This window comes from Opisthocomus hoazin, chromosome W, assembly GCF_030867145.1.
Source record: "Opisthocomus hoazin isolate bOpiHoa1 chromosome W, bOpiHoa1.hap1, whole genome shotgun sequence".
NCBI lineage: Eukaryota > Metazoa > Chordata > Aves > Opisthocomiformes > Opisthocomidae > Opisthocomus > Opisthocomus hoazin.
The window spans coordinates 1-111,384 of NC_134453.1; the positions used below are offsets into that span (position 1 = coordinate 1).

General features: G+C 47.1%; 4 protein-coding genes across 7 annotated transcripts; 3 read left to right on the forward strand and 1 right to left on the reverse strand.

Moving 5' to 3' along the window:
• Positions 1-707: 707 nt before the first annotated feature.
• On the reverse strand, positions 708-62,706 carry LOC142365717 (uncharacterized). Its single transcript, XM_075446787.1, has 10 exons — positions 62,661-62,706; positions 62,302-62,422; positions 60,906-61,080; positions 30,335-30,465; positions 27,495-27,604; positions 24,976-25,085; positions 24,115-24,305; positions 4,273-4,382; positions 1,612-1,721; positions 708-939 (listed from the first exon to the last, which is right to left on the reverse strand). Exons 1-10 carry the CDS (start codon positions 62,704-62,706, stop codon positions 733-735), a joined length of 1,311 nt encoding a protein of 436 aa, XP_075302902.1. The 3' UTR covers positions 708-732.
• LOC142365628 (protein ERGIC-53-like) lies at positions 61,718-85,878 on the forward strand. Of its 3 annotated transcripts, none has more exons than XM_075446608.1 (14): positions 61,718-61,934; positions 63,242-63,396; positions 63,486-63,593; positions 65,596-65,657; positions 66,350-66,449; positions 70,901-71,024; positions 71,412-71,470; positions 72,083-72,215; positions 73,867-74,060; positions 74,184-74,254; positions 80,238-80,391; positions 81,130-81,251; positions 82,870-82,938; positions 84,251-85,878. In XM_075446608.1, the coding sequence occupies exons 1-13, from the start codon at positions 61,718-61,720 to the stop codon at positions 82,904-82,906; spliced, it is 1,536 nt and encodes a 511-aa protein (XP_075302723.1). In that variant the 3' UTR covers positions 82,907-82,938; positions 84,251-85,878. The 3 variants fall into 3 exon arrangements, with proteins under 3 accessions (XP_075302723.1, XP_075302724.1, XP_075302722.1); XM_075446609.1 differs by having other exon boundaries at positions 85,258-85,878; XM_075446607.1 differs by lacking the exon at positions 84,251-85,878 and having other exon boundaries at positions 82,870-83,828.
• Positions 85,879-85,972: 94 nt separating this feature from the next.
• Positions 85,973-102,208, forward strand: LOC104328492 (complexin-4). The gene is made up of 3 exons (XM_009933518.2): positions 85,973-89,575; positions 92,447-92,534; positions 100,735-102,208. The coding sequence occupies exons 1-3, from the start codon at positions 89,409-89,411 to the stop codon at positions 100,960-100,962; spliced, it is 483 nt and encodes a 160-aa protein (XP_009931820.1). The 5' UTR covers positions 85,973-89,408; the 3' UTR covers positions 100,963-102,208.
• A 6,850-nt stretch (positions 102,209-109,058) lies between these two features.
• On the forward strand, positions 109,059-110,893 carry LOC142365592 (retinal homeobox protein Rx2-like). 2 transcript variants are annotated; one of them, XM_075446499.1, is made up of 3 exons: positions 109,059-109,326; positions 109,429-109,652; positions 110,216-110,893. In XM_075446499.1, exons 1-3 carry the CDS (start codon positions 109,059-109,061, stop codon positions 110,669-110,671), a joined length of 948 nt encoding a protein of 315 aa, XP_075302614.1. In that variant the 3' UTR covers positions 110,672-110,893. The 2 variants fall into 2 exon arrangements, with proteins under 2 accessions (XP_075302614.1, XP_075302615.1); XM_075446500.1 differs by having other exon boundaries at positions 109,059-109,293; positions 109,396-109,652.
• The last annotated feature ends 491 nt before the right edge of the window (positions 110,894-111,384 follow it).

Consider the following 111,384-nt stretch of genomic DNA (forward strand, 5'->3'; position numbering starts at 1 on the left):
CCCGCCGCTCCATCCAAACCCCCCCCATACCCCGCGCTCACCTTCTCCCTCGCTGCAGCCGCAACCCGGCTATGGCTCCGCTCCTCCTTCGGCTCGCATCGGGCCCGGCACGGCAGCACCGGGCCCTCTACCGGCAGAGGGAGGGGCCGTCGCCATCAGCCCCGCTGTCCGCACCTGGGGCTCTTCCGGCCCCGGCCCACGGCTGGAGTCCACGATGCCGTCATTGGGCAAACACAAAGACTCTCTGAAGCCCTTTGGGCACTTCAGCAAGCAGGCAGGCGTTCCTTATTGCAGCGTCGGACACACAGGGCACGGCTCCTCCCAGCGCGCAAAGCACCTGCGCCACTCGAGCCGCAGTACCGAACTTTGCTCACCGGGTGGCAGCAGCGAGCCCTTGGACACGGCGCCACCGCGCATTGGCGCCGCCCGAGCCGCAGTACCGAACTTTGCTCACCGGGTGGCAGCAGCGATCGTACCGGCCCCTCCACGGCCACCCGCGCCACGGCAGCACCGGGCCCTCCACCGGCACAGGGAGGGGCCGTCGCCATCAGCCCCGCTGCCCGCACCTGGGGCTCCCCCGGCCCCGGCCCACGGCTGGAGCCCGGCAGGAACAGGGGGCCGTCGCCCCAGCCCCACAGCCCGTCCCCTCCTCCCCTGGCCTCTGGCGCAGCCCCTCGTCCCGTGCAAACCAAGCACAAACGCACCCGCCAGGGCAAAAGGGACCGCACGTCTTTACTCAGTCACGCACCCAGCCAGTCCCGGGAGCCGCTCTGCTCCGGGGCTCGGGGCCCCCGACGCTCCCTCTGCCCCTCCGACACCTCGGCACTCCTTCCCGCAGCTGTGCCCGTTGATCCAGCGGCGAACAGTCCGTCCGTCGCCTCCCGGAGCGACGCGCTGCTCGGCAGAGGCTGCCAAAAATGAGGAGCAGGGTGCAGGCCACTACAAGAGAGGAGAAAAGTGACAGGTGGCTGGACAGCGGCGGTGGAACGAGAAAGCACCAAGCAGGGAAAGGGACGGCGAGAGAAGGACGGGGACAGGCAGTCCCACAGACAAGGAGAAAGAAGCAGCAGCAAGAGAGCAAGAGCGGCAGCAGAAAGAAGAAGAGGGAGCAGGACACAGACCGAAAATGAAGAATGGGGAGCAGGAAGGAGATGCAAAAAAAAAACCCTGCAGCATGACAGAGGAAAAAAGAACAGCGGCAGGGACCTGGACAAAGAGAGATGAGGAAATAGAATAGAATAGACATGGAGAAAGCAGTAGATCTGTGACGTGCTACGGAGCCGAGAAGGAAGACCTCGAATCAAGGGACGAGGAGCCAGACAGAGAGCACCAAAGACAGCAAAAGTACTGACAGGCTACAGAGTAGGAGGAAAGCAAAACTAGTAACCGGGAGCTGAACAGCAAGAGGGGAAGAAGGAAAAAAATGCCACGGGCTGCAGGGCAGAAAGAGGGAGGACCTAAAAGATGGGGACAAGTCAGAGACAGATGGAGAAAGAAGGTACACAAGAGCAGAAAAAAAAAATAATCGTAGCAGTGGGGGAAAGAGAGGGAGCCGGGGAGGGCCCAGGATGCAGAAGAGGGGTGACAGGGCCCCGAGGGCCCAGGACTCACCGCAGCTCTCACTCTCGGTGCTGCCGGGAGACTTTGACACTTCAGATGTTTCTCTCCCCTTCTCTCTTCCCTTCTTCTTCCGCAACTCCAATCGTTTGGCTCTCCTGCACCTGAGAGAAAATGCATGTGGCTGTCTTAGAGCTCATACGAGACGTGGCTTCCTAGACAAGAAGCCTCAGGAACAGGACAGAGAAAAAGAGAGAATATGATGAGTGGGAAGCAGAACACACGGATCGAGAGAGAACTTGAATCAGAGGAGTAAACAAGGCAGGAAAGAGAGATAAAGACAGGGAAGAAGCCACAAAAAAGGGCCTTTCTGGCCTCTACTCGCACCCCCCGGCCTCCTTTTTTTTCTGGCCTCTACTCTCGCCCCCAGCCTCCCACACCTCTGCAGCCTCCCACCCCTTTCCGGCCTCCCTTTTTTTCTGGCCTCTACTCTCGCCCCCGGCCTCCCACCCCTCTGCAGCCTCCCACCCCTTTCCGGCCTCCTTTTTTTTCCTGGCCTCTACTCCCCCCTCCTCGCCCCCCCCCCCCCCCCCGCCTCCCACCCCTCGATAGCCTCCTAACTCCCTTTTTGCTGGCCTCTACTTAATTCAGCTTCCCACCCCTCTGCAACCTCCTACCTCTTTCCAGCCTCCACTCCGCCCCCCCAGCTTCCCACCCTTTTTCAGCCTCCCACCACCGTCCCACGCAGTGCAGGACACACTGACAGAGAGAGAAAAAGGACAGGCAACAGGAAGAAACGTACTAAGAAACAAAGAAAGGGTCAGACGAAGAAGGGGGTGGGTGGTCAGGGTTGGAACCCCAACACAAACCAGCAAGGGGATAGAGGACAGACAGAGAGGAAGACAAGAACGGGCCGGGAAGCAGGAAGAGAAGGAGAGAAAGGCAAAAAGGGAGAGCCGGCTGCACAGGCAGGTACAGCAAGAAACGACCGGACAGGCAGCAGGATCGAGAAAGAGAGACAGAAAAACTGGGGACAGGAAGCAGGACAGAGGGACGGCGAGAGGAAACAAGGGCCAGGGAGCAGGACAGCGGTCGAAAAAGAGGCACTGGGGCAGTAGGACAGAAAGAGAAGGAAGAAAGGCCAGAACAAGGACGGGGAATAACAGCAAAGGGAAAGAGAAGGACAAGGAGCGGGACAGATTGTCAGAGAAAGACAGGGACAGGGAGCGGGACAAGGTGATACTGAGAGAGAAAAAGGGGACAAGGAGGCAGGACAAAGTGAAAGACAGGCACAAGTAAGAGACGGGGGAGCAGGACAGAGACGGAGGGGGAAAAGCCTCAGCTGGGCAGCAGGAGAGAGAGGCGGAGAAGGGAAAAAACAGCACCGGGCTGAGGGACCCTGAGGGAGGAATTAAAAAACAAACACAGGGAGCAGGACAAAACGACAGAGAGAGAGAAAAGGGACAGAGCAGGACAGCGTTGGGGGGAGAAATGCGACCGTGACGGGCAGCAGGAGAGAGGTATGGAGAAAGAAAAAAAATACCGAGGAAGAGAGAAAGGAAACAAGGGACAGCGAGCTGCACAGGGGGATCGAGAAAGAAAGGATGGGAGAGGGAATGGCGCAGAGAGAGAAAGGCAGAAAAAACAGCAAGAGGAAGCAGGGCAAAAGGACAGCAAGAGGAAAAAGGAAAGGGACAGGGAGCTGGACAGAGATGGGAAAAAAAGCAGCGGGGACACACGAAAAGAGACAGAAAGAGAAGGGCACAAAAGGATAGATCAGGACAGCGGCAGGATGGAGACGCAGAACAAAACCTGGGACGGTCAACCTGGGTGGGCGGGGAGCGGGTCAGAGAGCCGGAGAAAGGAAAAACACTGCTGTGGAGCAGCAGAGGGGGACGGAGAAAGAAAGAGAGGGACGGGGAGCAGGGCAGAGAAACGGAGAGAGAAAATAAACGATGGGGAGAAGGGCAGAGCACTAGGAAGAGGAAAATAAGACAAGGGAGAAGACCGAGGAGCTCAGAGAGAAAGAAGGGTCGAAAGGAAACGCCAGAGAGGTAGAGAAATCAAGAAAAACAGGGACGAGGAGCCTTGCAGAGACGGAGCACGAAAATGTAGGGCCGGTGAGCGCGAAAGAGGGAGAGAGAGACGGGGGCAGGGGGAGGAGATGAAGAAGAAAGGAGAGATAAAGATGGCAACGGAGCGCAGGGGACACAGACAGAGAGAGAAAAAGGACAGTGAACAGGAAAAAAGGGACCGAGAAACAAAGAAAGGGTCAGATCTAGACAAAGAGACCAAGAAAGGGGCGGGGGGCGTGTGTGCAGGGAAACCCCAAAACAAACCAGCAAGGGGCTAGAGAACAGAGAGGGAGAGAAAGAGAAGAAAGGGCCATGAAGCAGGACAGAGAAGGAGAGAAAGGCAAAAAGGGAGAGCAAAAAGAGAGCCGGCTGGACAGGGAGGTACAGCAAGAAACGACCGGACAGCCAGCAGGACAGAGAAATAGAGACAGGGAGCCGGCTAGAGAAATTCTGAAGGGAGAAAAAGAGGGAGAGGGAGCAGAACACAAACACAGACAGAAGACGGGAGGTACAGGGAAAGGAAAACAAAAGGAAAAAGAAAAAAAACAAAAAATCACAGCAGCGTGGGAGAGAGAAGGATCCAGGCGAGGGCCCGGGACGCAGAAGAGGGGCGACAGGGCCCCGAGGGCCCGCCACTCACCGCAGCTCTCGCTCTCCGCGCTCCCGGGAGACTCTGCTGCTTCAGACGCTTCTCTGTCCTGCTCTCCTCCATTCCTCTTCCGTAACTCCGGTCGCTTGGCTGTCCCCCACCTAAGAGAAAACGTCCATGTCTCGCAGCTCTTACGAGACAAGGCTCCCTACGCACGCAGCCGCGCTCGCGCGCTCCACAACCGGACCATGCTGCTGCTGGTGACACATACAGACCCTGCGGGGCACGCTGGCGGCCTGGCCTGCTGCGGGCTACCAAGAGGGAGCCTTCCTCACCCGCAGCGCCAGGCAGCTGCCAGCCAGCTGGCCTTCCATTTCTTCTTCTTCTTCAGCCTTCTCGGGACTCTCCAGCTTCAGCCGCGACACCTCCTGTCCGCAGCCACTCAGCGCTCCGCCTCTCCCTTTTCGCCCCCACGCCGCCAGCACAGCGAGGCCCGGCACACGCAGCCCACACAAGCCCGGAGCGGGCGCAGCCAACGGCATCCCCAGGCCACGAACGGACAAACGCGTCCTCAGCGCGGCCCCTGCCACACACAAACAAGCAGCGGCCACCGCCTTCAGGGAGGCCGAGGCACGCTCCATGGCCAGCGTGCCGCCCGCACCACGGGCCTTGGGGGAGGCCGGGCGCTCCGGGACAGGCTTCAGGGGACGTGCTGCAGCTGGGGGCGGCTGCGCGGGGCGACAGGGGCCGGGGGAGCGCTGCCGGCTTGGCGGGGGGGGGGGGTGCCCGCCTCCTTCCCCCCTTCCCTTCCGTCACCTCCCGCCTCTGGCCCCGGGGCTGCCCGCACCCGCCTCGCCTCCTGCAGCCTGCCGCAGCGGCCGGCTCCAAGCTTCCCGTCCCACCACCCTCGGGAAGCCACCACGCACCCCCGCACCCGCCGGAGGGGAGCCCCCGCCTCACCGCTGGCCTCTCTGCTCCCCCGTCGCCCCGCCACCCGACACCAGACCGCCGCCATGCTGCTCCGCCGCACCGCGCATGCGCCACGAGCCGACGGCGCGCCGGAGGGGACACACCCTGCGCCGAACGCCGGGCTGCAGTACCGCGTGGCGGCCACGCGGCGGCGCCAGCGGGTACGGCGGGTACAGCATCGTTATGGGGGTGCGTCCTCCTGGCTGCTAGCACAACTCTTACAAATGCACGAGAAAGGGAGGTGGATAGCATAACTACTGTTCTCAGTCTCGGAAAACACCCATCACTGAAATGTTAGTCTCATTTTAGCATCAAAAATTAGAAGTAACTTGCTAATTTCTATGACATCCATACACCGTGGTTTTTTAACGGATGCAAGCAAGACAAACCACCCTCAGAGGTGAATGAGCACAGGTGATGTGTAGAGGAACAGCACTACTTATCGCCGACAGGACGCGACGGAAGTATTTAAAAGCACTTGCGATGGACAATAGAGGGGCCAGCTTCCTCATAATTCATCTTTGCTGACCCACATTTGCTGAAAAGTGGACAGAGACGCCAGTATTGAACCCCCAGTCCAGACAGAGTATTTACATTCTGCTGGTGCAATCCTCCAGAAGAGAAGCACAATCTGTTGTAAATAAAGTGACAAGCAGCTAACACAGTAAACATCTCTTTGGAGGAAACAACTAGGTGAAACGCTTTTCATCATCAAAGCACAACTCCAATGAAGTAAAGCACCGAAGAGGTAGAAAGGCTGCCATATTTTGTCTTCCACCTTGAGTCGACAGAGCTGCTATAACGTTACTATGAACAGACAAATACTGCAGCCCGTGAGAGATCTGCAGATGGCCTACAACACAGCTACCAACAAATTACAAAAGTATACGAAAGAAAAGTAAAGTTTTGAAATATTTATCCAATTTGGTTGTAAATAAAGACCGCTGGGACAACACTGCACAGAATGGTCGGAGCATTTTTCTAATGATAAAGGAATTCTTTTACGTAAAAAGAATCCCAAACCCCAAAACACTGAGATACACTGGCACTGTGTATCTAGCTAAGCACTAGATGTGAAGCTAGAAGACCTCCCGCTGATTCCCGCCTGAGCCACTGAATTGCTCAAATACACTGCATGTACCCCTGCTTCTGCGTGCTCCCGTTTCCACGCCTGCCAGTCCACGTCATGCCCGTGCAACATGTCGTCTGCTGCCTGTACAAACATGGCCTCTCTATTTCACTACACACTGCCTTGCTCCAAGGCAAAAGGGTCCTTCCAAACAGCTAACAAGCCGCAGACTTTGCACGCTGCTTGGATTTTGGATTTATTCTTTCACCCTTTTCTCTGATAGCCAAGCCTTGAAGCCTACAATATCCCCTGTATCTTCTCAGGTTGGTCATGTTCCCTTTGGTACTTACAGCTCCATCTTCTCTAGGTTCATCCCTACCTATCTTGCTGTTCTGTGGTGTCTTTCAAGGAGCCCCTTTCTCCTTCTTAGCCCTATTTCAATGGGAAGCCCACAGGACTGTCTTCCTTAACTGTTCTTTCACATTTTCTCAAAATGACCTCAGAAACTCCCATGGCTTCAGCAACCATTTCTATTCCAGTACCTCTCCAATCCCTCTCTTCATTCTGCTTTGGCTGTTAGGAGGAAAAGAGGCACGAATTAAGCAGGCTGTCCGAGGGTCTCCTAACATCAGGGCCTGGGATGCAAGACCTGCACATTCCCTTGTGGACATTTGCATTTGATTATAGGATCTAACTTTCCAACAAAAGCTTCTTCTGGAACCGCAGGTGTGCAAAATTACCTGAATCTTCATAGCACTTGGAGCCAAAGCGGTAATCTCTTTCTGCATACGATCGCCAATCCCAGGATACATCGTGGTTCCTCCAGAGAGGACGTTATTGGCATAGAGATCCTTACGGATGGCGATATCACATTTCAGAGTACTGTTGTAAGTGGTTACGTGGATACCTGCAGATTCCATCCCTGAGTGGAAAGAAGTTTCAACACATGTGATTTCTCTTTCTTCCCTTCTTTTTCTTACTGTTCAAATGAAAGGGAAGCTCAGTAGTCCAAGAAAATTCCAGGAAAAAAAACCTACGTGATGCTCAGGAGAGCATCTCGTGGTACTGTTCCTTGCTAAAGAAAAGGAACAGACCAGATAAAGTCCAAACTGTGTTCCCAGGACTGTAAGTACTAGACTTTTAAACTAGCTTAACACGCATATTTTCACAAAGATCTGTGATCCAGGAAGTCCTGATTTCCACCGCTACGTTTCTGACACCACTGTTGAACACCAACGCTGATCCTCGATACACTTCTGGCAGCCAAATCCCCCCACCTCCTAACGAGCATTTCTCCTGCTGATGTTCAAATGCAGAATATTTGAACATCGCTCCTGCTGATGTTCAAATGCAGAACTTGGAGCTATATTAATGCTTCAATAGTTTGCTTTCTACACACAAACGCAGCTAGCTTTACCACTTCGTTTAATGGAAATCGTGCCAAACTGCCCGCAGTCATTTTGCTCACTCCTCACGAGTGGAATTTAAATTGAAAGTAGGAAATTTGTGTGAGGGCAGTACAAGTTACCATAGAAAGTGGCAGTCATCCACTGGATAGAATGGGAAATTTGACACTACAGATAAAACTACTGGAAAATAACGTACGATTTCATTTTGTATGATTACATTACAGATTAATATAATCAAACAATAACCTGAAGCAGCATCTAGATATAAAACCCACATAAGCAGCACCGTGCAGTTATACATCAGCCAGTCGAGATAAAAAGCACGATCTTCTGACAGTACTCCAAATCATCACCTTAGAAACTCTACTGCACTTAGAAGAGGCTGAAATCATCTTACGATGCAGGTACCTCTAAACTGACATTTTCAAAATCCAAAGCCGCATAACAAAGCTTCTCCTTGACGTCTCTCACAATCTCCCGTTCCGCTGCAGACAGCCAACAAGATTTTAATCAACATACAGTACAACAGCCAGGACACAGACTTTCTCATGCACATTTCCCTGAGTTCATGATGGTCGTGTGGTTCATTGGCCCTCTCTCTTGTCTCAGCAACATTACTTTCCCTTTGGATTACCAGATTTCCCTCATCGGCAAGTAAAAGATATATTGTACTACAGAATACTGCAAAGATTAATGTTTACATGTCTACGTCACAAAACCTTGACCAGATCTCCCGAGGGTCACCCATTGCCAGCTACTAACTTTGTTCCTTTCTCTGTGGAAGAGGTATAATCAAAACACAACAACCCGTTCAATTTGCCAGTAACTCAGGATTCCCAAACACGGTGGCATCCTTGTCCTTGATGCTCAACAAACACGCTGAAAGCCAAAGCCAGGAGCATCCCATTAGCTAACAGGAACTGTTTTTCCCAGGCCAACCTAGTGACAGGGATTTTGATGCATCTCACCAGGTACAGGCTTCCCGCATAAGATGACAAGTAACAGAGCAAACATATGCAAAGCATATCCAAAGCCCAGCTCATTACCAGTGGTGACAAACGAGTAGCCTCTCTCTGTCAGAATTTTCATTGCGTTAGTCAGTCAGGTATCTGCCCACCAGATCCAGTCTCAGGATGGGGGCAAGGCATAGCCCTCATAGACAGGCACATTGTGCGTGACACCATCTCCAGAATCCAAAACTACTCCTGGAAAGTCAAAGAAAAGGAAAAGCTGGTTATTGCCCACAGACACAGGGTCTCCACATACTCCGTATTCTCAACCGTGACACGCAACAACAAAGACGCTCACGTGACGATTGCTTCTGTCATTGCTGTAACTGAAGAGCTGCTCACGTGAGATGAAATTGTTGGCACAAACTAAGCATTTTGAGGAAAAAAAGACGTGTAACGTTCAGCAATTTGATTGTATTGCTCTTGCTGAACGGATGCTAGCAATCGTGATCTTACACGTACGCGGAGACAACTTCACTTCAGAGAACCCCTAGCGCTTTACAGACATGAAACAATGTACAAACTGTAAAAAAACTTCTATCTATAAAATCAAAACTTGGAATCTGCCATTAAAATAAACCACCTCATTAAGGAAAAGATAACAAGAGTTTATCTGTGCACAGCCATGTCACTTCTATTCTTGGATAGGAAATGAAGTACATGTTTTCCACTCAAAATGAATAAGGCATTTCTGATACCAAACATGCATACAAATGGTTGATTTTTAAACACAAAACAAGTATTTATGACAACTGTAATTCCTGTAAGCTGGCGATCTTTTTATACAAAATTATATGGTGGCATCAGGCTAGAGAGGCAGATGGCATTTTGATTTTTTTCAAAGTATACAAAGACTCAAGGGTTGCTAAGAAGTAATTTATCGTCTTAATGCTTGATCAGACTCTAAACAGCAATAAGAAGAGATCTCCATGCTAATTCTAATGATCGCTTAACAGCAGTCATGATTGTGTCATCAAAAGTCATCACTGATTTAAATGAAACTTTTTCATTTAGCTACCGATTGGGGTGTTTTTTCTTACTGGGAATGGAGCTTAACAATAGAGATATGTCTAAACTAAGAAGGAACCATGGGTTTGGCACAGTCTAGTTAAGCCAGAGCCTCTTCTCCATCCTGTGCAATTAAGGGCAGTATCAAACTATCATCTTTCATCTGTTGATACAGCTGAGCTGCGGTCACCTGAGCTTTTGAAAGACACAGATCTACACCCATACCTGCCGTGAAGTTGGAAAAAACCAAAGAGGTACTTGCACAGCACGGTGGGAAGTGTTCAGTTGCCATATGGCCACCAGTTCCTCTCAACACACAGCTGGGTGCACCACAACTGACGTCTGTCTGTGTGGGCGCACGTGCACGCACATCCACGGGAGGAGGACAGGTGGAAAACACGACTCCCAGAAAGACTCACCAGTCGTTCTTCCAAATTCATACAGAGACAGCACCGCCTGAATTGCTACGTACCTGGCTGGCACATTGAACGTCTCAAACATAATCTGGAATTAAGGATTTGAAAACCTTTAGGATCTACACTCAAAAGTATCTGAAGGACAGTAATTTTTTTTTTTTTTTCAGTAAATACTGCCAGTTACTACTCCTGAGTCCCCTCCTGAACCGTGGTTCTTCTGTGAACAGCACGCTATGTTTTCTCTAGGATTTCACGAAAAATCACAGAAGTCAGTGGGTACCTTTCCATTAACCTCAGACTACGTCAGATTTTTAATGATAATATTAACTGAAGATGACACCCTGGGAGAACTTTTTTTACCCTGATGGCAGGACTGCATGAATGCAGCAATCTGAGGTATGTACGTATACACACACACACCTATTTAAAAGATTTATAGAAGACGCAGATGGAAGAAACCACGAGGAATAATCTGTCTGTTCCCATCTCAAGGAGGAATCAGCCATTCCTGACACAGTACGATTGCCTCTTTAGGCCGTCGAGGAGAGCGAATGATTTTGCTTTTCCTTCTCTGGCAACTTGACTCGATAAGGAAGAGTACTTAAGAAACAGGAAAGACAGACAGCACTTCTCCAGAGTATCTGAAGTATCCACATAAATTTCAGCTTGAATAGGTTTTACCAAAGCAAATTAATCAGGACATTCAGCCGCTCCTTCCAAAAAGGACACCTCCTCTGCTGTAGCCTCGAGGAGTCCTGTGAGATTCTGTTGATTGGCCTCGCGACCACAGGACAAGTTCAGCTAGAGGACAGACATTCAGCTCTACTTGGACTGAAGCAAGCAGAACCCCATCTCTTCCAAGGCTGAATTCTCTTCTAGAAATTTCATTTGTTAAAAATGAATTATGCACCTACCAGCTAGAATGCCAGTACTGAGATGGTAAATAAGAATAATAAAATATTAGTTGTAAAGTAAAGTTGCCGCTGCTTACACTTTTACTCACTATTGCTTAGATGCCAGAGAAGCAACTGACATTACCCAGGAAAAGGTGACGATTTGTAAAAGCCTCTTTGTAAATGACATGATCTCACCTCCCATTACATTTATATCAGCTTCTGGAATGGAGTTCAGAGTATCTACACAGTTCAAGCCATTTTTTGAAACCTTATTTTTCCGTTTCTGCTTATCACAGTGACAGCAGAAAGGGCTGGATAAATCAGGGCAGAATTGCCAACACCTCTGGAGCCTTTCCCGCTTGCTAACCTGCTGTGCCTCATGCCAGAGGGTCACTCTCTCCCCTGAAGACAAGAATCCCTCACGCGAGCCCAGTAAGACTGCAAGGATTTGTAGGTCCGCTGTTGTCACTGCAAAGTGTTCTGCTCCACTCTAAAACAATTAGTTAAGAATAGCTTGTTATCATGCTGTTAACAGCCATCTTCAGGCTGGAAAGGGAAAAGTCTTACCATGTACAGTCCTCATGTTTCAACTGTACTTGCGCGTTTGCGTGGCGCACAGACTGAAGATAGCTGACTTCTCTCCGTGTTTGGGTGACGGCATGGCTGAAAACAGGCACCGAATCAGCAATCAGCCCTTCAGAAGAGACAAGCCGTTACCATTTTACAAAAAAACAGACAGCAGTTGTATAGGGGAAGATTGAATTTCTATAGATAAAACCTTTGCCAGGCTAAGAAACATTCTAGAACCGCCAGAAGAAGAAAGTTCACAGGATTTACCTCCAGCGGTAACTACGGCTGGCAGCATCTCTCATTCCACATGACAAACAGAAGTGAAGCAGAACATCAGATACAATGTGGTACACGTTAACTCTGCAAATGGAAATCCCAACCAACCCCCCTTTCTTACCTGCCCTGTGACCGCGCAGCAGGCCTCGCGGACAAGCATCCTCGCACCTGAAGCGGGTAATTCGATTCACTGACATCTGCTCAAAGTCAGCCTTGTCCCTGCCCATCGGTAAAACCGATGGAACCCTTCCATTTCCATACTCATTAAATTTTTCTTGTCCCATGAGATTTTTAAGGATTTTAGTCTAGCACAGAGGAAATCAAACGGCTACTCCTTTTTGTGACCTTATGTCTACTCCTTCAGACTTGCTTTGTTTTGGTTGTACCTCCATTTTACACAGATGTGAATGGAAATGCAGAGAGAATAAACACCAACAAACAACAGTACAGGGTGTAAAAACAAGACTCGAGCTTCCAGTGGCCATCGTCTTCACAAATCAGCTACTTTTTCAATCAGCCAAGTAGTTGTGCAGTTTCAGAGAACACTGTAACAAACTTGGATGTATTACTACGCAAGGCGAAACGCTCTGTTACGTGTCTACAGAAACTGAATGCAAATCCTCCGCTTCTTACAGCCTCTTAGTTGAAAACCCGCCCTCTATTCGTTTGTACCTGGACGCCACGTATGTCAAATACGTAAGGTTGTGTCTTTATAAGCCTCAATTTCACGTGTTGAGCAGCTGAGAAACATTTTGCCCCAAAGAAATGCAATAACTAAACCCACCAACAAGTGCAAGTGAATAAAAAAAATAAAAGCCAAAACAAACAAACAAAAAAAACCCAAGACAAGCTACAGAAATTGCACCTTCAAACAACAGTAAAGGATCAAGAAGCTGAAGACATTTCTTCACGTCATCTCATTTTTGGATCTTCAATCATCACCTTAACTCACTACCACACACACGTCTGTGCACCTTGTCAGAGCCATTACAAACTGGGCGGCCAAAGAACAACCAACTTAAATCTTTTATTTTCAGCCAAATAAAAAAATAAAAAAATCGAGCTCTTCCTTTATTGCACTCTATAACACTTCTTGTCACAACCAAGAAGCCAATAAACAGCAAAAGCTGAATATTCCTTTAATATCCATAGTTTAACTCTTAAAATAAAATTTATATAGAAAAGATATCATTTACAACCCATTCAGTAGTAATCAATCATTATGTAGTCACAAACCATATTCAATAACTCGTATGCAGCAGTTTCTTTGTAGGGCAGAGGGGAATATTTTTCTCCTTAGCAAATATAATATCCCACTGTTAAAGAGCAATTCAAGTCAACTTTGGAGCAACGGTGATATACACAAATTTCTTTTTGTGATAGACACAAATTTATTTGGAGAAGCGTAAGATTCATTTGGGGTAACAAGAATATATACGACTGTGTCCAGTGCATAGCTTAACTGCAGCATGTGAAACGTCCATTACCTTGAACTGGCACACCATTACCGAAAGGGAAATAATTTACGCAGCAAATGCAGTGTATTCAGAGAACACCAGTGAGTCACAATAAAACAACACACAATAAAACAACAAGATGTATTGTAACTAGATACGTGAGGAATCAAAACCAGGATTTGGCTCTGGCCGTCAGCAGCTTACAACAGTAAAGACTTCGCCCTCGAAGCCATCTTCTGAAGGAAAGGGCTGCTCCTTTCATCTGGTTAGGAAACAAAAAATTTCAAGTAAGCAGTCATAAGTACAGGTAAGATGCTTCACTGCAACTTAGATTGCCGAGGCACTATAAACCTTTTGCCTCTGATGCAGCAACGGATGCCACAGCACAGCTTGTAAGCGTAAAAGATTCAAAGCCCAAAGAAAACAGCATTAATCAAAGGGGAGAGGAATGGATACAAGATATTTGTGTATTATGTAATTACATATGCACACGAGAAGTGAAAATGCATAATTATATGCATACACATTTTATTTAATGGCTGCATGTGTCATATAAATAGGATCAGTCATATTTTCATTTGGACATAGGTAAAGTGTTTTATGGCACGGTTTACACAGCTGCCTGTATTTGATTCTGATTCACCATCCACAACCCAAACAGAAAGAAATTAAGGACTTTTTCTTTCAGTAAAGTGTAGTTTCAGAAGCAGTTTGCTGCTTTGAATGGCTGTCTCTACGGACCCCCCCATCCTCGTGATACCTAACACAGTAAGAGGGTACTTCACAGTCAGATTTTCAGAGAAAAGGCAGATTAGACACGTAGCTGCTTCATGCCAGTGCTTACATATAAAGAGGACAACGCAAAATCAGTGACTCCCAGTCACTCACAAGGGAAATCCACACTCCAAGAATGTGCGACAGTTGAAAGAAAGGTATAGCAGAGGGAAGACAGGAAAAAGAAAGGAGCAGCATGAGGGCGATCAGGAGCTGCACTGTCTGCAACCCAGTCTATAACTAGCAGTACACGGTGTACACACCACTTTTAAGTGTCTCATCATTCAGGAGCTTTAAAAGCTTTCACTTACCTTTCGCACAATAACATGTTCACCAGGACTCAGGATTAAGGCTTCTCTTTCCTCCTCGGTTTCCATCTGAAGAGCGTATTCGCTAGCTACAGACCTGTAACCGCTTACTTCACAGCTACAGAAAAATTACAGGGAGACAGCGGAGCACTGAATTAGCTACTCTTGTAAAGTACTGAATTCACAAAAGAAACATTGTTTTGTATACTTACATTACTGGTGAAAGGTCTCCACAAAAAGCAGGAAGACTTAGTTGATGTTGCCAAGCCCTTTTCAGTCTCGATCTGCAATCTACTCTCAGGGTGTTTCCTTTATTCAGAATAAGCCCCATCATCGCTACCTGACTGAATGGTGCTTTTCAGATGATGGCAGTGATGGACACTTTATGTAGGCAGATGGACGATGGTATTTTAAATCTAAACAGTGGCTGCACTAAAGCTGTTAGATGTGAATTCTTTTTCTAACTTGGAAAAAGAGAAATATCACTGACTATCGAGTCCAAAATCTGAAGCAAGAAATTAAATTTAAAAAAATAATCCCAAAACCCATCACATTTTCTTCATCCACAGAGTTAGACCTCGCTTTATAGCACAGTTACACATGCATTTGCATTGCTCCAAGTACTGTGGACTCACAGACAGGTTCTATTATTTGTTGTTCTACTTCTTCTATTACTTGCTCAGAAATCTAACACCCACAGGAAAAACCTATCACTAATCTCACTAAAAATAAAAGACAAAAACTCTGACGCTCCTCTTTCCAGTTCTCTAGTACGCGCTGCATTTACTCCAGGCAGAGGGTAAATGAAAACATCACCATGCATTCATCCAGGATGGCTCTGGCTCTCTGAACGTGCAAGTTATTTCAAACCACCTCAGAGTTTATTGCAGCCATCTGTCACATACTTCAAAAGTGTAAGAAAAGAAATACCTTTTACAGACACTTTTCTTTCAATAGAAAAAAACACGTTTGACAGACAGCAGTAATTTACCTGTGACTTCGCTCCTCACAGAGTCCAAGAGCCTCTTCCGCAGATTCTCTCCTCCTCCTCTCTTCCGCCAGTGTTTCTGGCAGCTGCGAGAGCGCCTGCTGCACCGAGTCGTGCTGTTGCTCAGTCTCTGCAAGCCTATGACAAAAGGAAATCCAAAATCAGTATTTTACATACTTCAAGAATTACTTCCGTCTTCTTTTTCGTTACGGAATGTTCTTTTTAGTGATCAACGCTTCATTAGAATGAGATGCTTTAGACTAGATCTTGAAATAAAAGTCACCACTAAGTATGTATCTTTACAAAAACAAACCAGAAACATTACCAGATGATAACAATTCAAGAATATGGCTAGGATTCATTTAATCCACTGTATAGCCACGGCTTTCCCTTTGCCCCCAAACACCTTAGGGGCATAGAAAAGCATTACTTTCGCACTTACAACACAGCTGTTAGGAAAACAATATTGCTAATACATGCTTGCAGTCCTGACCTTTTTCTGAGTTCATTTAGCTCCATGTTGTCTATTTCAACAACAACCGCACATCTTTCCTGTGGAGCTCCAGGGGGAACTTCTGCTCTAGTTTCATCCTAGAAAATATTAAAGGGGAAAAAAAAGCCAGTCAATATCTTTCTACTTGCTAAAAATCTTTATTTCGACTAAAGAAGCCACAAGCACCACAAAGCAGTGGAGTAAACCAACCTTTGTGCCACTTCATCTTCTCATTTCCAGAGCTGCAATTTTCCAAACCTCTTTTCTAACGGAAAGTTGGTGAAGAATCCTGCCCGTGTGTGCTGCAGGACTTGAAGGACACGTGTACACTGCGTAACGCAGCCGTCTCTGAAGGGTGAGCAAAACATCCACACAGCCACGTCGTCATTGATCACTGACCACAGTTTCGTCAGTAATGTTTGTTTGTTTTTTACTTTACAGTTCTCCTTGTCTGACTTTAATTCTGTTCACACAAGAGTAAGGGTTGTTTTATGTATGTATCCATGTCCTGGGTTCGGCCAGGTCAGGGTTAATTTTCACTGGAATCCAGGAAGGGACACAGCCAGGCGGGCTGACCCAACCTGGCCAAGCAGAGCAGGGTATTCCATACCGTGTGCCCTCATGCTGGGTGCCGCTGGGGGGGAGCGGGGCGGCGGGAACTCGCTTGCAATTTCTAGTCTGAGCCAAGAGGGGTGTTTTGAAGAACACAAGTTTTACAGCACTCTAACTTTCAAATACACCAGACACCACCAATTGAGCAATATTTCTGTGTTGATACCAGCTCAGACTCACATGAGCTACTGAGGATCTCGGCTGTTGTTCTAAGTTACCTTTGAATTAATCTGCTGAAAGTGCAGCTCCTTCTGGTGTATCTCCTGAAGACAGCGCTGCAGGTCATCTTGAAGCTGATTCTTCTCAGCTAAGACACGGGCAGCGCTGACAGACAACTTCTTCTCTGTTTCTGCCACAGCCTGGACTTTCTTTAATAATTCACACTCTTTTACATCCAAGAGTTTGGACAGATTCTCATTTTCACTCATTAGCTCCTGCTTCTCTTTTTCCAACATATCGATACTTTTTTTCAGATATTCATCTGCTTTTATTTGCTCCGCCAATTTTTCATCTTTCCCTTCAAGATCTGCCTGCAATTGCTTATTAACTGAAGCCTTCTCTCGTGTCTCTATTTCCATCCTGTTCATTTGTTTAAGTATTTCATTTAACTGGTTATTAAGTTCTTTGCAACATGTCTCTCTGGCTTTCAGATCTCCAGTTAATTTAAGTTTCGTCTCTTCATTTTGCTGCTCCAAAACCCCAAGCTTCTGCTCTAATGAAATAATGCACTCTTGTTTCTCCTGTAATTCTTTGGTAATTGTCTCCTGATGTTCAGTATGCTCTACATGCTTCCTAGATAACTCAGCCAACTCTTCATCTTTTTTAGCATTTTCCAAAACTAGTTTGTTGTATGAATCTTTAATTGATTTTAACTCATTTTCAAGTGTTTGTGCTTTAGTCTCTTTCTCTTTAAGCAAATTGTCCCATTTTTCCTTTAGAGCATTGTTTTCCTCAAGCTGAGATTTCAAATATTCACTTTCTTTTCTTTGTTCATCCTTAGTTTCTTGCAGCTTTTCAGATGATTTACTAATTTGTTCTTTCAGCAAAGTAATTTGTGACTCACACTCTGCAAGTATGTTATGGTATGCGACCTTGTTGGCTTTGAGTTCAGAACGGAGCTCCTTCATTGTCCTGCTGGTCTCATTGCTTTATCTTATTAATTCCTCATTTTCTTTGGTTTTAGCTTCATTCTCAACTCTCACTCTTTCTAGCTCCAGTCTCATTGTATTACTTTGCTCAGAAAGGACAGATATCTTCAGGCTTGCACCTCTGATATCGGCTGTTTGTACTTCTTTCAGGAAACGAGTTTCCCTTTCAGCCTTTGATAAAGCCTCTTCCATCCCATGTATTTCTTCCTCTTTGCATTGCACTTGACGCTTCAGGACCATCACCTGTGCGGCACATTCTGTCATATTGCGAGACAGGACAGACACCTCCCTGTCTTTTTCTGCCACTGCTTCTTCAAGATTATCAATTTCTCTTTCGCGTTTCTGGAGATCTTGAAGAAGTTGAGATCTTTCCTCTAAATGGCTTGTATTCAATTTGTCAAGCTCTTCATTTGTCTGGTCCAGATCCAGCTGCATCGACTCTACCACGTCCTCTTGTTTCAAAGTCTAAACATCAAGAAAATAATGTTACCAGAATACTTCAAACATACGTTAGAGGGAGAATGGAAGTTACACTCCACATGTAGAACAGCTATCTAAGGTAATCAATCTGTACCCAACCGTACAGCCACAAGATAACCACGTTATTCTGTGGACTGTTTTAGCACACAGAAAGTTTAGTGTATGAAATTTTTAGCAGCCAATGCTGTTATTTTGCTGACATTTAAATGGGCCATGTTAAAAGAACAGCAAATTTCTTCTCTTACTTTATTTTAATGAGTTAGTTACCTTTTCCTTCAGTGTAGCAACTTTTTCTGTTAGATCCCTGATGACTCTTTTCTGCTCAGTGTTCTCCACTTCATAAACACTGCATTTCTTTAAGGCTTCATTCAGCTTAGTATTCAAAATAAAAGCCAATGTGATAGAAACGTATAGAATTGTATTAAAATTGTGATGTTACAGTTATAATATTAAATTTACCTAACACTGGAGTTTATGTTTTGAAATTCATAAACAAAGATAACTTAGCAACCCAAGAAAACATAACTACTTTCATGCAAAGCTCTGTGATGTGTCTAAGAAATCCTCACACCCAACTTCAAGCAACTACATGAAGCGAATAAAACTGTAAAGAAAGGGCAAAACCCTTCAGATACAGAAAACAGCAATATTGCTGCTGCGACACAAATAGGAACTTACGGCTAATGCTCACCAGTTCCAATCAATATTATTTCACCAGAACTTTAACTTACTTTTTGCTCAGTATGCACAAACTTTTCACCAAGCTCTTTGTTCAGAAGATCCTTTTCTTGAAGCAGTTGCCTCCAAGTTTCAATTTGCTCTAGTTTTTCTGTCGTGTTCAACAGCTTTTCTTCTTTTTCTCCAAGGGAAGTTTCAAGGAAGCTATTTCTGTCACTTCATCTAACAAGGAAATACATATTTAGATATTTTGAACACAAAGCTCACTTTAAGCTTTCTAGACTTATCAGCCCCAAACTAGGTTCCTAAAAGAATCATTATTTTTACACTTTCCATTTACACTTGCAACTACAAAAACAAGATTACTGCAACCTGAAGCAGGATCAACTAACACTTTTCAAGTGTTTTAAGAGATCATACTTCTCATCAGACATTCAAGCTTGAAACAAAGAAAGCTAATCCTACACAGAGCTGTAAAGAACCTTCATCTTACCCTTGGAGCTGTTCATTCAAGCCAGAGATCAGAATGTGATGCTTTGTCGCATCTCGCGTTTGTTGGTTGCGTAACTGGACAAGCTGAGTTTGCAAATGCTCATTCTCATTCTGCAACAAAAGAAGAGTGAAGCGGATTATCACGTACCAACACCCACAACAGCACAAGATAACTGGAGTCACGAAAATCGGACTCTTCAGGAGATTTACATCCCACACGGTAACAGAGACCACTATTCTAGCACATGAGCAGATCATCAGTGCAGAACACAACACTGATACCAGCACCTCAGATGTGATGTTAGTTCACATCGATGCAACTCACCTTGCAGAAACACCTCCTGCAGCAATGCTATGATAGCATGACCTGAAGGAGGACTGCTGTACACCCAAAGCAACACACACTCACACTGTGTTAAGGCAGCTTACTTCTCTTAAGAGGGGAAGCTACTGCTTTGAAAAAATACTTTCCTCACTGCTTTGAGGACAGTACCAAACTTGCAATTTATTTTTGCCTGTTTTTTAAGGTTGAAGGAATGCAAAAATCTGCATATGGGGGATTGTGGAGAAAAGAAACAGGAAGCAAGCTGCATTCACACAGGTTTGTGGTTTCTTTTTTTTGGGGGGGTGGGGGGTGATGTTTTTTTTGGGTTGTTTTTTTTTAAACACAGTGCACATCTCCTACTCTAGCCAGATACACCGAACCAATTCAAAAATAAAACCACAAAAAAAAACTGGCAACAACATCCAAAAACCAAAAGCAGAACATGTATCCAGACTCCACAGCAAACAGGACACAGAATCACACAGAATGGTCGGGGTTGGAAGGGACCTCTGTGGGTCATCTAGTCCAACCCTCCTGCCGAAGCAGGGTCACCTACAGCAGGCTGCACAGGACCGCGTCCAGGCGGCTCTTGAATATCTCCGGAGAAGGAGACTCCACAACCTCCCTGGGCAGCCTGTTCCAGTGCTCCGTCACCCTCAGAGGGAAGAAATTCTTCCTCACGTTCAGATGGAACTTCCTGTGCTTCAGTTTGTGCCCATTGCCCCTTGTCCTGTCGCTGGGCACCACTGAAAAGAGCTTGGCCCCATCTTCCTGACACCCACCCTGCAGACATTTCTAAGTATATATTAGGTCCCCTCGCAGCCTTCTCTTCTTCAGGCTGAACCAGCCCAGCTCCCCCAGCCTCTCCTCGTGGGACAGATGTTCCAGTCCTCTCACCATCCTTGTAGCCCTCCGCTGGACTCTTTCCAGTAGCTCTTCATCTTTCTTGAACTGGGGAGCCCAGAACTGGACAGAGTACTCCAGCGGAGGCCTCACTAGGGCAGTGTAGAAGGGAAGGAGAACCTCCCTCAACCTGCTGGCCACACTCTTCTTGATGCACCCCAGGATCCCATTGGCTTTCTTGGCAGCCAGGGCACACTGCTGGCTCATGGTTAACCTGGCAAACTTGTCACCTCTGATGAAAATACGCTAGCATTTTGGAGGAGGCAGAACACACCTGTACCGCCCTCAATAGCTGCCCTTCTTCATCTACACCAAACGTTACCTGTCTTGAAAGGCTTTGTTACAAGATTCTCAAATAATAATTAACATATCAGGTTGTCTTTCATCTTAAAATCATTAATTCTTTTTTATATTTGTGCAGCTTAACAGACAAAGAACTACGAGTAATGCACTGAACCTGAAGGAGTCTGAGGAAGAGATCAGTTGTATCATTTAGTGAAAGTAAGGTTTACAAATTATCATAGTAACTCATCAATCAGGAAATACTAAAAAATAACCTTCCTCATAAATATTTATTTCACTGTTCCTTTTGCTGCCTCCATTGAATACTTTTACAATATCAATATATATCAAATTAATATCTGGTGTTTAGATTGTATATATATAAACAAATATTAGTTATTACTTAACCTTTATATATTTGCACAGTTTCTTTTCTATAACTGTGTGTGTATATATGCACAGAAAAATAATAATACTACACACACAGTTACAGAAAAGAAACTTGAGGGATGTAAGAAGAGGGACACTTCTGCCAGTAGTAACAAAATCTGTTTCAGGACCTTCTGACAAAGCCCCCCTAACAAAGAATAATGAAAATCAGGTTGCCTTTTACTAGGTTTCTAAAACAAATAACAAATAACAAAGCTTACTTCCAAACAAGTTTCTCCCTGAGCTGAACAGAAGCAACAGGTTTCAACTTCAGAGCATAATCTAGCATGTGTACACCCTCTGCCAACAGAATGACGAAGCATAATGCCTTGACATGTTTTTGCTAGCTGCAAAGGGGCATTTCTGTCTTACTGGAGGCTACGACTCCAAGAATATCAACAGAGAATAAAACGATTCTCTTCTATCATGAGGTTTTTACACAAACCGAAAAGCTCACCTGAAGAGTCTCCATTCTACCTTGAAGCTGCACTCTGTCTTCCAGATCCTGACAACGCTCTTCTTCTAGAAGAAGAATTGGTTCCTGCAGTTGATTCCTTTCCATTTCCAACTCTTCAACCACACTCCGTAAACCTGCTTCTGTCAAAGAAGAAAAATTATTTCAAGAAAGGCCTGCTAACATTCCTCAAGTCTAGAAATGGTTTCAGCTTTTTATTCACAATTCTCCCCAGTGTTGGGAACAAGCAGACCTCAACCATTTCCAGTGGAAGTGCCCGAGACCCTGCTTTTCCAAAAATTAGATGGCAAAAGTGTAAAATTAAGTAGACACCCTACTCAAGGAACAGAGAGGCGTGATGCCATTGGAATTTCTCGTCTTCTGGCTACACACCCGATCATTAAATTTACCAAAGTTTTCACTTATACAACCAATCTAAGTTCTTAAGCCCTTCGTGTATTTAACAAAAACGTGCTGCAGCTGGAGCCGGCTGCGCGGGGCGAGAGGGGCCGGGGGAGCGCTGCCGGCTTGGGGGGGTGGGGTGCCCGCCTCCTTCCCCCCTTCCTTTCCGTCACCTCACGCCTCTGGCCCCGGGGCTGCCCGCACCCGGCTCGCCTCCTGCAGCCTGCCGCAGCGGCCGGCTCCAAGCTTCCCGTCCCACCACCCTCGGGAAGCCACCACGCACCCCCGCACCCGCCGGAGGGGAGCCCCCGCCTCACCGCTGGCCTCTCCGCTCCCCCGCCGCCCCGGCACCCGACACCAGACCGCCGCCAGGCTGCTCCGCCGCACCGCGCATGCGCCACGCGCCGACGGCGCGCCGGAGGGGCCAGACCCTGCGCCGAACGCCGGCCTGCAGTACCGCGTTGCGTCCACGAGGCGGCGCCAGCGGGTACGGCGCGGCGTCCACGCCCAGCGCCGGCTCCGGGCAGCCCCCGACTCGCGGCTCCGACACGGCGCCGCACCCCCGCCGCTCCTTGCCCCCGACACGGACCCCGCCCTCCCGGGGGCTTTTCCCCGGGACCCGCCGCTCCATCCACTCCCCCCCTACACCCCGCTCTCACCTTCTCCCTCGCTGCAGCCGTAACCCGGCTATGGCTCCGCTCCTCCTTCGGCTCGCATCGGGCCCGGCACGGCAGCACCGGGCCCTCCACCGGCAGAGGGAGGGGCCGTCGCCATCAGCCCCGCTGCCCGCACCTGGGGCTCTTCCGGCCCCGGCCCACGGCTGGAGCCCACGATGCCGTCATTGGGCAAACACAAAGACTCTCTGAAGCCCTTTGGGCACTTCAGCAAGCAGCCAGGCGTTCCTTATTGCAGCGCCGGACACACAGGACACGGCTCCTCCCAGCGCGCAAAGCACCTGCGCCACTCGAGCGGCAGTACCGCACTTTGCTCACCGGGTGGCAGCAGCGAGCTCTTGGACACGGCGCCACCGCGCATTGGCGCCACCCGAGCCGCAGTACCCAACTTTGCTCACCGGGTGGCAGCAGCGAGCTCTTCGACACGGCGCCACCGCGCATTGGCGCCGCCCGAGCCGCAGTACCGAACTTTGCTCACCGGGTGGCAGCAGCGATCGTACCGGCCCCTCCACGGCCACCCGGGGCACAGGAGCACCGGGCCCTCCACCGGCAGAGGGAGGGGCCGTCGCCATCAGCCCCGCTGCCCGCACCTGGGGCTCTTCCGGCCCCGGCCCACGGCTGGAGCCCACGATGCCGTCATTGGGCAAACACAAAGACTCTCTGAAGCCCTTTGGGCACTTCAGCAAGCAGCCAGGCGTTCCTTATTGCAGCGCCGGACACACAGGGCACGGCTCCTCCCAGCGCGCAAAGCACCTGCGCCACTCGAGCCGCAGTACCGAACTTTGCTCACCGGGTGGCAGCAGCGAGCTCTTGGACACGGCGCCACCGCGCATTGGCGCCACCCGAGCCGCAGTACCCAACTTTGCTCACCGGGTGGCAGCAGCGAGCTCTTCGACACAGCGCCACCCGAGCCGCAGTACCGAACTTTGCTCACCGGGTGGCAGCAGCGAGCTCTTGGACACGGCGCCACCCGAGCCGCAGTACCGAACTTTGCTCACCGGGTGGCAGCAGCGAGCCCTTGGACACGGCGCCACCGCGCATTGGCGCCGCCCGAGCCGCAGTACCGAACTTTGCTCACCGGGTGGCAGCAGCGATCGTACCGGCCCCTCCACGGCCACCCGGGCCACGGCAGCACCGGGCCCTCCACCGGCACAGGGAGGGGCCGTCGCCATCAGCCCCGCTGCCCCCACCTGGGGCTCCCCCGGCCCCGGCCCACGGCTGGAGCCCGGCAGGAACAGGGGCCGTCGCCCCAGCCCCACAGCCCGTCCCCTCCTCCCCTGGCCTCTGGCGCAGCCCCTCGTCCCGTGCAAACCAAGCACAAACGCAGCCACCAGGGCAAAAGGGACCGCAGGTCTTTATTCAGTCATGCACCCAGCCAGTCCCGGGAGCCGCTCTGCCCCGGGGCTCGGGGCCCCCGACGCTCCCTCTGCCCCTCCGACACCTCGGCACTCCTTCCCGCAGCTGTGCCCGTTGCTCCAGCGGGGAACAGTCCGTCCGTCGCCTCCCGGAGCGACGCGCTGCTCGGCAGAGGCTGCCAAAAAAGAGGAGCAGGGTGCAGGCCACTACAAGAGAGGAGAAAAGTGACAGGTGGCTGGACAGCGGCGGTGGAACGAGAAAGCACGAAGCAGGGAAAGGGACAGCAAGAGAAGGACGGGGACAGGAAGTCCCACAGAGACGGAGAAAGAAGCAGCAGGAAGAGAGGAAGAGCGGCAGCAGAAAGAAGAAGAGGGAGCAGGACACAGACCGAAAATGAAGAAAGGGGAGCGGGAAGGAGATGCAAAAAAAAACCCTGCAGCATGACAGAGGAAAAAAGAATAGCGGCAGGGACCTGGACAAAGAGAGATGAGGAAATAGAATAGAATAGACATGGAGAAAGCAGTAGATCTGTGACGTGCTACAGAGCCGAGAAGGAAGACCTCGAATCAAGGGACGAGGAGCCAGACAGAGAGCACCAAAGACAGCAAAAGTACTGACAGGCTACAGAGTAGGAGGAAAGCAAAACTAGTAACCGGGAGCTGAACAGAAAGAGGGGAAGAAGGAAAAAAATGCCACGGGCTGCAGGGCAGAAAGAGGGAGGACCTAAAAGATGGGGACAAGTCAGAGACAGATGGAGAAAGAAGGTACACAAGAGCAGAAAAAAAAATAATCGTAGCAGTGGGGGAAAGAGAGGGAGCCGGGGAGGGCCCAGGATGCAGAAGAGGGGTGACAGGGCCCCGAGGGCCCACGACTCACCGCAGCTCTCACTCTCGGTGCTGCCGGGAGACTTGGACACTTCAGATGTTTCTCTCCCCTTCTCTCTTCCCCTCTTCTTCCGCAACTCCAATCGTTTGGCTCTCCTCCACCTGAGAGAAAATGCATGTGGCTGTCTTAGAGCTCATACGAGACGTGGCTTCCTAGACAAGAAGCCTCAGGAACAGGACAGAGAAAAAGAGAGAATATGATGAGTGGGAAGCAGAACACACGGATCGAGAGAGAACTTGAATCAGAGGAGTAAACAAGGCAGGAAAGAGAGATAAAGACAGGGAAGAAGCCACAAGAAAAGGGCCTTTCTGGCCTCTACTCGCACCCCCCGGCCTCCCTTTTTTTCTGGCCTCTACTCTCGCCCCCGGCCTCCCACCCCTCTGCAGCCTCCTTTTTTTCCTGGCCTCTACTCCCCCCTCCTCGGCCACCCCCCCCCCCCACCTCCCACCCCTCGTCAGCCTCCTACCTCCCTTTTTGCTGGCCTCTACTTAATTCAGCTTCCCACCCTTTTTCAGCCTCCCACCCCTGTCCCACGCAGTGCAGGACACACTGACAGAGAGAGAAAAAGGACAGGGAACAGGAAGAAAGGTACTAAGAAACAAAGAAAGGGTCAGACGAAGAAGGGGGTGGGTGGTCAGGGTTGGAACCCCAACACAAACCAGCAAGGGGCTAGAGGACAGACAGAGAGGAAGACAAGAACGGGCCGGGAAGCAGGAAGAGAAGGAGAGAAAGGCAAAAAGGGAGAGCCGGCTGCACAGGCAGGTACAGCAAGAAACGACCGGACAGGCAGCAGGATCGAGAAAGAGAGACAGAAAAACTGGGGACAGGAAGCAGGACAGAGGGACGGCGAGAGGAAACAAGGGCCAGGGAGCAGGACAGTGGTGGAAAAAGAGGCACTGGGGCAGTAGGACAGAAAGAGAAGGAAGAAAGGCCAGAACAAGGACGGGGAATAACAGCAAAGGGAAAGAGAAGGACAAGGAGCAGGACAGATTGTCAGAGAAAGACAGGGACAGGGAGCGGGACAAGGTGATACTGAAAGAGAAAAAGGGGACAAGGAGGCAGGACAAAGTGAAAGAAAGGCACAAGTAAGAGACGGGGGAGCAGGACGGTGACGGAGGGGGAAAAGCCTCAGCTGGGCAGCAGGAGAGAGAGGCGGAGAAGGGAAAAAACAGCACCGGGCTGAGGGACCCTGAGGGAGGAATTAAAAAACAAACACAGGGAGCAGGACAAAACGACAGAGAGAGAGAAAAGGGACAGAGCAGGACAGCATTGGGGGGAGAAATGCCACCGTGACGGGCAGCGGGAGAGAGGTATGGAGAAAGAAAAAAAATACCGAGGAAGAGAGAAAGGAAACAAGGGACAGCGAGCTGCACAGGGGGATCGAGAAAGAAAGGATGGGAGAGGGAATGGCGCAGAGAGAGAAAGGCAGAAAAAACAGCAAGAGGAAGCAGGGCAAAAGGACAGCAAGAGGAAAAAGGAAAGGGACAGGGAGCTGGACAGAGATGGGAAAAAAAGCAGCGGGGACACACAAAAAGAGACAGAAAGAGAAGGGCACAAAAGGATAGATGAGGACAGCGGCAGGATGGAGACGCAGAACAAAACCTGGGACGGTCAACCTGGGTGGGCGGGGAGCGGTCAGAGAGCTGGAGAAAGGAAAAACACTGCTGTGGAGCAGCAGAGGGGGATGGAGAAAGAGAGAGAGGGACGGGGAGCAGGGCAGAGAAACGGAGAGAGAAAGTAAACGATGGGGAGAAGGGCAGAGCACTAGGAAGAGGAAAATAAGACAAGGAAGAAGACCGAGGAGCTCAGAGAGAAAGAAGGGTCGAAAAGAAACGCCAGAGAGGTAGAGAAATCAAGAAAAACAGGGACGAGGAGCCTTGCAGAGACGGAGCACGAAAATGTAGGGCCGGTGAGCGCGAAAGAGGAAGAGAAAGACGGGGGCAGGGGGAGGAGATGAAGAAGAAAGGAGAGAAAAAGATGGCAACGGAGTGCAGGACACACAGACAGAGAGAGAAAAAGGACAGTGAACAGGAAAAAAGGGACCGAGAAACAAAGAAAAGGTCAGATCTAGACAAAGAAACCAAGAAAGGGGCGGAGGGGGGTGTGTGCAGGGAAACCCCAAAACAAACCAGCAAGGGGCTAGAGAACAGAGAGGGAGAGAAAGAGAAGAAAGGGCCATGAAGCAGGACAGAGAAGGAGAGAAAGGCAAAAAGGGAGAGCAAAAAGAGAGCCGGCTGGACAGGGAGGTACAGCAAGAAACGACCGGACAGCCAGCAGGACAGAGAAATAGAGACAGGGAGCTGGCTAGAGAAATTCTGGAGGGAGAAAAAGAGGGAGAGGGAGCAGGACACAAACACAGACAGAAGACGGGAGGTACAGGGAAAGGAAAACAAAAGGAAAAAGAAAGAAAGAAAAAAAAAAAATCACAGCAGCGTGGGAGAGAGAAGGATCCAGGGGAGGGCCCGGGACGCAGAAGAGGGGCGACAGGGCCCTGAGGGCCCGCCACTCACCGCAGCTCTCGCTCTCCGCGCTCCCGGGAGACTCTGCCGCTTCAGACGCTTCTCTCTCCTGCTCTCCTCCATTCCTCTTCCGTAACTCTGGTCGCTTGGCTGTCCGCCACCTAAGACAAAACGTCCATGTCTCGCAGCTCTTACGAGACAAGGCTCCCTACGCACGTAGCCGCGCTCGCGCGCTCCACAACCGGACCATGCTGCTGCTGGTGACACATACAGACCCTGCGGGGCACGCTGGCGGCCTGGCCTGCTGCGGGCTACCAAGAGGGAGCCTTCCTCACCCGCACAGGCAGGCTCTCTCCTGCCTGCAGCACCAGGCAGCTGCCAGCCAGCTGGCCTTCCATTTCTTCTTCTTCTTCAGCCTTCTCGGGACTCTCCAGCTTCAGCCGCGACACCTCCTGCCCGCAGCCACTCAGCGCTCCGCCTCTCCCTTTTCGCCCCCACGCCGCCAGCACAGCGAGGCCCGGCACACGCAGCCCACACAAGCCTGGAGCGGACGCAGCCAACGGCATCCCCAGGGCACGAACAGACAAACGCGTCCTCAGCGCGGCCCCTGCCACACACAAACAAGCAGCGGCCACCGCCTTCAGGGAGGCCGAGGCACGCTCCAGGGCCAGCGTGCCGCCCGCACCACGGGCCTTGGGGCAGGCCGGGCGCTCCGGGACAGGCTTCAGGGGACGTGCTGCAGCTGGGGGCGGCTGCGCGGGGCGAGAGGGGCCGGGGGAGCGCTGCCGGCTTGGGGGGGGGGGTGCCCGCCTCCTTCTCCCCTTCCCTTCCGTCACCTCACGCCTCTGGCCCCGGGGCTGCCCGCACCCAGCTCGCCTCCTGCAGCCTGCCGCAGCGGCCGGCTCCAAGCTTCCCGTCCCACCACCCTCGGGCAGCCACCACGCACCCCCGCACCCGCTGGAGGGGAGCCCGCGCCTCACCGCTGTCCTCTCTGCTCCCCCGCCGCCCCGGCACCCGACACCAGACCACCGCCATGCTGCTCCGCCGCACCGCGCATGCGCCACGCGCCGACGGCGCGCCGGAGGGGCCAGACCCTGCGCCGAACGCCAGCCTGCAGTACCGCATTGCGGCCAGGGGGCGGCGGGGCAGGACCGCGCTTAAAGCAGGGGCGGCGTCACTGCCGAGCACCGGGCGGGCGGTGGTTACCCAGGGCGTCACGGCCGCTGCAGCTCCGCGCTTTGCCCGCCGACGTCTCGCACGGGGGGCGGTAGCGGCGTTTCCTTACCGGCCAGCTGCAGCGAGCTCGGCGGCATCGCCCCCCCGGCAGATGGCGATGTGGAGCTTGGCGGCGCCTCAGTGCGCATGCGCGGCTCCGAGCGGCAGCGTCGCGTTCTGGTGGCGGGTGGCGGGCGGCAGGGGTGGGTGGGCGGTGGCGGGGAATCGTCGGTCTCGGCACCAGGAGACCGAGACAGACCGCCATCTCCCGGCACGCCGTGCGCAGCAAGGGGGCCGACCAGCCGCGGCCGGCCTGACGGCTCTGGCGCCCGGCCTGCTGCCGGCCGCTGCAGCCCGCCGTGTCCCCGCTGTCCCGGCGCACCCGCTTTCCCCCATCCCCGCGGGCTCTGGGCCACCCGCGGCCCCCGGCCCCAGCGCAGGTCGTCCCGGCCCCGGCGGCTGCGCGCCCCGGCCCCTCCCGCCGCCTGCCCGGGGGCCCTCCCGGCCGCTGGGACCCCCCGGCACCCCTCGCCGGCTCTGCGGCGGCAGCCTCGGCGCTGCTGCCTGGGCCTGCCCTGCCCTGCCGTGCTGGGGATGCCGGCACCGCGCTGGCGGCGGGCGGCCCGCTCCGCGGCCCCGGCCCGCAGCTGCACCCCTCAGAGAGCGTGGGCTACGGCCGCCAGCCCCGCTGGGGACGGCAGAGGCGTGCCCCAGCTCCCCAGGGCAGCCGGCCGGGGCCTCCGGGGAGAGTCCTGGGGTGCACCGGGAGGGAGAACGGGATGAGAGCTCCGGGGCGCGGTGGCGGGCGGGCAGGAAAACGTCAGCAGGCGACAAGGAAAACTCGGAGCTCCGGGGGCGCCGAGACGCAAAGGGGAGGGAGGGTCCTGGGCCCCACGGGAAGGAAAATGGGTGGCCCTGGAGCACGCCAAAAGGGCACTGGCAAAAGTCAGGGATGGGAGGAAAGCTGGACAGGAAGCATTGCGGCACAGTGTATGACAAACACGGGGCCCTGGGGCACACAGAAGGACTTGGGGGGAGCCTAAGATGGGAACTCTAGAGTTCAGAGGGCTCCAGGGCACAGCCGCATCCAAACTGGTGCGCATCAGAGGGGCTGTGTAGCACGCCACAGGGCTCAGCACGGCTGGTGGGAAGTGGCCCGCAGCCACCACCAGACCCTGTGGAAACTCACTCGCTCGGCACTGCTTGCGCTGGCCCCAGCCCTTCACCAGTACCCTTGGGTACTGCATGTGGTTGCCCCCTTTGGGGACCCTGGAAGAAGAAGCCTTAGTGAGCTTGTTGGGAATGAAAAGCTCACAACCTGTATTCCTTCAGATCCTCCTCACTGTCCCCTCTGTCCATGCTTGCCCCAGACCAGCCCTTGCCGTGCTCCGGCCTCACTCGCCCCTCACCTGCTGAATGCACGGGGTTCTCCCACAACTGACTTGCACGGACTCAGCTGAGGGACCCCGTGCCCAAAGCCTGCCTCCCCGCAGCTCTGGAGCGTCTGCATCTGCAAGAGCAAGGCCGCCTGCACAGGCCCATTACCATATTTTACTACTGTTGTGTGCTATTTCCACTCAGACCTTCATATGTGCATACCTAGCCCAAAAATCTCTTAGCCCTTAGCAACTTCTGTCACTCACAGCACTTAGGTTATTCCCCCTCTCAAAACTTACTTGCTCTTTCCTTTCTTGTTGTTCCACCTCCTTGGCCCTTTCTGTACATTCTTCCTTAAAACAACATGACTGAAATCAACAAAATGGGTCAAGCAGCTGCTCTTCAAGTTGATGGCTCTGCGAGGATTATCCTACAAATGAATCAAATGACTAAGGTCATTGGACAAGTCTAGTTTTAGAGTATTTTTCCAAAGCCTTAACTGTGGTTCCCCGCTAGGTTACGTGAAGAAAAGCTGGTCTCCATAAACTGAAAGTCCCACAGAGGCACTATGCCAGATAAGGCACCTCAGTGTTACCTGAGATTGAAAATAACTCCCGAAACACTCGAACTATGTTTAGAGAGGAGACATTGTTTTTATTCTGCGCAGGGTGCAAGGTGGGAGATTCCCACAAGTCAAGCATACACACTTCACAATCACATTGCATATTTAGATAGTAAAAAATGTTAAAAAAATGTTAGTACCACCTATTAGCAATACCTTTCTAACTACGATTGGTTAGTTCCCTTTTGCCTTGGCTTAAAGATACAGTACTCCTAAAATTCACTAGGCATGCTCAGTAGGTAGGGGTCTTTGCCTGGGCTGAGGTCTCCAGCTCAGGGGGTGTGATTTTTAGCATTACAATGCGGGTAGTTCAACTAAGGATACATGAATACTCAGTTCTGCTGCCACATTTGCAGCTTGCATACACATTCTGATTAACTGTCCTTCTGAACATCCAGTTGCTCCAGCATGTCCTTGGTTAAAGCTACCAAGTGTTTGTTCTTCTGATTAGAGATGATTTAATGTCCTCCACTTGTCAGCAATCCCCTGGCTTAAACAAGTCTGTGACCATCAGGTGCTCCTTATCTGGAATACTGGCTGCTACTTACATAATTTTTCATGAGTTAGTAACTATCCTTAAATTATAACCTTATTCTTAACTGTTAGTTTGCCTTATTAAAATATATCCAAATGTTAGTCACCAAGGTAACACCAGTGACCCAGTCAGAGAAACAGAGCCGCTGCCCTGGCTCCTCCCAGAGCTGTCTGTGCAGAGCCATCAACCCGTGGTATGGGGTGGCATTCGTCACGGTAAGTAGCCGGGAGAGGCCTTCCGGATCACCGTACAGACTGAGGAAAGTCACTGCATAAGGATATGGGACCTGTTATGGGATGCAAGGGAAAAGCATTTGGGGACTGCACAGGATGTACAGAATCACAGAATCATACAATAGTTTGGGTGGGAAGGGACCTTTAAAGGGCATCTGGTCCAGCCCCGCTGCAATGAGCACAGACATCTTCAACCAGATCAGGTTACTCAGAGCCCCATCCAACCTGGCCTAGAATGTTTCCAGGGATGGGGCACTGACCACCTCTCTGGGCAACCTGTGCCAGGATTTCACCACCCTCATTGTAAAAAACTTCTTCCTTAAGTCTAGTCTGAATCTCTCCTTTTAGAGTAAAGCCATTACCCCTTGTCCTGTCGCAACAGGCCCTGCTAAAAAGTCTGTCCCCATCTTATAAGCCCCCTGGGGATGCAGTGTGTATGTACTGTGGTATGTTTACCAGAGGAATGAAAGGTGGGGAAAGGGAGGTATCAGAGTAGTTTGGGGAGGAACAAGCATGAGAAAGTAGTAGGACAAGGGGATAAAAAGAGCCGGTGGCATGCAAGTAGGGTTGCTGGTCAGTAGGATTGTCTGGCCATGCCCTGTGCCTGATCAGCACAGGCTGTCCTGTCTTCTCATTAAACTCCATCTCTAGATATTTTCCTGACTGAAAGGTTCTCTGTTTTTGTGTGTGTGTGTGTAGGTTTGAGTGCCTACAACTGAAGTCATATTACAGGTCATAGGGTGTCTGTGGTGCCAGCAACTGGAGAGACCCAAATGAGGGAAATCAAGTGCCAGCAACTAGAGTCAGAGCACAGGTCATAAGGACCTTTGCCAGCTAGTGCCAACAGCTGGAGCAAGTGAGGGTGTGTATGTCAATGTGTGGTCACGGCAAATACAAAGCCAGATTAGCCCGTGAGTAGGTTGAGTGGCTTAGGAGTCAGGTACATGTGTATGTCTAAGAAGGTGAGGCACCTGGAAGAGCTGGCTATTGCAGGGACCAGGACACTTGTTTGCACAGGTTTTTGTCTGTGTGCAGGAGGAAAGCAGGGAGGGCAAGAATCCGGAGCCAGTTACTGGATAGACTGTGCGTGTAAGCACTGTTGCTTGAGGGATCCACAGTGACAGGGGGACCGTGAGCCCCAGGGGCTCGTGTGCCCAGGTGCCAGCAGCTGGGGAGGCCTGGCGTCTGAGGACCAGCCACTGGATAAACTGTGTGTCTAAGGCCAGCTGCTGGTGTATGTGCGAGTGAGGGGGGGCTGGAGACCCAGGGTCAAGCTACAGGACAGACTGAGTGCCCAAGCCCAGCTGCTGGAGCGACTTGCTTTCTACGTACACTGTGTATTTCCCGCTAACGGGCCTTCATCCGGATCAGCCAGAGAGAGGAACAGGATGTGGCCATTAGTGCTGTTTGCATTTTTATGAGTGCTGAATGTTGCTGCCTGTGTTGATCTGTGTGGCTGGCACATGCATGTTGCATTTGCGTGTTTGCCTGTGCCAGGGAACACATGTGCAGCCCCACTGCTAGCTGGACCCAGGGGCGTGGAGCTGCAGCAGTTCAGCAGCTCCCTGACACAGCAAATTAACCTGGGTGTTTGTGACTCCCTCCAGAAGGTTTGCCATTGACATCCCACCCCGTAGCCTGAGGCAGAAAGGGCTGCCAGGCCTTTCGCCAGGAAGGAGATTTGTGCCGCTGGCCACAGCCCTGGAGCCCCAAAAGGCACTGACCTCATTGGGATGATCATTTTGCCCAGAGACTTTTTGCCCAATGTTGTGCTGGTGAAAGCAGGCAAGTGGAAACTCACGTGTGGTGTTTCCAAGCTAAATGAGCAGAGCAGCAGAGGAAATTTGAGGCTCTTGTGGAGGCTAAATTGCTTAAACCTAGGCTTGTGGGTGTTTGCTACAGTCCTAAGATGTCAGTATTGCTGGGAATCAGAAACGTAGGCCTGGTCCCTGAGGGACAGATATGTGAACACAGTCAAGATTCCAAATGTGCAGATAAACACTTGCTGTTTCTGAATGGTCTTTGTCCATAAGTTTTGGCTGAGGGGGTCCATTAGCCTGTTAGGGATAGCTGACTGCTTTGCTTTAACACACTGCTCCGCGGCACAAGGGCCGCCCTCATGTTAAGGTGCTGAGTACAACTTTGGTGGCTGCAACTGCTGCACATTAGTCAGATCTTGTATCTTGCTCTTTTCAGTGTCTCTCAGTGTTTAAAATAACAGTATCAGGAACAAAACTGCAACAGACACTTCATTTCCTACCACCAACAGACAGCTGTCTAACAGCATCTTGAGAGACACATTTATGCAGACAATTTGTTAAAATGTGCCTTCTTCCATCACTGAAGCCTAAACTACGCATGTGTAAGGGAGAGGTGTCTTTCCTGCATATATATGTACCTTTTTTAGTTTACCGTTAAGATCCTTTCTGATGCTGTTTATTTGCTGTTCCTTTAAGCCATTTAGTTCTTTCACCACAAAGTGGTAAGCCCATGTGACAGCTGCATCAGGTAGCTTTTCTCTGCTCACTTTCTTTTCTTTATTGGTGTTGCTCTGGCTCCCTGATGAAAACCTTCAAAACCAATATGCATTGACTATTTTCAAAACAGGAACTATCACCCTATAGCTTGCTGGTTTCCTCTAGTGTCGTCACTGCTGCTCTCTGTTAGGAAAACGACTGATTTTACTTCCTGCCTCTGCTGACCCCCTTGTATTTCACATGCAAATACATAAACCACAGACCTAAGTGGAACATAAACCCTTTCCACCAAAGCATTGCATTAATCACTAGCTTTCTTCTCCTGCAGTCACTCAGCCCACCAGTTCTGGGCAGTTAGGCCACGTTCTTTGGTGTGACCACCTTTTAATAGGTGATGTGAATTTTCAGCCTACTTTCACCATAACCACCTTACTGTTACTGTGATGCAGGGGCTAAGCAGAATACTAGTGCCTACACATTGCTGTCTCTGTGCAGAACACTCTGACCTGCTTACAAGAAGCAGGGTTGTCTTAATACCTGACTCAACCCTACAAAGAATCTTTTCCTCTTCTTTCATCTGCGTTTAGTTCCCACAGGCCTCCAGCACGAAAGTTTCAATCGATTGCTGTTGATGTATACTTGAATTCAAATACTTGTGCTATTCATAGCAAGATGCTTGTTCAGCTAAACACTTGCCTGTGTCAGGGCTCTTTCGATCAAACTGAATAAAAGACTTGAGCAGGTATTCTGCATAGCCCCAGGTCATACAAAGGAATTCACCAGTGCAGGGACCATATGCAGTATGCAGCATAGATCACATCCAGGGTTCCAGCAGACAGAAGGAAAGATTCCGCCACGACAGGACTTGATCTGACTTTTGAAGCCTTTAAGGGCATTGTTCAAGTGGAAGGCAGAAAGAGATAGGTAAGTGTGTCCAACTAAGATGATTCTTGTGATCCAGAGAGTGAAGTGCAGGCTACACACAGACACATTACTCATTCATTCTGAACATTTAATTTTTGTCCTCTTTTCTGAGGACTGTAAAGAAATGTGGTGTTGCATTTAACTCCCATTACCCACCTCAGTGATGGGATATCTCAGTGACAGGATCCCCACTGTCCTGCACTTCTCTGTCCCCATAGCTCACTATCATAGGATCAAATTTCTCACTTCCAATTGGAGACATCTGCCAGACAGTGAAAAGGATGCAAGAATGCCTGTTTGTTTCAGGAGGAACAACAATCAAACCGTAACATTTTCACACTATTGAGAATGGGCATTAAGTACAATCTGTGGTCTAGTAGAACAGATTTTGCTAGCTAAATTCAAATCCCATTCCCAAGACTCCTGGGAAATCACAGCATTTACTTCTCGAGAAGATAAAGCTCCAAGACATTTGAAGGACTACCCCAATATGACTTCTGATGTTGTTTTGGGGAAAAAGCTGCACATTATGATCCTCTAGCTGATGCCTCCTTAATGTTGTATTATTTGAAAAGAAATGTGAAGGCAAGCAAAATTCTCAAAGCCTTTTAATAATTTGCACTTTTTCCCCTCTCTCAAGACCACTACAGCTTACAAACTTAGAGTAATGAATATTAACTTTTGACTACAGAGACAATTTGCAGCTCTGAAAATAATTCATTAACTTCCTGGCAGAAGAGTTATACCAAGCTGTAGTAATATTAAACTTCAATCTATTCTGCCACCACCAGTGAGCTACTTCTACCAACTTCAACGGAAATCATGTCCGAGCAGTTACTGCTTTCTCAGAGCAAATGAAACCCTTGTTTTGAACTGCATCCAATACAGGATGATTTCATTGTAAATTTCAGGTGTGCGGTTTTGTTCTGGGGATTGTGGTTTGTTTTGAGTTTGTTTTTTTCCCCAGGTTTTTTGTAACTGCATCTTTCTGAAGTCAGAGCATGAGCATGAGAGCAGGAGACATCAAAGCATGCTTTTTAACTGAATCTTTTCCAGAATCATTAAGAAGACTTTACCAGTTTAAGACATCGTATGGTAAGACAAGATACAATGTAAAATTATATTTCAATAGATATTCTGGCAAGTTAGTAATGCTAAGAAATATCATCCAAAGCGCCGCAGCCGGTGCTTCCTCCGCCGGCAGTTGGTGCCCTGGTGCGCAGCCGGCCGCCCCCATGAGGCATCCTGCTTGATAAGCGGATGGTGAAGACACGGTCCTCAGATGTGTGTCCTGCCTTAAAGCTGTTTTAAACCATCTCCCACTCAAGGAGAGACGGGCATTTCCATCATGGCTAAGCCACGTTCAGCCTGTCTCACCCCTCTCTGCTGCGCTTTCTGCTTCCTCCAGCCCAAGGATGGGGGCACGGTGCAACAAACTCCAGCAGGGAACTTAAAATTAACCTGTCAGTGAAGGGGGGAGGAAGGGGTGCTGTTTTTAACCTAACTCCTGGCCTGGTCCCACAGTCAGTTTAATGCCACAGAGGTGGGAGCAAATGGCAGCCGTCAAGTTGTGCACCACTGCTGCCAAGCGCAGCGCGTCTGCACAGCGAAGCGCTGCCAGCGCCCTGCCCGCAAAGCGCGTGCCATGGGCCAGCAAGGACAGAGCCAGGCTGACACCGCTGTGCCGTTGAATCTCTTGGGCAGCACGAGCTTTCCCTGGGACGCCCGTGCCCAGCCCGCCACCTGAGAGCCCTGCTGGCCTGTTACCTTTCCCTTGCTTCTCGCCTTATGCCCACCTCATACACCCAGGTTCTGCTGTTTCTGTTTGTGCTATACTTGCTGAGGAATTAAAACGTGTTTGAACCGTCACTTCAGTTGATCCTTCTCGTTTCTTGGTTGTGATTCTTGCTGCTCATACTTGGTGCTTGCTTTCATCTGCCTAAGCCTCCTGCCTGAGCATAGAACTCACCAGCGTTCACCCGTCAGAGGTCACATCTGTGTGTCCCACAGCGTCTTCAGGCTGTGGAAAATAAGGCTTGGGATCCACACTCCGACTAAGCCTAGTTTTTCACCGAGCCACTATCTGCAGCCACTCTCTTTTATCCCTGGGTTCACCACATACAACTTGCTGTTTTGGTGAACAGGCTCCCTAGCTGCTCTCAGCATCTGATAGTCCCCAGAGTGGAAGGAGCAGAAGCTGAACTCTGTACATGACTCCTGTGATCCTGCAGCAAGGACCCTCACCTTGAAGAGGACTCCTGGTTCCTTGTCTCTGTTCCTAGTACTATGTTATTCTATTAATCATACAAACATAAAATACAGGGACAGTTCTTGGAGCAGAGACCAAACACAGCTCTAGCTTCCAGCCCGAGGGTCTTGTCTACTCTGACTCTTTTTCTGCATAATGACATGTTTCAGAGGGAAAGAAGTGGATAGCAAGAACCATTCCTTCCCCTTTCTCCTAGAAAGACATGGTGTGATCATTTGAAACGTGCATATTTCCTGGAGATAAGGAGAGAATTGGGCTGCCTATCTTGCTTCTTGAGCGTATGCTTCAGTCACTGGACTTGTAGGGACCTGGGGGAGAAAGCCATTGGATGTCAGGAGAAGCCCAGGTTTGACAGCATACATTACACTGAGAAAACTCCCTGGACCAGGGCCCTCATGTGGTACAGAGAAACATTTGGTATCTGCATAACGATTGGACTTAGCTAGCTCTAGCACCACCCACGCTGTTCTTAGCTGACCTAGGACAGAAACAGGACTTTGTGGCTTGTTCTCTCTGCAAAATAAGCCAAAGCCAGAGAGCTAAGCTCAGCTTTTGGACCCCAGTCACTCACACTGCATAACTGCTAGCAAGCACAGCTGCTAGCACAATTTTGGCCCCTGCTAAGTAGCAATTTATGAGAGGGCTCTGGTGCACCACAGAGCAATAGCACTTGCTGGGTATCATTGATGATGGACAGGACAGATGGGACTGTATCAGAACTGGTTCCCTGAAGACTTTGCAGCCGCCTTCTGCAGGTTTTATGCATCAAACCACATCATACACCCTAACACCGCACTGCACAGAGGCAATGCACACTCTTCAAGCTTACAGCACTTGCTCTGTCTCAGGCACTCCGAGCTGGAAAACCACACATGCAAGAAAACCTCCATGTCTTCCACATCTTCATGCCAGATGGTCCTCACATGAAACCCAGCATAAACCCAGAGTTAGGAGTCAGATAATAGGGACATATCCAGTCTACACTGCACGGACTCATGGCAGAAAGCAGTGCAATAAATGTATCAAATATTTACAATAAATATACTATTTAATATAATAAAGTTACCATTTATGTTATGAAATTTTATCAATTCAAGTTATCATGTCATATTTAATGCTTGCATTTAAAATATAATAATTTCCTTCTAATTACATAAGGAAAACGTCACTGTGGAAGTGGGTAGACACTGGAACGGGGGCCCAGAGAGGCTGTGGGATCTCTGTCTTTGGAGATGCTCAAAACTTAAAGGCCCTGGACAAGGCTGTGACCAAGCTGATGTGACTGTGCCTGCTTTGAGCAGAGGGTTACACTAGAACCCTCCAGAGGTCCTGTCCCCATGCAAGTGACTGATTTTTGACCTCTGGTAGCACTGAAGCCACACCTTAAACTCTAATATGGATCTGCCAAGCAGACTACAGCTTGCTTAATTCTTCCGACATACACATTTCTCCGATGCATCTCAGGTATTTTGTGACAGGAGTTCTAGATGAACAGAGGGAGAAGAGAAAGAATTAAAGAAAGATGTTAAATCCTGTCTGCTCAGTTGCTGGTATCTGAACAGTTTGTAACTGTGCATTCACCATTAATAGGAGATATACTTTGTGCCACTGTACTCTGCAAGCAAATAATCAGTGTGGTCAAATGTGGATAAGGTGGTTCCTGTTTGACAATATTTAGAACTCTGTAGTTCTTGCAAATAAAGGCCTTATCCCACTGGGGCCGTACATAGCAAAGTCTCAAGCTAGACATTGCATGGCTGTGAAGTACAGGATGAGACCCTGGTTAGCAGTACTAACCAAGCCATGAGGTCAGTACAGGACAATGGGGAAAACTGAGCTCTGCTACAACTAAATGTCATGTTGATAAACGCAACTTCACCGTTTTTTATAAACAAAATTAAACTTAATTTGCTTCACAGTAGCTAAGGTGCCATTAATTCAAAACCCACAGAATAACTCACTGGACACAGTTAATAGTCAGCAGACCACATAGGCCAGGCTTTGAAAGCATTTAATATTCACTGAAGTGCTTCTTGTATCCAATTATAACTCACTACTTGCCATCTTAATAATTTAAATCTGTCCACTCTTTAGAGAGAAAAAAATGCACTAATCAAAGACATGAATGCACCTTTTGCTTTTGACAGCATTAAATTAAAACTAAATGGTAGATCTTGAATGAGTTACTCTGCAAGAATAAAGGCATTAATGAGGTAATTTCATTATAGAGGCTCATCCAAGCCTATGTGAAAACAAGGGAAGTAAATGGAGAGGAAAGCCGCCAAGGAAATTAGGGTTCCTTCCACACTAATTAATGTTTTGGGGCATTTAGTACAGGCACCAAATTAACTGCTCCAAAGAACTCCATTGAAAAAAAAATACATTGTTGCCCTGCCATGTAATTAGAAGACAGTACAAGCAGAACACTTAATGAGTATAAAGCCAGCCTTTAACTTACTCTGCCCAGCTTCTGAAAACATGCCATTGTGGAGGCCTAAGTTTAAGGAAGCACTAGGCGTACAATATAGAATTGTTTAGGTCCTTCTGTTCGGTGAGCTGTAAACAGGTAGCCCTGAATGAGAGACTCTGAGACTTCTGGGAGGCCCGGCTTCCCAGAAAAAAAAAAAAAAGGAAAAAAAAAAAAAAAAAAAAAAAGAAAGAAAGAAAGAAAGAAAGGGGGGAAAAAAGTCTTAAATGCATCCAGAGAGAAGAAAAAAAAGGTGAATAGGCCCAGCATAGCCAACACAGAGAATACTCACCGCTGTCTTAAGTGATTACATGATGTTGTGCCACCCCCTCTCATTGAGTTATCTTTACACTGCTTTTGTCTCCTCTAATTGGAGCTGATGAGGTGCTAATTGGTTGCTTTTTTAAAAAAGCACTGCTTAAGCACTGGCAAACAGAGTAAGACAGCGTGAGTGGAGTTAATGAGGGCTGAGCAAAAAAAAAAAAAAAAAACCAAAAGCAAACTACCACCCAAAAAACCACAAACCCAACCAACCTCAAAAAACTAAAACCAAACCAACCCTAAAGCCACCCCCGGTACAAATGTGTACCCAAGGCCGTACATCGGCGTGCCTCCCTGCCGGCGTGAACACGAGCGTGAAGGGCAAGGACGCAATTGAAGCAAAGGGCTGTGAGCATTCGAGGCTTGTGAGAAAAGGGGCAACACCAGCAACAAATCAATGCCTGCCACTTTGGCTGGCAGCCTGGGCACCTCAGAGGTGTGCCAGAGCACGCCGGTACCTGGCGAGGTTACCCACAAGCCCTGCGCCACGCTGCACCACGCCACACCATGCCGTGCGACACACCATGCCATGTGACATACCATGCCATGTGACACACCATGCCGTGCGACACACCATGCCGTGTGACACACCATGCCATATGACACACCATGCCGTGTGACACACCATGCCGTGCGACACACCATGCCATATGACACACCATGCCATGTGACACACCATGCCATATGACACACCATGCCGTGTGACACACCATGCCATATGACACACCATGCCGTGTGACACACCATGCTGTGTGACACACCATGCCATGTGACGCCCCACGCCATGAGACCCCTGTGCTGGCTACCTCCATTCCCCAGCACGCAGCCTGAGCAGGGAAATGGTGCCTGTGCACGTTCTGCCTGCACTGCCAGCCCACTCTCCATCACCTGGGGGATGGCCTGGTGGCTGCCCAGCAGCCGCAGGCATGGAGGCTGGTGGTGGGTGCCCAGTGTGGGGTGCCGAGCTTGGGTGGCCAGAGGCAGGCCCTGCGGCCGCAGAGGCCATTCCATGAGGACTGCTCTGGAGGCAGGTTTTACCTTCTCTTGGAAAAATGCAGGCTAGTGGGTTGGATCCATCTCACCCCTTTGCTGCCCACCGGCAAGCTGCTTGCCATGTCCCCCTCCGCAGCCCAGGGAAATGGCAGTGCTTTCTGGCTGTGGCAGCTGGGCCTCGCGACGCTGCCCGCGGGTAGCCCTGACCAGCTGCAGTGGGTGCAGCGTCGCAGCCACGGGACAGGCCGCACCCCATGGGGAGGCAGCAGGGCACGGCAGCGCTGCAGCTGCACCCGGTGGAACCACAGCCTTGCTGGCCGGACTAGAGTGGGAAGGGAAGCTTGGGGAACTCCTGGAGAGAGTCCAGAGGAGGGCTACAAGGATGAGGAGGGGACTGGAGCATCTCTCCTACAAGGAGAGGCTGAGGGAGCTGGGCTTGTTCAGCCTGGAGAAGAGAAGGCTGCGAGGGGACCTTACAAATGCCTCAAAATATCTGCAGGGTGGGTGTCAGGAGGACGGGGCCAGACTCTTTCCAGTGGTGCCCAGCGACAGGACAAGGGGCAACGGGCACAAACTGAACCAGAGGAAGCTCCAGCTGAACCCGAGGAAGAACTTCTTCCCTCTGAGGGTGACGGAGCCCTGGCCCAGGCTGCCCAGGGAGGCTGTGGAGTCTCCTTCTCTGGAGATATTCAAGACCCGCCTGGACAAGGTCCTGTGCAGCCTGCTGTGGGTGACCCTGCTTGGGCAGGGGGTTGGACCAGGTGATATACAGAGGTCCCTTCCCACCCCTGCCATTCTCTGATTCTGTGATTCTGCGAAAGCTTTCTAGTTTGAAGTAATTTAATACAGCATCCTCCCAGTACCTGAAGGGGCCTGCGAGAAGGCTCGAGAGGGACTCTTTACAAGGGCATGGAGTGATAGGACACGGGTTAATGGCTTTACAGTCAAAGAGGGGTGATTTAAATTAGATATAAGGAAGAAATGCTTCACTCTGAGGGTGCTGAGGCCTTGGCCCCGGCTGCCCAGAGAAGCTGTGGCTGCCCCCTCCCTGGCAGGGTTCAAGGCCAGGATGGACGGGGCTCTGAGCACCCTGGGCTGGTGGAAGGGGTCCCTGCCCATGGTAGGGTGTTGGAACCAGATGGTCTTTGAGGTCCCTTCCAATCCAAACCATTCTGTGATTCTATGAATATCTTCGCTTTTAAAATGAGGTACAAGCAGGTTAGAAATAGCACAAATGCCTGGGTCATGTTTAACAGCTCCTACCTGTAGTCAACACCACCCCTTTACCAGGAGAAACTCTCTGGCTTTGGGGCGAGTGTGCCTCGGGCGCGATGTCTGCCCTGCCCTCCCAGCTGCCTTTTCAGCTCGTCCCCCCACAGGGAGACGGGCTGTGGCAGCGGGCTGGCCAGAGCAGTGGACCCCCCTGGCAGGGGGGGTTTTGTCACTGAATTCCTGTCACCTTCCTCACTGTAACATACAGCCATGATTTACACGTCAGCAGTCACAAGTATTGGCCGACGCTTCTGAATTACCTTATTATCAACAAATGGGCTTGCATTAAAAAATAAACCTGTAAAGCATTGCCTTTAACAATGCTAAAATACTTGGTCTTTCTAGTAATTTTGTGTTTTGAAAATATGCTTTAATATAGTTACTGAATTTGGGTATGTAATTAATAACTTTGACAGCATTTTCAATAACAACTCTGGTACAGAAATACCCTGAATATTTTGAAAAAAAGAAAAGAAAAACATAGTTTTGATAGTTTGGGGGTTTTTTAATGCTTTGCATGGCTTTACCTAGTTTGGGTTTTTTTCTGGCCAGCTTTATGCAAAGTACTGTGATTAGATGACATAGTGTTAAACTCCTTGCTAGTACAACTGGATCCAGAGGTCCTAGTTTTGCCATGTGCACAGGCATTTCCTAAAAAAGGTTTTGAGTAACATTAGGTACTCTGCATTTTACACATTTTCTCTAGATGGGTTGATATTGCCTCTTGCATTTCTAGACCAATGCTGAAGTTCCCCGCTACTGGAAGTGTTCCAAGTCCTAAAGGAGAGTTGAAAATGTACCTGGTCTATTGCTGATGTTGCCTGGCAATACACAAAAGTAATTCTGCAAGCTTTTAGAAAATGACACTGCAAATGCCTATGTTCAACGCAGTCTTCTGCCATTTCTGAATTTGTTTATATATTGTCTACACAGACATGTGGGCTTAGCATGCTTTTTCAATAGCTGCAAGGCTGCATTTTTTACGAGTAAGTGATACCTCTGGGGCTCCAGGGAGAGGCTGCCCAATGATGACAAGTTTGTGCTCTCTGTCACGGGCTCAGTACTGCTAGGCAATTGTCTAAATCCTTCAGAACTCCTCTGCTGAGCAGTTTCATATTGGACAAAAAGAGGAAAGTGGAGTTGAAACTATAAAACCTACAGTCTGCTCAAAAAGACAATGCACCTTTTATTAAGACAACTCAGATGATCTATTCACGCTGAAGAGAAATAAACAGTCAGGGCTCCCCCTTTCCTCACCTCTGTTCTTTTTTTTTCTCTTTTGCCTGTGTATAACCACAGTTAGGAAAACCAATTAGTTTCCAAATAGCCAGTTACTTGGGTATGTGTTGACGCTTGGTAATTTGTACCCCTATTCACATTCTAAACCGGATTCTTTTCACTCTAATGCATGGTCACTTGCTTTTCTTTTGGTTGTCATGAAAACGAGGGATTTCTTGCTGGCTGGTAGAAAGAAACTTCCTACTGAACAAAGTTACAATTAATTCCTCTTAACAAGTGTTCCTAGAGCCATCCATCTATAAAATAGGCAAAAAAGCCGAGCTCCTTACTTTAAAAAGTCCAAAAAGATGCAGGGCGGAAAAAAACCTTGGATCCCTTAAGGCTAATTGAGCAAATATATTTGTGTTTTGTTTTTTTGTTTTTCTCTTTTGCCATTCATGCACTTGAAAATCTTCATGTGTTTTCCAAGGCAGGTACAATTGTGTGTGCAGAGATCCGCGCTCTCGTCACTGCTGCCTGCTGTGTTTTCACAGAACGCTTGCAGGAGGTAGTCCCTTGGGTTTCCTTTGTTTCCCATGGGATTAATAGCTTCTGGTTTACCACAAGCCAGTGTGACATGAGTTGTGAAATTGCATGCTATGCATGCCAAGATGTAATCCTTTAACATGTTCTACCCTCTTTCCACTTCCTCCTCCAGTTCACTTTTTGTCTTACTGCTGTTAGGAAAGATGCTTCCCAGGCCCCCTCCCTTCCTAATGAGCATGGCCAACTGTGCACCAGTTTAAATAGGAATGACCTTCATTTTCTGGAGGTGAAGGTGATCCTGTTCTTACGGAATAAAGAGGCAAGAGGGCTGGGGTCCTTCCCCAGCTCCTAGTGTTCCCAGTCCAGCTGAGCGGTGGCTTCTTTGCTCAGGCTGCTGCTTCATCAGCTACAGCTTCGGGGCACATGCAGAGGACGAATGCAGTCCTACCACATCTAAGGAGCAGGAAAGGTAGGAACCACTTACATGAGTCCATAGGATGGCATATCTCATCAGCTGCTGCTAATGAGGGGACTAAAGGTGCCCTAAACCACCTCCTCTTGTTTGTAGGTTTGGATCCGGAAACCTTACCTTTCCTGCACAAGTGGCAAGTACTGCAGCGGCTGCAAAGTGCATGGAGTAGATGTCATGTGGCAAAGGCAAAATCACATTAGTAATTAGTGTTGCACCTGCTAGAGCAGAAGTATCATTTGATTCCTGCTGGGAATTGTTCCTGCATGCATTTTGAGGCCATCTCATCTGTAAGCCTGGGCTAATGACATCTGCCACCAATGGACAAGAAATCTCTCATCTTTGACCTCAGAGGGCATTTGGCAGCAATCCCTGCATGACAGGTAGCAGATGGCAGCGTATGCTCAGTACAGTGGCACAGCACCTCGTGTGGAAAGTGGGGAGCATCAAAGCCACTTGTCCATCACTGCTGCCATCAATAATGTCCCCAGAGAAAGCAAACAGCAGAGGAGAGGCAGGTAAGTGAAACCTCCCTTCCTTTCCCTGTCCTCCTTCCTGCTGCTTGGTCCCACAGAGTCTGAAAATGACTCTTCCTCGATATCAATCACTCTGGAGAAGTTAGTTTGGCACAAATTCACTTGGGCTAATGTTTAATAGGTAAGTCCTCTCAAAAGGAGGTAAAGCCTGTTTACGAACTTCATGTGAAAGGAAAAGTCACAAGGCATGATAGCAAAGGACCCTAACATATACCAGGCAACCTTTGAAAGCGAAAAATTGCTCTTTCTAAAGGAAATACCTTAAAAATATCACAGAAGGCTCTGAAAATACACAAAGGTTGGAAAGCATCCTTCCTAGGGAAGGGTGGGCAGGTTTTTACTGCTGTCCTTTCAAACCCCTTCTCCGTGTAGGTTGCCTAGGACAGAGGCGGTTGGTGAGTGAGGCCCACAAGGTGCGTGCAGGGTGCTGTGGCCTGAGACACCACAGGCACAAGGAGCAATTGGAAAAGCTACAGGTCAGTGGTAGTACAGTGAGCCGGACCCACCAGCTTTAAAGGAAGGCATATGAATTGGGTTGTCTGAAACTGATGAGAGCAAAAGACACGGCGTACTGTCAGCAAAGTGTACAAAGCAAAAGACACCCGAGTTTTCAGGCTCCATCTTCTGTTTGTACTTGTTGGCTATGGCCACCGGGGCTGTAGCTCAGAAGCTGATGAAGTGCTCACATACGCGCTACTACCTTTTCCAGAGTTGAAGTATAGCATCAGGCAGGGCGCCGCTGTTAGAGCCTACTGCTTTGGTCTGTGATGATTAGAAACTAAAGGGTGTACTAGTAATGAGGGATACACTTGACAGCTCAGGGATCTGATTCTCTGCAATACTGCACGCATGCCTAGTCACCAGCTGGGCACTCTAGAAAAAAGCAAGCAGTATCTCAGAGAAAGGCAAGAAGTGGCTCCTGTGATGCAAGATCAGTTATCTTCACTAAGATGATTCTAGCTAACAGAGAATAAAAGAGCAATGTTGGGAAATGCACGTGACCTCTTTTTTTTAATGCCAAAAAAACTAAGAAATCTCTCCATCCTTAGGAGACAGAGATGCTAAAAATATCAACTGTGTGAACCCACACTGAAATAGTTGACATGTAGGCTGAAACAGGCTTTGTAGCTTTCAGTGTGACTGAAGAAAGACGAGGGAGACGCAGCCAAGGTCAGTGGGAGTCCACTGCAAACAGAAGGTACAGGCTTCGAACGCAACCAGGAAAAATACAGCCTGAGTCCAAGCGGGCTCAGCTGAGCAGGGGTAGGGTCTACACGTGTGGCTGCCCAAGGACAGCTGGGAATGGGCTCTGGAATCCTCCCACGGGTACTCACGTGGCAACCCAGTGCAGTAATGGGGGAGGCCAGGGCAGCCCAGTCAGCTGTGCTGTGTGTTTTCTGGTGTTGGGAGCCCTGACATCCTAGGTCCTGGGACCCGGCCTGTTGGTTGACCAGGATGGTGTGAGTGTGCGTCTGTGTGTGTGTCAGTTTTCCCTTGAATTCGGCACATCCCTTCCTTCTATTTCAGAGAGCTATTCTCACTAAAACTAAATTGAATGGGGCTTTTATCTGACTAGTTACTCCTTCGGGTACCAAAATCACTGAAAACTCCTTCCTGCTCGTGTATAGAAATTAAAGGGGAAAAGTGTACAGTGTGCGTGCTTGCATTGAAAACAATCTGGATGGTTCTCCATCCATCAGCTGATGCTTCAGGGATCATTCCTTATGTTGTCCTCCCCATTGAGACTGGCAGCTGTAATGCATTAGAGAAACAATGAAGTATCTGAAAACATGTCCAGCTGCTGAGGGAAGGCCTATTGTCAGGAGGCAGCTAAATATGCTGGAGAAAGCAAACAAGAAAAAGAAGGGAGGTGAGGTAAAACAAATGAGAGAAGTGTAGCGGAGGTGAGGCTCAAAGTCTGGGGTAGACATCTGACAAGTGAAAGGGACTCATCATATAGACAGAAGAGAGGCAGCAGCGAGAAAATATGGCAGTTCAAGCTGCACTGCGCTGAGGATCACACGAGCAGTTCCCCCAGAGGCTGTACTCAAGAAGCCAAAGTCCAAAGCCAGGGATGCTTCCATGTTTTTCATGGTTCATTTCCAGGTCATTTGATTGAAAAGATTCTAAATTTGCAACTTCTAATGTTCAAAGATGTTCACATGTTTTTAAATCCGTTCAGCTTATCCCTGCTTGATATAAACATGAATGGGTCAATTGTTCATTTCAATAAAATTCGACTCAAAAACAGCCATTCAGAGCCACAGAAGGGCGTGTTAGGAGGGGGTCTCTCACTAAAGAGGAAAGTGATGATGTTCAATGTTTAAAATGCTCAATAAAATCAGCATTTGAATGTTGTCACTCTGCAGCCCTAGAGCTGAGAAAACCTTAAAAGGAGGCAAGTATGAGACAGAGGATGAATCACAGAAAATCTCACGTTGGGAGGGACCCATAAGGATCACCTGCTCCTTGCAGGACTACTTAAATCTAAACCATATGACTAAGAGCGTTGTCCAGACGGTCCTTGAACTCTGGCAGGCTGGGTGCTGTAACCACTTCCCTGGGGAGCCTGCTCCAGTGACCGACCACCCTCTCAGTGAAGGACCTCTTCCTCATGTCCAATCTGAACTTCCCTTCATGTCATTTGGTTAACTAACCTGCTATTTATTTTGGGAGCTGGAGCAAATATGAACATAAAGCTGGGTGCACAGTGACAAGCATTTACTTCCTTTGCTATGGAGTGCCAGCATCAGCAGCATTGCCTTAAGAAAAGTGAAAAAAAGAAAGCTGGAATAATTTAAGAAGTCCAGATCTTGCTGAATAATAGCCAATATCTATATGGAAGCTACAAAGCCGCACCATAGCCTGTTTGTGCATTTCCCACCACTTCAATTGTGGAGTGTCTGAATTAATCCCAGGGTTCATTTGTTACCCTTGGTAAAATTTTGGCTGGTACATCTGCCAGATCAAATGCTGAACTGAATCAGGTTAAGCTAAATGCTTTCTTTATGTCTAAATTTTCCATTGGTGTTGGGATTTTGAGACTGCCTAAATACACTAGTATGACTTAGAGAAGACAGGTATGAAAATTACTTTACAGCTCCAGCTCTGTGAAGTCAGGCAGGTTATTTTTACTTGTTCCATACCAAGATAAATTCATACCAGAGCATCTCTAAGTGCTTTTTGGCACAGCTGAAAGCTTTACTTCGGCTTGTTCAGCAGTCATCTGCAATAGAGTAACATGCAACATAACAATGTGCAGGAGACAATTCACAGCCAAGAGGCATGCCACAAGAGTATTTTCTGCAACAAAACAGCCTCATTGTACTGTTTGAAACAGGATACTTTATTCTAGAAACTTCGGTGTCAGTCCATACTGGGGGAACCACAGACCTAGCATGACTGTTGGGTTTTCCAAGCTCCGGATGAACTTTTTATTGATTTACTTAAGACTTTAATGGTTACTTTTGATTCTTTGCAATCAAAATAACGATAAAAATCATGTTCTTTGTCCCTATCTGTATAGCATTTTCACACGCGACAAATTATTACTTACAACACTGCTCAAGTCCCTTAACTGTAGTGGTAAAAACACTTGAGGAATTAAATACCGTTGTGACTTCTTTAGCCTGGAAGTGTGAAATATGAAGAATAAAGCAGAGCTATGGCTATGACGGGAAGCAGGTGGGAAGGAAAGAAGCAATTCTGGGAGGTGATCTGTCCTGCCCAGCGCCAGCCAGACACAGCAGCACAGAAGCTGCTCCTAAAAAAGCTTGTGCAGAGATGTTATGGGCTTGTCGGTGCTCTCAACGGGTAGTCAGCTGTTGGAACAAATGTGAAATATCCACTAATATTTTGCATAAATTCTCCTTGCCACTCCTTGCCAAGGCTGCACATAAAAAAACCAGAGATAAGGTGGCATTGAAAATTGTCCTAATTTATGTAGCCACAATGGATACACATTTCCAGAAAGCATGGCACAAAGTTAGAGGTACCTGTATTCCAGACACAAGAATACCCCAACTGTTACAGTATATTGTATGACATTAATGTCATCTGATTGTAGCAAAAAGCAGAGAATGCTTGTTTGCTTTAAAGAACGCTTTGAAAAACGCCTGTGCAATTCTTTCTCTCACAGATCACAATGGATAGCTATGGTACAAGTGAACTAAGAAAGCATTTAATATCTAATGGGTCACTCCTACTCTTTGTACTTTATAAAATTTCTGTTATGCTGCTTTATAGCACAATAATCTGATTCCCAAATGTTTCTTACATTATCCAATGCCTGCATATTAACAGAAAATGTTAACTTCTTTCCTTGATAGAAAAGCCTCTTCCACTGGAAATTTTGAGTATTTTTATAGGAATAAAAGGTGGTAAGAAAAGGAATTTCTGAAATTAGGTGGATTAATTTTAAATTAGACAGAAATCTGAAAATTTCTCTGGAATTAAAATGAGAAATATTACTTTGTTTTCATAAGGTTAAAAATACTTAATTTCTATAATCACAGAATCACAGAATAGTAGGGGTTGGAAGGGACCTCTGTGGGTCATCTAGTCCAACCCTCCTGCCGAAGCAGGGTCACCCAGAGCAGGCTACACAGGACCTTGTCCAGGCGGGTCTTGAATATCTCCAGAGAAGGAGACTCCACAGCCTCCCTGGGCAGCCTGTTCCAGTGCTCCGTCACCCTCAGAGGGAAGAAATTCTTCCTCACGTTCAGACGGAACTTCCTCTGCTTCAGTTTGTGCCCATTGCCCCTTGTCCTGTCACTGGGCACCACTGAAAAGAGCTTGGCCCCATCCTCCTGACACCCACCCTTCAGATATTTATAAGCATTTATTAGGTCCCCTCACAGCCTTCTCTTCTTCATGTTCCTTTGGTTAATAAATTACATTAAAATCCTATACATATAGATAATATTGTATCAAAATGAAAAATATGAAAGTCAAAATATCCTATTTCAAAATGTTTCAGTGCTAAGATAAAAGATGTTTTGCCATCTAGTGAAGTCAGAATTCCCATCATCCAAGCTATAGCTGAAACAAATTACCTTAAAAAAATACTCAATTTTCACAATACAACCTTTTTTTTTCCACAGAAATCCTGTTTTGAAATGCTTTGATTACATGTAGTTGAAAACATTTTGCTCCCCCTAAGTCTATTGCCATGTTTTTACATAGGGTCATTGCTCCCTTGGCTTAGGTCTCTTCAGAGACTGATTAGTTGTAAGTATTGAAAACAAATTAAAAATTTATATCCAACTCTGCAAGCTGCACAGGCTTAGAGGTAGTCAGACATCCTGGAGATAAATTCAAGTCCCTGAAAAATCAGGTATGACTTCTGGATAAGTCAATGAGAGCTGCACCTGCTTTGATTAGCTCTGAAACTTGTTATTGTAGACCCCCAGTTTGGAGGTGTGCATCTGGGAATTTTTAAATATAGTAAGAAGAAAAGCAAAGAAGTTCTTCCCGGTGCCAGCAACATGTTATCATGGAGTTATGGAAGCACAACCTTTATTTGTCAAAGTCTGCTGATTATCAGGAAGAGCGAATATGGAGACTGAGCCTACACACTGTTCATAAAGCATCAAAATTAAGGTTATGAGATTTGCAGCATAAAAACCCCATGTAAGATTCCATTTTAAAAATATTAACATGTTTTAATAAATCAGCTTATGTTTGCTACATATGAGCTGCTTGGACGTTTTAGCTGTGTCTGTGATGTTTGTGTGTTTGCCCTGTCAAATCTTCCATGAGATTAGTTCCCAGAGCCCTAACAGAGGGTGTGTTACATCCCGAGCTCTTGGAAGCCCAGTGCCTTGCTTTTCAGTGTGCTAAATCCATCAGGCTGATTTCATTCTGACAGTGGTACAGAGGTAGTAACCTCTGTCAGGGCTAACCTCAGGAAGAAATGAATGTCCAGCATGGAGTGCATGTGTTAGCAATGGCAGCTTACGCAAACGTTGACAGCTTCACACTGAGAAGACGTAAAATCCATGAATGATGACTAAAGTAATTTTAGCTTAAAAAAAAATGAGGTTTGTCAAGCGTCATTGTTTTGGACTTCTTGTGACCTCACTCAGCAGAACGGTCCCACTGCCTCTAACCTTTGTCTCCAGTATTTTCAGTGATAACTAGTTTTGTAGGCATTTGCTTTCTATCATCAAATCATTAAATGGTAATGCAATTGTTAGTTTCCCCAGTTCTAATACATTTTGCAGCCTGTAACCATTCCCAGTTCATTAACTGGCTGACCTCAGCATTAACACCCCCTCTGCTAGGGTTGCCTTGGAAACAAAGCTTCCTGTGCGTAATCCAAGCTTATCTAGCTCTTTATCCTACATGTGACCCTTAATTACTTGCTAAATTAGAATGGTTCTCTGAAAATCACAAGAGGAGGTTAATATGTTCTTCCAGAGCTGGTCAAGCTAAGATGACACTAAATTCACAGGGAATTCAAATTACATGATCCCTGAAGGCGTCTCTTTCAGAAGGAAGATGAACTTTCCCAATGGGAGGCAGTGTGCCGTGATAATGCTCCTGTCATTCACTTTCCTTGCCCTGCTTGTCCAGCTACAGCTTAATCTAGTATCAACAATGTAGTAAGTAAATATCAGGTCGATTAATTATGGTGCAAGATTCAGTAACCACTTGTCTTCTGTAATTAACATTGTAATTGAAATTAAATAATACACTTCATACACAGATTTCTGGACTAGGAGGAGGAACAAGGGAGAATCCTCAGGGCTGCGACAGAGAAATTAAGAAAATAATAACAGAGGTCAGAATATCAATTGTCTCTTTAAAATTGTGGCACATTTTAAGAAACTCTTCAGTCAAAAAGAAAAATGCTTAAATTACTTCAAGATGTTTTGGAGGAGAGATGAAATGGGGTTGGTTTGTCAAAATATTGCTTACAATTTCTGAAAATATACCTTTCCTTCACTGATATGATAAAACGGAAATCATAAGAAAAGGTGATGCTTCCTGTGACGCCCAGAGGTTTTCCTCTCCGTTGTTTCCAGTGGCTCATCACCGAAAGGAGAGTGAGTCTTTTGCTCACGTGAGCGGCTTTATAAAGGTGTGCTAAGGCTAAAATGCTATCACATGGTCTCAGAAAAAAAACAAAACCAAAACCCCTTGTGTCCCAGCTGGAGAACACAGGCCAGCTGAAGCATCTCCTCGGCAGAGCCAAAATGGGACTAGGGCAATTTACCCCTCTGCACTGCCTGCGGCTGGCCCAGCTGCCAACGCCTCTGCCTCAGTCCAAGCCGGACCTGACCACACCATCTGGTTTGCAGAGGTGCTCTGAGGGTGACTTTCCCTGCAGAGGCATGCTGGTGTCACATACATGGTTGGCAGGGCATCCACCTATCTTGACAGACCAACAGTAGAGTTGTTCAAAAGCAGCACTTACCAAGTTACTTACAAGTCCCCTGTCTTCTGTTGACATAGCACAGGAGGTAAATTTTGCATTGGTTTTGTACTGTTAACTAAATCCATAATTGCTCTCTTTATTACCTTACCTGTGGGGCACTGTCATATTTCTGGAAATAAATAGTCTATGGACACAGCAGTCCTTTATCTCTCACCTCTCAGTGTGCTCTGGGAAATGCTCTGGATGCCAGTCTGAAGTCTCTGCTCTGAAGACACAGCACTGTTTACTTTGCTGCTTTTAAGGTAGTCAGTGTTAAGCTTGCAGCCTGTCTAGGAAATCTCATCGGTTCTAGAGGCAAGACCTCAGCGGAGAAGGATCCTTAATGACCATCTAATGAGAACAGAAATGTGCCCTTCGGACAAATGCAGTCTGTGCTGTCTATCCGTGTCTATCTTTGTGGTTCCTCTTCATGCTGTGGATTTGGGTGAAGGCGCCCGGTCAGATGTTCACCACAACTGCCTTCCGGACATACCCTTTCTTGTGCAGGTCTCCAGGGAACAGCACCCTGTGTCAGTAAGCTAGTGGAATGCCTCAGTTTCACAGAGCTCACTGGAACAACATGATCTAATGGTTCTTGTCCATCTGACATACATGCTGCCTCTCTACTGAGCAGTAGCACACTTGGGGCCTTGCAGGTCCATTTTCCCATATAGATGTCACAGAAAAGGAAGAGAAAGGCAGCTTGAGGTTGGCAAAAACACCAGTCCTGGAACAAGCAGCTGTCTTCTCCAGGCACTCCAAAAGTTCATGCTTCTGAACATTATCGTTAGTGATAAGAATCCCTGGGTTCTGGGGATGCCAATATCTGTATCATTGCTAATGTAGCGTTTTCCCCACGAGTCTGAGGTCTGGTTTAGCAACGAGGGGTTTCTCCGAGCTAGTCAGTTTCCTTCCACACCACGTTTCATTCACGGCACATAAATCCAAGCACAGCCAGTGCAAGAAACACAGTCTGTTTCAGCATGCCCCTATCTATTGTGAAATGTAAAATAATTTGAGTCTGCGTACAAAGGCTTGCTTTCATGGATATACATAAAGCTCATGGACTAAACATTAAGATGGGAAGAGACTAGACAGGTAAGTCTAGGACTAGATAGGTAAGTCCTGCTGGGACCTCTGGAAAATATGACGGCATTTTTCTAAGAACAATGACAGTGAAACAGTACCATCTATTGCGCAGCAGGATCTGAAACAGTTAAGGTATTGAATTCATTATGATTATACAGAATTTATCACCCTGCCAATGCAGCCCCGTCCAAGCAAGTATCTTATGAAGATGCATTCTAGATGTGTGAGAGAGATCAGCAGGCGCTAAGCAAGAACATATTCACATGTTCTTTGGTGTTTCAGCAGATATCGTTACGCTTTTCTGAGTGAACATCCATCCACTGGTAACTGGACTGATGGTGGCAAACATTTTCTCAAATAGAGCAAGCTGTCAGTCCCTGCTAATTCAAGAAGGTTTCAGGTCAGTAAGCCATTTTCTGTTCTCTCTTTGCTGAAACATCATTTCCCTGTTACTGTATTTGAATTCAAATGTAATTTTCAGGACAGAACTCAAGAACGTTCTTACAAATAGGAAACATTTTTTGTTCTCTGCAGTGAGCTTATGTAGTCAGAAAAAATTGGAAGGACAGTTCCCTGTCTCAACTGCTAATTTCTATAATTTGGGAGTCGCTGGACATTTTCCTGTGTGTCACAGTGGATTGTAGGGCAGCATTCCACGGCTGGAAAGAAGACTTTTAAAGGAGTGAGTTTCCATTTTCAAATGAGGTTTTAAAAATCCTCCATGCACAATTGCTAATACAGCCTAGTAACCATAATAAATCTTTGGATGCCATCCAGATTCTTGCAAGCCACCTAGGTTTCAATGTGAGTGCACACACATACACAAATATGCATACACCCTTTTTCATTCCCTTAGAGTATTAGACTTCATACATTTCATCTTCATTGAAAAAAACACCTTATTATCAGGACTCATGAGCCCTATGACATTTGGGGGTGGGAGGGGGATTTCCAAGAATTTTTGAATATTTTTTCCAACGGTTTTGATTTTCATGAGAACATAGAAAGCATTTTAAGGCATCGACCCCAGATATCCACCCTTCCCTTACTTTTTCTACATTCAACGTATGGGGAATTATAGGGATGGAAAACAGGATTACTGATGTTCAGTCACCTTCCCCCTCCCTTCCAGACCCCTATAATACTAGGAACAAGGAAATTAGCTTCCTTCTTCCAAAGTGTACTCTTCGGAGAAGGGTCAGTTCAGAAACGTGGGCCTGATCTTCCTATTAATTGTGGGATCCTCATCTCTAGCATAAGAAAACTGACTTCCCAAAAATTAGACGGGTGCTGAAAAGACAAAGAGAAATGGAGATCATGGCGCCTGGTGGCCAGAGAGAGGCCTGGCACAGATTCTTCTGGGGACAAAGGAAGGAGACGATTATCTTTATCTCTCAGTGTAGTGATATGTCTTCTACTCTTCCTTTTTGTATGTAAGAGGAGAGGAGGAGTAGAAAGAGAGAATATTCTACCGTCTAAAAGAATGCTAGGCTAACAGGTTGCTGCAAACTGTGATTGGTTTCTCTCATAGCAAAACCAACAGGGGAACAAAGGTATCCAAATGAGAGACCTCTTCTAAAAAAACCTGACTTTGTTGTACTGTTAGATTGACACTGTTACATGGAATGAAGATAATCAGTTTGAAAACAAATTCTAGAGATCCTAAACACTTGAGATTTATCTCCAGCTGCTCTGGAGCTATTTTATCTTTGTCCCTGGTTTATTTCTTTGTTTTACATCCTTTTGATCTCTATCTTAGAACAAGAAAAAAAAATAATAGTTGTAAAATAATGCCTTATAGTCTATGGCATATTCCATTTCAGGATCATAACAAAAGGTAAGTAATAAGATATGTAGGAATAGTTTCAACTCTGGGTTGCAATAGAAAAACTTTTCAGTTTCTTGTGGCAAAATTGAACAGAATAGTTCAGAAAAGAAAGAATAACAAAACAAACAGAGTGCTTGAGGGATCTAGGTAGGCAGTCAGCAAGGTCCTTCAGTTACCTCAGTCTGCCATGTAACTCACCTACAGAAAGAGTTTTAGGGATTTTATAGTGGCAAACAGACTCTCTACCAATGTGATGTCCTGGGTGGTAGGGTATGGCAGATAAGCTCTGTGGAATCTTGCTGTGGCGTTTCAACACACAGCCGCTTCACAGAGTTTCTCTAGATCTTCTGCGATCACCACTGCTCCAGCAGGGATGGCAAGGGCTGCACCTGACCCTTCAGCTGCTTCAGTTCTTACCCCAGCACATCATTTTGAATATGTCTTTGTCAGCAGTTTCCACCAAGAAATTTATCTGAAGCTTGAGTACACCTTCATTTTGGTCAGCTCCACTACAGCCATTATGACACCTTCAAGCACCAGAGCAAGCTTGCCCAGAGGTTTGAGGCATTTGCTTTGTTTCAAGGTTGAAACAGATCACACAGCTGTGATGATCCTGCCTGTGAAAGTCTCGCTTGACTAATCTAATCTCCTTCCTGACAAGACGACCTACTTAGTGGATGAGGGAAAGGCTGTGGGTGTTGTTTACCTGGATTTTAGTAAAGCCTTTGACACTGTTTCCCACAGCACCCTCCTGGAGAAACTGGCTCACGGCTTGGACAAGCGTACGCTTCACTGGGTAAAAAACTGCCCAGACGGCCAGGCCCACAGAGTGATGGTGAATGGAGATAAATCCAGCCCATGGCTGGTCACAAGGGGTGTTCCCCAGGGCACAACAACCCCATGCAACACTGCAGGCTTGGGGAAGAGTGGCTGGAAAGCTGCCTGGCAGAAAAGGACCTGGGGGTGTTGGTCGACAGCCGGCTGAACATGAGCCAGCGGTGTGCCCAGGTGGCCAAGAAGGCCAACGGCATCCTGGTTTGTATCAGGAATGTTGTGGCCAGCAGGAGTAGGGCAGTGATCATGCCGCTGTACTCGGCACTGGTGAGGCCGCACCTCGAATACTGTGCTCAGTTTTGCGCACCTCGCTACAAAAAAGACACTGAGGTGTGGGAGCATGTCCGAAGAAGAGCAACAAAGCTGGTGAAAGGTCTAGAGCACAAGTCCTGTAAGGAGCAGCTGCGGGAACTGGGGTTTTTTAGTGTGAAAAAGAGGAGGCTGAGGGGAGACCGTATCTACAACTACCTGAACGGAGGTTGTAGCGAGGTGGGGGTTGGTCTCTTTTCCCAAGTAACAAGGGATAGGATGAGAGGAAACAGCCTCAAGTTGCGCCAGGGGAGGTGTAGATTGGATATTGGGAGAACTTTCTTCACTGAAAGTGTTGTCAATCATTGAAACAGGCTGCCCAGGGAAGTGTTTGAGTCACCAACCCTGGAGGTGTTGAAAAGACGTGTAGTTGTGGTGCTTAGGGACATGGTTTAGTGCTGGACTTGGCAATATTAGGTTCACAGTTGGACTCGATAGGTCTTTTCCAACCTAAATGATTCTGTGATGATTCTATGATGGAATATTTCTGTTTTGTGAAACATGCAACTGTGGTTCACTGCTTGCTTCAAGTCAATACCAAAAATTCCATGGATTTTAGTGGAAACGTGCTCTGATCCATGGTAATTTTTTATGTTGCTGCTAAGTATTGATGTTGGAAAGTTGTTGGGAGCTTTCCATCCAAAAGTAAGTAGGTTAATCCTGTAATTAATGTTAAAAACTACATTTTGCCAGTTGTTAATCATAAGAACTCTTTTCCTCTGAGTTTTAAGGAGTCTGCTAGTGATCTAACTAAAGCGTAAGAGAGGACGTGCAAGCCACAGATTGCAAGAGCACTATCCTGTTTAATCTAGGAAGATAGAATGTAAATTATTATTTACATGGTAGAGAGGAAAGACCACCTCCCTCAACCTGCTAGTGACGCTCTTCCTAATACTGCCCAGGATGCTGTTGGAGGACACCTTTGCCGCGAGGGTGCAATTGCTGCTCTATGTCCAGCGTGTTGTCCATCAGGACACCAAGGTCGTTCTCTGCAGAGCTGCTTTCCAACCGCTTGCACCCCAAACCCATCTGCTACATGTGGTTATTTCTCACTAGGTGCAGGACTTTGCATTTCTCTCTGTTGAACTTCATATGATTCCTGCTGGCCCATTTCTCCAGGCCATCCAGGTCCCTCTAGAAACACCCACTATTGCAACCAGGCCTAGGAAACAGGTCCAATTTCTTCTTTCTTCTTCTAGGTGTGATAGGGCTAAGAATGGAAACGGGAGTGTGCATGGGGTAAGCAGGGAAACTTTGGTTGTTCATGATACTCCCTATTCTGAACATTTAAAGCCTTAGCTGTGCTGAGTGTTGCCTTTTTGATTGTGTAATCCATACAGGTCTGTTTCTGTTCTTGGATTGTCCGACAGACAAAAGCTTTTAATCAGGAGAAAAGCCTGGGAAAGCTAAAACAATAACGCTTATATAAAAAAACCACAGTCTGTGATTTTCCTTTTTCCAGAAAACTAAGTATTTTGAACAATTCTGTTCTGCCTTTGCACAACCATGCATACAAAGCTTATCAGGACGACTTGTCTGTTATTTTCATGCATTACCATAGCCAGTGACAGCAACTGAAGCATGTGCATGTTTTCTTTGCAAAGTCTTCAAATACTTGCACCTCCAAATTAAAAATTCCTTTTTTGGAAAGCTGGTACATGATTAAAGCCTGGCTGCTGGAGTGTCTGTGGCTGACTCAAGTGAACTGAGGACTCATCTAATAGATACAACAAATTATTTTTGTGTTTGAACAAATACAGATAATGCTGACAAGTACTTTCCTTACTATGGGTCTAGACTGCAACAAGCAGGAAACTCTGCAGAGAGAGAAATGTGATGTTGCTGAAGGATGGTGAGAAAAGGAGAGGAGGGCAATCAACTATCAAGCCATTCAATGCAAGATTCATCTCAGATGAAGAGATGTCTGCCTCAGACCTAGCTTGCTCCACCACTGATATGAGGAAACAGGTACTTCTATGGTAGTTTGTTTGATGTCTTTTCGGCATCCACTTAAGATGAGCTGACCCTTGCCCTTTTCAGTAGTCCATTCTCTGTCCTAGCTACACAAAGATCCTAGGACGGTCATAGCGGAGGTACATGCCTATCCTGCAGATGTAGCTGTCTAAAAAGCGAGGTGAGATCGATCTGCTGTGTAACCATAGACAAGCCACTTACTACCTCCCTTAGGTTATGACCACACTCCAGAATTGTGACATATGATGGGGTCATGTCCTCAGCTAACAGTTGTATTGGCCCACGTTCCCATATATGTGCAATTTTAACCATCAAAAAACCTCTTTTGCTAAGTTTACTGCTAGTTTATGCTGTTGAAGAATTGCACGCATTGGCAGGAGTCCTTTGTGCTGGTATAAATTCTGCATAGTATTATGCATTCTATAGAAAAATCGGGAGCGCCATACCTTTGCAGACTTGGTACGATGATAAATAGGTCCACGTTAAGAGAACATTACACAAACTGCAATGTATACTTGTAGAATTAGCCTGCTGAGAGACATCTCTGGCAGAGATTGTATTTTCTAAGACAGAAGCTATCTCAGTGAGACCACGGTAACTTTGACAGTAGGCATTATAGCCAACATGGGCTTTAATAAAGACTTTTCATGCAGTCTGCACTGCTGGGGGGCTTCCCAGAATAGTTACATGGTTACACACGTGTTCACATGTACAGGACAAACTTTCTTGGCATTAATCAAACCTCCTTGGCACCAAGAGGGATGAGGGTTTAACAGTGCAAGTGCAGGGCCCGCGGAGGGAACAGATGAAGAAAACTGGTCATTTGCCCTCTTTTTAAATCAAATATTTTGAAGTTTGATATCCCTAGACTTTCTGCCACTTAGCCAACGTATGTTTAAAATATGTATTTATACACGTGCAGGTTTGTGTGTGCCCATATACATCTGCACATAGTTTGATTAGTTCATTTTCTTCTTCAACTCAGGGAACTGAGTAGCTGAACTGAGATAGTTATTGCAGTGTAGAGGAGCCATTCAGTACAGAGTGACTATACAAACTACATGGATTTTTCCTTTTTGACAGTATGGTAATTAATAAATAACCATATGGTGTTCTGGGAAATCCTATTTCTTTACTATGGACTGCTGTCAAGTAGTCTGGAGTTTTGCATGCTCTGTGACAATTATAAAACAACTACGAAGTATTATACAAAACAAAGGGGCTCTGGAGTTTTGCATGCTCTGTGACAATTATAAAACAACTACAAAGTATTATACAAAACAAAGGGGCACAATCAGTCAAATGACAGAAGTTGTTAGCAAGAATGATACATGCAAAAGCAGCTGCACAATGTTCTATTTTACCTACTAATAAATTGAGACAATTTAATATAACATCATAAAGTTATTCAGTACAGCGTCTGTTCTCTTAAATCATGTATCACTTCTACGCCAGTGCCTCTAAATGCAGAATTTCAGACCTGCTGATGTGTGTGGGTGACTGGGTAAGAGAGATTTATTTGAAGGCTACTGCTTTCGGTTTTCTCGTCTTTTCAGTGTGGTACAGTTATTTTATTGGCATAAGTTCCAAGACTACTGCCAAATGTATGAAGTAGACAGGATAGGGCTTCATACTGTTCTGTTTGGACCTCTGACGCATACACCTTTTTATCCTCCTGAAGTAATTTCAGCATACTGTACTGCTCCAGTGTTCTAGAATTTTACCTGAGAAATTACTTCACAGATCTTTAAAGAAGATAAAAACAGCTGAGTTTTCTTTGCTTGGTTAACTGCCCAGAAGAGACTCACAATTCTTTTCACATCTCCCACAGACGTACTCTAACAAACAAAAATATATTCTTACTTAGAGATATTTTAGAATATAGTTGGAAGACACTATACAAAACCTCAAGTACTTTTTTCTCTATATTAACAAGTATTAACTTATCAGGAATACTCAAGATACTTATATAAGTTCGTCTAAAATTTATCTCAGAAATATTTTCCTTGCACGTCTCATCCAACCAATATATTTGCTTAATCCTTTCTGTAACTGAGAATTTACCTTTCCCATTGAGTATGTAACATTTTACTTTCATCCACACTGAAGTAGATGTATGCCATTTTAAAAAAAGAACTTAATCTCTCCTGAATGACTCCAAGATCATCCTCCTCTTTAGCACGCTCTGAACCTACTTACTGACTCTTAAATTGCTCATACTCACAGATTAGGTAAGCGGAAAAGAAGGGATGTCAGAAACAAATATATACGAAAAAGGTAGAACAAACACAAGGGTGGAAAGAAACTGAAAAAAATCCACTCCTGCTAATTATTTTCTACTGGAATGAGGCTGTAAGATAGAGCGACAGGTGGTATTTCAGGACGAAAAAGGAAGTTCTAACCATTGGTTCAGCCATCGATTTAACAAGGGCACACTCTGGTCGGGGTGGGCTGCCACCCCAGTGAAACAAAGCGGACACCTGCCCCTGCTCTGCGGTGCGGCACACTGACAAACCCGCGTCCGCATTTCTCACCTTTGTAAACCTGACCCTCCCTGAAGCAGCGCCTGGATCACTAACCAACTTCCACCGCTGTCCGCTCGCACATCGTGGGCGTGAGTGCCACCGAAGGCTTGCTTTCCTCACTGCCATGGAAGAAGAGTGCTCTCGTACCCCGCTATCTTTTTTTTCTGCAGGATTTCCGACTATTCTGAAAATGAACACGTAGAGCCTGTGTAAGCGGGACCTGTGCTAAGGAAGCAATACTGAGGGAGAACAGACGATTTACCGCTCGAGCGCTCTGCAGACTGTTACCGGCACGCAGCCGTGCCAGGGGCCGCAGTGCGAGAGCACGCACGGCCGCCGCCGGCCCGCTGGGCACCCTGCAGCCGTCCCACCAGCCGCGCCCCTGAGGGGACGGGGAACGGCCTCGGCAGTACCGCTCCCCCGGCGGCTCAGACGGCCCCGGGGCTGCTCGGAACCGCCGGCAGCCCGGCGCCCTGCCAGGCGCCGGGCTTTGGGCTGTCCGGGACCCCTCCGTTCCCACGGAGGGGCCACCCCCCCACGGGAGCGCTGCCGCCGGCGCCCGCCAAGCCGGGGAGCGGCGGCCTCCCCGCCGCGCGGGAGCAGCAGAGAGGGGCGGCGCGGCCCGCCCCGGCCCGCCCCGTCGCGGTGCCCTCCCGCCCGCGCACCGCCCCTCGGAAGCGCCACGGCCGTGGCCGCCCCCCAGGCCCCGCCGGGCTGGGGGCGAGGCCCGGCCGCCGCCCCGCCCTCCGCCCGGCCCCCGCGCTCGGCCAATCGGGCGGCGCCCTGTTGGCTGTGCCCGGCGGCCCGCAGCACGGCCCAAGATGGCGGCGCGCGCGCAGCGGGGCGGCCTGGCGGCGGCCCTCCTCGCCGGTGCTCTGCTCGCCCTCGGCCGCCTGCCGCTCGCCCTCGGGCAGGCGGCGGCCGCGGAAGGCTCGGCCGCAGCTCAGCCGCACCGCCGCTTTGAGTACAAGTACAGCTTCAAGGGGCCGCACCTGGTGCAGGCGGACGGGACGGTGCCGTTCTGGGTGCATACGGGCAGTAAGTGCCGGGCGGGGGGCGAGCGGGGCCGCGCCGCGCCGTGCTCCTGCCGTGCAGGCCGCTGTGGCCGGTCCCGCGGGAGGCACTCGTTGCTTGAGGAAAAGGTGCGGGCAGGAGTCGCCGCAGGCCGTGGCCGGGGAGGCGAGGGCTCTCGGGGCCTGCGGCTGCCGACGCGGCGAAGAGCAGGGCTCGCCCCCGGCCCCCGCGGCTTCCGCTCGGTAGAGCCCTGCCGCGGGCTGGGCCCCCAGCCCCGCACGCCCCCCGGGCCCTGTCCCGCGGCTTTCCGCGTAGCTCCGAAGGGCCGGGGGGTGACTGTGGAACGCCAGAAGTCCTCCCCCGGTGTCCGCGACGTGCGGCTCGCAATTACCTGTGGCCTCGGCTGCGGTGCGGCGGCCGCGGCGCCGTGAGGCGCGGGCCGGTGGCGCGCGCCGCGCGGTGAGGTGGCGCTCGGCCTCGCGCCCGCGCGCTGCGCCGCGAGCCCGCCGCGGCTGGCGGGGCCGGGGCCCGGGGAGCTCCGGGGCCGGCGCCTCGGCGGCTTGTCCCCTCCGCAGCGCGGGTGAGCGCTGCGCTTGGGCTCGGAAAGGCGCCTGCTCCTCCGTGAGCGTCCCCTCCCGCGGGCGTCGCGGCGTCTGCCGAACGCGAGGCTGCTCCGCGGTAACTTCTGGGCTTCTGTGTTTTGGCGGATTTTGGTTTATATTGGTTAATTCAAGAGTGTTAATTTTTTACTCTTATTTGACATTGTGTTACACGTGACGTGAAGGAAACTGTCCATAGCTGAGCTTTTTTCCTGCGTTTTTAAGCAGATAATCACAAAAATAAATGTTATTTATACAAGCCAGTGAATCTCTCTCTAAATTTGTGCCTATTATTCTTTTAAACTATTAAACAGAAAACTACGACTTTGTTTTTTAAAAAGCAGAGCAGAAATCTCTGATTTGTGAAGAGTCACGTGGGATACAGCAGAAAACTAAATGTGATTTTTTTTTTAATTAATTAATACATATCTTAACAGCAACATTGTTGTTCTACTTAAGTTGTATGTTGTGGCCCGAAGTGAAAGGTGATTAAGTCTACTGTAAAGCAGTAGTAGTCAAGTTGTTGCAAGTAAAGGTGTGGGGGTGTATTTTGTTTTTTTTTCCACTACTCTCAAGTGGTTCAATACTCCACTAAAAAGTTATTTTGAAAGCTGTTCCCTAGTTGAGGAGACCAGAAAATTTTATGAGTTTGGAAGATTTGTTAATTGGCCAGTTAAGAACTTGCAATACTTTGTCTTTCATATATTCAGTGGCGGTTCCTTTCCTTTCTAGATGCCATACCGAGTGCAGATCAGATTCGTATAACAACATCTTTGAAAAGCCAAAGAGGATCAGTGTGGACAAAAAACAAGTCAATATTTGAATATTGGGAAGTTGAAGTGACCTTTCGAGTTACAGGAAGAGGCCGCATTGGAGCTGACGGATTGGTATGAAGAATTTTTTAACTGAAAAAAAAAGTAGACATGCTGTAAAAAGTGGATCTTGACTTGTGACTCTTACTTGCTTTGTGTGATAGGCAGTCTGGTTTACAGAAGAGCAAGGCTTGGAAGGTCCTGTTTTCGGGGCAGCTGATAAATGGAACGGTGTTGGAATTTTCTTCGATTCATTTGACAATGATGGAAAGGTTAGTCAGAAGCAAACTTCTAGCAAAGATTATAAATTAATTTCCCACCTGTTTTGTACATACAACTTTGTGGGGGGGGAAAAAAAGGGTATTTTCCTACTCTTCCCCACCCCTTCACTTAGGATAAATTAAAATAGTCAATTTTCCCTTACAGAGTTTTTACTAGGCTTTTTCACACCTTTTTTTTTTTTTGCTTGAAAATTGAAGCATAACACATAATGAATTGCCACTGAATATTGGTTCATGTCTTAGGTTTGGAGGGAAAATGCCGTGTACCTTTGTATAAGCTGATATGTGGAATGTTCATGCACAGTTTGAAATGTTGATGTATCTGAAAATGTGTGCTTTGGAAGAGGCACGTTGTACCAAAATATGACACTGTGGAAGCACAAATTTCTGTGTCTGTCTTCAGAGATGCTCTTTTTCTTGGAACAAATCTCTTGACTAGTTCAGCATCAAAAATTCTGTAGCAGATGGGGGTGACAGTTGCTGGTTTGGATTTCCAGTTTTCCAGTCCAGAATGATCCTGGGGAACTTGAACAATGCATAGTACATCTGCTTTGCTTTTTTTTTTTTCTTTTCCTGTACTACTTTGGCTTGTTTTTAGATGTTTTAGGTATATTTTTGTAGGTGTACAAGCTTTTTCCCTACAAGTGGCTTTTGTTATACAGCAAACTTCATGATATGTAAAAGTTGAAGGAATGAAGGTGACATTTGTAAGAATGAAGGTGATATTTGTGTTTCTGATCTTCAAAGACAAGACATAGAGTGTTGTTCAACTTGTTAACAATTTTTAAATCTTTTTTTTTTTTCCCCTTTTTTTTCTGACTTGTGGCGTGAGTATGGACACTGGCATAGTTCAGCTGGCTGAAGATGCCATCTAACAAAAATTGCATGTGGACAGCACTGTTCGCCAGAACTTTGATTGCGCTGGGACTCTGATCATGAGAAGTTCAGTGTGATGTGAAACCATTATTCAGGAAGTGATGATGTGTCACTTTTAGTCAAAACAGAAATCTTCACCATGCCTGTATTGGTCTGATGTGTCTTAAATACTGGAGTTTGTAAGACTTTTTTTAATGACAACTTGTTGCTTTCTTCAGTCTCAGTATGGAGAAATTCCCCTTGTTGCTGGAAGATGTTTGCTGCTGTAACTGGTCCTCAGCCTAATATACTAGCATCCAGAGGTAGACTATATCTAGTACTGCCAACCCAAAGCATCCTGCTTCTGATTCATCATAAATCCCCCGAAAAGCCGCGTACAAGCTACTATGAAGAAATGTAACTCTATTCCAGCCAAAACCAGTGCACTTTAGGAGATGATGAATTGAAATGTTGAAGGGGGAAGGGAGATTAACTCTGAAAGCTTGTACTCCTGTGAAAGCTGGAGTTCACTTCATAAACTCCTGGAGGCAACTGGAGTAGCGCTGTAAATCTGTTCTGCCGTTATCATTTGAGCTTGTTCTCGTCTCCTAGCAATTTAAATAACTGGGGATGTATTCAACAGACTTTGTTTAGTCTCTGACAGATAGCTCCTGAGGTTTTTCTAATGATTGTGACAAGGTCAGTAGGGTGTCAACATAGTGTGTGTTTGGATGTTTTTCCCAGTATTACGTATCCAAAGTTGGATGTATTAAGTTATCTGTTAGTTTTATGATCTGTATCTTCACTACATATGAATTTCTCCTATCTGTGTCTTTTATATTTCTGTATTTGTGAAGTGATGGTAATTGGTAGTATATTCAGGAACTTAACTTGTGTGGGGTTTTTTTCACCCCTAACTATGCAAAGAATGTAGCAGTCTTTTGCAAAGCGTGCAGCATGACATAGTGCTTACTCAGCCTTTCTGTGATAAAGCACCTAAAGCCATCACACTACAGGTACACCACAGATGTATTTATTCTTTCTGTACTTCAGAATTACAAAAGCAAAAATGACTATCAGGGATGTTACTTATGTTTCACTTCAAATTATTCTATTTGTTTGCTATTTCTTTTTCTAGAAAAACAATCCTGGAGTGATTGTTGTAGGCAACAATGGAAAACTTCTGTATGACCATCAGAAGTAAGTTTCTTTTCGGTGTTAATGTTTGTTTTGGATGATGAAATGTAGCATGAAACTCTTTGAGAAACATAAAGGTTTCTTTCATATGAAACTTTTTTCCTTTGCATTTGAGTTTTTCTGTTTGTTAAAATACTGTTTTGGCAATAACAGCAGAGAAATTGGCAACTGATGGGTGTTTAAATGGCATATGCCCTTTGGGATAGGTGAACTCGGATAAATGGAGGTACAGACTTTTTACCTCTTCATTACGTAGCGATATCTTCCACACATAGCTAATAACTGACAAAAGTGACTAATTAGCTGTTACTGAAATTAATTGTTTTATTTTGATTTCTGACTGTTTATTGTCAAAAACACAATTGATACCTCATGGGATTCTCTGAGAAAAGAGGTGTCTAGTTGGGGTGGTGCAGTCCGGACTATAGCTTATTTCCATCTCAGTTCACGGCTGTGGGAATGTGTCTTAGAAGCAAACAGGTTACTGCATTCTGTCTGTATTTTGTCCTGTGTAAAGCATCCAGTACTGTTGATCCCAGAATGCAGAAAAGCTCAGTGTAGCTGTGGGACAGCTTTTGAAAAACTTGCATATTGGAAAAGTTATCACAATGTTGCTTAGTGATACATTGATGCTTTTTTTGTCTTAGCTGATAAGTCATAAGATATAGTTTTATGCAAGTTGTCTTCTTGCACAGTGATGGTTCCACGCAAGCATTGGCATTCTGTCAGAGGGACTTTCGTAACAAGCCCTATCCTGTTCGAGTAAAGATAACATACTACCTAAAAACGTTGACTGTAAGTACTCTGCAATAACAAAATTACTCGTATTTCTTAGCTTTTTAAGTGTGAGATTGTTGCAACAATTTGAAAACCCAGAGACCTCATATGTTCATTCCAATATTCTTGAAAATGTTGAGCTTGGTAGCAGAAGTTGGAAGAAGGTGGAGTGTGTTCAAATGCTAGACTAGTTCTTCTGTCTTACTTTTGTGCATCTGTAGTTTCCTGAGCTGACTCAGCAGCTATTGCTGATTTTTCTGATGTTATTTAAGAGTCAGTCATGCTGACGTACTCGTAACGTGCTCAGACCCTTCTCTTGCTGTTGACTTGCCTGTAGGGGTGTGCCAAAGCCAGCATCTGTTCCTCAGCTTCCAGTGGTTGAGCAGCTCCTTAACTTGAACGGTATTTCTCAAGCTGATCTGAGAGCTGCAGATGGTTTTGTAGCTGATTGTAAGAGGTTCTTGAAATGTGACTAAAAAACTGAAGTTCGCTCTTTGACAGGAGATTCAAATTTGCTATTTGAGTCTTCCCACCTCCAAGAAATAGTAAGGCTTTGAAGATTAAAGAAGATAGAAAACCACTGGTATAAGGGAGTCTTCAAGACTTCTTAAATATTATTCAGATTACTGTGAATTCCTGCTAGATAAGGAGAGAAAGATACTAATGTGGTCCTGGGTTGTGACAGCTATGAAGTGTGTGTTTCTTGGCTTATGATTTATTCTGAAAAGGTACTATTAATAGGTATTAGCCATAAAACACACAGCTGTCATTCTGTAGTAAAAGTTTCTCTAAAAGTAAACATCAGTGCACCTGAAAGGAGGTGGACCTTGTACTGTGTTGTAAGTGTTGTAATGGTAAAAGCTATCTGTTACTCTTGAATGAAGATTAAATTTCATACTCCAAGGCTACTCTCTCTTCTTGAATGCACCTCGTCCCTGATGCCTTATCTAGGAACTCCTCTGGCCCAAATGTTGCTGCTAACCTTAGCAGTTCTGCAAATGCATCTGTGGAGGAAGAGAAAATCTCTCTAAGCTTAGAATCAACCTACGAACAGTAAGGGATGTCTCTTCTGGAGTCATGAGACCGAAAATTTGTGTTGCCCAGAACCTTATTGGGATGTATACTTCTGATAGACTGGCCTTTAATGATCTCCGAGTCAGGGATTTCTTGAACCAGAGTTGATACTGTTACGCCATAATCAGTTTTAGAATAGAATAATTCGTGTGGAAGGGACCTACAATGATCATCTAGTCCAACTGCCTGACCGATTCCAGGCTGACCAAAAGCTAAAGCATGCTGCTAAGGGTGTTGTCCAAATGCCTCTTAAACACTGCCAGGCGTGGGCTGTTGATTGCCTCTCCAGCAAGCCTGTTCCAGGGTTTGACCACCCTTTCTGTAAAAAAAAATGCTTCCTAATGTCCCATCTGAACCTCTCCTGGCACAGCTTTGAGCTGTTCCCAGGCGTCCTGTCCTGTATCCCACGGAGAAGAGCTCAACACCTCACTCTGCACATCCATTCCTCAGGAAGCTGCAGAGAGCAATGAGGTTGTGCCTCAGTCTCCTTTTCTCCAAACAAGACAAACCCAGAGCCCTCAGCTGCTCCCCATAGGACATGCCTTCCAGTCCTGTCACCAGCTTTGTTGCCCTTCTCTGCATTCAGGTACCTTAACATCCTTTGTAAAATTGTAATGCTCACAGCACTCAGGGTGAGGCCACACCAACGCTGAACACAGCGCGGTGATCACCTCTCTTGACCAGCTGGTTACACTACGTTTAATGCATCCCAGGATGCAGTTTGCCCTCTTGGCTGTCGGGGCACACTGCTGACTCGTATTGAGCCTCCCATCAACCAGCACCCTCAGATCGCTTTCTGCAGAGCTGATTCCCAGCTACTCCTTTTGCAGTTTATACTTGTGTCTGGCATTATTTCATCCCAAGTGCGGGATCCAGCATTTGTTCTTGTTAAATTTCATGCCATTGATGATTGCACAATACTCCAGTCTGTCTAGATCCCTCTGCCAGGCCTCTTGCCCCTTAAGTCAACAGCACCTTCCAGTTTAGTCTCATCAGCAAACTTGCTAAGGGTGCATTCAACTCCTGCATCCAGATCATTGATAAAAATGTTGGACAGCACTGGCCCTAGGATTGAGCCCCGAGGAGCACTGCTGGTGACCTGTTGCCAACCAGGTGTAGCCCCATTCACTGCAGCCGTTAGAGCCCTGCTATCCAGCCAGTTCTTCATCCAGTGCACTGTGAACCTCCTCATCGCACAGTTGGTCAGCTTGTCCAGAAGGATACTGTGAGAGACAGTATCAAAAGCCTTACTGAAATCCAGAACTACATCCACCACTCCCCTTCATTCACTGTGTGGGTCACCTTAGAGTAGGATATCAAATTAGTTAGATGAGACTTTCCCTTTGTGAACCCGTGTTTGACTGTGCCTGACGACTGCATTGTTCTTTAGATGCCTTTCAGTAGCACCCAGTATGATTTTCGTAATTTTTCTAGGCGCTGAGGTTAGACTAACAGGTCCATAGTTTCCTGGATCTTCGCTCATGTGCCTGTTGTAAATTGGAGTAATATTAGCTAGCTTTTAAGTCAGAGGGGACCTCCCCAGACTCCCAAGACCTTTGGTAGACAATTGAGAGGCGTCCTGCTATAACATCTGCCAGCTCCTTTGGTGCTCTGAGACGAATCCCATCCAGCCCCATGGATTTATGAACACTCAGCTGATACAACTGGTCCCTTACAATTTCAGTGTCCACAAATGGGAAGTCACTGCTTCCACAGCTGAGGTCCTCCAACTCAGTGGACAGGGCAGCCCAAGGTCTGTCAGTGTTAGTACAGACTAAGGCACAGAGAGTTGAATGCCTCTGTCTTGTCTTCATCCGTATTTGTCAGGTGACCATCTTCAACAAGTATTGGTCCAGTGGTTTCCTTAACTCACTTAGAAAAGTAAGTTAAGGAAAAAGTCTGACACAACACTGGCCAGTTTCAACTCTGGTTGAGCTTTGGCCTTTTGTGTCTTCTCCCTGCATATGCGAACCACAGCCCTGTAATCTTCCTGTGAAGCCTGACCTTGCTTCCAGAGATCATACAATTTCTGTTCCCTCTTGAGTTCCACGAGGAGTTCCCTGTTCAGCCAAGCTGGTCATGTGCCCCACTTGCTTGATTTTCAACACAATCAGATTGCCTGCTCCTGTGCAAGGTTTCTGGGGGGGAGGAGGTTCTTAAAACTGACCAACACTCACGGACCCTTAAGTCCTCAAAAGCTGTTTCTCAGGGGACGTTGCTAACTAGCTCCCTGAGCCGCTTAAAGTTTGCTCTCTTGAAATCCAGTATAGCAACTCTGCTGACCTTTTTTCTCATTACACCAAGAATTTTTCAGTCTACCATTTTGTGATCACTGTGGCCAAAACAGCCACCTACCATCACACCTCCTGTGAGGAGTCCTCTATTCACAACAAAGTCTGGAAGGGCATCTTTCCTAGCTGGCTCACTGAGTACTTGTGACAAGAAATCACATTCAGGAATTTCCCAGACTTGCTTGTCACAGCAGTGTGCTCTTCCCAGTTGATGTCTGGGAAGTTGAAATCTCTCATAAAGACAAGGACTGCTGATCCAGAGGTTTCTCCTAATTGCCTATAGAATGACTTGTTAGTGCTGTCATCCTGGCTGGATGCTCAATAGTGGACGCGCACAATGACATCTGCTTTGTTTTCCACCCCACTAACCCTCACCCAGAGGCTGTCAACCACATTGTCTCTAACTGTAAGGGCTGTACAATCAGACCTCTCCATTACGATCAGTGCAGTGCCTCCACTTCACCTGCCCTGCCTATCCATCCTGCAGCTCTCCATCCTAGCACCCCCACTGTGGGGCTCGTTTCACCGAGTCTCGCTAATACCAGTGACATTGTAGCTGTGGGAGTGGACCAGTGCTTCCAGTTTGTCTTGTTTGTTTATTATACTGCGTGTGGTGGTGTACAAGCATTTCAGATGTGCTCCTAAACTGTCGGTGCTCCCTGGAACAGTGTAATTGCTACCATTAGCACTCTCAGGTGGTGCTGTGCCATCCCTTGGCTTACCTTCGTCTCTCCTGGTGGTATCCCTTTCCCACTTGCGTTCCTTTCCACATGCTAATTTGTCTTGCTGCTTCTTATAACTGAAATGAATGCATTTTTGTATGTGTTGGGATTCTATGTGGTGTATCCTGTTAGGAGATGAATAGAAAATGCTGAGTTTTGTTCATACTGAACTTCAAATCAGGCCTTTTTTTCCTTTTTAAAATAGAAGGCTTATGCATTTTCTTTGTGAAAAGTGTTTTTCAGAAAATAAATAGTTTTTGATTCCTAGTATGAGCTGCTGAATTACCTGATAAGTTGTATTTGTGACCGTTACTGTAAACTGACAAAGCAATTAATGCAAATAGATTTATGTGGTAAAAATTGTAAGCATTTATCCTTTTAGGTATTAATTAATAATGGCTTTACTCCGGATAAAGAAGACTATGAATTTTGTGCGAAAGTGGAAGACATGGTGTTGCCATCACAAGGATATTTTGGAATATCTGCAGCAACAGGGGGACTTGCAGGTAGCAAATGTTAAAAATTGTGACAAATGGTGTGGAGACTTGCGGGGTTTGCAAGAGGGGTTTGGGTTTTTGGGTTTTTTTTTAGTGCTAGTGTTGATCTATTATACCAATTTTTGACCCTGATGATGTAATTAATCCTGTCCCATTCCTAAATTACTGATGTGCCTAGGCCTTTTCCTGCCTGGAGCAGAATAAGTTTCAGTTTATTCTGACCAAGACGTTGTGCAGTCTCATTCCCCACCGCATAAACTCCTGGGAGGACTTCAGGAGGGTGCTGTTGCCTGCAGACCCTTTGCAAGTGGAAGGTTGACTTGGGAAGTACCAGGATTTGTAACATGTAGCAGTAGCAACTAACAGTGGTGTTTTTGTTTGGTTTGTTGAATACAGATGATCATGATGTCCTGTCTTTTCTGACCTTCCAGTTGACTGAGCCTGGGAAGGAAGTAGTAAGCATCTTCACGCATAATTAGTAAAATATGTTATTGTATATGTTTTGTATGTAGCACCAGATTATGGCATTTCCTCTGATGTCATACTTAGCATTCCTGTTTCAGGATTTTGGCACGTAGCTCTGCTGTCATCTGTTTTAGAAAAATTAGACTAATACTGCAATGTTTCAGTTATATTTTAATTGTTTTCAAGACCAGGGTTCTTGAAGCAACACTGAATCAACAAAATGCCTGATGTTAAATCAAAACATGCAGAGAAAACAAACTGAAAGGTGCACTTTGTTTGGAAAGTGGACAAATAATCTGTTCAGCTTTCCATGCCTCTAGAATACTTCTGTATTGCTAAACGGTCTGTTGTTGTAAAACTTGATATCTTTTTAGTCACAGAAAGTATGCATGTATCGGGGAGAAAAAGCTATGGGTCTCCATAAGAATGTCTGGTTTCTCAATTCAACTCAATGTATTAATGTGCTCCACTAATTATGTTATGTTTTCAAATCTGAAATCTGAACAGCTTTGCTGGAGAGTAAGTTGTATAGGAGTGGTGGAAAACATGGAAAAAATCTCTCCCCCCCCCCCCCCCCCCCCCCCTTTGATAATGTTTTAAAGCCAACCCCAGATGCAGAAATTCCTCAGCAAGATAAAGAGAAGTATCAAGAAGAATTTGAACACTTTCAACAAGAATTGGATAAAAAGAAAGAAGAATTTCAAAAGGAACATCCTGATGTGCAAGGGCAGCCAGGCAAGTTGTTTGAGTGATTTTTCAGTTGTCAAGGAAAACTTGTGCTTTCCAGCATATTCACAACTAGGGCCTGATACGCTGACTGATGTTTCTAAGCTCCTACTGATGTTATTTACTTTATTTGTAAAGTGTTTTCTGAAATATAAAGTGTCTTTTGTCATGTCTGGGTTGAGAACAAAGCAAATGAATGGAAACATGACAGGAACGGTGAGAATCTGTATGGAACAGTAGAAGGGATGGAAGGTCCCGCATCCTGCTGTTAAGTGATGATCAGGGAAGCATGACCTTTTTGGTTATTTGAAAGGTCATCTTTTTATGCTGTTTCTGCACATTCATAACAAACTTTTTTTCTTATCTTGTTTTATGGATAACATCTTTATGTTAAAGATGGACTAGTGGATGTGCCGGAACGTGTGCTTACTTGGAAGAGCTTTTTAATGCTTGCCCAGTGTTGGATGTGTTGAGTTCTGTCGGTTTCAGCACCACAGCATTAGCTGGCATTCAGTGTTGATATTTGGGTTGGCTAATAACCAAATTTCCAGCTTGATATTGTTAAAAACTCTGGCCTTTATTTTTACAGTTTAAGCTATTGATAAGAAATTTTGAGTTTGGCTTGGTAAGGCAGAATTGGCCCTTTCCACTAATGATACCACGTGTCTGCCTCTCTCAGCAAGGATTGGTTTAAAGATAGTTTGGACTGAACAGACTTTTCCACTGATTTCAAATGATATTTAATTTGGGAAAATTACAGTAATGACTCATGCCCACTTTTTTTGAACGTTTAGCCAAGGTGCTTTGACTGTGATTGTTCTGGTATGGAACATGGTAGGGGTTTTGTTTGTTTGCTTGGGTTGTTTTTTTAATTGTTGATTTTTAATTTTTATTTGTTTATTTTTAGAGCCAGGCAAAAAAAGTATCTTCTTATTTAAAAATATAATGGAAGCCAGTCTATTTCTTTCTTTTGTGGACTGAATTAACTGTGTATGAATGTACATGTATCAGGAATGTACTTCAGGCATCTGTATCTGAAATTTCAGGTTGTCAGTTTTTTTGCACAGTGATAAGTTATGACTGTTCTAATGGTCCTACACCATTTTAACTTCATCTGTATTTTTGAAATATTGTCTAGCCTTCCATTGATAAGAAACAATCTTTTTGCCATAGAGTCTTTTGGACCTTCTTCTTTCTGATGTTGTTGAAGCTGCGGAGGAACTCACTCAAAATGTATAGACGCTTCTCTATTTCAAGCTACTTTTTAAAGTTTACTTTTTCAAAAAAGTAGCTGTTACTTGATACCTGCAAATCTTTTCTGAAGGATAATTGGTAATACAATGCTAGCTTATGCAGAGATGGCTGCCTCCTATTAATATGAGCCTCCTCTTTCTGTTTTATGTTGCACATACCCAGGTATTGAAGTAGTAACTATAAGATGGAGTCTGAGTTTGAATGTGTGATTATCTCCGTTCAGTTGTTCTGATCCCGTTTAGGTATCCCTTGCTGTGGCAATGATGATAAATAAACACCAAATGTATGAAATTATGGGGAAAAAGTGTAGCCATGTGGAAACTTTAAGGGAACGAGGAAAAACAATACAATGCAATTTATGAGCCATGCATATACATAAGAACTACCTGTGCTTTTTTCTTATTAGCGGATGATCTTTTTGAAACTGTAAGTGATCGTGAACTGAGGCAAATCTTTGAGGGGCAGAATCGAATTCATCTTGAAATCAAACAGCTTAATAGGCAATTGGACATGATTCTGGATGAGCAGAGGAGATACGTCTCTGCAGTCACAGATGAGATTGCTAAAAGAGCAGCTGCTTTTCCAGGTCAACAAGGACAGGTAAATAATAATAATAAAAAAAAAATACACCGTGATTGATAGCTCAGCCTAATTTCAGCGGCATGATGAATTTGCTTTTTCCAAGATATATTGATCTTTTTCTTCTCCCTTAACCCCCGCCAGGTTTCCCAGCAAGAGATTGAGACAGTTGTGAAAACTCAAGAAGAGGTCATTAGACAAGTAAATGAAATAAGGTAAATGCTTTCTAAATATTAAGGCTGTGTTTTGAATGTTATATTATTTTCCACCTTTTAAATCCTATTTATTATTTCAGTAGGAGAATATTGACAAACTCAAAATTTCTGTTTCAGTTCCTTAGTGATGACTCTCTACATACATTTAATTTCTATACTAAAGTAAGTTCATGTCTCTAGGGTCACTAAGCCCCCTAATTTCCATAGTCTTTATCATGAGATTCCACTTCAACGGATAAGTCCAGTCCCTCTAAAAACAATCGATTTCTGCTAATGTGATAACCTGCTTCCTCATGGAAATTTGTTACTCTGATTTTGGAGTATTGATAACTACATGAGCATAAATGTCTTTTATAGCTAGTGAACCTATTAAAAATAAAAGTATATCGGAGTATCTTGTCCGTATATTCAGTCTACTCCTGATATAATGATTATGTGAGTTTATTATTATATAATATGATGAATAAAATCTATAATATTGTACTTGGATAATATTATATGAGGTATATTTGAGGTTTTGTTTAGTGTAAACAACCTATAAAGGCTTGTAAGTAATTCTGAGAAGTAGTTCTGTACAAATGAAAATACACATGTAGTTAAGAGTTATTAAGATTTATTGCTTATTCTTCTAATTATTATTTTTGCTTTTTTAAAAGTAGTTCACTTTTTTCTTCAATGTAGACATATATTTTGACTTTGGGGTTTTTCCCTGATTTTGCTATGACTGTCTAAAGCTCATATATTGATTAGAGCTCCATAATGGTGTGTATAAGCCTTGGATAGGCCTCCCCCCTGCCCCCCATTTCCATTGTAAATTGATCTTGTTTATCAGTAGGAGCAGGGCTAGGCATTGCTGCTTGATGGCAGTTGAAACAAGGGCCAGATCTGGAAAATGTTTAATGTCCTCTCTTGGCCTGAACTTTGAAAAATAAGGTGACAAAAAAGTGCGGTTTCCACAGTCCTGCACCTGTCAAGGAGTAACTCCATCCATCAGCACAGCCAGGGGATTAATCAGCTGGAAAGCAGTTCTGCAGGAAAGAGTTTTGGAATCCTGGTAGACAAGAAGTTGAACCGTGGACAGCAACACACTCATACAGGAAAGCCCCAGCAGCATTCCAGGCTGTTTCGTACAGAGTATTGCGGGTGGGTCAAGGGAGATGATTGTCCCTCTCTGTTCAGCACTGCTGACACAACATCTGGAGTCCTGGGTCCAGGCCTGGGCACCCCAGTACAAGAGCAACGTGGACATACTGGAGGGAGGCAAGTGATGGATCATGAAAATGGTGAAGGGGTTGGAACATTTGTTACACAACGAGAGGCTGAGGGAAATGGAGAAAAGGCTTGAGGGCAACTTATCAGTGGGTGTAAATACCTGATATTGGAGGTGGTGGGGGTGATAGAGAGTGAACCAGACTCTTCTCACTGGTACCCAATGACAGAATCACAGAATGTTAGGGGTTGGAAGGGACCTCTGTGGGTCATCTAGTCCAACCCACCTGCTGAAGCAGGGTCACCTAGAGCAGGCTGCACAGGACCTTGTCCAGGCGGGGCTTGAATATCTCCAGAGAAGAAGACTCCACAACCTCCCTGGGCAGCCTGTTCCAGTGCTCCGTCACCCTCAGAGGGAAGAAGTTCTTCCTCATGTTCAGCTGGAACTTCCTGTGCTTCAGTTTGTGCCCATTGCCCCTTGTCCTGTCGCTGGGCACCACTGGAAAGAGTCTGACCCCATCCTCCTGACACCCACCCCGCAGATATTTTGAGGCATTTCTAAGGTCCCCTCTCAGCCTTCTCTTCTTCAGGCTGAACAATCCCAGCTCCCTCATCCTCTCCTCATAGGAGAGATGCTCCAGTCCCCTCCTCATCCTCGTAGCCCTTCTCTGGACTCTCTCCAGTAGCTTCTCCTCTTTCTTGAACTGCATGGGTATGAATGGTCACAAACTGAACGAATTTCTGTGTAGACGTAAGAAAAAAACTTGTCAGGGTAGTTGAACACTGGAGTAGGTTGGTCCCCCAGAAAGGTTTTGCAGTCTCCATGCTTGGAGATACTGGAGACTCAGCTGTGGCTAAAAATTCCTTGGTTTGTTAGGTGCTAAGACATACTGTCATGCAGCACTAAAGAATAAAGGAAAAAAGAAAAGCACTCTAATATTAAATTACTGTCGCTTACATTGTGTAGTGAAGACAGAAATGTGTTGGTTTTTTTCCTGTGCCGGTGTGTTGTGTAGACCATTTTAGTAATCTTGTCTCCGTTTCTTGTAGGTTAGAGAAAAATGGGAAAACATTTTGAAACTCTGCTGTGATAGAAGTGCTTGTTTGTTCTTTATGCAATGGGCTGCATGCTCTTACTTAAAAAATACTTTTGTTATTTGAAGGGTGTGAATATTTTATGGTCTAATTTTTATTTTACTGTGTACAAACCAGGCCTATCAGCTGGTATGTCAGTGTCTTCTGTAGCATATTAAAGGAGACTTTGGCAGTTACAGCCTTGGTTTCTTGACCTGAATATATTCAGTTGTGTGGCAGTCTTGGGTAACTTACTGGAATCTAACTGTACTGCATGAAGGCTCCTGGGGAGGGGGGGGTTGGTTTTTTGTCAGAGGACTTTCTGCCAGTTAACTTTCTCAGGAAACTTCAGTATTTGCAGGGATGCTTGCAAGTTCCCAAGTGATTAATAATTTTGCTTTTTAAGATGCAGTTTTTTAAAATTGATTGAGAGGTTGCTGTGCCTTTTCAAGCTATGTTACCAAATGAAGTAAAAATCTTACCTTGAAGGTACTACACTACCAAAATGAAATTTAGAAAATTCCTGTTTGATAGGGATGTCTGTGTACTGCTTCTAAGATGTTTCTAAATTGCTGTCTTTAGCAGGAGTGTCTTTAGGTTGCTTTAACTCTTCATTTGTAGTAGTTAAAACGTTCCTTACCTTGGGCTTAAAAAAAGGAGATTAACAATTCCTACAACTTCATGCTGTAGTATGGAAGCAGTTCTGGGTTTTTTCCTGTATTAGTTCAAGGGCAGCTCTTGTGATTTATCTAAGTAGGTCAGTTTTTTGTCGAATGAAGATTAGAGCGCTTCCATTTTTGCACTTGTTCTTCCATGAAAGCTTTTATGTTAATATTCTTGACAAATCTTTATACCTTGCAAGCAAATTAAATTTTTTTGTTAACATTGGCAGTCTGCCCTTTTAGTGACTACTTATTAGGTATGAGTTTGCGTAACATCATCTTAATATTTTTCTTAGATTAAAGAAATGCTTTGTTTATAGATAGAGATGAACAGCCTGCTGTTGCGTGGCTGGTCATCCCGGAGGAGAAGGACTTACTGTCTAAGTAATTTTATTGTCAAGATTTGTGGATTTCTTAATCGTCTGATTACAGGAGAATCTTGTGTGTTCATACAATAGAAACTATCAGCATGGTGTTGTTCATGCAAAAGTGAATATAAATTAAATTTGATACAGATCATGTCTATTTAGGGAAGTTATTTTGCTTTTAACAAACAGTGGATCAGTCTGGGGGAAGGTGAGGGTGCAGATTTCTGTTGATTACGTAGGGATGGTGTTATGAGCAGGGGGAGGACCAAAAGGAGTGTCACACTTGTGTTCTAGCACTGAAAATAGCAGGGCAAGATAAAAAATGTGAGGGGTGTGAATAGACAGAATTACTATCAGCATTTATTAGGTGGTGGTCATGGTGGTGGTTGCATGAATTTGCATGGGCGAAAAACTTACTTCTAAAATAGGTTATTATAACACTAATTCAAAGTACAGGTAAATATTAATGAATTTAAACAATTATACAATGACAATACAAAAATGTAAAATAATTTCTGGATAACATATATAATAATTTAAGTTAGGACAGATGAGGGGTTTTATGCATTCGTTTTTCATGTATAAGTTCCAAACCAGAAATGTGAAATGAGAGAAGGTGAGAGCTGCTTTGATTAGTTTTGTTTGCAGTGGCTTACAGAAGCAAACAGCTGATTTTTGATAATTCCTTTTGGTAATTTTGCAGTGATGACCTTAGTGAGGTAGACATTGAGAGTTTTGCAGAAGTCATGGCTAACTCTGTCCGACCTAGACTGCAGTACATTTCGTGGAGTAACTGGAAATGTAACGCTGGAAAGTGACTGATCTTCTAACATGTGCTGGAAGTGGGAGTGAGCTTTTACATAGATGACAGAGAAGGCGAATTCTTGGATCTTTTTCTTATTGAAAGTGAAAAGAATTTTTTTGTTATGTGGGAAGTACGTAGAATACTAGTAGTCTACTATGTTAAGTTGATTTGTGCCTTAAAGTGATATTTTTAAGAAAAACTGGTAGTCTTCAGTTTGAAGAAAAGTATATTGTTAATCCAGCATTTAGTAGCGACTATAATTACTAAATGCCTCTGTTGAAGTGGTGTATTGGCAACTTGATATAATTGTGTCGATTGATTTAATGTGTGGCTTTGACTTAGTATGTAGCTGCTTCAAGTAGTTTAAACATGCTGTATGGTTCTTATAATGGAGCGAAAGCTGCTATAACACTAATGTAGCATAGCTATGCTTGCAGTGGGTGCTTCTGGAGAGTTGTCATAGTGCCTTTGAATAGATATGTACCTTACTAGTTTTCTCTTTTCACCTTTTTTTTAAAAAAAATTTATTTTTAGTTTTGTGGTTTTTTGAATTTTAATGGCATGAAGAGCAGCTGATGCAAAGGTGAAAGATGGGCAGCATCTGTATGAAGATTATTTGTAAACATTTAAGTTTTGATGCTTAACTTGCTGTTTTCACAATCAATATGAGCCATTTAAAAATCAGTAATATCGTTTCGTATAACACAAATACGATTATGTGTTGTTGTTGTCAGTTTACTCAATGAATAGTATTCAAGCCATGTTTTCTGTGTTGTTTTTTTTCTTATGTGAAAGTTAAAATTGAAAGTGTTCAAGGCCAGGTTGGATGGGGCTCTGAGCAACCTGATCTAGTGAAAGAAGTCCCTGTCCACGGCAGGGGCGTTAGACTAGATGATCTCTAATGGTCCCTTTCAACCCAAATCATTCTGTGATTCTATGATAAAGTGCTGACCACTGTAGAAGGAGTTGAGATTTTACCTTGAAGGCATCGAAGTAAGCTCTCATCTGAATAAAATGTAAAGTTTTAAGTAAATTAAAAAGAAATACAAAGACATACATTTTGATTGTTTGTTCTGTTAATAGTGAAGAGATTAACATTCACATGATAAATATTTTAGCTGTAAAATAATCCTCTTTGCAACTGAAAAGAGACATCACAGTAGGGGAAAATTATATAAACATATTGATTGAGGTAAACTAGTCAATAAGAGAAAAATACTTAATCTCCAAACAGAATTAGTTATGGAACCTCAACTTTTTACAGATTTAATTTGATTTGTTGTTGAAGCAAAATGAATTCACATGAAGACAATATTAAGTATTATGGCCATGCATATGGGAAATGAGTTTCTCATATAAATGATAATCATGAAACAAGGATGTATCTAAATCTTTTCTTATCCCTAAAGCCTCTTCTGTATTTCGATTTCTTACGTGACTGCTTTTATTTATTTATTTTTCAAACAGCTTTTGGTTTTCTTCAAAGATTGCATTAAACTCTGCTTATCCTAAAGCCTTGGCAAGAACCTCAGATAAAACACCTGTTTTAGACTTCATCCATCAGGCAAAGCAGATGTCTAGCAATAGAATATTCGCTTGGTCTTGTTTTCAGCATGACTGCAGGAGATGGTGCACTGTACAAACTGAAACTGTCTGCGGAATTAAATATTTTTTAAAATCATAGTTTGATTGAGGAGTTATTTATTGATAGGTGTTCTTGGAAGCTAGAAAAAATGTTCTCTGTCTTTTGGGGCAACTGTGTATTTCAAATTAATTTTAATGGACTAAAAGGTGTCCATATTAACTGCTGTTCGTAGCAAAACTGTTCTGTGCTGAAAGATGTTTTGTTGTTTGTCCTGTTTCAGAAATTCCATGGCTGATACTCTGAGGTTGATCAGTGGAGCTCAACATCCTGGCTCTGCTGCAGGAGCCTATGAAACGACTCAGCACTTCAATGACATCAAAGAACACCTTCATGTAGTAAAGAGGGACATTGAGCATTTAGTACAACGAAATATGGTAATTTATGTGCTGGTAGTGTAAGCATGGCTGTAATACTTCTTTATTTGGCTGTTAGTGAAAAGCTAGGATGAGCCAGCATGCAATTTACGGAGCAATTAATCCTTCATTAAGCTGCTTCGCTAAAACTGCACTGGCTTGACCTAACTGCATGATCTGTGTCTTGATGAGAAGTTTTGCACAAAGAACATGATTTTTAGTCTAATTTCCTGTGGAAACAAGGTCAAGCAATTAGATTTTCTGGGTGCTTTTTTTTGTGTGTGTTTTTCCCCCCTACTTGACAGCTCTATACAGAGGAGATGCTCTATTGTTTCTGCACAGAAGGGAGAGCTTTAATCAGGGGACACTAGGGCAGGCTCCGCTTAAGGTCTCGAAGTGTGGAGGATGACTGCATTCACACACGGGAGCACCTTAGTCTAGCCTAAGTACAAATTAAGCTGAATTAGCATATGATCCCATAGAAGGTTCTTGATTTCTGGGTTAATTTACCAAAGATGTACTCTTTCCCCTATAACCCTCAAATTAATATCAGTTTATCTGAGAACATAAAGGTGAAAGAAGGAAGTGAGACGGGGAGTAAGATTATGATTTTTCAGAGTAATGTCATTTCTGTCGGTTTTCTGCTTGTGTTCCAGTTTTTAGATCATGTCATAAATACCTTGTTTTGTTTCTTGCATATAACAGTGCTTTGATGGTATGTCTTGTTTGCTCTCAAATATTGTGTTTCTTGGGTTTTAGCCATCTAGTGAGAAATCGAAGTGTCCGGACTTGCCACCGTTTCCATCATGCGTATCTACAGTGCACTTCTTCATATTTGTAGCGGTGCAAACAGTGTTATTCATTGGTTATATCATGTATAGGTAAGTATGTTTTTCTTTAAAGACAACAGGACAAATGATTTTAGAACTGCTGACTGGAAGTGCAGTTGTAATGTTATGATTATGTTAATCTTTAAAGCAAGCAATCATTCAGAGGGGAAGAGACCTTGGGTCTCTAGTTCAACCTTCTGCTCAAAGCAGGGTTGACACTGAATTCAGACCATGTTGCTTCGTGTTTAGACTGGTCAGGTCTTAAAAACCTCGAAGAATGGAATATTTACCACTGTTAGGGACCCCACTGGAAATGTTTAATAATCACAATGAAGTTTGTTATATTCTCCCTGTGCCTCCACCATATACCTAGTAGGAACCTGCTCTGTTTCAATTTGACTATTCTGTCTTTTTCTTATAGTGTGTGTCTCTGTAAAGAAACTGTCCCTGTCTCCACCATAACCTCTTGTTGTGGGTATTAGAAAGCTGCTGTTAGACCCCTTCTTTTGTCCAGGGTGAACAAGCCCACTTCCTCCCTCTCTTCTCTTTTGGCATGTACTTCAGCTCTTGACCACCGTCCTTATGGTCCTCTGCTGGACTTCCTGAAGTTGTTATCTTAAAATCTGATGTAATTTGGTTTTGTGGTTTGTTTTTTTGCTATGTGTACCTACAAGCTGCTTATTCCATCTTACAAATTCTTCGGTGAACTTTTTTTTATGATACATATCCATCCCTCTCCTACACATGATACTGATAGTGTATGGACTGTTTTTTTTTTTTCCTTCTTTAAACTATTTGGCATGTTTTCTCTGTTGTCTTCCTCCTCCTTGTACTGTCATAATGTTCAAATTAAATTTGCATTGATGGAAAGGAAAACCTATTGAGAGTAAGGACTTACTTGCTTCGTAGTTTTCACTCTTGCTTCTCGCACACACTAATCAGGATAACGAGTAGGGACCAAAATAGCTGCATTGCCCTTTGAAGAGAAAATGCTGTTTGCTACCGCTGTGGAAGGAGAACTGGTATTAATATAAGACCAGTGCAGCTGATAGCCCTAACTTTTTATTATGTGTCTGCCTCTCTACAAAATGGAGAGAGTGCTTTTCTTATGTGTGTCATGTTATGCCATGAAATGCAAAGATGGCTTCTAAGACAAATGAGGAGCTGGTCCGTTCTAGTTCTTTTTGATGCCCATGTAATTCTAGCATCTGTGTGTGGTTGACCCACTAGGAAAATAAATATGTTCTGTGCCACAGGGCAAAGAAAATCCCATTTCAGGTAAATTCTTTCACTGCTTAGTTGTATGTGTTTCCTTTTCTGTGATGATCTTTAGGCCAATCAGATACTGAGAAGCTTTAGAAAATTTTAGTTCAAGTATTTTAAAAATCAGGTTGTGTTCTTGCACTTTTTCTGGCTTCTGGCCAGAATGTTTTGTTTGCTTCTATGTCTGATGCAAAACTGGAACTGTAGTGATGCTACCAATGTCTTTGTAAATAGAAAAATTTATCCTATTTTTGTGGTACGACTTAAATTTGATTTCCCTAAGTCTCTTTTGGCAAGATATGGAATCTTTTAATCCCCGAAGAAATGAAATATTTATTTATTTAAACCAGTTAGCTAGTTTTATACTGTGAGTACTTAATGAATTCTCCTCTGCTTTTTCTTTCAGGAGTCAACAAGAAGCAGCAGCCAAAAAGTTCTTTTGATGACCTGTTCCTTTTGTGTGTACATAACAGCAGTATGTATGCACAGAAAATTATACTCTTCTGTAAATGAGGGAAATTTGAGTGTTTGATATATTTCAATATTGTAAATTATTGCATTTTGTTAAACAAAATGAGTTCTCATTTAAACTGGTAATGCTAAAGTTAAAAACAGACTGGGGAGCAGCAGAGCAAATGCTAGATAGTGGAAGACTGCAGACCCTATCTAGGTCTATGTTTTCAGCTAACTTTCTCATAAATACTGGAAGGCAAATGCCGTATTCCTCTTCTTTTATTAAGATTCCAGAGGAGGGAATTGAAACACCCAGGTTTTGTGGTTGTTTGTAATGAGAACTGTAGGTGGATGATCTGTGCAGAAAGCTTGCCACTAAGTGTCCTGACATATCAGTTTAAAGAAACCAAAAGCAAACAAACAAAACAAACAAAACCCAAACAACTGCTCTTGGGTGGTGGGAGTGGGTGTTAAAAATTTGTTATAAACATTTAATTTCTTTACTACTTGGATTAACAGTTTAAGAATTATTTAGTTAATTCTAACTCTTCTTGAAATACGGATTTAAGCACTTTTTAACATGTGGACACAAAGAAAGGCCTTTAATGGTCTGGCTGTTGATACCTGATAGAGAAAACAAGCTATACAGAACAAGCAAATAAAGGCTTATTTCCTTATTTTGGGTTTTGGTTTTAGGGAGTGAGGGAAAACATGATAAAGTAGTTTCTTCGAGTATACTGTGGGACTGATTTCTCTTTTGTAGTTTCAAGTCTGTCTGTAATTTTGTTTGGAGATTTGTGAAACTTTTTCAGCAAAGATACCATTGCTTTATACCTCTTCAAATCTGATTTTATTAAGGATATGTTTAGTGTATGAATATGTCTTCTATAAAGCTGTCTTTCATGTATCAAATACAGATGCTTTGATTTAAATCTTGACATGGCAAGTATTCTAAACTAGAGATACTGAGCGTTAACCCATTTCTTCAAAAGCTGTTGCTTCAGACATGTTTGTTTATCTAGCAGCTATCATAGAACCAGTTTTGTGTGTCAGTTCCTGCTTTACTATCAAAAGCAGGAGACTGAACATGTATTTTTGATACTGCTTATCATGTGAACATTTGCTTCGGGAAAGAAACAAAGCGGATAGCCCAAATTAGGAATGTGAAATGGACTCATTTTGCCTTGTTTACATATCTGTGGTAACTTTGTCCTTGAATTGTTTGTGTGTGGAGTTAGAATAAGGGGGTTTGTTTTCTTTTTTCTTTTTTTTAAAATTCTATAAAATGCACAAATGCATCAGGATTTTTCACTTCTAACTGTTAACTTTTGCAGATTCAGACATACCGATTATCTGGAATCTAGCACACTACTACTGCATTCCTACAGTCTACTCCCTTGGGGTGCAACACATGCTGCCAAATTCACTGTAATGAAGAACACTTCAGTATTGTGCCTGTCAGTTTGGAGGAATGATAAATCTATGCAATATATTTTGTTACTTATAATACAGTGTCCAAAAAGTGGATATCTGTGCTATACCAATAAAGTTATACTACCTACACACCTATTTACATAGCTACAGTATGTAGTATACTGGAAGTGGTATAGCTTTACAGATTAATTTCTAAATTTGAGAAGATTTTGCTGTACTAATTGGAGAAAATACTGCCTCAAGCTAATCTTGCTGGATAAGTAGGGTAAATCAATGAAAAAAACTTTTCAGATAAGCCAGAATAACACATAGGAATTTATCCATTCAGTTCTTTCAACACCAGCAAATATTTACAGGTGCCTTGAGTCTAAGCTGTTACAACCCTGACTCTTCTAAGTAAACTTAATATATTTTCTTAAATTGTTCTGAAAATGCAGAGTGTTGTTCCTTTCAGTTGCAAGCCTTCCTGCATCAGTGCAACACCTGAACAGAACTTCCTCTCTCACAGCAGGCTTTGTAAGACTTTTTACACAGAAAGGCTAGCAACTGTATGTTGATAAGTAGGTGCATATATCTGGCATAATGAGGAACAGCTCTAACGTATCAATGGGAGGAAGCCTGTATTTTTAGTACTGTGAATTTATCCAACCATAACTTTTGTTTTAAAGCTGGAGCAGCCCAGACTTTTGTGTCTTTTGTTAGAAAGAAGAGAAGGCTGGGGGTGGTGTCTAGGGGAAAACATGAACCTGCAATTGTATCTTCATTATGAGGTTCAGCTTGTGTGTTTATGCTGCTAATGGATCTGACATATCTCCCATGTGCAACTAGGAGACTTTTGTATTAGGGAGCAGGAGGTGTAAAGCATAACGTCCAAAAAGTGATAACTTTGCTTAATTCTTCATTTCAGTCATGTCTCCTTGGAACTTCCATAATTGCCTCATCACTCACTGGATCAAAGGAAAGCTCCCAGTTGCCCAGCTCAGATTTTGTCCTGTCTGTTCTTGAAGTGATAGCAACAAATTTAGACTTTTAAGAATATTTGCCACTCAGTGTAGCCTCCTGTTATGGCTGGCTACTAGAAGTTTCTTTCAACACTGATAGCGTATTTGATTCTTACCAAGTAAGATTTCAGGAACAGGAGGAGATGCTTTGGAATCCACTTTGACGATATGGGGGAGAACAAGTCGAATAATTGTGTTTGAAGTGTGGATGATAAGTAGCAAATATTTGGCGGTGACAAGAGAATCTCATTGTACTGGTCAGGGTATATTAAATACATGGTCACACCTGAATATTTAAAAAGTAAAATTCACAGTATGGTTTGTAAATTACCTAACTTGCTGTTTGAAGAAAATTTGACATTTATCAATGCATCAAGTACTGTAACACCGAAGACTGTCTACTGTTTTTTGTTTTTTTTTTAAATTCAAACGGCTGACGTTTTCATTTGTTTGTTTCTGACTAATGTAAATTGACACTTGGAGTTCAGAGATAACCTTATTTGAATAAAGATGCATATTTTTAGTAAGCTTTTTTTCTTTTAATTTGTTATATGTCAACAAAATCCAAGCAAGTGGATTTGAAGCATTCTTTACCCTCTGTTGTTCAGAGGGTTTGAACGCTTTGAGATCTGGGTTCAGTCCTACCTGATCCTGGAGAGTTAATGGCATTCCACAGCTGAGGCTCTGCCTGTGTTGAAGAGGCCTCTTCTAGAGGAGTGTAGCAGGGCAGCGGGAGAGTCTTGGTCCTTTCAAAGAATGCTTTGATACTTCTGGTTGGAGTTGTCTGCTGTGACTGTGTTTTGGGAAAACGGTCTCTAGAAGAGGCTAGGAGTTTGGATGCTTGCTTGCCTATAGCATTTTTGTGCTGGCCTCTTTGTCAGGCTTTTAGATTTTGCTCTTTCCGATTTTCCTGTTTTGAGTCTCTGAATTCTGTTCTGGGGTTGAAGACGCCTGTGTTCTTTGGGTCTGGAACACAGGCTTTTTTCATATCACCCAGTTCAATCAGATAAACAGGAACTGAGCCTTTAATTTTGATTTCACTTAAGCTAGAGGGAAAGGATGTTGATTTAAGGCAAAGGAAGTGGCAACGTGAGCACTTAATTAGCAGCTGTCTGTATGTTTTCGTTAAGCCTGTGATCCCTGTAATCAACAAAAAGCAGTAAGTGGTTTGTAATGTCAGTATAGGCAGTAGTTAAAGCACCTGTCAGGAACAGGAATTATTCTGGAGGTACTGCTCCTTCTTGACGCCCAAGGTAGGTGCGTAATACCTGATGCTTTAGGCACTCTGTAAGCAATTGGTTCGTTTTCACTCTGAGTGTTTATTCATTATTTGTATACATAGATTTGTGATAAATATCTAAACCCACAGTGAAGAGAGCAATTCACCAGCTAGCTATGTAGTGTCTTCCAAAGTTTCGTCATTAGTCTCTCGTGTGTCTTGGCAGTTTCCAGTGCTAACAGGGCCAGTAATGTTTAAAGGAGTTTTTGTTGTCTTCAGTTTTGAATCTTAACGTTGGAAAGCCTTTTGCTGTTAGGAAGGTTCCTGAAACGTCTCTCAAGACCTGGAGGGCAAGACCTCTCAGGTTCTCTGCAGACCCTTCCCAAGCCTGCTTTCAGCTTTCTTGCCTCTCAGTTGATTCTGTGAAAGCATCTGTTTTAGGCAGAAGGTGGTGTTAGCAACACTTCTGTAGGGATCAAAATGTACAGCCAAGACTTATTCCCAGATTTAGGGAAGCTTAGTAAAGAACAACAGCACAAAGTCTAGCCGGTACACTTCCCTGGAGTTGCCTGCTAGCAAGGGACCCTGTTCCCGGCGGTGAAAGTCTCAGGTGGGCTGTGTGCAGCTCCTGGCACGCTGGGTGAGTGCTCCAGCAGTGGCTTCTCCCTGGACATGCTCAGCAGTCAGACTGCTCGTTCAAAGACTCTGCTCCTTCTGAAAGAGGTGCTAGATTAGGCCTGTTTGCAGGACTTTTCAAATGCCAGCAAAGGGAGCAAGGTCTTGGTTTTAGTAGAAGGCAGAAGGGTTGCAGGTTAGAACCATCTCTGTTTTGCTTCAGGCTGGGAAAAGCACCACTGAGCAGAGCTGGACAGGACTCACCAGATGAGTCGCACAGCGATACAGCAGTCACACGGGTCGTGCATTCTGCTGGCACTGGCAGCCTGCACAGCTCCCGCTGACCTGCCCACACTAGCTCGCAGTCGGCTCCCCTGAACAGGCACAGCCTTCTCTAAAATGCAGAGGGATGGGAAACAAGGGCCGCTGCCAGCCATCCCACCCTTCGAGTGCCGCAGAGAGGCGGCAGACTGAACCGGGGAATTCTCCGGGCATGACAAAGTCAGACTGCCTTTGCCAGGCCCATTCTGACATAATCTCTGAGGTAGGAGCAGTGATACCTTATACATAAACTTAATGCTGGATTTTTAGTTTTTAATTTTTGCTGGATAACAGATTTTTGTTTTTTACTTTTATGCATTCAACTTCAGACTAATGCATGGTCAAGTTCAGCATTCTCTGCTTAAATTGGGATTAGCTGTCTAATGTCTATGATCTCAGTTCTGTTAGCCATTTGGGCAAGTACAATACAGTTTTGGTAATCAAGGTCAGAGTTGGTCAGATGTAAAAAGCTGATTCTTCCCACAATTCTTGTAACATGCATAGTTCTGAAAGTGCACAGCGATTATAAAATCAGTTTTGATACAAGAAAAATGCTTTCTAGGTATTTGTAGTATATTGAAGTAGTTTTTTTGTGATTTGGAATTTTTGCTTCTGAGCGATACTCTGTTTCAAAAAGAAATTTAAAGTTTCTTGTTTAATCAGTAATAATCCAGGATTACAGAAGGTCCTGTGCTGCTTTTTTTTAAATAGTAACAGGTCTGCTTTAATTAGAAAGACTCTAATACAGATTTAGGCATTAGGCAAACTGGAATCCTCCCGTCTCTCAGTGAAATTATGAGAGTGCTGGGAGAACCATTTAGATAATCAAAATTACAGAATGTTTCATTAAGGCATGCGCAGTCAGTCGTAGCGGGATAAATGCTCAAAACCCAAAATCATGAACTTTTGAGACCTAGCGGATGATTTTGTTTCCCAAAATAGTCCATGATCTAGGTAGCAGATCCTGCAAATCTTCACCTGAATAGACCTGGTGAGGCTAATGATGTGAATAAAAGTTTGAAAGATGAGGACCTACACAAGCGATCCACAAACGGAAAGTATCAAGGCTGTATTATAGCATATAGAATCAGTCAGATTCATTTCTCCTTTACTGACAGTTAAGATTAAAAACACTGGGTATTCTACACAGCTCCAGTCAAAGAGACAGCCTAGAGAAGAGTTGAAATAAACCCAGAGGAATGAATAGTAGGAAGATGTGATTTGCTTTTTTTCTGATTGCTTTCTTGGGGAAAAAAAGTAATGATAGCAGTAATGCCCCATTCATCTGTGAGACAAACCAACCATATGAAAAATGGATGAAGAAGAATAATTCAGTGTGCTTTCTGTCCAATGTGATAAAATATTAATGAATAAAAATGGTTGGATTTTTTGCTTAATGAAGAGTTCCAGTTTTCAAATCTTACTTGACTGTGTAAATTCAAAAGGGTTTTCCGCTCAGTAGCCTGAATTTTACGATTTTACTATGGCTATGTATTCAACTAGATTTTTAATTCAGAACTGTTGTGTTCCAGGGAATGTTTTCATTTCTATGAAAGTGAGAGTTTCAAGACTGAAGTCATCAAAATGCTATTGCACACTGTGATTGATTTGTGTGTGTGTGTACTATTAGCTTAAGGTATTAATATAAAAAGTAGGTAGCTGCATCTAATGATTTTTTTGGAGTAATCTGAACCATCTGCCTCTAGATATTAAGGAGTTCACTCTTAATCCAGATTATGGCTGACAAACTGGTTTTGGCATTCACGTTTCACTAGCATTGTACCCTTGAAGAGCTGATGTGCCTGTAGAAACTCTCTTGCTTACAGTTGGTTTTGAAAACATTTGTGGTTTGGGTTGGCGTTCTTGTAGTTGTTTGCTTATAGCTCCTTTTTTCTCAAGAAGATGGCCTTTCTAATGAAAAGTATGTTGAGCAACCAGGTAAAGAATTTGGGACTTGGAGGTGGAGGGGAAGAAAGCAAAGAAGAAAGCACTCCTTCTGATCCAGCAGCAGCTGCAGGAATGACCAGAGAGGAGTATGAGGAATATCAAAAGCAAGTGGTTGAGGAGAAGTGAGTACCTGTTCCCTTATTATCCATATGGGGCTGATTCTTGGTAACTTTTGTGCAGATAAAAATAGCCCAAGAAAAAGACAGACATTCAGCTCTCTTCCCTTTTTTTAAGCAGAAGAATGTTTGCTAAAGAGACCTTCCAAAATACAAGTTCACCAATTAGAAATGATAAAATACCGTGTTCCCCCCCCTCCCCAGTTCCGCAGTTCTCTCCTACACTCTCCTGCTGTCTCCACACTTTGATATGCTGGATTCATTCCTAGTTGATGTTACTTTATCTGTCAAATTTTTCTGTAGGTACAGAGCTGTTTGTAGCACAGGAGTTAATTCTAAAAGGTGTTTGATTTGTTCTCCTGGAACTGCATGTGGAATATACTTTCAATACAATAATCTTTTCTTTGTCCACATTTATTATGGCAGACATGAAAAAGAGTGCTATGTTAAATGGATGATATTTATTTAGAGAAAAGTTTTAAGGTGGTTATTTTTTGTAGTTGCATTTGCAGTAATTTTTTCAAATACTAAATAAAGCAGAACTTTTCAACTTACTAAATCTCAATTGTAATTATAATCTTTACCACTTGCTGTGTTTAAATATCAAAAGAGAAGTAAAATAAAGGACTTAACATGTAGGAATTAAAATCCTGCATAATTGTAAATATAACAATTGACTTTTAAATCTCAGATGCATCTGTTCTTCTAATGGTCAATTACATAATGGTTGTGTAAATCCTTGATGTAAGATGATTATAGGTGAAAGGTTAATGACTGACGGAATTTGAGGTATCCAGGTCTGTATTTAGCAGCAGCCATTTCTATCACAAAACCTTGAATAGGTATCATTTGGTTTGGAATAAAATACAGAATGCTTTGCTATGCATTTTGTCAAGGGCTATTTAAAAGCGAAACCAGCACCTGCTGTCTGGAAGATGCTTTACTGAGACAGAGAAGGAAAATGGGTTTCCTGGGATAGGGAAAATGCTTGGAAAAAGAATAATTTCTAGAATGTTTCCAAGTGTGGCATGTGTCCGTCACATGCTGAACTGTATTGCAGGAGTACTTATGAAAGTACAGTTTGGAACTATAACAGCAACATTTTAAGTACTTTCAAAGAGAAAAAATTAGGACAATGCACAGTGGTGTCATTATGTAAATGTGTGTCAGAAATCTCTGGCATGGGCAGAGCATCTGTTTCGGGGCTCTCTGGATTCTACCCAGTTTTCAGCTCTACAAGAGTGGAGATCTGAGCAGTAGAAGTGGCTTGCTGGAGCCATACTCAGAGAGAGCTTGGCCTTTGATGCATGACCATCCTGGCTTTGGGTTCTTCTGAGGTTTTGAGTTTGGGGTTTTTTGTTTTGTTTTTTTGTGATTAAACACACAAAAATGCACAGATTGGTGTTTCTCAGGAAAATGTTTAATATGCGGAAACAAACAGGTGGCTTGTGCTGGCAGTTGCCAGCAGAGTCACGTAGAATTTCCTCCCAGCATCACAAGAGTTTAAGCAAGAGGGGACCACCAGTTTGTGCTGTACATCACAGGCTCTCAACTGTCACGCAACTGCTCTTATGCCTGTTTCCTACAAAGCTTCATGCTCAGGGAATAATTAGATCCTCCAGAACAAAACAGTGTAAGATTAGGCCAGACGCTAGGGCCCAGGCAGTGGTGGGAGATTGGCTGAGTGAGTTTTGTCAGGTCTTCCCATGATGCCAGGACAAGTGAAAAGCTCAAATCCACCCGAGCAGAAAATCCACTCCTGCCCCTCAGCCTCACTGAACACCTACAGGGACGTGTAGTAATGCTGCACGCGCTGTCCGTGGGAACGTAGCCCAGTAGTAGCCATGGCTGATGATGGCTTCTTTGGATGAGGAGTGGGCAACAGAAGAGGAAGGCTGAGAAAGAGAGGGAAAATATGCCAGAAGGGCTCAAAAAATCTCTTTCTAACCAATCTGCCCATCAATGAAGAGAGGAGAAGCTGAAAGAAGCTTAAGATGGTTTCCAGTTAATGTCACACACCCCACCCCCCTTATTTTACCAAAAATATTTGAGGGGACACGTTTTGCAAATAAATACATAAGTAATCTAACCAAAAATTGTGCAGAATGTAATGAAAGCATTTTATAAAATGGCAGATAGAAGAAGTGCTTTTCCACACAGGGAAGCTGTAGAATTCATTGCCGTAGGATGTTCTGAAACAATAAATGGATGTGGAAAATACCAGGAAAATTCATAGGTGGCAGAGGCCACCCACGGCTATTAAAGACAATGATGTAGAGCTGATTTCTAGCTCCAGTACCCTACACCATGGATGTTTGGAAGCTGGAGAGTTTTGATACAGAATGCTTATCCTCTCTTTAAATCCCTTCTCAAAGTGTCCACTACTGTCTGCTGTTGGAGGTGGGACTCTGGGATAAGCGGACTTTGTCTGGCCCAGAAGGACCATTCTGCCACTGTGTGTGTGCTGTCAGACTGCGAGAATGCCGTGTTTGTGGGCCAGGAGCATTTGCAGGCAGCTGTGTGAGTACCCCAATGCAATAAGCAAGGAACACGCGTAACTTCTGCTTACTGGAGTTGTTCGTTGTTATAGTGAGCAATAACAGCTTGTACAGGTACAAACTCCAGATGAGTACTATTGGCTTATCCTTCATTCTTCACAGGACTCCAGGAACTGTTCTGAGAACAAGCTTGGGGTACAGGAAGCCTGGGCCCTGAGCATCATGTTGCTGATACCGCTCCTTTTGAGCCTTTGGACAAGTTACCTAACTTTGGGAATAACTCCTGCGTGTAGCTTTTTGCAGCTGAGCAACTGATTCAGTGCAAAGAAAACCCTGTATTTTATTAGTATCTTGAAGAAATGCTGTTTCTCACTTCCAGGATGGAAAGAGATGCTGCGTTTGCACAGAAAAAAGCAGAGCGAGCCTGTCTGAGGGTTCATCTGAGAGAAAAGTACAGACTCCCTAAGGTAAGCCCCTAGTTCATCATCTCATCTCATTCAGTGGCCAGTTTTCACACACACTGACCACCAATGCAGAGTTCTGAAAATGGCAGATGGCCTTCACTAGCGGTATCCCACTGCAGCTCAGTACAAAAATGGAGGAGGTTGGAGCCATGGTTTTCCCTAGCCACTGCTTCTTTCAGACCATTTTTTCTCTGCTCAGAAGATGAATCTAATGGAAAAATTCTTGTAATCCCTCTTTATGCTGTCAGATGTGAAAGCAATAGAATTGAATATTTAGGCATTTTCTGTGGCAAGCACAACTAAATACTAAAACATTTGCAGCCATCTCTGCTGAACTGTTTAAAGAATTTCCCACTGAAACATCAGAAATGCCAGAAGGAAAGGACACAGCAGTCAGGCAATTAAAAATTAACAAAGTCACCTAGGCTCAGGAAGTGATTCTACAACGTAAACACAAGTTGTAAATCATGTATTTTTCTCTGCAGTGTTAGTTTGAGGCTGTTTCTAACCCCGATCCGTCAAAGGCCATCTAGTGCCATGTTCATAACACTGCATCACTCTTAAAACAATCATTTGCTTGAACCCTAAGGCTAAATTACAATTTGGATGAGAAGTGAATCAACCTGGTGACTTAGACGAAGTTATACCATCTGTATTTAACCAGTTTGGCAGGCCTCATTCATAATCAGGGATAAAAAAATGTATTTTTCTCTAACTTTGAAAACATGGTTTTTGCAATCAAAACCTTGCTAACTGACTTTCCAAGAAAGAGAAGTGTTGTCTTAAAAAAGCATGGCAATGTTTTGAGACGGGTAATGGAGGGAAAAAAGGCAAGGGGAAAAATGCTGTGAAGAAACCGCAATTAAGCTACCTCTGCTTGCCCTCCCAATGCGTCGGTGGTGAACAAAGCTTTCGTAAGCAAATTTGATGTGAATGCAGTTCGATATAAAAACTCACCTCAGATCAACAAACTCTGTACGGATGTTTGACTTCTAAAATTATCTGAAGGTACATTCTGTCATCTTCAAAAATCACAGAATCACAGAATAGTAGGGGTTGGAAGGGACCTCTGTGGGTCATCTAGTCCAACCCTCCTGCCGAAGCAGGGTCACCTACAGCAGGCTGCACAGGACCTTGTCCAGGCGGGTCTTGAATATCTCCAGAGAAGGAGACTCCACAACCTCCCTGGGCAGCCTGTTCCAGTGCTCCGTCACCCTCAGAGGGAAGAAATTCTTCCTCATGTTCAGATGGAACTTCCTGTGCCTCAGTTTGTGCCCATTGCCCCTTGTCCTGTCACTGGGCACCACTGAAAAGAGCTTGGCCCCATCCTCCTGACACCCACCCTTCAGATATTTGTAAGCATTTATAAGGTCCCCTCGCAGCCTTCTCTTCTTCAGGCTGAACAAGCCCAGTTCCCTCAACCTCTCCTCGTAGGGTAGATATTCCAGTCCCCTCATCATCCTTGTAGCCCTCCGCTGGACTCTTTCCAGTAGCTCTTCATCTTTCTTGAAGTGGGGAGCCCAGAACTGGACACAGTACTCCAGAGGAGGCCTCACTAGGGCAGTGTAGAGGGGAAGGAGAACCTCCCTCAACCTGCTGGCCACACTCGTCTTGATGCACCCCAGGATCAATGAAAAATGAAGGTGTATTGCTACGCCTATAGCTTCTTATTCCAATAACCCCTTTAAATGGAAGTATTCTTAGCTGGTGAGTCTTTTGCAGGTGGTTATCAAGGTCACACACTTACTCGTACTCGAACTGTGGTCTCTTTTTCGTTCCCGAGAGGTGCTGCTGTTACGGCTGCAGGTCCCTCTGTAGAAGCGTGCGTGCCTGCCGCTGTGTAGTCTAAAGTTTGAGGCATTACCAAGCCTGCCTATCTCCTGCCAGCTGCGCAGATCGTCTGCAGCGCGCCCTGCTCATCTGGGCTGGACGGAGGGCGCTGAGTCCCAGTGCAGCGGGCAGGCTGTGTGTGCTGCCGGGGCCATCGCTGGACCTGCGGCATGTGCAGCCGCCACTCCTTGTGCGTGCGGCCGGTATCTTCTCCTGCAGTACAGGTGTTAGGGAATTGGCAGTCACTCAGCTACAGCCAGGCATCAAAAAGACTAGAGAAACACAGCACGTCTTCAGAGTCCCTGCTGACAGAATATCTATCTGGAAGAGAAAGGGATATGCCTGGAGAAATACGGATAAATGTTAGCTCTGTGCATGACAGGTATCACACACAGGGGCAGAAGGAGCAAGGGCAGATTATCCACTGTGCTCTTCTGTATTCATCAGTTGCAATATACCGTTTCTTCTGGGCCATGAGTGCTCAACATAGTGACAAGAAAAAGGTAAACATGTCCTGAGGGCGAGTTTAATTACAGAAAGATTAATTATGCAAAAAAAAACAAAGTAGAAGATTTTGAGTGGTTGATTGGATTGTAGGCCTAAATCTCTAAACACAAGCATTTTAATTAGTAGCTGAGTAGTAAAATATCATTAGGCTTTGTTTTCCTTGTGGAGGCATGTGCTGAGACAGCTACTGAACAGCATTTCCCCACGGCCCCACCACAGTCTGCCAAGGCCCTGGCTTTGAGTCCCAAGAAGGGCTAGTTTCAGTGGCTTCAGGACACACTTACGTGCCCAGCTCCCAAGTAAAAGTCGGTGGAGCTGGGTGTTTGTCTGATTTTGAAAGCCACCCACCCATAGTCTTTTTCCGTTCTGAGATGGTGTTCGGGTCTCCGCAGTCACCCTTGGCTGATGCCCGACAGCCACAGTGCCACCCCACAGCATCCGAGAGCCTGCAGTGGTGATCTGCCCCATCCCTAGCAGGATCTTGACTTTGGTATGCACTGAGTGCTCTTTGGGGCAAATTTCAGTAATAACAGAAGACTTGCCTCCAAGGCAGGCTCTAAGCCAGCAAAGAAGGTATTAAATATATACTTAGCTTTGCTGATTTGCGGTGGTTGCAAGTAAATTTTGCAGGATATGCTTTTGTGCATTTGTGTCTACCTATATAACATTTCTGGGTTGAAGGTCTTCTTTCTTTTTATCAGCTCTTACGAAAATACATGTTATATCAGGAAGAAAATGAAATTATTACATGCACACTGTATGTCACTGAAAAAATAGCAACTTTATGATACAACATTATGGCAGCAAAATGCTCTCAGATGTGTGATAATGCATTAATGATTTTGAAAAATGGAAGTCAATTTAGGTAGTCTGGTATAGGGTGGAAACTCTGAATATTACCAGTATCAACCACTAGCATACATTGTAAAAGAAAGCATGAAATTCAGGACTAAGGAGGGCCCCCTTTTCAGTGCAAAAGCTAATACTCCATGCTATCTGGGCCAGATTTATAAGAGAAAGCAGTTCCTTAATGAACCTAATCCTATTAACAGAATTGTCAACTTAGGTTTGTCGTCAGAACGATGTTTTTAGCTATGAGACATTTGATCTATGGACAACTTTTTCATCTTCGGGGTATTCAATGCATCACCACCATACAAAACATTGTAAAATAAATATTTTAATTAAAATCCCCCACGCTAAACTCCTTTATTCACTTACTGCCTTTTTCTTGAACTGGGATCCAGTAGTCAATTTATGCAAGGTCTAAACGCAGGGTCTTGAGGTGACGGTGTCTGTGATGCAGGAGATGAACATCTGACCACAGGCCTGTCCAGCCTGTCCGCAGACCTCGTCTGCAGCACGGCAACCTCTCCCCGTGGGTCTCGCCACCCCTTTCACATCACTGACCTGCACGTATACCCACCACGTCACCTCCAATGCCACTACTCTCTGTTAGAGCATTGCCGCGTTGGTGCCATTCTTCTGCACGAGTGCTGGGGGTTGTGTTGTGATATATGGAGTTCCAGCACCTCGGGAAGGGGCTGTGCCATCTGCTCCAAGCAGGTGGATCCCTTCCCCTCGTCACAGCACTTCTGTGGGCGCTGCTCCACAAGAGTCTCAGTTACTGAACAGCAGGATCTTCTTCATTCACTGATGTTTAGGGGGGAAGAGTATTCGCATGCAATCAGGTGTCTTTTCAATAACAAGCGCTGCTAAAAACATTAAAAAGGAAAGCTGCTCGCTGTGAAAGGGACACGTAGCCGTGTAATCTCAAACAGCTTTTGCTCTGTTGTGCTGTGATGGGAATATTGTTAAGGCTTGATTTACTGAATAGTGCCATTCCAGAATTAAAGGGTTTTTCACTTGTATGCAGCCGTGACGTAAGCTCTAGCTGTGCCACAGGGGCTGCACAGTGACCCGGCAGAAAGGGAAACTTCTCTTGGGAGAAGCTCTTCAGTACATACAGGCTTTAGACAAGTACCTGAAAACAAGTATTTGCTAAGCTTGAAGAATTCTTTTGCTGATCTGTTTTCTTAATAGGCCACAGTGAAACAGCTGTGGATCCACTGTGGTAAAATGGAGTCACAGTGTGGATGTCAGGAGGCAGCGGGACTAGGATTGCCCCCTGAGAAGGCTGGGGCTGGGGTGATGGGGGACCCTGGCACGAGCAGTGCCCTCTCCTGCAGGCTCTGAACGCAGCGGGCAGGGCTGGGGCTGGCAGCAGGGTCCCGCGACAGCCCGGTGATGGTCAGGGCAGGCAAAGCATGGTCCATCCTAGAAGACGGGTCAACAAGCTGGGTTCGGCAGGGACCACTTCAGCACGGGCACGGCTGTGATGTAGCTTAGGGCAGAGCTGGGAGCCTGGCATGAGCGGAAACGGGGTTTCTGGGGTAAGGGAGTTGTCACTGAAGCCAGTTTGGGTAATGAGGTGGCGGTGCCTATGAGGCCCTGCCAGCTGGGGCATCAAGCAGCCTCCACACACATGCCCTATGCTCCGAACGGCAATCCCTGTGTAAGGATGGCACAAGAGGGTGTTTGTGGGGGAGCAGGCTGGTGGTTCCGACCTGGGGCTCCTCATACCTCCTGCTGAGGTACCTGCAGCCCTTGGGTGGCACAGGTCAGTATGGGGCTGCTGTATCGCCTGCCAAAAGTCCCACTTGCAGGACAAGACATGAACTCTGATTTTGTACGTAACTGGTGCATTGTAGGTGATCAGTCAGAGTCGGGTCTGGATTCACCTACCTAACGATCTCTGCACATAGGCGTAGGTAAATTTATGACAGGGTAAGTTAGACGTAAGGAAAGCTGCACATCACACAGTGATGCTGGAAAAGTTTGGCTCCCCTGTGGATTAGCCTGTGAGCTTTGATCTCTTTTGTTTGCAGTCAGGCCTCCTAGAAACAGATGTTTAGACTGCTTACACCCGTGTATCATTTCTGTATAAAGAACACTGCATTATACTGCACCTGTAACAAAATAGACCCGAGTCTGACGACATCAGATGAATAATCAGGGTCAAAGAGTATTATCAGGGATGAGGACACTATCGCCTATGCTGCTGAATTGTCAGAATAGTGTCTGACCCAGTTTTGGCCCAGGCGCTCTCCCAAGCAGTTCCCAAGGCCAGTCTGGGGGTGAGGACAGGCATTCCCAGCAGGCAGCTAGATGGGACCGCCCTGTTTGGTGGGGCAAGAGAGTTCAATAGCATCGCAGCGGGTTGTTCCAGGCCAGCTGGCCTTGGGGCAAGAGACCAGTGCCGGGCATACATAATTTACTAGAATAGACGTTGCTTCTGTGTTCTCAGAGATCCTAAAAGGGTGGGTGAACACTTGCAGAGACCTGGAGACCACGGAGATGAAAGTCATCAGGAGAGAGGCCGCCCCGTCCAGCGCAGGTTTGCCAGGGTCCAGAGGGGCTTTCTGCACTGGACAGCCCCAGCTGTCCCGTCCATGGGGTCTGCCTGCTTCGGATGCAACCCGTAGCCTGGGCTGAGCGTGTGCTGATGCAGGGCAGTGCCCCTGTCCGTGTCAAGGCCATGCCTGGCCTTGGGCGGGTAGCAGTCCCCACGTGTGTGCGTGCTGGGGCCACAGGGATCTGCACACCCTGCTCACGCCCCAGTCACAGGCGGCTGTCTGGAAATCACAAACATGACGCGTTGCCAGCACCACGTTTCTGGTGCTGACTGCCAGAAGGGAGTGCTTGGGGCTGCAGGCTCGCTGCGTACTTGGACGCTTGCAGCATTAACCTCACTTTAGGAACATGCTGTGGGAAAATCTTCTGGTTTCTCCTTGTGAGAAAGCAAGCTTTAACTTATTTCCACCAGACTTGAAAAAAAGAAAGGGAATATGTAAAATCAGAAACTTAATGCTACATTTCCATTTCAAATAAAAGTAATGGAACCAGATCTGTCAAATTTTAGAAGAAAGAGAAGAGGTCATACACATCTTATGTGCTACTTGTTGAGCAACCCTACCCTGCTGAAGCTCATGCTAGGTCTATTCAAGGACAGGCTAAATGCCGAGTGGGTAGAGGCAGGTGGCTTGGGCAGAGCTGTGCTGCTTTAGATGGCATCTGAATACGATCTTCAGTCAGAGAACACGTTGAACCCCCAGTGTTGCGCATCACATCTCAGACTTCAGTAGGACAGGGGACTTTGTAGCCAGAACACGCTCAACAATTGTTCACATCGCCGAAGTGGCCTTTGTGTGCGCTGTGTGGGCATCTCTCCCCATAATGTACAGTGGTCTGCGGTGACGATGTCTTAAATTACGACTAGTTCTGAAGAACAGAACATGTGCAATTGTCTGCTTAGGGGGACGTTTTCAGTAATTAACCCAGTGTCTTTTTTTATTATCCTCTGCTGCTACTTGGAAGAAGGTCAAAAGGGCCAACTCCTCCAATAGCCCGCACTTGCTGGCTAAAAGCTAAAGACATTTTTTCCTGCTGCACAATCAATAAAGAATACTTCTGCCAACTGGAATATTGTTTCTAGTTCCCACAGATCTGATAGCAGCAACCCTTACCCAAAGGGGTCGAGAGACGTCCTCACCCATTTTAGCCACATAGTAGTAATGATCATGATACACCTCTCTGTATTTTCATGAGAGAGAGGGAGAAATCAGATTACAGGGAAGTACAGTTATTGCAGACATAAAGCTGTGCAAATATAGGTAAGAGGAAATAGTGGCTATGCAATCGAGCATCCCAGTCTGCCTGTCCTTGCTAAGGCCTGAAACTACACAGACATTGCTCGTATACGTCTTTCCGTTCATTCTTGCATTCATTCATTCATGGAAACCCAAGACCCCTCTCACTCTCAAAAGCACCTCCTGCTGACAGCATTGCTGCTTATTCATATCAGGCCTTTGCTGCTGTCATGCTTCATTTTGGAAATGTAATGAGGCATTAATGCTTATCTTTGATGTGTGAACTGTGTCAAAATATCCCGTTCTTCTGAGCTGTGGATCCATCAGAATCCACCACAGAATGCGAACAAAATTGCCATTGTTTGAAAAATTGACATAGCCCCAGTGACAGAATGTTTCAGCGAGCAGGCAGGAAGCAAGTATGTGTAGCACTTACTGCATTTTAGCCCTTTTAATTGCTTAATCAGTTCCTTCTGTCTCCTTTTGCTTTCTCAGACTCACACTCAACCTCCATCCTTTCTTTTGTTGTCCAAGTCCTCCTATTACCCCACTTACCAGCACTGCAACACTGCTCTGATTATGTGCCAGGCAGCCCCTGCTCTTCATCACAACTCAGAGATGCTAACCAGAGACCTAGATAGAGCTTAGACAAGGTTTGGTGAAGATGGAGACCTTTTTTCCAGTAATTCTTTCCTATGTTTAGTGCATCTTGCTTCAGGAAGGCTTCAGTTCAGTGCTGCTATCTAAAAATACCCACCACCAAATGAACTGGGGAATGTTAGCCACACAGTTTTTCTAAAGCTATTGCTTCGTTGACCAAATCACACAACAGATGACAGCCCAGGCAGTATATTGCAGCGTGACTTTGGTGGATACCAGTAACTTGTAGTGGATTTCCCGTAGTATCAGCATGTTGCCACAGTTAACATGTATGGCAGATTTCCAAAGCGGCAGGTGACACTGAGAGCTTCAGTTTTGGCTCTACTGAAACCCTTCAGAGAAATATAATTGACATTGTCTGAAAAATCTTAGCACTTGTATGGGGGCTGATTTGGCCCCTGAATTCACAAGTTGCACCTAAAAACTTTGACTGAAAAATCTATGCATATGTTTTGGTTCTCCCTAAAACAAGCAAACAAAGACAAGACTCAGCGGTAGATTCTGGGATAGCAGAAATACTCTCATGTACTGTTTTTATTTTCTGCTTTTTGTATCAGAGTGAAGTAGATGAGAATCAAATACAGATGGCTGGAGACGATGTGGGTTTGCCAGAAGACCTTCAGAAGATGGTGGCAGAAGATCAGGTGGAGGAAGAGGACAAAGACTCTATCCTGGGACAGCTGCAGAACATCCAGAATATGGACATGGATGCAATCAAAGAAAAGGCACAAGCCACCTTCACCGAAATGAAACAGGCTGCTGAGCAGAAATGTGCTGTGATGTAGAAGAGACACCGCTATCCAAGGGTGGTGAATTCAGCCTGGTCTCACAGGGGCTGCAGAGTGAGGGCGGGCAGAGGAACGCACTTAGCTCTATACCATTAAATGTAAATATAGAGAAAAGAGAGAGACTTTAAAACCCTGAGGGGGGGTGGTTAAAATTTACGTGCAGTGACTGCTTAGTGCAAAATTAGATTCTCATTTTATAACGTAACATTTTTCCCCATGGAAAAAAATGGCTTTAAAAAAGCTAATACTGGGGAAAAAATGTGCCTTTTTCCATGTTTTCAGTGTGATCAAAATGCTATTAAATGTGTACTTTTTAGAAAAATTGTGCTTCTGATGCATAACATACAGGTAACCACTCATTTAATACTGCTTTCAGAAATAAATACGTATATTTCTAATAAAAACATATCTGTTTCAAACATTTTGAAACAAACCCAGTATTCAAATGTTGACATTTTCTGCAAAAACTTAAAAAAAAAAAATGGTTTGAGCATTTCTGTACTAAATATAGCAAAAGGCAAAAAATGAAGCATATAACTCTACAGCTCGGGACAAAAATGTCATGGTATATAGGACTGAGTGAGGACTTGTAGGAAGCCAAGGCTTGGTAGCTCTCAGCAAGCCATGGCAGTGAGCAACGCAGTCTGCTCCGGGCTGCTTTAATTTCACAGCCCCTCGCTCTTCAAATGCAGTTGAAACGTTGAGGGACAGCGGTGGCCCTCTGCTTGGCTGCTACGTGTGCCAAATTCTGGGGCCTGGGGTACCACCAAATAACTTGTACAGGCTAAAATGAGCTCACCACATTTATTGTAGGAGTTAGCTCCATACAAGGCTAAACAGAAATCTGTCCCACCTGGAAGATTATGCCGGGGCAGGGCACCAAACCCTGAGAAAAACCACGGCTTTCCCTAGTCCTAAATCCGAGTCTGTGGGACAGGCAGGATCCAGCTCGGTGGTTTTAGGTCCTGGCGGCGCGCAGGTCTCTGCACTTGCACAGCCACAGTAGTTAGCACACGTGCTCACCCCCACGAAAGCTGTGCAGCCCTTGCACATGGGTGGTGGATACAATACTGCTCCCGAGGGGCTCAGATGTTCTCTGAAATCAAGGGCTTTGGCAGTTCTCCGTGAGCTAGCCTGTGAAGGAAATTCGCAAATGAATACAGGAAGCACCTTCCTACAGGTTTGTAAGTCTCTCTCTCTGTTTCCACTCAGTCAAGTAAAAATATTCATTTTAAATGAATAAATGCACCAAGTATGGTTTGTCTCTTTTTCTTTCTTTCTTCCTTCCTTGCTTCCTCCCTCCCTCCCTTCCTGCCTTCCTCCGGCCTTCTTTCCTTTTCACTTTTCACTTTTTTGCCCCTCTCCCCTCCCCTTCCCTCTCCCCTTCCCTCTCTCTCTCCCTCTCCCTCTCCCTCTCCCTCTCCCTCTCCCTCTCCCTCTCCCTCTCCTCTCCTCTCCTCTCCTCCCCTCCCCTCCCCTCTCCTTTCTTCCTTCATAGTGCAAAAGACACAGTTACAATGCACTCCAGATGTGAAATCCACTCTGCACTGAGCCCTGTTTGCCCGGGCTGGGGCAGGTCCTCCAGCCCCACCGAGCGGTGGTGGCTCTGCCAGGCCCTGTGAGCTACAGTGCTTTGCTGAGAGAAGCTGGATGATCCAACGGATGGGCTTGCTGGAAGGTCCCATGCCAACAGGGCAGATCTGCTGCCAGTTGCAGAAGACAGCTGGGTGTCCCCAGTATTCGGTACAGGAAAAGCACCGGCCTTTGGATCTGGCGACGTAAACTGTGTCTTGTAAACACCGTTATTGCCTCCATTAGTCATTCCCTGGGCGCCCTCACCGTGAGAGGACTTAGTCATCCTGCCTAGCCACCCCAGCTAACACCTCTTGCTGCTGCAGGCCCACATGGAGCTGGGGGTCTGCATGGCTGCTGGGGGTCTGCAGGGCTGCTGCTGGGGGTCTGCAGGGCTGCTGTTCGGGGTCCGTATGGCTGCTGGGGGTCTGCAGGGCTGCTGCTCGGGGTCCGTATGGCTGCTGGGGGTCTGCAGGGCTGCTGGGGGTCTGCAGGGCTGCTGCTGGGGGTCTGCATGGCTGCTGTTGGGGGTCTGTATGGCTGCTGGGGGTCTACACGGCTGCTGAGGGTCTGCAGGGCTGCTGCTGGGGGTCTGTATGGCTGCTGGGGGTCTGCAGGGCTGCTGGGGGGCTGCAGGGCTGCTGCTCGGGGTCCGTATGGCTGCTGGGGGTCTGCATGGCTGCAGCAGGCCTAGCTGCTGGCAGCTTCCGGAGCAGCTCCCGGGCAAAGAGCATTGCTGCTGTGGAGCCACTACAGCAGGTGCTGGGTCAAACCACGGTTTCACCAGGCAGTCCCGGTGCCCCAGCAGCACAGAGCATCTCCCCCCTTGCCTGGGACAGTGCCGCTCCCTGCAGAGGGGCACGGCAGCCATCCACAGCTACACAGCGCAGTGCCACAGGGCAGACAGACACGCAAAATCTTAGGAAGGATCTGAGCCTGGGCCATGCCTGCGGTGTATTGCTGGTCACTTGGGCAAGGAGGACAAATTCTCCTTTTTGGCAAAGCCGCCTCCGCCGTGAGGCAGAGGGGAGGGCGAAGGCTCTCTCCTGCTCCAGAGCTGGGTCCCAGGCTGCCGGGGAGGGTCACCCCTCCGCCTTCCACTGCAGCACAGGCACAGACACTGCGACATGGGAAAAGGCCAGAGCAGATCAGCTGCTATTAAAAAGCCCGTTATCACCGACGGGTATGATGGTGCTCTCCTCCAAGGCTGCAAAAGGACAGAGAAGGCAGTGTGTAGCTTTATGTGTTCATTGTATATGGGTAATGTTTTACTAATCTGGGCAAATGCATTGATTTGTATGTCTTTTATCTATTTTCTCCTGGAACCCTTTATAGCATTTCAAGCTGATCACCATCTTTCCCCTAAGGTACTGGTGAGCACACAGGCAAACACCTTCTAAAAACACTCCTCCCACACATATGTTGAAATGTTCTTGTTTGGTATGACATTTCTGGGTGGCGGGAGTGCAGAGCCTCAGTGACTCTTCTACTGTAACAGCTCGTTTCCTTAGTGGAGAAGACCCATCTTCATCAAGCATCAGAGCTAGCAAATGCTAACTCGTTCTCAAACACCCTGCCTAAAACCGCCAAGACTTCTGATTCGATTTCTGTCTCTTGGGATCCTTCTCCCACATGTCACCAGAGAACTAATTACCTATGCGGAAAGACAAGTGGGCTCTTTTAGGAGGTCTTTACACAAAGCAGTTAAATTAGTTGCCGGCTCAGCTCAGCTGTCCTTTGGTTTGTGATGGTCAATGCATTTCCCTCTGTATTTGTACAAATCTGATAGGTATCTTCATACTGTTCTGCTACTTTACAGACTGATTTTTCTTATCTATAAAATACCAAAGTAAACAAGCCTAAGGCTTTTGACCTTTGAATTAAAATGTGCCTGGGATACCCTGAAAATCTTACTGAAAGCATCTGGTGGTTTAAAGGAGCTAATTAAATTCGTCAGCACATATAGGATCAGCATTTTCACGGTTTAAAGGGTCAGAGAAGAAAGTACAGTCAGAATCACCAAACAAGCGATTAATGAGATTCAAAAAAAAGGTCAGGGCTGCCAGAGGCGAGCGGGCCTGGGAGGTGGCTGCAGGCTGGCGTGGGACAGGGGGCCCTCCACACTCTGGCCGTGGGACGCTCCCCAGCCCTGGCGTGGGCCACAGCCACGCCAACCTGCTGCTGGGAGGGAAGTGGGCTGCCTTCGGCACCGTTTTTAGAGCCAGAAGCTTAAAACCCCTTCTTCTGGAGGAGCAGAGCTGCGGGCCAGGGGAGGCACGGGGCAGGAGGTGGCAGGGCCACATGGGCGCACGTCACCGGCAGGCAGCTCTCTGGATGCTCAGCCCTAGGGACGGATCATGGGGGAGCCTGAGGCGGGGCGGGCGGCGACAGGCAGCACGCTGACTCTGCTCCAGCTCTTGTGAAAAAGGAAAGAAAGTCTTTCTTCAACGCCTTGCGCTCAACAGCCTTTCTCCTAAGGCTGCTGGAACCTTGAGAGGCGGCCATCGCACACGTGTGCACGGGGATGCCGTCGTGTGCGTGTGTGTGCACGAGTGCACGTGGACACATGTACATGTACATGTCTGTCCATGCACGCGTGTCTGCGTGCATGCGCGCTGCGCAGAAGCAGAGCAGATTACAGCATCAGGTCACATGGGAGCCGCTGCTGGACGGACCCTACCTGGGATTTGGGTTCTTACAGTTAATAGGATCGCTGGAGCTCAAGGCCATCATCCCATCAAGATAAATGTCTCTAGTGCCCACTTTTAAGCAATCTGAATTCAATTAGGCTAATTGGAAAACAAGTAAAGAAGGATTGTGTTAATACAGCCTCACAGCAGCGAACCTCCCCTCCCTCCCCGCAGCGGGACGGCCGAGCATGGCGAGCCCAGCATCGGAGCCCTCGCACCCAGCACCCAGAGCGGGCTGCCCCACACCAGCGCCGCCGCCGCGGTGCCCTGCCCGCGGCCAGCTCGGCGGGGGCTCCGGCACCGCGCCGCAGCCCGCTCTGCCGGCACTGGGGCCGTCCCGCCCGCCGCTGCGCGCCCCACAAGCGCTGCAGCAACCACGGGCACCTCTCCTAGGCGCAGACGAAGAAACGTCCCGCTAGAAAAACCGCGGGAGGTGACTGCCAAGGTCTGAGGGACGCAGTGACGGGAGGAGGCAGCAGCTGCCTCATACATCGTGCTTCAAGAAGGGTCTTCAACTGCATGCTTAGAAACTTCTGGGGAGGAAAAAAGCAAAGCCATTTTTTTCAGTTTTTAACAGTCATCTGTGGGATGATGCAGAGTATGCAAACTGCAGCAGGGTACAGGCTTCCGCTGGGTGAGTATTTCCCCCTTCTCCTTGCCCCCCCGCCCCTTGTCGATCTGCTGTCTGACCCTGGAAGTCCCGTTTATCTCTCCAGGAGGCCCTCCCTGCAGCACATCGCCGGTCTGGAGAGCCATGTCCCACCTGCAGAGCGACTTCGGCTTCAAATGTCGGCTCTCCAAGGCAGCAATTATTTCAGCTTGACATAAAGAAAAGGCAGGAGGAAAGGAAGCAAGAATCTGTGGCATTTTATGGTGCTGATTTCATTGTGTGAAGCCATGTCCCATACGTATGTCTCAACAGCACCAACAGGACCAAAACTACTCCCACTTAGTCTTCACCAGGTGTGCCCAGGAAAGGGGCATAGCCGACAGCTGTGCTTTAGAGGCTGTCCATCTCAAGAACTTTTCCTAGCTTCCAAACATAACTTCAGCAGTAGTTGCTGTAATAATACATTGCAAAAAAATGAAAAAGCTGATGGAATGGGGGCTACCTTTTGGAAAGACAAGTTCTAATCCCACCTATTTCATCCCCTACTGAGTATTCTCAAATTTGATCCTGATTGCCCCTGTAAATTTTTGAAGATAAACAGTATTTGCGAATACGTCACAGGGGACTCTGTGGCAGCAGGGGACTGAGCTAACAGCCACTACATTAGACCCAAAGGGAAATGTTCAGACAGTCACCTTTCTTTCCCATCCTACACTCTGTGTTAGTCTCCAATTATCAGAAGACCTGTTCCACTTCCTCCCTCTCCAGAACAGTGCGATGCCTCATGTGCGTGTCAGGGCACCACGGTCTGTGCCTTCAGCGTGGTAAGAGAGGAAAGATAGAGCTGGAGCTGCAAGAGTCAGAGTTGGTCTCTGCTCTGCTACAGGGTGGGCTTTGTTTTGGGTTTTTTTTCCTCCAGATTTTTACAGATTGTGACCAAGGGAGTTGCCTCCTCTTTCGACAACTCCACTCACGTGCAAGAAGGAAGATACAGTGACAAATGCAATTCCATAGGGCAAACACAACTGTAATAATCTGCTGCTGAGGAAGAAGGACCCTTTTCCCTTAGGGAGGAAGGTCTCTCGTGTACTGTGTGGTATGTGTACCCTGCTTTGGGGGTAGAAGTTTTTTTGCTGTACATTCACATTAACAGAAAAAAAAATGAGTCTTGTCCCTCTATTTGACAATTTTGACAGGTGCCCTAAAAGCAGCATCTGCGCCAGGACCCAATGCCCTTTATGGCACTTACTGCCAGACCAGAGCCTGGCTAAAGAGCTTTTGCTCCTTCGCCTCACCTTGCTATCTTGTTTTGCTCTAACAAGCAAAAACGCTTCCCAAGTTTGCCCACAGCTTCTAGAGGGACAGGCATGTTTTGTGCTGGTTGTGAGTGCCATAAATCCCCAGCTCCAAATTAGAAGAAATTAGGGACATTGCACAGCTCATTCATCTTCACTAATAGAGTTCTTGGGAAATACACATGTAGATTAAAGGAACACAATGGCCCCTGGCTGATTGCTTTGAGTACCCTCCAATGCTCCTACAACGGTATTGACTTGCTTTTCATATTGTGCACAAAAGCCACACTAACCTTTTCTTGTCTCTTCTGTCGGCCTCTTCCCTCTTTGCCAATGGATGGCTGAGTTCTTTCGGCCCCGACCACCCCCCTGCGAAGCATTCAGTGAAGGCAAACCTCACCTGGAGCTTGCAGGAAAAGCTGAGCACTTCTAAATGGAATTAACTTTGGGACGGCAGACCATAAATCTTAAAAAGGTGTGGGCGCGGGGAGAGCCAAGCACCGCCAATCTTTGTTTTGAAGAGAAAAAAATCCACGCAAAATGCATCCTGCTGGGGCAGGGGGTGGGAAGCAAAAATGAAGGTTTGTTGAGAAAGTCCCACCTTTTACTAGACTAGCTACTACATCTGGAAGAAGCAGCAGCAGTGGTGGTGCTCATTCACACACACTCTCCTCAGGCTTCAAAGCTAAGGGCAGGCTGAAAACCAGTCTGGATGTTCCTGTGTTTGTGACTTAAACCGGCCGGGACAAAAGGCGGCCAGTGTCCCAGAGGAACTGGCAAGTGCTACCACAAAAAGCGATCACGCGATGAAAAGCGAAAAGCGGTGCAAGTACGCAGGAAGGAGCGTGCCGGCGGCAGGAGACGTGACGCCGCTGCCTGGTCAGTGCCGTGCTGAGTCCCTGTCCTCCACCACGCCAAGCACAAGGCGAGGCGAGGCTCTGGCTGCCCACCTTGCCTCTGCCAGCACCCCACCGCTCTCCCGCGAAGCCGTGCCCTGCCCGCCGGCCGCCCCGGCCGCGCTGAGGACCGGGCCACACACTCAGCTCTTCTCACAGGGCCTGTCCTGTGCCAACACCCCGGACAATACCCTCGGGAACACTGCCCAGCGCTCTCCCCAGACCCGCCAAGGCCGGAGGCTGAGCCCGGCTCCTTCGGACGCCTCCGCAGCCCGCGCTCCCCACCAGCCCCAGTGCGCGGGCACCCGGTCTGCGAACCCGGCTCCGCGGGCGGCCAGGGGCAGGGCCGGGGCCCCGACGGCGGAGCGGCACCGGCTTTCGCCCCAACGCCCTCTGCCCCGGGGTCATGCCCGGCGCCCTCCGCCCCGCCGTCGCCAGCAGCGCCGGGGCCCGACGCGGCCGGAGCTGCCGGGCGACGGCGGCCCGGGGAGGCGGCGGGAGCCCAGGGCACAGCGCCCGCCGCCCCGGGCCCCCCCCAGCCCCGCCACCGAGGCCCCGTTCCCGGGCCCGTCCGCCGCGCTCCCGGCGAGCGGCTCCCGCCGTCCCGGGTCCGTCTCCCCCCCCTCCCCGCGCCCGGCGTACCGGCAGCCGCCTGTCCCGCGACGGGGCCCGACGGCGCTCGGCTCCGGGGCTCCGGTGGCGGGGCTCGGCGGGGCGCCGGGCCCGGGCCGGCACCCGTCAGCAGCCGCGGGCCGGCCCGCCCCGCCTCGAGGGCCCCGGATGGCATCGCCCGGCGCCGGTCGGGGTCGGGGCCGGCGGGGCGGGGCGGGCGGGGGCGGGGGGCGGCGGGGCCCCGGGGACGCGCTGCCTCCCCCGCCCGGCCGGAGCGGCGCGGGGGCCTCGCCTCCCCCCGCCGCCCCCCCGCCCCAAGGAGGCCAGCCCGCCGCCCGCCGCCGTGCCAGAGCTGCCCGCGCCGCCCCGGGGCCGGGCGCGAACGCCGCTCCCCGCCGGGCTCCGGTGCGGCCGCCCCATGCACCCGCCCGGCGCCCCGCTCGCCATGGCCGACGGCGCCTTCTCGCTGTCGGCGCAGGCGGCGCGGAGCCCCGGGGGGAACCCGTCGAGGCTGCACAGCATCGAGGCCATCCTGGGGTTCGCCAAGGAGGACGGCCTGCTCGGGCCCCTCCCGCCCGACGGCAGCGCCCGCCCGGCGGACCGGCGCGCTCCCCGGCGCTGCCTCCCCAAGGTGCCCGGGGAGCCGCCGCCGGCCGAGCCCCGGGGCCGCGCCGAGCGGGGCCAGGGTGAGCGCGGCGGGCGGGGGCGGGCGGCTCTGCCCCGCGGCCTCGGGCGGGCCCGGCGGGGGGATCGCACTCCCGCTGACCCGCCCGTCTTCCCCCCGGCAGAGCCGTACTGCCCCGGCAGCGCCAGCCCCGAGGGGCCCGCCGGCGGCGAGGGGAGGCCGTCGGACGAGGAGCAGCCCAAGAAGAAGCACCGGCGGAACCGCACCACCTTCACCACCTACCAGCTCCACGAGCTGGAGCGCGCCTTCGAGAAGTCCCACTACCCCGACGTCTACAGCCGCGAGGAGCTGGCCATGAAGGTCAACCTGCCCGAGGTCCGCGTGCAGGTAACGCCCGCCGCGCCCCCGGCGCCGCCAGCCCCCGCACGGCCCCGCGCCCCCGGCAGCCCCCGCGCGGCCCGGCCCGGCCCCGCGCCCCCGGCGGCCGGAGCAGCACCGCTTCGGCGCGCGGGCGGCCCCGCTGCCCTACCCCGCGGGCCCCTGAACCCGGCCCGGTGCCGGCACCGCTGGCCGCGGCCCGACGGGCGGGTCTGCAGCTGGCGCCGTCCGCACGGCCCCGACGCGGCGGCCCCGGCCCGGTCCGCCGCGGAGCCCGGGGCCGTCTTCCGTGGGGCAGCCGCGGGTCGGGCCGCCGCCAGCCGCGTCGTCAGCGCCGCTGCCCCTTGGCTGGCGTGTCCCGGCCCGGGGCGGGCCGGGCTGCCGGGCCCGCGGGGAGGCGCGTCTGGCCCCGCTCCGCCCGGCTGGGCCCGGCGCGCCGGCTGCTGCTCCGCCGCGCTTCGCTCGCTTCGTCCCGAGCGTGCGGCCGCAGGCGGGGGGAGCCGCGGCCGTCGGCGGGGCCGGCAGCGCTGCCCGGCCGCCCCGGGGCCCGGGTGACGCGGCCGTGCTTGCAGGTGTGGTTTCAGAACAGACGGGCCAAGTGGCGGCGGCAGGAGAAGCTGGAGGTGACCTCCCTGAAGCTGCAGGACTCGCCCGTGCTGTCCTTCAGCCGCCCGCCGCAGGCAGCCCCCGCGGGCCCCCTCGGCGGCAGCCTGCCCCTGGAGACGTGGCTCGGCCCGCCGGCGCCCGGCGGCACGGCCCTGCAGACCCTGCCCGGCTTCATGGCCTCACCGCAGAGCCTGCCCGCCAGCTACACGCCACCGCCCTTCCTGAGCTCCCCGGCCGTGGCCCACGCGCTGCAGCCCCTGGGCGCCATGGGGCCGCCGCCGCCGCCTTACCAGTGCGGGGCCGCCTTTGTGGACAAGTTTCCCGCGGACGAGGCTGACCCGCGCAACACCAGCATTGCCGCCTTGCGGATGAAGGCCAAGGAGCACATCCAGTCCATCGGGAAGCCCTGGCAGACGATCTGAACTCCCTCTTCAGCCCCGGGGAGAAACCCGCGGGAAGGCCGGAGCTGGGGCGGCCGAGGGACGCCCTCGCCCTGCGCCCGCTGCCCCGGACGGCCGGGCGAGGGAGGGCTGTCCCCTGCGGCAGCCTTGCCCCCGCGCCGTGACTTGCTTTGTCTGTTGTGGTCCTTTTAATTCCCTTTTCCACGTGCCCTGCAGAGTTAGGGGCCCGATCCTAGCTTAGAAGAGGAAGAAAAAAAGTCTCTTTCGCTCTCCCTCCTTGGCTGGATGCTTTAGTTGCAATAAAAGCTGCAGTAGGGCGCAGAGCGGTGTGAAGTGGCTGGGAGCCGAGGTCTGCGGTGCCTGGGTAGGGTTTGCCGCTTGTGCGCTGTGAAATGGCACGACCTGCGTGGAGGCTGTGCGTCGCGTTTCTGCACACGGTGGGATGCTGGGGCCGGACCCTCCGCCGCCCGTGGTGCGCAGAGGGGGGGAACGGGCCTGGCTGTGGGCCCCCTCCCTCCGTCTGCAGCAGCAGGACCCTGCCCGGCGTGGCGGGGAGCGCTGGAGGCTGCAGCCCCGCGGTGGGGAGCGCACCCAGCGAGGAGCTGCCCGCTCAGCGAGGAGCGGCCGGGGCCCTGGCAGCCCCTGGGCCAGGTGCAGCACCCCACAGCCACCCGGGGTTCGGATGGGCTTTGCCCACCCAGGCTGGAGGTGGGGCCGGGTGGTAGCTGACGGCG

What these genes read in the sequence shown, in the direction of transcription:
- LOC142365628 (XM_075446608.1), top strand. Translation starts at nt 61,718, where the DNA reads ATGGCGGCGCGCGCGCAGCGGGGCGGCCTGGCGGCGGCCCTCCTCGCC. An exon ending in CTGAGCCTGGGAAGGAAGTA is followed by an intron (nt 71,471 to 72,082) that starts GTAAGCATCTTC and finishes AATGTTTTAAAG; the next exon opens with CCAACCCCAGATGCAGAAAT. An exon ending in TGATGTGCAAGGGCAGCCAG is followed by an intron (nt 72,216 to 73,866) that starts GCAAGTTGTTTG and finishes TTTTCTTATTAG; the next exon opens with CGGATGATCTTTTTGAAACT.
- LOC142365717 (XM_075446787.1), bottom strand. Translation starts at nt 62,706, where the DNA reads ATGGACAGTTTCCTTCACGTCACGTGTAACACAATGTCAAATAAGA. An exon ending in CACCGCAGCCGAGGCCACAG is followed by an intron (nt 61,081 to 62,301) that starts GTAATTGCGAGC and finishes GTTCATTTTCAG; the next exon opens with AATAGTCGGAAATCCTGCAG. An exon ending in AACAAGAAAGGAAAGAGCAA is followed by an intron (nt 27,605 to 30,334) that starts GTAAGTTTTGAG and finishes GTTTTGTCTTAG; the next exon opens with GTGGCGGACAGCCAAGCGAC.
- LOC104328492 (XM_009933518.2), top strand. Translation starts at nt 89,409, where the DNA reads ATGGCCTTTCTAATGAAAAGTATGTTGAGCAACCAGGTAAAGAATTTG. An exon ending in AAGCAAGTGGTTGAGGAGAA is followed by an intron (nt 89,576 to 92,446) that starts GTGAGTACCTGT and finishes TCTCACTTCCAG; the next exon opens with GATGGAAAGAGATGCTGCGT. An exon ending in AAAAGTACAGACTCCCTAAG is followed by an intron (nt 92,535 to 100,734) that starts GTAAGCCCCTAG and finishes TTTTTGTATCAG; the next exon opens with AGTGAAGTAGATGAGAATCA.
- LOC142365592 (XM_075446499.1), top strand. Translation starts at nt 109,059, where the DNA reads ATGCACCCGCCCGGCGCCCCGCTCGCCATGGCCGACGGCGCCTTCTCG. An exon ending in CCGCGCCGAGCGGGGCCAGG is followed by an intron (nt 109,327 to 109,428) that starts GTGAGCGCGGCG and finishes TCCCCCCGGCAG; the next exon opens with AGCCGTACTGCCCCGGCAGC. An exon ending in TGCCCGAGGTCCGCGTGCAG is followed by an intron (nt 109,653 to 110,215) that starts GTAACGCCCGCC and finishes CCGTGCTTGCAG; the next exon opens with GTGTGGTTTCAGAACAGACG.